Consider the following 144,179-nt stretch of genomic DNA (forward strand, 5'->3'; position numbering starts at 1 on the left):
GATTTGGGTATCATCATCAGCTTTGAACGTATGTATGAAGGGCAGCATGTTAAAAATAGAAAAAAATAATTTACCCAGTCATGATTGCATTTTCTAGTAAGTTAGAGTGCTTATTATGAAAAAACTACACCACAGCTTTCCATATCTTTAACACCATACTATTGTGGACCAACTTCCTATGCCCTTCATGTATTTGCATGGCTGTAGATGTTATATATCTTAAAGGAAGGAACATGCAAACTTGACCCAGAATGAAAATGCCAAATTATCCCTTATTTTAGGGGGTCAAAATCCAGGGAGGGACACATAGTACATAGCTGGTATTTTATATATTTAAAGTAGGTTATTAATAATCAAGTAATATATAATAATTAGGTATGTAATATCTTTCCTTCTTAGAAAAATATTGGCATAATTTCTCATCTCATCATCTCTAGCCGCTTTATCCTGTTCTACAGGGTCGCAGGCAAGCTGGAGCCTGTCCCAGCTGACTACAGGCAAAAGGTGGGGTACACCCTGGACAAGTCGCCAGGTCACCACAGGGCTGACACATAGACACAGACAACCATTCACACTCACATTCACACCTACGGTCAATTTAGAGTCGCCAGTTAACCTAACCTGCATGTCTTTGGACCGTGGGGGAAACCGGAGCACTCAGAGGAAACCCATGCGGACACGGGGAGAACATGCAAACTCCGCACAGAAAGGCCCTCGCCGGCCACGGGGCTCAAACCCGGACCTTCTTGCTGTGAGGCGACAGCGCTAACCACTACACAACCTTGCCACCCTTGGCATAATTTATGCACAAAAAATGCTAATTTTCTCTTCTGAGCCAAATTTGACCTTGCATAAATTGTTAATTATGATGATCTGGGATCTAAATTTGTGGTAATTTATTTTTAGCTTTGCTGACTTCAGCAGCAAAGCTGTTCAAATAGCTTAGCCCGGCGTCCGTCTGTCCATCCGTCCATCCGTCTGTTAGCAGGGCACGTTTTGACACAGTAAGAGCTAGGAGGCTCATATATGGCCTGAATATACCTTGGGTGACCACAACCTAGCTCACCAAAAACTAGGTCACTGTGAGGGAACCGATCAGTGAGGCATAAGGACACAAGGAGGTTTAGTTCAAAGTAAAGGGTTTTTATTACCCAGAAAATGATCAAAGATAAATAAAAGCCACAAACTGAAAATTAGGCCTATAAAATAAATCAACAAAAGTATGAAGACATAAGACACAAAACTAACGTGACTTTAACTAAACAAAGACTGACCTAACACAATGAGACAAAAGGGAAGATATATCGGCTTGGCCAAACCAAAAGACACAAAAAGGGGATAAACTAAATACATAAGCTTAAATCATAACACAGAACAAAGCAACTAAGGCCAAATTCCCCCCTCAGGCACACGGGAGATATAGTACGGCCCAATTCGTCGGCGCCGAGACTTAGGTTTTCTCAGCCCTCAGCCACGCCTTTGCCCAAACAGGAAGGGACCGCCCCCAACACTCAACCAGGTAACTCAAGACAAAAAAACACATGATTAGTGCCAAACAAATAATATAACCTTACAGTGTTAAAATGTGTGCACCCATATAAAACAATGTAAGGCTAAAGAAAGTAAACTAATAAAATAAATAAATAAAACAAAATGTGAACTGAGTTATTTGAGCATGATAGCACATGTGACTGCAAACAACAAAATGTGCAGCAAATCTATAATGTACCAAAAGAAATTAATAATATGCATTGGAAGAGTGAGGGCTGATGTTACCATGTGTGGCTGGAGCCATCACACACTCCCCTCCTTCAGGACTCTCGCTGGTACTGCGAGAGAGATAGTCAGCTGTCAGATTTTCTTTGCCTGGGATGTGCCGGATACAGAAGCGGAATGGTTGGAGAGCCAGGTACCATCGGGTAATTCTTCCATTGGCATCTTTCATCTTCTCCATCCACTGGAGCGCCTTATGATCCGTCTCCAGCGTAAACTCTCTACCAAGGAGATAATAGCGAAAGGAATCAAGGGCCCACTTTATAGCCAGCGCCTCCTTTTCTATCGTTGAATACCGGACCTCCCGGGGAAACAGCTTCCTACTAATGTAGGCGATTGGATGGCGATCCTCTGGGGGCCCCTGGAGAAGCACGGCTCCCAAGCCTCTGTCAGAAGCATCAGTCTGCAAGATGAAGGCATCATTGAAATCAGGACTAAACAACACTGGCTGCTTACTCAATGACTGACGGAGATCATGAAACGCTGCCACCGCTTCCTCCGTCCATTGAACTTGATTTGGGTTCCAGGTCCCGGTCATGTCGGTGAGAAGCGCTGCCCTGATGGAGAACTGAGGGATAAAGCGATGGTAGAAGCCAGCCATCCCAAGAAAGGAGCGGAGCTGCTTCCTTGTCTGTGGTAGAGGACATGACTCAATGGCTTGGACCTTACTGACCTGTGGTCTTATTGATCCATTCCCCACCGTATGGCCCAGGTATTCTGTCTCAGACGCTGCAAAGACGCACTTGGCCGGATTGACCGTCAGCCCAGCGGAGCGGAGACGTCCCAAAACAAGGCTCAGATGTTCCAGGTGCTGGTCCCAGCTGTTACTGTAAAGGACTATGTCATCTAAATATGCAGCTGCAAAATCAGAAAAATCACAGAGCACCTGGTCCATCAGCCTCTGGAAACTGGCTGCGGCACCATGGAGCCCAAATGGAAGTACAGTGAACTGAAACAGCCCCCACGGAGTCCGGAAAGCTGTTAGCTCCCGTGACTGCTGAGACAGAGGGACCTGCCAGTAGCCCTTACAAAGATCGATGGTAGTCAAGAATTTTGCTTTGCCCAGACGTTCTAACAGGTCATCAATCCTTGGCGTCGGATAAGAATCGAATTGGGAAACAGAGTTGAGATACCTGAAGTCGATGCAGAATCTTATGCTGCCGTCCTTTTTCGGCACAAGGACTACTGGGTTGCACCATTCACTTCTGGAAGGCTCTATGACACCCTGGGAGAGCATGACATCCACCTCCCCCTTCAGTGCGGTCAACAGGCGCTCTGGGATCCTATAACTGAGACGTTTTGCAGAAGCACCTTCTTTAAGAACAATATTATGGACAACAAGATCAGTTCTCCCTGGTCTCTCCTGGAACACCTCAGGACTGCAGATCGCCCTCACCTGGAGCTGTTGACCCTCTGGGAGGTGGCTAAGATCGAAATTCACCAGATCACCAGCAGGGGGTAAGTACTGATCGTCTACCTCCTCTTCCTCCAGTATACTTCTAACCAGCATTACATCTGTTCTCTTTTCAGGTCTCTGTACCCACTCCTTCAGGAGGTTCACGTGTAACACCCTACAATGGCGTGACTGACCTGGAGTGGAGATCTGATATGTCGTTGGCCCAAGTTTCTTCTGCACCTCAAATGGGCCTTGCCATTTTGCTAGCAGCTTGCTATCACTGCTTGGGAGGAGCACCAACACCTTCTGGCCAGGGCTGAAGGATCTTTGGCGGGCCTTCTGGTCATACCAGCCCTTCTGTTGCTGCTGGGCTTCCGCCATATGTACCTGGGCGAGCTCACTCATCTTCTGCAAACGCTCCCGCATCTGGACAACATAGGACACAACATTAACAGCCTTCTCTCTCCCCTGGTCACCCTCCCAGATCTCCCTCAACAAAGACAGAGGCCCTCGGACCTCATGCCCATAGAGAAGTTCAAAAGGAGAGAAACCCGTTGAAGCTTGGGGAACTTCACGGTACGCGAACAAGAGGTATGGCAGCCAGAGGTCCCAATCAGTACCACTGCTGCTGACAAACTTCCTCAGCATCTGCTTCAAGGTCTTATTGAAGCGTTCTGTCAGCCCATCACTTTGCGGGTGGTATGGCGTAGTTCTCAGGCTCCTGATTCCCAGCAAATGATAGACCTGTTTTAAGAGAGTCGACATAAAATTAGTTCCACGATCAGTAAGAATTTCTCGTGGAAAACCCATTCTAGAGAAGAACTGCACCAGACAAAAAGCAACTGATCTGGCTTTTATAGACTTCAATGGGAAAACTTCTGGGTACTTGGTCGCATAGTCTGTTATGACCAGCATGTATTGGTTTCCAGCTTTACTTTTCTCAACAGGACCAACAATATCCATTCCAAGGCGTTCAAATGGCGTACTGATAATGGGGAGCGGTTGGAGTGGAGCTCTGGGCGGGAGATTAGAAGATGTTATTTGACATTCTGGACAACTTTTGCAGTACTGGGCAACATCTCTGTATAGACTGGGCCAGTGAAAATGACGTTTAATGCGAGCTGTGGTTTTATGCTTACCCAGGTGGCCAGCCCAGGGAACGGCATGCCCAAGCTGCAATATGATGTCTCTAGCTGCTTGGGGGACCACAAGCTGCAACACTGACCCCTGCTGGCGGTAGAGGATACCCTTCTGGAGAATGTACGCCTCCTTGTTCCCATCCGGATCAGCTCCTTGTTCCTCCTCACTGATTTTCTGAAAAAGAGGAGCTAAAGAATTATCACCTTTCTGCATGTCAATGATCTCGACTGGTATCTGAAATCCTAGAGGTGATTCAGGTTCAACATTAGTTGGAAGTTACAGCACTGTGTGAAGAAATTTCTCCCGTCTTCTCTGCCTACGAGTCTTACGAGACTTCCCGGGTTTTGTCTCCAACTCATGATTGTAAAATGGCAGGGTGCTGAGGATCTCCTGATGCTCATTAGACTTCTTAACTTGCCCTCTAGTGACAGCAGCACAACACTTCAGGTTCTTGTCCGATTCCAACAAATCAAGCAACACTGGGAGATCTCGGCCTAGTACGACAGGGTAAGGCAAATTATCAGCAACCACAACATTCAATAGATAGGTTTGATCTTCAACTCTAATGTACATCTCGGCTGTGGAATAGCACTTCTCGTCTCCATGCACACAGCAAATCGGCACAGCGTCATTGGTACTGACAATATAAGGAGGCACAAATTTCCTGTGCACCAGGGTCTGACCACTCCCAGTATCAATTAAGGCTTTAAGAACAGTCCCGTTAACTTCGACATCAATCATCTTAGCATCTTGCTCATTAATATGAACTGAATTGACACTAGGCCGTGGCACCACACACATATTGTGAGACCTTGCTGTGTTTTTAGGACACATAGGCTTAGTGTGGCCCTCAACTCCACATAGGTAACAGATGGGTTTCTTACCGGCTGGCTTTTGTGGCTTGGGCATGGATTGACTCTCTCCTATGAGTGGCTTACCCCCACTGGCCTCTAGCTTCGGATAGTACTGCTGGATGGTTTTACGGCTGTCTCTTGTTGTCTTCCATGAATTGTGGCTCCACGGCTGCCCCTTCTTTCGTGCCGCCACAAAGACATCAGCCAACCTAGCAGCCTCCATTGCCGAAGCAGGGTCGTGCTCTTTAATCCAGACCTGAAGCTCAGGGGACACCATTCTCAAATACTGCTCCAATATGATCATTTCACTCACATCATGAATTGTTTTACCTTTTGGCTGGATCCACTTTCCATAGAGCTCCTTAAGCCTCACATACAGCTCCTTAGGACTTTCATCAGGATTCACCTCTAGGGAACGGAATCTTTGTCTATAGGTCTCAGGGTTAATGTCATATTTAGAGAGAATAGCTGTTTTAACTTTGTCATATTCAAGAGAGTCATCAATGTCCATATGCACATAAGCACTTCTAGCCTTACCAGTTAACAAAGGCATCAAGTGAAAAACCCAATCTACTTTTGGCCATCGGCAAACTACAGCAATACGTTCAAATGTAATGAGAAAATGTTCAATATCATCATTTTCAGTTAATTTTTCTAATTTAGGCCCATGACGTGGACGAACCTGACCTGTTGCAGTCGTGGTTGCATCAGCAATAAATGTGGACTCAACCTGAGCTTGCAAGTGAGGTCTGCTGGACGGAGCCTCAAGATCTGGATCAGAGTCAGTTGGTAATGGGGATGTTCGAGCTTGTACCTCTAGCTGCAGCATCTGAAACTGGTGCTGAAGTGCTTTAAACCTTTGTTCTTGTCTTGCAACCATCTCCCTCTGCTTCTCATCTCGAGCCTCCTGCTGCCCCATGTGTGCACGGAGAATGCCCGCCAGGTCCGCAAGGGTTGGTTCTCTACCTCCATCTTCGGCCTCTTCCCGTTCTGATTCTCCAGGTCTTCCCACATCGCCATCTGCTGACTTTTCCTGGGCCGCTTGGCTTGCAGCTGCTTCTTGTTCTTTTGTTCTTGTTCTTCCAGAACGAATCATTCTCTTTTTGTTGGGGAATTTTTTTTTTTTTCAAAAAAAACAAAGAAAAAAAAACTCCTGTGTCCGTCACTGGAAGATCCCACTTCTGACACCAGTTGTGAGGGAACCGATCAGTGAGGCATAAGGACACAAGGAGGTTTAGTTCAAAGTAAAGGGTTTTTATTACCCAGAAAATGATCAAAGATAAATAAAAGCCACAAACTGAAAATTAGGCCTATAAAATAAATCAACAAAAGTATGAAGACATAAGACACAAAACTAACGTGACTTTAACTAAACAAAGACTGACCTAACACAATGAGACAAAAGGGAAGATATATCGGCTTGGCCAAACCAAAAGACACAAAAAGGGGATAAACTAAATACATAAGCTTAAATCATAACACAGAACAAAGCAACTAAGGCCAAATTCCCCCCTCGGGCACACGGGAGATATAGTACGGCCCAATTCGTCGGCGCCGAGACTTAGGTTTTCTCAGCCCTCAGCCACGCCTTTGCCCAAACAGGAAGGGACCGCCCCCAACACTCAACCAGGTAACTCAAGACAAAAAAACACATGATTAGTGCCAAACAAATAATATAACCTTACAGTGTTAAAATGTGTGCACCCATATAAAACAATGTAAGGCTAAAGAAAGTAAACTAATAAAATAAATAAATAAAACAAAATGTGAACTGAGTTATTTGAGCATGATAGCACATGTGACTGCAAACAACAAAATGTGCAGCAAATCTATAATGTACCAAAAGAAATTAATAATATGCATTGGAAGAGTGAGGGCTGATGTTACCATGTGTGGCTGGAGCCATCACAGTCACTGTGACCTATTTTACTGACTTTATAAGCCAAAGTTCGTTGTTTTGGGGGCAATTTACATGTATTCCTAATGCGGAGGATTTGGGCCTGTATTTCAGTGGCCTTTTCAAGTTGCATTTACTTTGTAATATGATTTAATAGACTTTGACAAGACCTACTTGACCTTATTTTCAAGGTCACGGGAGGGTTTTAAATCTTCAAACAATAAAAGTCTTTATAGTGGCTTCTAGGTTGAAATAAAGCATGTAGTCATGGCAACTTGCCATGCAATGGCATTGGGGGTACAGTAAAAAGGCTTGCTGCTTGGGCAAGCCTCCAAGCTACAAGTAACCACATTCTGTCAACTACTGCACTCTATGAATGGGTTGTCAGGGAAATCCAAGGTATCAAATTCTTGTACGTCTCTAAGGAAGATGTGGCAGAAGCATCACAGGCCCAAGAAGAACGGTACAAAGAAGCAAAGAAGGTGCCTGGCATTAGAAGCCATCACAGCTTCATACCTGATGGGCCTAACCTGAGAATGTACAGGATCTCTGCAGATCTCTCATCTCATTATCTCTAGCCGCTTTATCCTTCTACAGGGTCGCAGGCAAGCTGGAGCCTATCTCAGCTGACTACGGGCGAAAGGCGGGGTACACCCTGGACAAGTCGCCAGGTCATCACAGGGTCGACACATAGACACAGACAACCATTCACACTCACATTCACACCTACGGTCAATTTAGAGTCACCAGTTAACCTAACCTGCATGTCTTTGGACTGTGGGGGAAAACGGAGCACCCGGAGGAAACCCACGCGGACACGGGGAGAACATGCAAACTCCACACAGAAAGGCCCTCGCCGGCCCTGGGGCTCGAACCCAGGACCTTCTTGCTGTGAGGCGACAGCGCTAACCACTACACCACCGTGCCGCCCCTCTCTGCAGATATTTCCATGACAAATGGGACTCTAGCACATTCTACTGCACATCATGATATCCAAGAATACAAGCCTGGTGCATATGTGGCAGCTGTCTATGACCAGGTCTGGTATATAGGAAGTGTGCTAGAGGTGGACGAAGACAAAGATGATCTACTCATCACTTTCATGAGGCAAACACAGAATCCTTGCATGTACAAATGGCTCAGGTAGAAGGACAAGTGCTGGGTTCCTGTGGGCCATGTGTTGTGCTCACTGCCACTTCCCAGTACAATTACAGACAGACAGTACAAGTTCCAACAGATGGACATTGACAAAATCAGACTCAGTTTTAAATTGTTCACAAGTGTGCATGGATGAACTATTAGAAACATTACCAGTGTATAGATTGGCATTAATAATATATAAATGTGACTTGTTTTGAACATTACCTAGAGTTTTTTGGAAATTATCATATTTGCTGTGATAATTAATACATGTTGATCAATGATCTGGCTTGTACTGAATTTATCTTTGATAGCTAGATATGTCTGACTTGAAGTATGGCTAAACTGTTAGTTAATAAACATTTTTGTGTTCAACAAAACAAGTGTTCCCTTTTTCAGAGGATTTCTAGCAGTTGGTTAATGTCAGACCCTGGGTTCAATTGTCTTGTTGTAACTTCAAAAGGGAGAGTATTACATCTTCCATTTTTTCACATACTACCAAGGTATATATTTTCAAGCACAAAAAACTGAAATTGCTATAACGTGTCCCTTTTGAGAAAAGTATGTATTCAATTATGACAAAAATAGCACTTTTCATTCTGGGTCCAACTTCAGGGGTTAATAAGTTAGTGAATATAGCCACTGGGGCCTCGAGCTTGTTTAATATGCTTAAGAAGTTTACTGACAGTGTACACTAAAAATTTTAGGTCTCTATCATCACTAAGCTAAGAGTAATAAAGAAATCAAAATCGTAAAAATACACTAGCGAATTTTTCATTTAGGTGATTTTTGCTTTTCTATACCACCTGAGGGCTAAACTGGACAAAATATGTAGACAATGATGGTTAAAATCAGGAGAGGACCAACTTTTCTGATAAAATCCATGTCATAGACCTAACACTTCTGCAAGTACTTTTTCTAGATGCACAAATTTGCTCCAGAATTGAAGCATTCAAGAAGGAAATGACCCCTACTTCAAAAACAAGGCTGAATCTCAACAGTTAGCAATAATTAAGCTTAAATATTTGGCCTTAGTACTACCAAGACATGCTACTTGCAGTGTGCAAAGTTTAAGCAAAATCAAAAATTTGAGGTGGGAGGCTCTAGTTGAGTTGACATGGAATGACCCAATTGTTTTTCTTTCCAAATGTTATAAATAATAAAAATCTGTACTGAGACAATATAAAGCCATTAAAATGGCAAAAAGTCTCATCTCATCTCATTATCTCTAGCCGCTTTATCCTTCTACAGGGTCGCAGGCAAGCTGGAGCCTATCCCAGCTGACTACGGGCGAAAGGCGGGGTACACCCCGGACAAGCCGCCAGGTCATCACAGGGCCGACACATAGACACAGACAACCATTCACACTCACATTCACACCTACGGTCAATTTAGAGTCACCAGTTAACCTAACCTGCATGTTTTTGGACTGTGGGGGAAACCGGAGCACCCGGAGGAAACCCATGCGGACACGGGGAGAACATGCAAACTCCACACAGAAAGGCCCTCGCCGGCCCCGGGGCTTGAACCCAGGACCTTCTTGCTGTGAGGCGACAGCGCTAACCACTACACCACCGTGCCGCCCCGGCAAAAAGTCTTTACTTTCCAATTTTAGATCAATCAGTGAGATTTTATGGTTATTTGCATATTTTTCCCATTGTTGTGTAATGGGTACTTTGGCTGTATAAGGTGTGTGTGTGTGTGGGGGGGGTCTTATGTTTTATTTAAAGGGCTATTTAGCTAGTCAAAAAAGAAACAAAGTACCTGACACACAAACTTGGGCAACAATTTTAATGATAATCATTTTCTGGAGGTTAACATTTCTGGGGTCAAACTGACCCCAAGGTTAAAAAATGTTTGGAAATTTGAGGGTAATAATTCAATTCAATTCAATTCAATACACTTTATTTGTCCCCGCAGGGCAATTAAAAGAGCATCAAGAGCAGCATTAGGGCAGTCGAACATCAGACAACATAAAAACATAAAAACACAAATTAGAATACTCTACAGCTGTCAGTTCTGTGTGCATTCAGTCTGACGAGGGGCTGGACAATGATGTTGGGACAGGGAAGGGTCAGTGTTCAGGAGTCGGACTGCTGTGGGAACAAAGGTGGACCTCCTCCTTTGTGTCCTGCAGCGTGGACAGCGCAGCCTGCGTCCTGATGGAAGCCACTCCAACACTGAGTGTAGTGTGTGCGAGGGGTCATGTAGGATCCTGTGGGCGGTGCGGATGGTTTGCTGGTCACAAAAAGCAGACAGAGCTCGAACAGGGAGTCCAATGATTTTGGAACAGACTTTGGTGATAGTGAGTAGTCTTGACCGGTCTTGTAGGCTGATGGAGTGAAACCATGAGATGAATGAAAATGTTAATACACTCTCAATGAAAGAGTGGTAGAAAGCCAGGAGAACGTCTTTATTCACTCCAAATGATCTTAGCTTCCTCAGCAAATATTGTCTCTGGTGGCACTTCTTGAGGATCTCCTCAGTGTTGGAGGAAAACCTCAGAAGACTGTCAAATATTGTGCCCAAATACTTGTATTCCTCCACCAGCTCCACCGGCTCCCCCCGGATGGTGGTCATGTGAGCCTCTGCCAGTTGTCTCTGCTTGATGGAGAATGTCACAATCAACTCTTTGGTCTTATTAGAGTTCAACTGGAGACCGGCTCCCTCACACCAGGAGATGAAGTCCTAAAGTACAGAGCCATGGTGTGGGTTAGAGGCGGAAAGTGGAGAGAGCAGGACTGTGTCGTCCGCAAATTTCACCAGATGACAGTCTGGCTGAGTGGACCTGCAATCATCGGTGTAGAGGATGTAAAGCAGGGGCGAAAGGACACAGCCCTGTGGGGAGCCAGTGGAGGTGTGGAGGATGTCAGAGTAGGATCCGTTAACAAACACCCTCTGTGGCCGTGTGACCATAAAAGGAATGACATAAATTTAACCTTTTTTTTTTTTTTTACTATTTCAACCATGCAAATTTCAGGTCAGTGCTCCCTAAATTTCATCAGTATGTGGACTTTGCAACGAGAGGGGCGAACGCGCTGGATCTTGTTTACACACATTTCCGGTGCATACCGGGCGGAGCCCCGCCCCCACCTCGGCTACTCAGATCACATCTCCGTTATGCTAATTCCAACATACAGACTGCTCGTCAGTCGCTCCAAACCAGTTCTAAGGCAGGTGAAAACCTGGCCAGAAGGAGCCATCTCTGCTCTCCAAGACTGTTTTGAGAGAACTGACTGAGACATGTTTAGGAAGGATGCAACCAATGGTGACTGCACTAACTTAGAAGAGTACACAGCATCATCAACAGCTACATCAACAAATGCATTGATATTGTCACTGTTTCTAAGACCATCACCAGTCGCTCCAACAAGAAGCTGAGGATCCGAGATGCTGCCTTCAGAGAAGGTGACAGAGTGGCCCTAAAAGCAGCGAGGACCAAACTGTATCAGTTCATCAGAGCAGCAAAGTGCACACATGCCCAGAGAATCCACAGCTACTTCCAGGACAGCGGCGACACATGGCGCATGTGTCAGGGCATCCAGGCCATTACGAACTACAGGACACCACCACATGTCTGTGATAATGATGCCTCCCTTCCAGATGTGCTGAACAGCTTCTATAAATGGTTTGAGGCACAGAACAGTGTGGCAGTGAGGAAGATCATCCCTCCTCCCAACAACCAAGTGCTGTGTCTGACTACAGCTGATGTGAGGAAAACTCTATGCAGAGTCAACCCACGGAAGGCTGCTGTACCAGACAACATCCCCAGTAAAGTGCTCAGAGGATGCACAGACCAGCTGGCAGATGTTCTCACTGACATCTTCAGCATCTCCCTGAGCAATGGCATCATTCCAAAGTGCTACAAGACCAGTACCATCGTCCTCATGCCGACGAAGTCTTCAGTGTCCTGCCTCAGTGACTACCTTCCCGTTGCACTCATACCCATCATTTTGAAGTGATTCAAGAGGCTCATCATGAGGCACATAAAGACACTGCTACCTCCCTCACTGGACCCCCTGCAGTTCGCGCATCACCGTAACCAGTCAACAGATGATGCCATAGCCACCACCCTTCATCTGGCCCTAAGCCACCTGGACAAGGACACATACATACGAATGCTGTTCATAGACTTCAGCATTCAACACAATCATCCCTCAGTAGCTAATTGGAAAGCAGAGTGTAACAGTTCACTAGGCGTGGGTGGAGCACAGAGGACGGCAGGACAGAGATCAGGTTTGCAAAAGGCTTTATTGCCACACTTTTCAGTGAACAATTTTGTATTGGCTAGACACACACACATAGCCAGCATCTAGTCCGGAGATGAGATCTCCTGCTCTCCGCTCTCCTTCCCTAAATAGGGCGCGGTCACTGGGAAGACACACACAAACAGGTTAATTGCCGTCAGGTGTAGCGATTCTGCCACTTACCTTCCCTGACTCCGCCCTCCTGTCACAGACCGGCGCTTGACCACGCCCCCGCTGCCACATACCCCCACCGCCCGACTCAGGCCGGGCGGCTGTCCGGCCTGCAGCCGACTCCCCCCCTTGACGGGAGAGGAAGTCCGCCACGACCATCTGCGCCCCCGGCCTGTGGACCACCTTAAAATTGAAGGGTTGGAGTGCCAGATACCAACGGGTGATCCGCGCGTTGGCATCCTTCATGCGGTGGAGCCACTGGAGGGATGCGTGGTCTGAATAGAGGGTGAAAGGGCGCCCCAGCAGGTAGTAGCGGAGGGCGAGGACCGCCAGACACTCTCAATAGTGCTGTAGCGCCCCTCATGCACTGACAGCTTCCTGCTAATGTACAGGACGGGGCGGTCCTCCCCCTCCACCTCCTGGGACAAAACCGCCCCCAGCCCTCTGTCCGACGCATCGGTCTGCAACACAAAGGGGAGAGAAAAGTCAGGGGAGTGTAAAAGTGGCCCCCCACACAGTGCAGTCTTCACTTCAGAAAAAGCCCGCTGGCATTGCTCCATCCACTGGACCGGATCTGGTGCCCCCTTTTTAGTAAGATCAGTCAGCGGGCTGGTGACATCCGAATAATTAGGTATAAACCTACGGTAATAGCCAGCCAGCCCCAGGAACTGTCTCACCCCCTTTTTGGTCTTGGGCCTCGGGCAGGCCGCAATCGCTGCCGTCTTATTAATTTGGGGACGCACCTGCTCGTTGCCCAAGTGGAAGCCCAGATACCATACTTCCACCCGCCCAATTGCATACTTCTTTGGGTTGGCTGTGAGCCCCGCTCGTCTCAGCGACCTAAGGACGGCCCTCAGATATTCGAGGTGCCTCTGCCAGTCATTACTATAGATGATGATGTCATCTAGATAGGCGGCCGCATAAGTGGCGTGAGGGCGGAGGACTCTGTCCATCAGCCGCTGAAACGTAGCGGGCGCCCCAAACAGCCCAAACGGAAGGGTGACGAATTGGTGTAAACCAAACGGTGTGGAAAAGGCCGTTTTTTCTCGGGATAGTGGAGTCAAGGGGATCTGCCAATATCCCTTCGTCAAATCCAGCGTCGAATAAAAGCGAGCAGTGCCGAGTCGATCGAGCAGCTCATCAATACGAGGCATCGGGTACGCATCGAATTTAGACACCGTGTTGACTTTTCTATAGTCCACACAGAACCGGACCGACCCGTCGGCCTTGGGTACCAAGACCACCGGGCTGCTCCAGTCACTGTGGGACTCCTCGACGATGCCCATTTCGAGCATGGTCTCAAGTTCTTCCCGAACCACCTTTTTTTTTGTGTTCGGGTAGCCTATACGGGTGGCTACGCACTACTACCCCCGGGGGCGTCTCTATGTGGTGCTCTATGAGGTTCGTGCGACCGGGCAGGGGCGAGAACACATCCGAAAACTCGGTCTGCAACTGGGCGACCTCCATGAGTTGGGTCGGGGAGAGGTGGTCTCCACAGGGGACCGGAGAGGTGCGTGATGCCAATGCCCCCTTTTGAACCTCCGGCCCCAGCTCCGCCTTCTCCGGAACCACTGACACCAACGCCACAGGGACCTCCTCATTCCAGAGTTTAAGTAGGTTGAGGTGGTAAATTTGTAGTGCCCCACCCCTGTCCGTTCGCCTCACCTCATAGTCAACATCCCCGACTCGCCGTGTGACCTCAAAGGGCCCTTGCCACTTGGCGATCAATTTGGAGCTCGATGTGGACAACAGTACGAGTACTTTATCTCCCGGTGTGAACTCCCTAAGGCACATACCCTTGTTGTACAGGCGGGCTTGCCGTTCTTGGGCCTGCCGCAAATTCTCCTGGGTTAGGTGGGTGAGCGTGTGGAGTTTTGCGTGCAGGTCCATAATGTACTGAATTTCGTTCTTACTGTGTGAAGGTCCCTCCTCCCAATTTTCCTGCAGCACGTCTAGGATGCCGCGTGGCTTATGCCCATATAATAATTCGAACGGGGAGAACCCCGTGGAGGCTTGGGGGACCTCTCGCACTGAGAACAACAAGGGTTCGAGCCACTGATCCCAATTACGTGCGTCTTCACTTACGAATTTTTTAATGATATTTTTGAGGGTGCGATTGAACCGTTCCACTAAACCGTCCGTTTGTGGGTGATACACACTGGTGCGGATCGGCTTAATCCCCAATAACCCATACAGTTCGCGCAGTGTCCGTGACATAAATGTGGTGCCTTGATCAGTCAGAATCTCTTTCGGGATTCCAACTCGGGAGATAACGCGGAAGAGCGCCTCCGCAATACTGCGTGCTGAGATATTGCGCAGAGGCACTGCTTCCGGGTATCGCGTTGCATAGTCCACCAGAACTAATATAAAGCGGTACCCTTGTGCTGACCGATCTAATGGCCCGATGAGATCCATCCCAATTCTCTCAAACGGGGTCTCGATTAATGGGAGGGGGCGCAAAGGCGCTTTTGGAATGGCCGCCAGATTTACTAACTGGCATTCGCGGCATGCCGTGCACCACCTACGAACATCGCCGCGAATCCCTGGCCAATAGAATCGGGCCATTATTCGGGCTAGTGTCTTATCCTGCCCTAGGTGTCCAGCTATGGGATTAAAGTGAGCCGCCTGGAATACCAATTCCCGGCGGCTCTTTGGAATTAAAAGTTGCGTGACTCGCTCTTTAGTCTGAGTGTCCTGCGTCACTCGGTATAACCTATCCTTCATAATCGCGAAGTAGGGGAAGGACGGGGTGGCATTCGGCTGGAGCGTTTGACCATCGATTACTCTCACTTGGTCAAACGCATGTCGCAGAGTCTCGTCTCGCGACTGCTCTAATGGGAAATCGGCGAGGGATTCCCCAAGAGAGGGAGGAGGGGCCGGCGGCTCCTCACTCTGATGCAGAGATGACGTAGACGGCTCTGCGACAGCCGCTCCCGCCAAAGCGACATCGGGACCTTCCCCCGTTAAATGGCAGGACCCACTCTTGACTAAGTGTGTCATCAAATCCCGAAATCCCGGCCAATCAGTCCCCAAAGTTAAAGAGTGGGTAAGGCGAGGATTAACCGCCGCCTTCACTATAACTTTTTCCCCTCTGGAAAAAATGTGGACCAACACCAAAGGGTAGCGGTGAACATCCCCGTGCACACACACACACAACACCTTCACCCCCTGTGCTCCCCCCAATGCCTCGTTTTGAACCAGGCTTTGGCGAATTGAGGTCTGATTACAACCAGAATCCACCAACGCCTGATATGCAGCCCCTTGGATACTCGCCGGTATGCGATACACTCCGGCCCGATCGAGGGCGGCCTCTGGCGCGTCGGGGATCCAAACCACCGCGCCCACTTCCATTGCCGTGCACTGCTGTTGAAGGTGGCCCGGCTCCCCGCAGCGCCAGCAAACCGACCTGGGCTTTCCCTCTGCACCAGTGTTCTGGGGTTCACTCACCTGGGGGGGGGGGGGGAAGACAGACACAGAAGGGAGAAACGTGAGGGCACCGCGGGTGCGGCGGGCCGGCTGGGGTGGTGCCGGCCCCCGTCTCCGCGGTGGGGGAATGGGGCGAGGATGGGACACAGAAGGAGGAGGGGAGAGAGAGAGAAGAGAAGACGCCGTCTGCCGTCCTGCCACCAGAACAGCCGCCAAATGATCTTCCACCAGCTCAACTGCCTGATCCAGCGACGCCGGGCGGTGGCACTGGACCCACTCCGCGGTTCCTGCTGGTACGCGAGCAATGAATTGTTCCAGCACCACCTGGTCGATGATCCCCTCGGCGTCGCGGTTGTCGGCCCTCAACCAACGCCAGCAGGCGTCCCGGAGCTGCTGGCCAAACGCGAACGGCCGGCCGACTTCCTCCAAGTGCAAAGCGCGGAAGCGCTGGTGCTGTTGCTCTGGAGTGCGCCCCACACGCTGGAGGACAGCCTGGCGGAGGTCCGCGTAGGCCAGCCGGCGGTCGGCGGGGAGCTGTAGCGCGGCCAGCTGCACCTCTCCCGTTAGGAGGGGGAGAAGGCGCGCCGTGCGCTGCTCCATTGGCCACCCCGAGGCTTCTGCAACTTGTTCGACTAGCGTGATGAAAGCCTCGGGGTCATCCTGCGGACCCATCTTGGTGACGGTGAGGGGAGACGGGCCCGCGGCCGGAGCGCTGGTGGACCCCGCCGACGCGAGGAGGTGCCGGAACGCCTCGTGGTCTTCCTGCTGGGCCAGCACCAGGGCTTCGAAGCGTCGCTCTTGTTCCTTCCAGAGAGTGACGAGTGCCTGGTGCTGGCTTTGCTGGGCCGTGGTGAGGGCGTGGACCAGGTCGGCGAACAGGGAGGACTCCATGGGGCTGATTGGCTGGTGCTCCACTCTGAATCCCGGGTTTCGGCACCACTGTAACAGTTCACTAGGCGTGGGTGGAGCACAGAGGATGGCAGGACAGAGATCAGGTTTGCAAAAGGCTTTATTGCCACACTTTTCAGTGAACAATTTTGTATTGGCTAGACACACACACACAGCCAGCATCTAGTCTGGAGATGAGATCTCCTGCTCTCCGCTCTCCCTCCCTAAATAGGGCGCGGTCACTGGGAAGACACACACAAACAGGTTAACTGCCGTCAGGTGTAGCGATTCTGCCACTTACCTTCCCTGACTCCGCCCTCCTGTCACAGACCGGCGCTTGACCACGCCCCCGCTGCCACACTGAGCCTGAAAACCTCCCTCTGCAACTGGGTCCTGGACTTCCTGACTGAGAGACCTCAGTCAGTCTGGATTGGGAGCAGAACTTCCAGCACCACCATACTGAGCATTGGGGCCTCTCAGGGCTGTGTGCTCAATCCACTGCTGTTCACTCTGCTGACTCACGACTGTGCAGCAACTCACAGCTCGAACCACCTCATCAACTTTACTGATGACATGACTGTGGTGGGCCTCATCAGTAAGAATGATGAGTCAGCATACAGAGAGGAGGTGCAACTGCTATCAGACTGGTGCAGAGTCAACAACCTGACTCTGAACATGGACAAAACAAAAGAGATGGTTGTTGACTTCAGAAGAACATGGAGTGACCACTCTCCACTGTACATTGACGGCTCACTTGTGGAAAACGTCAAGAGCACCAAATTCCTTGGTGTTCATCTGGCAGAGAACCTCACCTGGTCCCTCAACACCAGGTCCATAGTCAAGAAAGCCTAGCAGCGTCTCTACTTCCTACAGAGACTGAGGAAAACCCATCACCCATCCTCACAATATTCTACAGAGGGGCTATTGAGAGCATTCTGAGTAGCTGCATCACAGTCTGTTCTGGAAATTGCACCATCTTGGATTGCAAGACCGTACAGCAGATAGTGAGGACAGCTGAGAAGATCATTGGAGTCTTTCTTCCCTCCATCACAGACATTTACACCAGATGCTGCATCTGGAAAGCCACCAGCATTGTGGCTGACCCCACACACAATCTATTCATCCTCCTGCTGTCTGGAAAAAGGTACTGAAGCATTTGGGCTTTCACAGCCAGACTCTAACAGTTTCTTCCCTCATGTCATCAGACTCCAACTCTGAGGGACTGGACTGATTCTCATGGACTATTGAACACACCACTCACACTGCAATCTTTGCACAGTGGACAATTATGCACTATTGCTTTACAATGTTACAATGTCTCTCACACGCAAATGTTTGCATTTATTTATTCAGTCCCTTTTTCATATAGAGGGCTACCGCATGATGTCACCGCGCCGCGAGATTTTGTTAGGCGCCATATTGGAAGACCAAGTACATGCACTCACAATATAAAACAAAGTATGAGCGAGAGTAAAGTGACACGATGGATGATAATTCTGGTTATGTGAGTACATTACCAGCTGCAGAAAGGGCACGGTATGTGGAGAAACTGGCTGTGATTGATGGGTTTGACCCATATGATAAGACTCGTGGCAAGGGAGAATGGAAACATAAGGAGGACCTGACACCAATTCTGCCATCTGTTTGCTACCCAGACATTGTAAACTATTTGTTGTTTACACCCAGTGCCTACACTCAGTGTTCGAACTATGCCGATATTTTCGGGGGGTCCCTTTTTTTCCCTTGGGGGTGTGTGCTTGCGCTTGTCTCGGAGCGCGGATCTCCAAACACATGAGAAGCCTATCTTATGCACATATCACGCGGACTCCACACACGCATTGCGTCTGAAGTCATAACTCATCAGGGGAAATCGTGTCCGCATTGGCATGTTCAAAAAACAACCTCGCGTCAACAATGAAACCACACACGAAAAAAAAAAACAAAAAACAGTCAGGCTACTCAACAACCAACCTGGCAGCAGCAGTCGTTGTCATATCGGTTTATTTTATCTTTAATGTAAACACAACACTTCGGATATGCAAATGCTTCCCGTTACACACGATTGCTATGTCAATAAACATCATTTTGCCAATATTTTAGAGACCCCCCAACATTTCCCAAATCATGTTTTCAAGGGATCTCATGTGTTTCAGGGGATCTTGGATCCCCCGAGTACCCTCGTAGTTCGAACACTGCCTACACTGCTGATGACTTGAAAGCCTACAAAGGGCTACAGGCTTACAATTATGTTGTTAGTGGCTTGGTTCGTGATATTACAGCTGTTATTAAGAATAACCTACACATAGTTATGGCCAAGGTAATCTTGTTGATATTTATCTTTTAATAATATATCTTTTCAGTTGAAAAATTAATACTTTTTGTTACTATTAAGGTATCCATAATTTAGGTTAATTTATCCAAATTATACATATGTATTTATGATATGCCTACACAACAACAACTATGCTTTATTTATATAATAGGAGGGAGCGCAAGCCCCAAACCATCCTAAATTATTATTATTATTATTATTATTATTATTAAATTGTAGAAGTCTGGGAGGCTTGCTCCTCATATAGTTATCAACTTGGGGCCAATTTAGCATGTTTTAAATCTGAATTTCTTGCGTTTGCTTACCGCAAAGTGTCCGCAGATCATGCACAGACTTATCCATTATATCCACAGTTTTTTGCCAAGTCTCACACAGGTTTCTTTCAAGTCTACTGTTGGGCCAATAAATCATAAATAAAACAGCTCAGATTTGTTTGTTTAAGTCGTTTGCCACTCCACTTTATTCTCGTGGGTTCACATACCGCTGCCATTATTTCCCCCTAATCACGAGTTTGTTGGTCTTCCAAAATGGCGCAGGGTCTGTTTACTTCCGGTTTCGGGTGACGTCAGTGAAAGGGGTCTATGGACCCTTTTCACGTGACGTCACGACAAACGCGGCCGCCATTTTGGACATGTACTACCAGTAGTTTACCACAGCCAGCATTGAGGAACGGCAGCAAAGAAAGTGTTTATTTTCAGCAAGACTTCCATCATGCCACTATATTGTTGTGCACCTGGATGTAGTAACCATCAACAAACAAGGCAAGGGTTATCATTTTATCGGATCCCGGTAGATGTTGACCGACGGAGAAGATGGATAGCGGCATACCAACGCTTGTGTAGTGACCACTTTGTTGGAGGCAAGACGAATAAAATTAGCCAGAAAAGGCATTACATTGCTGTTAACATTCTGTGGCGGCGAGTGTGTAACCAAATAGGCTAAAATAACCCATTGTAACCTCTGCCTACAAATAAGTGTTCAAAACAAGAGGAACATGTATTTGTCTCTTAAATCCAGGCCGTTCCCTGTAATCTGTAACAACGGTTGGAGAAAGTAATGGCAAATAGTGAGTGCACAAACCATAGAAGATAAACTATACACAGCGCCAGGGCAGTGTGATGGTATGTCTACTTTTAGATTGTGTTAGCTTATCAATGAACACACTCATCACTCGACGAGTTTCACGTCTTTACGACGGATACTTAAATGTGTGTTAGGTATTATTGTTGCAGTCTAATCAGTCACTGTAGCAGCTAGATGAGCAAGAACCGAAAGAGTCTGTGCCATAAACCGTTATTTCTGTACGGCGTTGCTAATGTGTCGTTACTGTTGTTATTTCTCCCTCTGCTCGCCCTGTAAATGCCCTACTTCACTGGATAGCAAAGGTGTTTTCTGCATCTCGCTCCTTTTTCTTGTATGTTCTCCATTTGTCGCCTTCCTCGCATTCAAACCAATTCGAGCCGAAGTCCGCGACATGTCCAAAATGGTGGTCGCGTTTACGAAGGTCACGTGACTGAAAAGGGTCTATACTGCCTCAATTCCTCATGTCATCGGACTTCTTAACTCTGGGACTGATCTAATACTCACAGACTGTTGAACACACCACTCACACTGCAATCTTTGCATTGGCTCCCAATCAAATTTCGTATTGATTATAAAATACTACTATTGACCTTTAAAGCACTGAATGGTCTCACACCACAGTACCTGAGCGAACTTCTGGTTCTTTATGACCCGACCCGCCTACTTAGATCAAAAGGTGCAGGCTATCTGCTGGTACCTCGTATAGTGAAGACTACGTCAGGGCAGGGCAGAGCCTTTTCTTACTAAGTCCCACAGTTATGGAACAACCTTCCAAGTAGTGTTTGGGACTCAGACACGGTCTCAGTGTTTAAGTCTAGGCTGAAAACATATCTGTTTAGTCAAGCCTTTTGTTAATAGTTTTATTAGGTGAAGGAGTAGATTTGGAGGGCTCTCAGGCATAGATTGTTTTGGTAAACTGTAAGCCCCCCACTCACTCAGGTTTATTGACGGTGGAGTGGCTGAATGCTTTATGTCCCAGGGCACCCTCATGCCTGTGTTATCTTCTGGCTCTCCCTTTTAGTTACAACCTGTGTTTTTTCCCCCCCTCACTCTGTCTGTCCCTCTGAGTTACATGTCGATCCTGAGACTGAAATACTGACCTCTTCTGCTCCTTGGACCTGCCTGATCCATCCTGATGCCCTACATCTGGCTGGAGTCTCATCATGTTGCTCCTGTGGAGGACGGCCCCATATGGACAGTCAAAAGTCGCACTTGGAAAGGGTCTGGACACTTACAGTAATGCTTTTATGGCTGAAAACTACAGTTGACTTGCTAACTTTAGGACTGCAGTTGTCATGAACAGTTTTGCACTCAAGTTTCCATCAATGAGCAGTTTACAATTTCAACAAAACAGACTTCATGTTCAAACTGTAATGAATTTCCTGGTTACACAGGAATACTTTGTGACTATTTTCCTTGCCACAGCCTTGCTCATTGGGGATAGATTAGGGATAAAATCAACTCATGTTTAAAGCCTTTAATTTTCTGTAAGCTGCTTTGCGACAACGTCTATTGATAAAAGCATTATAAAAATAAACTTGACTTTGCACAATGGACAATAATGCACTATTGCTTTACAAGGTCTCACACACAAGGTTTACATTTATTCCTTTTTCATATACTACCTCAATATGCCCACTCAACTCTTCCCCTTATGTTGTGTCTGCACTTTATGTTGTTTGTGTCGTTCATTGTCTGCAGTGTTGCACTCTGTGTGTGTTGTAGAGTGTGGTTCTGTGAGGTTTAGACTGTAGTCCTGTGATGTTTAATGTAGCACCATGGTCCTGGAGAAACTTTGTTTCGTTTTAAGTGTGTACTGTACCAACTGTATATGGTTGAAATGACAAATAAAATAATCTTAACCACTTATAGTTACATTTATCATGGAACATCAGTGAGACCGTGATACAAGTACCTGTTACCACAAATCATTCATACACTAGACGGTATTTTTTTTCAGTCTCGTGACATTAAAGGACATGGGACATGAAACATAAATGCATGCTATATCAGTTTCTTTCCATTAAAAATATGAAATAATTGCATCAACAAATACAAAATTATCTATTAAATTCAGCAAAATCGTTATATTTGTGATGATTATATGGCATTTCTGCTCGAGCTCCGATATGCATATTTTACAACCGGAAGAGCCGCTGTCACATGATCATACGTCACAAAAACTTTCGGGTACAGCACAAGCGGGTAGATGAATATGGAGAAGTGTGAATCGTGATGATGACGAATGCGACAAAATAGTTTTTGTGTCTTGGATGACAAGAAAATTTTGTTTTTAGAGTGTTTAACGTACATTGAACATCATGGTGTATTGCGACCTCCCAGTCAGTCAGACGCGCTGTCACTCCTGTTAGCAATGTAGCTAGGCTCAGTATGGCCAATGGTATTTTTTGGGGCTGTAGTTAGATGCGACCAAACTCTTCCATGTTTTTCCTGTTGACATAGGTTTATATGACCAGTGACATTAAAGAAAGTTCAGTTACACAAATTGAAACGTGGTGATTTTCTATGCTATGGAAAGTCCGCACTATAATGACAGGCGTACTAACACCTTCTGCGCGCTTCGACAGCGCATTGATACCTTCACTCGGAGTTGTACCATTATTTTTTAGACAGGGCAGACGGACCAGGGCATTCGCCCACCTGGCCGTGCCCGACGAGGAGCGCTCTCGGCCGGCTTGGGAGGCAGACGGCAGCCCCTCCTGGAAGTGTGGTTTTACCATGGGCCTCATGCGGAAAAATGCCGAGATGCATTCGCTAAGCGACTGAAAGCCGAGGTAAGGATTAGTATTATAATTTTGGGTGTATCAATTATTGATTATCATAATTCTGACTCATTTCGCCATTTTGAATGTTTTCATCTCGGACTCTGGAAGCATTGTATCTCAATCGATCTCGAAAAATATCAGCAAAAAAAAAAAAAAACTAGCTTGCAACGGACTTTAGCTAGATCTATGATGAACTTTCAATGTATGATACAAAAATAATACTTCTTTCAACAGATCATTAGCCTTTGAGTAGAATTGTTTTTAACTTACCAGGATGCGTTATCGAGCCAACCGCTTTCAGTTTCATGGGGATTGAATGAACTCTCACTCTCAATCATCTGACCCGTCAGAGTAAAGACAAGATCTATGTTCATGTGAATTTCCAGCTATCGGTTCGAATTGATAGGGTCTAACTTCACATCTCTGTGAAACATCAGGAATGTCACTGTCGATGGTGTCCATTTCGGTAACCTGTTTACATTAGATACCCAAGCGCTGGCTCCTTGGAAAGTTTGTGTGATGTCACAGGTCACGTGACCACCTAGCTAATTAACGAATCATTGTTTTACGCTGATGTATAAAAAAGTTGAATAATGTGATGATTTTCACATTTTTGACACCCTGCAGTGATTTAGATGGCATTTCTTATGTCCTTTATACATAATTATACCCAGAAAAAAATCCATGTCCCATGTCCTTTAATAAAACTTGACATTTAAAAATAAAAATGCAGCTTGTCTTGTTATGGATAAACCGGAAAGCGCAAACTCCTCCGTCTTAGACTATTCTGTGGTAGAAAACTTATTGTTACAACACAATGACACACAAGGCTCCTTCCATAAATCTTAATCGCCTTCTTACAGAAAATGTCACCAAATCAATCAACATTTTTGTTAAATAACCAATTAAAAAAAACTGATTATAGTCTATTATACGGAGTATCTGTAATATGTTCCTGTGCAAGTTGTTACTATAGAAATGACAAAAAAAAGTGAATATATATGAGCTTGAATAAATGTGATGATTGCAGCCGTTAACTATAAGCTTCCTTTACTTGTTAGCTCCATTTGCTTTATAATTGCAATACAAAACTAAAGCAAACTTCAGGCACCCAACCCGTCTAGGTTGATGAACGACACTGAAAGATTCGGTAAATCATGTGCATTTTATTTCTGGCTGAACTCTTCCTTTAAAACACAGCAGTTCATACTATATTAAAAACAGGCTGAGTAATAACATAACCTTTCCAAGTACAAGGAGAGAATTAGAGAAATGTCTTTCGTGTCTTTGCACACATTTCATAATAACTAAGCCCCCTGTATATTTTTTGGTATCATGACCATCACCTCCCCCTCCATCACCACTTTGTCCCTGACAGAACAAGAAACGGAAATTAAAGCACAGGACATTTTGATCTTCTTCACCTCTGCCTCAGCAACCACCTCCTCCCCAACAAACAAAGGTGCCGGGAAGCGAATTTCCTGGTAGAGAAAAACACAGCCTCTGCCGGGCATTTTGGTCCCCAAAACTGCTGAGATGAGGCCATTAATCAGCACGCCGTGAACAATGGGAGCTTCAAAAGTCGTCTTTTTGGCAAACTCAGGGTCAAGGTGGAGCGGATTCGTATCTCCCGTTAGCTCAGCAAAAAGCGTGACGTCTCTAGCGCTGAAAACCCTAGTCAGTGAGGCTCGGGCTCCAACATGGAGCATTCTGAGAGTACTTGACTCTGGGATGAGGCTCTTTGATGCCCCAAATACTGCTGTGCTTAGATGGTGCAGACATTTCCCAAACAGGGTTCTTCTGAGAATGAAGGCCATTTTCACATGCAAATTAGTATAGCTCCATCTCACGACTGTTTCCAGATAAAGCTAACAAGAATGGCGAGACCTAGAAGGACAGAGAATAAAGGGTGGTAACATTTACGAACACTGATCCAGTGTTGGAAGTTTACAGTAAAGTAAACTTTAACAGTAAGACAGCATGATTCCATTTGCTATGAAAGATGCATGGCCTCTGTGCCATCTTATTGAAGGAGGAGCAGCTTCTGTTATCAGATGAAGCAGGAGGAATAGATTCTGTGCCTGTCGGTCCCAGTAAAGAATGACCAGCCTACGCTTTCTCAAATCTTACATTTTCCCCCCATTCAACGTAATTTTCTCTTCTCTTGTGTTTGAATGTTTGGCTGCTTTCACACTAGGGCCTTGCATAAGCACCTTCGGCTCACATGACATGAACACCGTGATCATAACAATGCTGTTACTGCTTCTCCTTTCCAGCTGGATAGGTATTCTAATTAGTCAATGATTCTACCAAACACAAAATCAGATCAGTTATGCTCAAATATAACACATACCAGATATCCCAAAAAACATTATTTAAAAGTGGCTGCATTTTGACTGACTTGTTGCTGCCTTCCATAAGATGTAAATGATGTAGTTTGGCAGCTGAGAAAAAAAAAATCCTAGTGTGAAAGCCACCATAGCTGGGTTTATACTTGTTTTTAACAATATTTAATGAGGGGGTAAATAAACGTTAATCTACAGTTAACGGGGTGCCTGACTGCAAAATCATTGACAACCCCCTACTCTAGAGAGTTTAATATTAACAAGAACATATTTCCATATTACTTTTGGTGTTTGAGTTTAAAAAAAAAAAACTCAAGCCTTCAAAACCTACAAAAAATATTACTAGCTTACAAATAATAGTATACTGGACCTTCTAGATTAGTGAACACTTTTGAATGTAAGGGCATACTTTTGGAATTGAGATGCAATTCATGACAACCATCATGATGACAGCAGAAAGTTTCAAAGAGAAGTTAATAGAGTCTGTGTGTTTTATCTTCATTCTTCAGAGACAAACATGGCATTTTAAAGGTCAACATAGAAACCTGATTAATAGGGATGTTTGCTCTGATGTGCCATCTAGTGGATGTCACTTTTAATTCTTTGGATGTACAAAAGATATACTCCTGCTACGTCCACATGTCAAATATAAACTGGGCCTTAGTGTGCACTCAAGTGTGAAGTAAATCCATTCCTGTACAGGGAAAATCTGAGCGCATGAGAGCAAAAAAAAAAAAGGGGGGGGGGGGGGTATTAAATCAGAAGGAATCATGCTCACAAATGAAATTACTGTACCATTGTGTCACTATAATGCGACTAGAGTAGCAGGATGTAAATGACTATCACAGGCCACCAGACATAAAATTTTTGTCGAGTCATCCCTTTCGTAGAAAGATTCATTACTGCCATCTGCTGGTACAATGTTTAATAAGCTCTGGAACAAAAAAGTGTGGTATAACTGAGGTGATGATTCTATACACAGATTGGCAATGTGAACCGACTAGGCTGTCATACAACAAAATTACACTCACAGGCCACTTCATTACAAACATACTAATACTAGGACTACCCAGTACCCTCCTCTGCTCTCAGAACAGCCTCAGTTTTTCATAGCATGGATCCTACTAGGTGTTGGAAACATTCCAGTGAGAGTCTGGTACATGCTGACATGACTGCATCACAAAACTGTTACAAATTTGTCAGCTTCACATTATCATGCTAGAAATAGGCATGATAAGATCAGTAAATTGCATCTATAAAGGGATGCTTGTGGTGAGTAACAATATTCAGATAAAAAGTCAATGTAAACGTCTTTTCCACATAAATTTATGAAGTTTTTTTCTGAGATTTTGGAACTACGGTCCATCATCAGGGACAGAATGAAATGTGCGTTGACATTTGTAAATAAAACACATATTCCATTCTGTCCCTGATGATGGACCGTAGTTCCAAAAACTCAGAATAAAACTTCATAACATTTATATGGAAAACACATTTTTATTGGCTTAATATAATTCCCACATACAAACAAACTTTGGATATAATATTCAGATAGGCGGTGGCATTCAAATGATGCTTGATTTGTATTAAGCAGCCCAATGTGTGCCAAGAAAATAATCTCCACACCATTACACCACCACCAGCAGCCTGAAATGTTGACACAAGGCAGGTTGGATCCATGCTGTTGAGGCTAAATTCTGAACATACCAACTGCATTCATTAGTCCAAGACGGCTTTCTGCTCACCATGGATAAAGAGTGCTGATTTGAGTTACTGGAGCCTTCCCGTCAGTTCAAACCAGTTTGCTTGTTCTCCACTGACCTCTCTCAACAACAAAGTGTTTCTGTCTGTCTGCAGAACTGTCACTCACTGGATGTTTTTTTTTGTACTATTCTGTTTAAATTCTACAGAATGTCGTGCATGAAAATCTCAGGAGCAGTTTCTGAAATATTTCAAAACAAGCCTATCTGACACCAGCAACCATGCCAAAGTCACTGAAGTCACATTTTCCCACATTCTGATGTGTGAACATTAACTGAAGCTCTTGAGCTACACCTCCATGATTTTAAGCATTGTGTGATGGACAAATAATTTGCCGACTGGATAATTTCATGAATGAGATGATGTAGGAGGTGTTCCTAATAAAGTGGCCAGCAAATCTATTGAAATAGTGGAAAAATGTGAAAATACAGAGTTTATGTACTGCAATGAGAAATTTCATGCGTATGCAAGCATTTGTGTAAGTTTAACATCAGTGCTTTAAATGCATTACTGTGTATTGTCTAGCATTGACTTGTAGGCTTGTATAATATAAATCAATACTCAAAAAGGGTTAAATCACTGTGACTTACTATGAAGGATATTTCCATGATGGAAACCCAATTACAACATAATATGAGTGCTATGAACGCTTACACGAGATATTTACGCAACAGACCTTTCAAGCACTACAGCAGTTGGTAAAAAGAACTATGGCTTATAGAATTAGCAAAAGTTCAATATCTTCAATATATAATGACAAACCTACCTGTGTGACTCTAAAAGCACATGGTTCGTTTTCATATGCTCCAATCAGTGTTAGCGCACTCCACAATTTCACCAGATCCCTGACAGATTATAATCAGAATCAGAATTAGGTTTATTGCCAAGTACGTTCTCAGATACAAGGAATTTGCTTTGGTGATTGAACAGTTAAGACAGAAGAATTTAGCAGAGACAAAAACAAATATATATATTACACATAAACTTGAACTACACTCTGTAGCAGAATGTAATAATAAGCTATATGTTGTGTACATTACTGTACTTCTTTTATTATCTCCACCAACCTTGTTGGAGGTTACATTTTTGCCTTCGTTTGTTTGTCTGTTCCCAACATAACTTAAAAAGTAGTTAACGGATTTTGATGAAATTGAGGAAAGGTGGGCCAATTAACAATTGTTTAAATTTTGATACAAATCCGAATATGTGGTTTGGCGGAAGTCGGCACTCTACTGTTCTAGTTCTATTTTCGAGTTCTATTTCTAATTTTACTTGAATATGAACAGGGCGGCACGGTGGTGTAGTGGTTAGCGCTGTCGCCTCACAGCAAGAAGGTCCGGGTTCGAGCCCCGTGGCCGGCGAGGGCCTTTCTGTGCAGAGTTTGCATGTTCTCCCCGTGTCCGCGTGGGTTTCCCCCACAGTCCAAAGACATGCAGGTTAGGTTAACTGGTGACTCTAAATTGACCGTAGGTGTGAATGTGAGTGTGAATGGTTGTCTGTGTCTATGTGTCAGCCCTGTGATGACCTGGCGACTTGTCCAGGGTGTACCCCGCCTTTCGCCCATAGTCAGCTGGGATAGGCTCCAGCTTGCCTGCGACCCTGTAGAAGGATAAAGCGGCTAGAGATAATGAGATGAATATGAACATAAGTGACAGCTAAGCAGCTTAGCAAGCGTAACATTACACATACAGATTATTCCTGGTATTTTAGAAATAAGAGAGAGAGAGAGAGAGAGAGAGAGAATGCGATCCCTCCCACTCAGAGTATGCGGCTCTCTTGGTTCCTGGTCACAGATGGACTTAAACTCATGATCTCTGGACAAGCTTCTCCACTGCACCAAATGGAAGCTCCCATGTTATATTTTAAAGCTTTACGCAACAGTCTGAAGGTTACACAAAACAAAGTGTAATCTACCTGTTATACACACGCAGTATGGCTGATAATGCGCTCTGATCGAATGTTAGCAAATCAAATGGAAAAGCAGCTCCAACCTAGAACACAGCATCAGTGTGATAAATACAGTACTCTCATTCATCAATGCAAATAACAGTGATCTGAAAACATTTAAAAATAAACAAGTACTGTATATAAAGCGCATACATTATAAATGTGAAATTATAAATTTACCTCTCCGTATAGGTCTTTGACTCCAGAGATGATCAACTGCTTAAACTGTTCTGGACTCAGGGTTCTGCTGCGGTTTTCACAAACTCTGAGCAGGAATAAAAAACAGCATGCGGCAAAAATAGGCTTCAGACTTTCTGAAGTGAATCACAATGGAAAAATCAGGGTGATTTGTGCATGTCATTATTAGCCAGCTTTAGATTGTATGAGGCCTTGACAAAAATGCACTAGAGTTTTGTCACTAAAGAAAAAAAATCAATTTGATTTTACTGGAAAAACAAACAAAAAAAAATTCTAATGTATTTCAGGATGGACTATTCCTTCTTTTAAACTGTCCAATTTAACATCTTAGTCATTTTCATTTATTTACACACAAGTCATGTTTTCTTCTCACTGTACTATAGCCTGATTTTACACTTCTGAGTCATGATCAAAATCCATCACCATTTGGTTAGAAAATGTCCCAAATGGCTTTTAATTACTTTGTATGCCCCCTACATAGCCATCATGATGTGTCTTTTCATGCATAATGTAGAACCTTTTTGGTTTGACCACAGAAAATGCTTGTGTTTTTGTTGGATATCAATATTGTCTAACAAACTATGTATTTTCACTGAAGATTAAAAGCACTGGCCTACATACTTGTGTTCACACAGTCAATAAATGAAAGTTTCTTTATATTCTACATTTTTGACTCCTTTCATGCATCCCTGCTTTCAGATGCTCTCATTGCCATTAAAACTAACTCACTATGTCTTGTGCTTAATAGTTCAGTGATGGAGACATGTAACAGTGCCACATATCTATTATCAAATACAACCCCAATTTGAAAAAAGTTGGGACACTGTGTCAAATGTAAATCAAAACAGAATGTGATGATTTGCAAATCATTCAAAATAGTAAAAAGACAACACATCAAATGTTGAAACTGAGAAATCTTATTGGCTTTTGAAAAATATATGCTCATTTTGAATTTGGTGCCAGCAAAATATTTCAAAAAAGTTGGGACAGGGGCAACAATAGACTGGAAAATTTATGTAATTGTTAAAAAAAAACTAATTCGGTTAATTGGCAACAGGTCAGTAACATGATTGGTTATAAAAAAAAAAAAAGAGCATCCCAGAGAGGCTGAGTCTCTCAAAAGTAAAGATGGGGAGGGGTTCACTGCTTTGTGAAAGACTGAGTGGTCAAAAACTGCAATAATTTAAGAATAATGTTCCTCAATGTAAAATTGCAAAGAATTTGGGGATCACATCATCTATGGTACATAATATCATTAAAAGGTTCAGAGAATCTGGAGAAATCTCTGTATGCAAGAGACAAGGCTGAAAACTGACATTGGATGCCTGTGATCTTCAGGCCCTCGGGTGACACTGCATTAAAAGCAGACAATTCTCGAATGGAAATTGCTGCATGGGCTCAGGAACACTTCAGAAAACCATTGTCTGTGAACATAATTCGACCACTGTATCCACAAATGTAAGTTAAAACAATATATAAACAGTATCCAGAAACAACACCACTTTATTTGGTTTGAGCTCATTCACGATGGACTGAGGCAAAACTGTCCTGTGGTCTGACTAACTGAATTTTAAAATTATTTTTGGAAATCATAGATGCCACACCCTCCAGGCTAAAAAGGAGAGGGACCATCCAGCTTGCTATCAGTGCACAGTTCAAAAGCCAGCACCTGTAATGGTACGAGGGTGCATTAGTGCACATGACATGGGTAGCTTGTACATCTGCGAAGGCACAATTAGTGGCAAATACAGTTTTTGGAGCAACATACAGTGGAGGAAATAATTATTTGATCCCTTGCTGATTTTGTAAGTTTGCCCACTGGCAAAGATATGAACAGTCTATAATTTTAAGGGTAGGTTTATTTTAACAGTGAGAGATACAATATCAAAAAGAAAATCCAGAAAATCACATTTTATAAAATATATAAATTGATTTGCATTTCGTTGAGTGAAATAAGTATTTGATCCCCTACCAACCATTAAGAGTTCTGGCTCCTACAGACCAGTTAGACACTCCTAATCAACTCATTACCTGCATTAAAGACAGCTGTCTTAAATTGACACCTGTATAAAAGGCACCTGTCCACAGAATCAATCAGACTCCAACCTCTCCAACATGGGCAAGACCAAAGAGCTGTCTAAGGATGCCAGGGACAAGATTGCAGAGCTGCACAAGGCTGGACTGGGCTACAAAGCCATAAGCAAGAAGCTGGGTGAGAAGGAGACAATTGTTGGTGCAATAGTTCGAAAATGGAAGAAATACAAAATGACCATCAATCGACCTCGGTCTGGGGCCCCACGCAAGATCTCACCTCGTGGGGTATCAATGATCACGAGAAAGGTGAGAGATCAGCCTAGAACTACACTGGAGAAGCTTGTTAATGATCTTAAGGCAGCTGGGACCACAGTCACCAAGAAAACCATTGGTAACGTTACGCCGTAATGGATTAAAATCCTGCAGTGCCCGCAAGGTCCCCCTGCTCAAGAAGGCATATGTGCAGGCCCATCTGAAGTTTGCCAATGAACACCTGAATGATTCTGAGAGTGACTGGAAGAAGGTGCTGTGGTCAGATGAGACCAAATTCGAGCTCTTTGGCATTAACTCAACTCGCCGTGTTTAGAGGAAGAAAAATGCTATGACCCGAAGAACACCATCCCCACTGTCAAGCATGGAGGTGGAAACATTATGCTTTGGGGGTGTTTCTCTGCTAAGGGCACAGGACTACTTCACCGCATCAATGGAAGAATGGACGCGGCCATGTACCGTAAAATCCTGAGTGACAACCTCCTTCCCTCTGCCAGGACACTGAAAATGGGTCGTGGATGGGTCTTCCAGCACGGCAATGACCCAAAACATACAGCCAAGGCAACAAAGGAGTGGCTCAAGAAGAAGCACGTTAAGGTCATGGAGTGGCCTAGCCAGTCTCCGGACCTTAATCCCATAGAAAACCTATGGAGGGGGCTGAAGCTCCGAGTTGTGAAACGACAGCCTCAAAACCTTAATGATCTAGAGATGATCTGCAAAGAGGAGTGGACCAAAATTCCTCCTGACATGTGCGCAAACCTGGTCATCAACTACAAGAAACGTCTGACCGCTGTGCTTGCCAACAAGGGTTTTGCCACCAAATACTAAGTCTTGTTTGCTAGAGGGTTCAAATACTTATTTCACTCAAAGAAATGCAAATCAGTTTATATATTTTATATGAAATTATTTTCTGGATTTTCTTTTTGATGTTTTGTCTCTCACAGTTAAAATAAACCTACCATTAAAATTATAGAATGTTCATTTCTTTGTCAGTGGACAAACTTACAAAATCAGCAAGGGATCAAATAATTATTTCCTCCACTGTATGCTGCCATTCAGATGGCATTTTTCAGGGAAGGCCTTCCTTCTTTCAGCAAGACAATGCCAAACTGCTTTCTGCACACATTAAAACTGCATGGCTCTGTAGTAAGAGTCTGGGTGCTAAACTGGCCTACCTGCAGTCCAGACCTGTCTCCCATTTAAAACATATGGCACATTATGAAGCGCAAAATACGACAAAGGAGACCCCAAACTGTTGAGCAACTAAAATTGTATTTCAGGCAACAAATGGGACAACACTTCAAAACTACATAAATTGGTTTCCTCAGTTCCCAAACACTTACAGAGTGTTGTTAAAAGAAGAGGTGATGCAACAAAGTGGCCCGTGTCCCAACTTTTTTGAAACTTGTTGCTGGCATCAAATTCAAAATGAGCATATATTTCTCAATCAAGCAATTTTCTCAGTTTCAACATTTGATATGTTGTCTTTGTACTATTTTCATTAAAATGTAGGGTTTCCATGATTTGCAACACATCACATTGTTTAAAAAAAAAAAATGTTTTACACAGTATCCCAACTTTTCTGGAATTGGGGTTGTAATAAACTATTCATTTGGTTATTCATCTGGTTTCACTTCAAAACCTTATTTTTTGAGTAGTACTTTACTAGGTGTGTACATCAGCACCTAATCACCATGGATATTCATGTTCCTTTGATGCAAATCAATGATGTGGAGGTTCCAGGAACCTGTCAGTTTCACCTACAAAAAACCAACCAAACAGAAAAACCAAAAACAAGCAAAAAAAAAAAAAAAAACCAACCAAACAAGCAAAAAAAAAAAAAAAACACCACAGCAGGCTACAAGACACCATACATTAAGTTTAAACACAACAGTTACTTTCCACTTACAGGTAAATTTTCATGTAGTGGTACTCGGAGATGTTTTTGTAAACAATTCGCTCATAAGATGCAATTTTCTCCTCCATAACGCCTGAACACCACAATGCTAGAGATATAAAGATAAAAAGCTATTTAGATTCATAAAAAGTTTTTGCACTCACATGTACACCAAAGTGAAGGAATTATACAATTGTACAGACTGAGCATGTCCAAGATTAAAACAAAACCAAAAACAAATAATTTAAGTTATAATCATATACAATTAGTTTCTTACATACATTATAGGATAAACTCAATATAAAAAGAACTATAACAAGAAAAATTAAAAAGCTAACAGCAGCATATTGTTCGATTAATGTTTTTTCATGCTTTAGCTTTAGGGAATTCCAAGCCATTTGTGTTTCTTGAAGGATTTAGAATATGACAAATTGTTTCACCCAATGGGTCAGACTTTGGTTTAAAAAAAAAAAAATAATAAAAAAATCTGTGAGTTCATCAATAACTATTACAATGCATCCTTGGTTGCTTGAGTTGAACAACAATGATGTTCAGTTGAGTGTCATTTAAAGGTTCAAACTATGTGCTTTATTTGAAGTCCTAGTCTGTTTACAAGGTGGCCATGGTGCAAGAGCAGTTATTTTCAGTCATGTAAGACCAGGTTTCTGTCTATGTGAATAGGGAGAGACCCATATACAAGAAACAAACCTAAAAGATGACATTTCAAATTGCTGTTAAAATCGGATAAAAACGGCATAAATAATGTAGTCTGTGGCGTTAATAACACCCAAAAAAAAATCTGTCTAGCGTGTTTTTTAATGACACCAAATGGTATTGGGTATGTATAACTTCTAAAGGTAATTAGTTAAATACAAATTAAATAATGCACTTATTAGTATGAAAATTGGTTGTTTGAATTACATACTGTATTATGTCCTAGGCTTCATACTAGCTTTGTTGGCTGTACAACCTACTTACACACATCAGAGGCTCCAACAATCTCTGCTGTATCTCCCTTATTTCTGTTTTTGTATCTTCATCCTTCAAAACAGTTGGACTCCAAATCTTAAAAAACCCAGTGCGGGGGCGTCGTGGCTCAGGTGGATAAGGCGTCATACCATAAATCCAGGGACCCGGGTTCGATTCCGACCCGAGGTCATTTCCTGATCCCTCCCCGTCTCTCTCCCGCTCATTTCCTGTCTCTATACTGTCCTATCCAATAAAGGTGAAAAAAGCCCAAAAAATATCTTTAAAAAAAAAAACCCAGTGCAGACCCCAACAATCTGAATAATTATCATCCCATTTCAAAATCAACCTTCCCTCTCTAAAATACTTGAAAAAAACATTGCAGCTCAGGTTCACGCTCACCTTATTGATAAGCATCTGTTTGAACAATTTCAGTCTTGGTTTCATCCATTTCACAGTGTTAACTTTGGTCAAAATCACCAGTGACTTGCTGATGGCAGCTGATTCTGGGCTGTTAACCAGACTTGTGCTCCTCAATTTCAACACAAACCATGATACGATTTCTCATAATATTCCCTTAAAGAGATTAGCGTCCATTGGCATCAATGTCATGATCCACAACATACAAGCTCATCGGTCAAACAGGACGGCCGTAGTGTCATGGCCTGGACTTGCATGGCTGCTTCTGGAACAGGCTCACTAATCTTTATTGATGAGGAAACTCAAGATGGTAGCAACAGAGGCTACGTTCACACTGCAGGCTGAAGTGACTCAAATCCGATCTTTTCGCCCATATGTGACCTGTATCCGATCTTTTATTGACAATATGAACGACACAGATCCGATTTTTTCAAATCCGACCCAGGCCGTTGTGGTCCTAATTCCGATTCCTATCCGCTCTTTTCATATGCGACTTCAGTCTGAACCGCCAGGTCGCATTCATCCGACTTACACGTCATCAACAAGCCACAAACGTCACTATTCTGCGCTGAAGTAGGCGGCGGGTCTCTCAAAAAAGTTACAACAACATGGCGCATAATCACGGGCGCAGATAGAGGGTGGGACGAGTCATATTTAAATTCACCTCGTTCGGTCCCCCCCACTTATAGGGAGGAAAAAACGTCTATGCTGTCTTTCTTTGCATAAGGCAAACCTCACGGAAAAATCAAAAGACTAATTACCATTCGGTTTATTGAGGTGCACGGCAGTGTATACATAGTTGCAACAACTCATAAAACAAAGAATGATATTCGGTTGGTTGAGCTACGCAGACTGCACAGGTTGCGAGCTCGAGCTTGGTTGCTATGGTTACTAACAACAAGTTTGACAGGCATATCGGGGTTGGGGTTGGTTTGCTGGCAGCTTTGTCCCCCCCAGTTTTTTGTCCCTCCCAGTTCAAAAAACGTATCTGCGCCCCTGCGCATGACATCAATGCGAGGGACGCTTCGGGCTGTGAAGGTTCTGAATCTTCTCAATGGAAGGACGCAGAGGTTAGGGAGCTGATTTCCATTTGGGGGGATGCAGCTATTCAAGCTAGATTGGATGAGTCATACCGCAACCGGGCGGTTTTACTTCCGTAAACACTGGCCATGCTCACTGCGTGTGACGTCGTCGTATCCTGCAATGCGCATGCGGAACACTTTTAGGTCGCTTTTCGTTCATACTGAGGATCACATACAAGTCGCATATATTTGTTAATGTGAACGACCTCACAAAAAAATCGGAATTGAGCATTAAGCCTTGCAGTGTGAACGTAGCGAGAATGAATTCAGAAATTTATGGAAACATTCTATCTGCCAATTCACTAAGATAAGCATCCAATTTAATTGTCATGCAGCAAGACAATTAACCAAAATACACTGTGAACACAGCAAAGGAATTCATCAGGGGGGTATTTTAAATTGACCAAATCAATCACCAGACCTTAAACCATTTGAGCATGCATTTCACCTCTTAAAGAGGAGACTGAAGAGAGAACCCTCCCCCAATAAACAACTGAAAGAAGCTGCAGATTTTGCTCCCTTTCCTATGTCACAAGTGATCTCATTAGAAATATGCCCCCTCCTCTCCGTATCTCCACTCATGGCTTGAGAACTGTCTTTGTGAATGAATATTCATGCTGAATGTGTTACCTGATTGGCTGGCGGAACATGGGGGTGGGATGAGCAACGGCTCAGTATCATTTAAAGGAACAGGCAATCAAGTCAGCCATTTTGAACAGTGCTGTTTAGACAGTGTGTGACAGGAGCTCTGGTGCTTTATCCTTGTGGTATTTTGACCAAAGCGTGTCACAGACATTTCAGTAAGACATCAATAATGGTGCCAACTTGTGGAACAGGGGTATAATATGTCACCTTTAAGTTTTACAACCCCAAATTAGTAAAAAAAAATGCCCCCCAGGAGGGCACGACTGTGTTGCACAATCTGATCTACCACTTTTCATTCTCTGGAGGTTGGCAAGTATGAGATGATTAGGGGGTTAAGCCCCAACATCATCAAGCTGCCACTGTTGGGCCCTTGAGCAAGACCCTTAGCCTTATTGGCGCAACTTATCATGTCCACATTAACCCCACCATAGACATATAAACATAGACGCCGCATTGAGCTGGTAGCCCGTTGCTGGGATATGTCAGAGTGTCCGCCATATTTGATGTGGCAAATCTTCCCCGTAAACCAATGCAAGTAAATGGACTGAACTTCATAAAGCCCCTTTCTACAATAATATTTAACTCAATGCCTTTTATTCACCCATTAAGACACACACGTATATATTTGGGAAACAAACAGGCATCAAAACAACACATATAACTTTTAATGTGATGGTTATAAATAGTGTGCGAAATACCCTGTACACTGCAAACTAGCGACAGATACGCGATAGATAGCTCAGGAAAGCTAATCAGTCAGCATACCATAGCAAGCTACCAAAACCTGAGGCCAAAATAACCAACCTACAAGACTGAATATGATAAATGATGGAAATAGTGGAAAACTGGAAATAGTGAATGAAAATAAAAATTTACTGTTTTATTTATTGAGTCACCGCACAGACCTACTCTCGTTGAATAAAGTGAGCTGAATGACCGCCAAACTGAGTTCGGCCAGGTTCTAACGTCATACCAAAACAAAATACATCACTGATTCCTTCACATTCAGAAAGGTTAAAAACATTCATCATACGTTCAAAAACGGTTGAAGAATCTCCACTTTGCCACATCCAATATGGCGGCGAGGATGACGTATGATTCTACGCAGAATGCGGCGTCTATGTTTATATGTCTATGAACCCCACACAGAACTGAGAAAAAGATGCGAGAAGAAGAAACAGGGTAGAACCGTATCACATGGTAGAACCGTCCTCGCATGTTTAAACCTGCAACACGAACAAAATCCGATTCAGATAGACTTGTAAACCGGTTCTAATGATTCATTATAAAGAATCAGTTCATTTACAAGTCAGACATAACAATCCGTAGTCCTCGCAAAGAGACTAAACATCTACACAAATATAGGTATTTAATACTTTAGTAGAATTTATTTAGTAGACTTATATTTTGAAATAAACCGAAACAACTGTTATGTCCAAATTCATCAACACGCCAGACAGGCTAATCAACGACTATCTGGGATCATGAAACGAATCAGATTTCTAATAATCTGAATCCTTGATGGCCAGGGTACCATAACATTCTAAACAATTGCAGGCTTAGCTATTTAGTAAACAAAAAGGTCGTGCGCAGAAATCCGTATCACATGATGGACATATTAACTTTTTGAGCTACAGTCAGAAGGCTCATGTTGTGATCACCACAATGTCAAGCATTTTAATTTGTTAACTAACTAGTTAAACATCTCACAAAACTACATCAAAATCCTTGTCTATTGGCATAGATTTCATAGTATATTTGACGTGCACTCATAGATAGGATTTAGAAAATGTACAGAATAAGTTCTGATAGCTACCATAAAGGTGTCCCTCTTCAGCATGCGCAACAACGTGCGCACGTTTTGCCACCGAGTTGTAGAGCGGTGCGCTCACGAGCTTCAGGGATGCGCTCAAAAAACGCAGCTGAAACGCGTCTGCCCTCGGTAGTAAACAACTGTTCATATTTTTTTCATAATTATTTCATTTGAAGAAATGAAAGACGAAAATATTTGTATTTAATAAAGAAAAGAGGCGATATGTGGGACAAATGTTAAATAATAACGAATGAATATTAAGTCCCAGATTTTTGAAGATTAAAAATGCCTGCTGTTACGCAGTTCCAGTAAGCTATTAAAATTAATTCAGCACACAAGTCTGTATTCAGTTAATCACTTTAAGGGTTATTTCATGATGGTAAGAGTTAACTAGATTATCTCTTACTGTAGTAAGAGTTAATCTAGCAGTGGGTGTTTTGTCTTCCACTGACGTCTCATCAGAAGCTCATCTACTTCCTCAAATGTTACTTTCTTTCACTTTTCGTTTTGGTGGAGCTCAAACTACAGAAAGAAACGTAAATTACACATTTGTATAAAGGTGAGTTAAAATTCCCTTTCTGCACCTGTTATTTGACTGTAGGAAGTGCTGCTTGTTGGTAATGTGGTTGGATGTAGGTATTCTCACTGATGTTTAGAGGTTTACAGTGTAATCTCTTGACTAGCTTTCTTATCTCTTGTTTATACTCACTGTATTATTCTGTGTACATATTTACATTATTATAATGTTGCTTGTTGTAAAGTCAGTCGTTTTATGCTGGACTTTAAATAACCTATTTTTCATTTTTAAAATAAGTTTAGATAAATACAATTAATACCACCATTAATTATTTATTGTTTTTATGTAGATTAAAGCATGGCTGTGCCCTACACCACTGGCAACTTGAGGAAAGGTAACTTTAACATTACATATATTTAATTTACCATAATAGATCTAATTGGAAATGTAAAAGATTTCAAATACTCCTCCTCCTACTACTACTACTACCACTGCTACAACTGCTGCTAATCATCATTATCATTTTTATCCGTAAATTCTTATACAGCAACCACATATCTAATACAGTATATAATCACTGGTTCTTATATATAAGAATATGATGACAGTAACAATAAACATCCATCCATCCATCATCCGTAACTGCTTATCCTGTGCAGGGTCATGGGCAAACTGGAGCCTATCCCAGCTGACTATGGGCGAGAAGTAGGGTACACCCTGGACAAGCCACCAGGCCATTGCAGGGCTGACACATAAAGACAAACAACTGTTCACACTCACACCTACGGTCAATTTAGAGCCACCAGTTAGCCTAACCTGCATGTCTTTGGACTGTGGGGGAAACTGGAGCACCCAAAGGAAACCCACGCAGACACGGGAAGAACATGCAAACTCCACACAGAAAGGCCCCCGTCAGCCGCTGGGCTCGAACCCAGAACCTTCTTGCTGTGAGGCGACAGTGCTAACCACTATACCACCGTGCTGCCCCAATAATAAAAATGGTGTTGTAATAATAATAATAATAATAGGCAGCATGGTGGTGTAGTGGTTAGCACTGTCACCTCACAGCAAGAAGGTTCTGGGTTTGAGCTTAGTGGCCGGCGAGGGCCTTTCTGTGTGGAGTTTCCATGTTCTCCCCGTGTCTGTGTGGGTTTCCTCCGGGTGCTCCGGTTTCCCCCACAGTCCAAAGACATGCAGGTTAGATTAATTGGTGGCTCTAAATTGACCATAGGTGTGAATGTGAGTGTGAATGGTTGTTTGTCTCTGTGTCAGCCCTGCAATAACCTGCCAACTTGTCCAGGGTGTACCTTGCCTCTCGCCCATATACCCCTTTTCCACCAAATCAGTTCCAGGGCTGGTTTGGGGCCAGTGCTGGTGCTGGTTCACAACTCTTTCAACTTGTGAACCAGCTGAGAACCAGTTTGCTTTTCCATAGCTCGGGGTGCTAAGGGGAGCCACGTCATTATGTCACTGTATACATCAGTTACGTCGCTGCGTTTGCATAAACCTTGGCGCGAACATCAAAGCAGCAATACGGAGAAGAAGAAGCAGCAGCAGCAGCAACAACAATAATGGATGACTGCTGATTTACTGCATTCATGATATCTCGTCGCTTATTTAAAAATGGCGCCCTCTCGCGGTCTTGCTATTGTTGTTGGTCTTAACAACTCGCACCCCCCCCCCCCCCCCCCCCCCCCCCCGCTGACGTAAGCAGTTCTTTCCTCTAGCCCAGCAAAGAGCTGGTGCTACCCTGGAACCGGTTTTTCTGGCCCAGAGCCAGTTCTTTGTCAGTGGAAACAGAAAACCCAGTTCCAAACTAAGCACTGGCCCCGAACCAGCCCTGGAACTGATTTGGTGGAAAAGGGGTAATAGTCAGCTGGGATAGGCTCCAACTTGCCTGCGACCCTGTAGAACAGGATAAGCGGCTACAGATAATGGAATTATTATTATTATTATTATTATTATTATTATTATTATTATTACATATTTTCTCATTTCTGTTATAAAGTATATTTTATTCCAAAAGTCTGAGACCACATTGAGAATCTGGAGGTTTTTGGGTTTTTTTTTTTTTCATTTAAAATTAAACAACAAAAAAAATTGGAATATTAAAATATTTAAAACAAAGTAAGTAAATGTTAAACATCTTGATTACATTTGTGATATTGACCATGTTAACTGCTTTGCACACAAGGCCAGGTCTTATTCTTGAGTCTTATCCATTTGTTTAAAGCACGTGTTCAGACGACACTGCAGTGGATTTGATGTAACCAGATTTGAGTCATCTGATTTTACAAACTAGTGAAATCTGCATCAGCTCAAATGTGCTGTCATTATAGAAACAATGGGAAATACCAAATATTAAGATATTCTGAAAATTCATGTGAACTCAGGTTCCTGCTAACAATATAATTAAATGATCAAATTATTAAATTCACTTACTAGTGGTATCAGACAGTGGGGTCCAGAAGACCACGAGGGAAAATATGATTCTTTTGTAATTTAATACAGATATTTTCTTTACAAATTATATTAATCACAGCAACTTGAGTGATATATAATATAGATTGTTTGACATGAATTTCAAAATTTCATCGTATTTGCTATGTCCCCTTAATACTTTCTGACAGTGTGCACACGAGCTTGCACGAACTCCACAAACCCCTGATATAGTTAGGTCCATATATATTTGGACACTGACACAAATTTTGGTTTTTTACCTGTTTACTGAAACATATATTCAGGTTATAGTTATATAATGGACATGGACATAAAGTCCAGCCTTTCAGCTTTCATTTGAGGGTATCCACGTTAAAATTGGATGAAGGGTTTAGGAGTTTCAGCTCCTTAACATGTGCCACCCTGTTTTTAAAGGGACCAAAAGTAATTGGACAATTGACTCAAAGGCTATTTCATGGGCAGGTGCGGGCAATTCCTTCGTTATGTCATTCTCAATTAAGCAGATAAAAGGCCTGGAGTTGATTTGAGGTGTGGTGCTTGCATTTGGAAGATTTTGCTGTGAAGAAAACATGCAGGCAAAGGAGCTCTCCATGCAGGTGAAACAAGCCATCCTTAAGCTGCGAAAACAGAAAAAACCCATCCGAGAAATTCCTACAATATTAGGAGTGGCAAAATCTACAGTTTGGTACATCCTGAGAAAGAAAGAAAGCAAGCACTGGTGAACTCATTAGTGCAAAAAGACCTGGATGCCCACAGAAGACAACAGTGGTGGATGATCGCAGAATAATTTCCATGGTGAAGAGAAACCCCTTCACAACAGCCAACCAAGTGAACAACACTCTCCAGGAGGTAGGCCTATCAATATCCAAATCTACCATAAAGAGAAGACTGCATGAAAGTAAATACAGAGGGTTCACTGCACGGTGCAAGCCACTCATAAGCCTCAAGAATAAAAAGGCTAGATTGGACTTTGCTAAAAAACATCTAAAAAAGCCAGCACAGTTCTGGAAGAACATTCTTTGGACAGATGAAACCAAGATCAACCTCTACCAGAATGATGGAAAGAAAAAAGTATGGTGAAGGCGTGATACAGCTCATGATCCAAAGCATACCACATCATCTGTAAAACACGGCAGAGGCAGTGTGATGGCTTGGGCATGCATGGCTGCCAGTGGCACTGGGTCACTAGTGTTTACTGATGATGTGACACAGGACAGAAGCAGCCGGATGAATTCTGAGGTATTCAGAGACATACTGTGTGCTCAAATGCAGCCAAACTGATTGGTCGGCGTTTCATAATACAGATGGGCAATGACTCAAAACATAAAGCCAAAGCAACCCAGGAGTTTATTAAAGCAAAGAAGTGGAATATTCTTGAATGGCCAAGTCAGTCACCTGATCTCAACCCAATTGAGCATGCATTTCACTTGTTAAAGACTAAACTTCAGACAGAAAGGCCCACAAACAAACAGCAACTGAAAACCGCTGCAGTAAAGGCCTGGCAGAGCATTAAAAAGGAGGAAACACAGCGTCTGGTGATGTCCATGAGTTCAAGACTTCAGGCAGTCATTGCCAACAAAGGGTTTTCAACCAAGTATTAGAAATGAACATTTTATTTACAATTATTTAATTTGTCCAATTACTTTTGAGCCCCTGAAATGAAGGGATTGTGTTTAAAAAATGCTTTAGTTCCTCACATTTTTATGCAATCATTTTGTTCAACCCACTGAATTAAAGCTGAAAGTCTCAACTTCAACTACATCTGAATTGTTTTGTTCAAAATTCATTGTGGTTATGTACAGAACCAAAATTAGAAAAATGTTGTCTCTGTCCAAATATTTATGGACCTAACTGTATATTTTAGATTAAATCCATTGGAGTGTCATGAAAATGTGCTACAACAGAAGAGATTAGGCATGAGGAAAATCTATTTGTACAGAGCAGAAGGCGGCATGGTGGTGCAGTGGTTAGTGCTGTTACCTCACAGCAAAAAGGTTCTGGGTTCGAACCTGCCGGTCAGCTGGGGCTTTTTCTCACGTTCTCGTGCCTGTGTGGGTTTCCTCTGGTTTTCTCCTACAGTCCAGAGGCATATAGATTGGGTCAACTTGCTACTCTAAATTGCCCATAGATATAAATAGCTGTCTGTCTCTGTGTTAGCCCCACAGTAGATTAGCAACCTGTCCAGGGCGTACCCTGCCTCTCATCAACTGTCAGCTGGAATTGGCTCCAGCTCAACTGCAACCCACAATGGATAAGTGGTATCGTGAATAAATGTACAAAACAGTTAACATTTACTGTTAGTTAAGAACCTAAAATCTTATTATATTGAACATTTGCTTTCTTCTTTTTGTAATATTTCAAAATTGTAATTCTTTTATATTCTAATTCTTTCTTTACATTTTCAATGTTGTCTCACAAGTGTGGACCCCACTGTGACTCCTGTCTCTCTCTCTCTTTCACACACACACACACACACACACACACACACACACACACACACACACACACACACACACACGCGCGCTTTTTGACTTTTTACACATCCAATCATATTAATTGTAATTAAATAGAAAAAAGTAAGAACATGTTGTTACTTTTATTATTGGTCTGTCAATCCTCAGGCCTTAAACATGTTTGTGTAAATAAAACCTCAACATCTGTTTAGTCTGATATTTGTGATGTGTGAATCCCAGCGGAGGAAACGGCTCAGTCTCTCAGTGAGGCCATCAATACAGGAGACAAAGCCGAGGCCATCCGATGTGTAGAGCAGCTCCTTACACTGAATGTGCCTGTGTGTATGCAACTTTCTCCGGAGGCCTATTCCCAAGAGTGCATCAGGTATATTCACAACATCCTTTTGATTTTCCCTTCATTATGACTGAGAGCTGAACACAGCATTCCACTGATACACTGCAGGTTGAGAGTTGGTGTTGAGGATGCGCTATCTGATGCCTACATCACGATGCTGGTGACTCCTGGCATGATGATCTCAGAACTGAAACAGAAGGTACAAACTACTCTCGGTAGTTTCCTGCTGTGATTCATGTAGTGTGTCTTTTTTAATAAAATGCAGCCCAATGACATATTCAATTCAAGTATTTAGTTAAGGATAGGTAGAGTTGCTACTGATCAGCATAAATTCAAATGCATAGGGATATCATTACACATGGTTGGTGATAGGTGGTTGAGATGGGGGTCGTTACTGTATTAGTGCAATAGTGCATGTTCTGTCATCTTTTAGGCTGTGGTTTGTTTTTAATAGAACAGGGTTGCATTTTGCTGCTGCTCTTATGTCACTGGTTGGTAGTATAATATTAATGGCATAAAAATGAACAGACAGAATTGGTTAATTGTTTTTTTTCTCAAGCCTTCTAACATGTAAACCCTCATCTGAAGTAACTGAAGGAGAAGAAGGGAATTAATTTTGCCAGTTCTTTGAAAGAGCCTTTGAAGTATTGTTGAATATTGCCAATGTCAGCATTTCTGCTTTCTATTTCAATAAGCACTGAAAAACAGATTGAGGCTAAAACACCCACCACATCACCCCTAAATTTGTGATCTGTGTTTGACCGAGAGTTGAAAAGCAGCTATAAATATCCCTGACAGAGAATTTACTGGCGGAACCAAAAAATAATGGATTGCATTGGAAAGGATGTTTGACCATTTCCACTTCTGAATTGTGTTTCCTGTTCAGGAAATGCAGATGTTATGCAACAAGAGTAATCTGCACCTCTCGTACTTCACTCTGTTACCATTCTTCTATTTCCTTGTACAGTATTTTGCTTTGGTATTCAGTGTCCGAGGTAATACAAATGTGAAATATTAACAATATCTAGCTTTAATTGAGCTTTTGTTCAGCTGTGAATGGAGCACAGCTGTGTGTTTTAAACTTTATTACGTATGGAAGCTCTCGTTTGATTAGAGGTTTGAAATAATATTATTAGTGACTAATTATTAATTATTGGTGTATACAGTTAGTGCTGTAATGCTATACAGATCTTTTGACGATGTTCAGTAGTCTGGAAAAATAGTCAGGAGGACAATTCTTTGTCCATATGGGACGTTCAGAATGGAAACTTGAGATTGTCAATCAGTGTAGATTAGTTTTCTTTTCAACTGAAGGTCAGACTCTATTACCTTCACCAAGGATGCACCAGGACAAGGCTTCGGCAGTGTTTTTTTTCACCAAAGTTATTTTGTAAGATAGTATTATTTTTCCCTTATATCATATATTAATATGCATGTTCTAACACATTAGCGTTTCTATAGTAGCAACATACACAGGGACTTGTATGGTGGACACTCCACATAGATTACTTAGTGATAAAACAGTTTCTGCAAGGAGACATTTTCTAAGCCTTTTTGGAAGGAGTTTCCAGTATCAGTGCATCATAAGAGTCAGAGGTAAAGCTGTTTTCTGACTTAGTAAAGTATTCAAGTGTGAGGGATTTGCGGTTTCTCTGGAACATAACAAGCTGCATTTTTTTTCATGTTAACCTACAGAGAAAAATACTGAGAAAGATGATGGAAAGACTGTATAGTTACTATAACATAAGTGATAACAGGATCTAGCTTGTTTTAGGGGATCTTTTAAAACATTAAACGTAACTATAAGTGGATAAAATTATGATGTGTCATTCTTCAATTTGCCAATGTAATAAAAATATTTGGCAAGTTACTGTGGTATAAGAGGAATAAAACCCTTCAGGACATGCTGTTAGTCGCAAACAAAGAATTTCAGGGTGGCAACAGTAACTCTGCTTCATCACGCCTTCAGGAATGCAGTTGGTCTTCACAGCTTTGGGAATTCCCATACTGTGAAAATGAATGTGACTACTGTAAAAGCGTACAAGTGTGTGTTGCTTTGTAATAAACTCCACGTATATAGAAAGAAACACAGAAATATGAGTAATTATAGACCACAAAGTTTGTGAATTTCTATAAAATGTCATGTAATCTTCATCCAAGTCAACCGAATAAACAACAATTCTGCCTAAACTAATTACACACAAATATTTGTATTTTGATGTCTTCATTGTTTCAACTTCATTCAATAAGTTTGCAAACGTTTTTGTCATATCTAGTATTTCATTTTTGCTACTGTGTGCAAAAAACTAACCGGATGTTTCGCAACACCTTTGAAACAATGTTGCTGGGAAACATGAAACCTTTGGCACAAATCTGTGTTTTAAAAAAAGGGTAGAGCACAACAACAACAAAAGCTCATTTCATCTATGAAACGTGGTGGTGGGAGCATCATGGTTTGAGGCTTGAAATCACTGAGGGATTTATTTATTCAGTCAGCTTCTGCAATCTTTTATCCTGGTCAGGGTTGCAGTGGATTCCGAACCTATTCTGGAAACACTGAGCACAAGGCCCTGGATGGGTCAAATTCAAAATTGTGGGGGGGAACTTTACACAAGAATGTCAGAATAGAGATCTGACACCTGAAGCTTAATGCCTCAGACTTTATCCCAAATAAGATTATATGCCATGCCCTGAGAAGGACTGTTCATACAAGAAATCCCAGAAATATTGAGAAACTAAAGCTGTTTTGTTTTGTCTGGTTTTTAGGATGAAACTGTCTAAAATTGTGTGTAACTACAGTAAATGTTTGTTGCATAAGGCAGCTCTCCCGGTCTTGAAATACAAGGGTTCACATCTTTACTGTATTATTATGACTTGGATTCGTAATTAACAAATGTTTTATTACAACTGTGTTTGTTTCAGTGTAATTCAGACTCCTGAACCCTCCAGCCATTTAAACATTTAATGTTCTTCTCTTTAACTGTGTGATGATATCTGTTTTTCCCGTTTACTCACAGGTTAATCGAGACTATGGCTTCCACCCGTCACAACAGTGCTGGATCATAGGAAAGCGTTTTGCTAAGGATGGAGACACTCTACTCAGCCACAATGTGACCAGTGATGATGATCTGGCATTTCTCTTCATCAGGTCTGCCCATTCTGCCAATCTTAGCCGTGAACAGCAGAAACAAGAGGAGCAGGACAGGAAGATAGGCGGTATAAATACTTTCTCCTTACTGTTCCTTGAACAGTTCCTACTGTTATCCAGCTAATAAATTTCTGAATGTTGTAGAACTTTTGGTTCTGACAGTGGTGCTTGAAAGTTTGTGAACCCTTTTGAAGTTTCTAGATTTCTGCATAAATATGACCTAAATCATCATCAGATTTTCACACAAGTCCTAAAAGTAGATAAAGAGAACCCAGTTAAACAAACAAGACAAAAATAGTGTACTTGAACATTTGTTTATTGAGGAAAATGATCCAATATTACATATGTGTGTGGCAAAGTTACTAGAATGTTATACAGGTTTTCTGAAAACACCTGTATATGTTCTTGCAACATTTCTGCAACATCTTTTTAGTTGTAGGAACTAATTTACCTAACTTTGAACATTTGTAAGGACAATTATAAGTCAAGCCTTATTTTACATTTTTGGAACAATCCAAGATATTTATTGCAATGTGGCACAGCTGTAAGAATTTTATGGATACATTATAAAAATGTTCTGCTGAATGACATAAATAATAAAACAATGGCATATGACTTTCGTGTAGGGCTGACGTGGTTTTGTGTTTTCAGTGGGACTGCAATGCGGTAGATTTATTTTTATTTCCCTGGCATATAATGCAGGGGGATATAGCTATCGCTCTGTCCGTCTGTTTGTCTGTAAACATTTTAGTTTCTGGAACATAACTCAAAAACTATTAGGAATTTTTTTTAACAAAACCTCACAGTTATGTTAAGTGCCTAGAGGAGTTGTGCCTTTTGACATTTTGGGATTTCTGTGATTTTTTTTTTTTTTTTTTTCTGTATTTCCATGGCAACCAATTCAACTTAGGAGAATTTGGAGTGGGGTTTCATGTGGGGGACGGGGGGATATGTCATCTCCTGATGACACTTGTTATTCATTGTTATAGCCTTTTTAATGATACCATGCATGTATAGTGACTGAATGAATCTGATAACTTCTGCAGTGGTCAAGTTGGGTCCTAATATCGATGAGTCTCAGGGAAGGGGGTGTGGCCTCTCTGTCTCCCAGTCCCAAAGAGGCACGGTCTATGTTCTTGTCAGTCTCATGAAGGAGGCCACACTGGGCCTTTACTGGGACTGCAGTCTCCTTAAATCTTATTCTGGAAATGTGTACAGAAGTAAATCACATTGCACTAAATCATGATGCCACTGAATTAAATCATATTTATAGAATTATACAGAATCATAGTCACTTTACTCAGACAGGCAGGCTCCTTAATGCTTATTCTGGAACTGTGCACAGTACAAACTCATACTGCATTGAAGCTGTCTGTTTTGGTGGATTAAGTTACTAGCTGCTTTAAATGTATATTTCATGAATTTCACTGATAGACATACAGTGCCTTGAAAAAGTATTCATACCCCTTGAACTTTTTCACATTTTTCCACCTTACAACCACAAACTTAAAAGTTTTTTTATTGAGATTTTATGTGATAGACCAACACAGAGTAGCACATAATTGTGAAGTGAAACGAAAATGATAAATGGTCTTCAAAATTTTAAGCAAATAAAAATCTGAAAAATGTGGTGTGCATTAGTATTCAGCCCCCTGTACTCTGATACCTCTAAATACAATCCAGTGGAATCAATTGCCTTCAGAAGTCATCTAATTAGTTAATAGAGTCCTACTGTGTGTAATTTACTCTCAGCATAAATACACTTGTTCTGTGAAGGCCTCAGTGGTTTGTTAGAGAATACTGAAGAACAAACAGCATCATGAAGACCAAAGAACTCACCAGACAGGTCAGGGATAAAGTTCTGGAGAAGTTTAAAGCAGGGTTAGGTTATAAAAAAATATCCCAAGCTCTGAACATCTCAAGAAGCACTGTTCAATCCATCATTCAAAAATGGAAAAAGTATGGCACAACTGCAAACGTACCAAGACATGGCTGTCCACCTAAACTGACAGAGCGAGCAAGGAGAGCACTGGTCAGAGAAGCAACCAAGAGGCCCATGATCAGTCTAGAGGAGCTGCAGAAATCCACAGCTCAGGTGGGAGAATCTGTGCACAGGACAACTATAAGTCGTACACTCCACAAATCTGGTCTTTTTGAAAGAGTGGCAAGAAGAAAGCCATTGCTGAAAGACAGGCATAAGAAGTCCTGTTTGCAGTTTGGCAGAAGCCATGTAGGGGACACAGCAAACATGTGGAAGAAGGTGCTTTGGTCAGATGCGACCAAAGTTGAACTTTTTGGCCTAAATGCAAAGCGCTATGTGTGGCGGAAAACTAACACTGCTCATCACCCTGCACATACCATCCCCACTGTGAAACATGGTGGTGGCAGTATCATGCTATGGGGATGCTTTTCTTCAGCAGGGACAGGGAAGCTGGTCAGAGTTGATAGGAAGATGGATGGAGCTAAATACAGGGCAATCCTGGAAGAAAACCTGTTGGAGGCTGCAAAAGACTTGAGACTGGGAAGAAGATTCACCTTCCAGCAAGACAATGACCCTAAACATACAGCCAGAGCTACAATGGAATGGTTTAGATCAAAGAATATTCATGTGTTAGAATGGCCCAGTCAAAGTCCAGACCTAAATCCCATCGAGCATCTGTGGCAAGACTTGAAAATTGCTGTTCACAGACGCTCTCCATCCAATCTGGCTGAGCTTGAGCTATTTTGCAAAGAAGAATGGGCAAAAATTTCAGTATCTAGATGTGCAAAGCTGGTAGAGACATACCACAAAAGACTTGCAGCTGTAATTGCAGCAAAAGGTGGCTCTACAAAGTATTGACGCAGGGGGGCTGAATCCTAATGCACATCACATTTTTCAGATTTTTATTTGTTTAAAAATTTGAAGATCATTTTCGTTTCACTTCGCAATTATGTGCTACTCTGTGTTGGTCTATCACATAAAATCTCAATAAAAACTTTTAAGTTCGTGGTTGTAAGGTGGAAAAATGTGAAAAAGTTCAAAGGGTATTAATACTTTTTCAAGGCACTGTACACACCTCTTAGCTTTACAGTGTTCATGTGACTGCAGTTCAAGTCTATGTCATAAACTTGACTATAAAAGGTCATACAACCCTGCTGTTTGACATTAAAAATTAGCAACCTTTAAGACTATGCTATCAGTTGCAAATGTACTAGCACTGATCTCGACTCAGTAATGAATGTGCTGCATGTACAGTACTGTTCAAGTCTTAGGCACCTTATTTTTTTCATACAAACTTTGTTAGAGATTTCTATTTTATGACTTCTACATTATCGAGTCAATACAAAAAACATTTTGGAGTTCCAAATATTCGTTTTCCAGCACAAAATTAAATGTTACAGAAATATAAAAGTTTGTGTCTGAGCAGCATATTCCATAAGAGACCACTTTTCAGATTAAAAAAGAAAACATAATGAAGGCTACTGGGTTTTGCTGCAAAATTAAGAAGCAAGTGTGACAGTCAAAGTGTCCAGAAGAACTGTGGCTGGTTCTGCAAGATGCTCAGTAAAACCTACAGCTCATTTCCTTATGACTTTGTTTCGTTTATTATGGCTTACTGCTGTTTATAGTTTTTTTTTTTAATGTTGAAACATTTCATTTAATTCTTTTTAAGCCATTTTTTTTTGTCTACAGCATTTCTTTACATGTGCCTAAGACTTTTGCACAGTACTGTACATCTGAAGCTGTACATGAAAATGAATATGTAGCAACCTGAATGCCACCTAAATTGCTTTTATTGCTGTCTTAAGGTATAATTGAGAACATTGAGGTGCTCAGTAGAGGTCCAGCAGAATTGGGAGCACGACGCAAAGAACCTCAAGTGTCTCCTGTACCAAAACCTCACCCAAAGCCTCCTCCTAAACCAGTGGTAAGGTTTGAACCATCCTTTTTTCCAGAACATAAACTCGTTATAATAAAAAGCCTGTGGCATATTAATCTGTATGACCAATCCACAAACCACAAAATTCTTGTTTAATTACATTATTACATGTTTCTTCGCACATTTATTTTATAGTACTAGTGTATTGTTTTGAAATGTGATTCATTTTACTGACTCACTGTAGTGACATGCCTCTGTTGTGCTGTTCTACATATGTTTTCTGTCAAAATTGTGATGGTTCAAATTCCTGATCATAACCATAAAAGCAATAAAGATACAACTCTCTAGATAATACGTGAGGAGTCTGATCAATCTACAACTTCAAATCAGAAAAGGTTGGGACGGTATAGAAAATGCAAATAAAATAAGAAAGCAGTGATTTCTAAATTTATTTTGACTTGTATTTCATTGCAGACAGCATAAACTCAATATATTTCATGGGTTTTTTGGTCAACTTCTTTTCATTTGTTAATATACATCCATGCCTGTGTTTCAGGCCTGTAACACATTACAAAAAAGTTGGGATGGGAGCAATTTAGGGCTCATAATGAGGTAAAACAATTAAATAATGATGTGATTTGAAGCAGGTGATGTCAACAGGTGATTGTAATCATGATTTGATACAAAATCAGTATCCAGGAAAGGCCTAGTTTTTGAGGAGTGAAGATGAGCCAAGGATCTCCAGTTTTCAACAAATGCATGAGAAAATTATTGAAATGTTGAAAAGCAATGTTCCTCAAAGAAAGATATGAAGGGATTTGGATATTTCTTCCTCTACAGTGCCTAATATAATTAAATGATTCAAGGAGTCTGACGGAATTTTGGTGCATAAAGGGCAGGGGCGCAAGCCTAAGCTGAACATCCGTGATCTTCGATTCCTCAGACAGCACTGCATCAAAAACCGTCATTCATCTATAGCTGATATAACCACATGGGGTCAGGATTACTCTGGCAAACCTTTGTCAAGCACTACAATACGGCGTTACGGTGTACATCCACAAATGCCAGTTAAATTTTACTGTGCAAAAAAGAAGCTTGTATTAACTGTGTCCAGAAGCACCGTCAACTTCTCTGGGCTCAGCGGCATCTGGGATGGATCAACAGTGTATTGTAGTCAGATGAATCAGTATTCCAATTCTTTTTTGTAAGAAATGGATGTCGTGTGCTCCAGACCAAACACAAAAAGGTCCATCCAGACTGTTACCTGTAAGAGGACCACATTGGAAATAAGTGTATTTATGCTTTTATGTGTCATCCTCTGTGCTATTTATCCTTTTTTTTTTTTTTACATATATGAATTTTACCAAATAAATCCATACCATACCAGCAACAAGTCCAAAAGCCAGGGTCTGTCATGGTATGGGGTTGTCAGTGCTCTTGGTAAAGGTAACTTACACTTCTGTGATGGTAGCATTAATGCAGAAAAGTACATTGAGATTTTGGAGCAACATATGCTGCCTTTAAGGTGACATGTTCCAGGGAAGCCCATGCATATTTCAACAAGACAATGCAAAACCACATTCCAGAGGCATGGCTGTGGATGAAGAGTGCAGGTGCTAGACTGGTCTGCCTGCAGTCCTGGCCTGTCCCCAGTAGAGAATGAAACAATGACTCTGTACTGTTGCCCACCTTAAGACCTGTTTGCAAGAAGAATGGGACAAAGTAACACCTGTAATGCTTATCACTTGGTGTCTTTAGTCCCTAAACATCTTTTAAGTGTTGTGAGAAGGAATGGCAACATTATTCGTTTTCAAATTCATGAAGTCTCATCTCATCTCATTATCTCTAGCCGCTTTATCCTTCTACAGGGTCGCAGGCAAGCCGGAGCCTATCCCAGCTGACTACGGGCGAAAGGCGAGGCACACCCTGGACAAGTCGCCAGGTCATCACAGGGCTGACACATAGACACAGACAACCATTCACACCTACGGTCAATTTAGAGTCACCAGTTAACCTAACCTGCATGTCTTTGGACTGTGGGGGAACCGGAGCACCCGGAGGAAACCCACGCAGACACGGGGAGAACATGCAAACTCCACACAGAAAGGCCCTCGCTGGCCACGGGGCTCGAGCCCAGACCTTCTTGCTGTGAGGCGACAGCACTAACCACTACGCCACCATGCCACCTGTTTGAAAATTATATATCACTGAAATGTCCAAGAAAGAATTAAATAAATGTCTAACCACAAATTCATGAAGTAAAACATCAAATAATGTACTATTGTATTGTTTTGAATGCAATACAGGTCAAAGATTATTTACAAATCTTTGTTTTCAGTTTTAATTTCAATTTCAACATACTGTCCCAAGTTTTTCTGATTTGGAGTTGTACACAGTGCCAAGGGAGTGACACAAGGATCAGATCCTGCTAGGTATACAGTAAATAGTATAAGTACCCTAAAGGAAAATGTAACAGTAAAATATCATAACCTAAAAAATCAACAGAATGGAATAATTTATATTTTAAAAAATGAAGAAATACTTTTCAAAGTGGGACAAAAGGCCGTCTCTGTGGAATTTGGCTTGTTCTTCCCATGTTGTCATCTTCTAAGTGTGAATGAGTGTATTTTTGCCATCATACCTACGTTATTTTGTGCTTATTGAGCATTCTTCCTGTTTTTCATGTGTTGCATGTAACCCAAAGTGTTTTGTGTTTGTGCCACTATGATTTCACACGAGCAAAATGTCTGTGTTGTGGTTCTAGATAGGATGGACGTGTTTGCTTTGCACATATGTGAACAAACCCACACGACCAGGGTGTGCAATGTGCAGTGCTGAGAGACCAGAAAACTATAAAATCCCAGATATATACAAACCAGATGAAGAGGAAACACGCAGACTTCAGCAAGAAGAGCTGGCCAGTCTACAGTATGAACAGGTAAGATTTATTATTATTATTATTCTTTCTGTCATGTGTGTTTCCAAGATACTTTTCTACTCAGCACAGCTGTAAAGAGTGGTTATTTGAGTTACTGCACATTTCTTGCCAGCTTGAATGAATCTGGTCATTCTCCTCTGACCTTTCTCATCAAGAAAGCTTTTCCACCCACAGAACTGCTGCTCACCGAATGTCTTTTTTTTTTCTTCTTGTACCATTCTGTTGAAACTCCAGAGATTGTTTCACTGAAATTACTAGAAGATCAGCGGTTTTACATATGGAGAAGCAGACTATCTCCTAGTCATTAAAAGACACCAGTAATTATTATATCCACATTCACTGGATATGAGCAATCGTGCACTCTGACTGGCTACTCTACTACTAGGCTATCAGCTGATATACTGTGAGTAGAGAAAAACAAAATGGCAGAGCATTTTGCTGAACCAACTGAGGATGAAATAAAAACTCTACTCACAACCCCCCCCACCCCCCCAAAAAAAGCAACAAAATATGGAATGAATGTCAGGGATTGGTAGTAGACGGATTTAAGTGCAGAATATAGTTTATTTAATAATAAGTGACAAACAGGCAGACAATCCAAATCGGCAGGCAATCTCATGAACAGGAAATGAGCAAAAAGTCGGGCAAGGCACAAACAGACTATCACAGACACAGAGAAAAATGGAAACGAGGAACAGGCACAGGAATCAGAAAACCAGGAAATCTACACAAAAATTAAGGCTCAGTAATGCGTACAAATGTCACGTAATACTTTGCACAGAGTGTGCGTTGACACAGTCCTTTTATAGGCACACTGATGTGTCTTAATCACACGCAAATGTGTATCATTAACAGCGTGTGTGCGAGCATCCACTTGACACACACGCAGTCCGGAGCGCTCCCGAGAGTCTATCTGGTGCGTGCGCCAAAGTGCGCAGGACTGACAATGAAAGTATTTGATGGTAAGAACATTTTTTTTCAAGATTTATTATTATAGCATTTTTCATAAATTTTTACTGTCATTTTGCCAGTTTGTTTACATTCTTCATCCTTAAGCATGAAAATTTGTTGAATTTTTTAGGCTGGTTCAAAAGCGTAAAGAAGTTTGAAAATTATCATCTCATCTCATTATCTCTAGCCAATTTATCCTGTTCTACAGTGTCGCAGGCAAGCTGGAGCCTATCCCAGCTGACTACGGGCGAAAGGTGGGGTACACCCTGGACAAGTCGCCAGGTCATCACAGGGCTGACACATAGACACAGACAACCATTCACACTCACACTCGCACCTACGGTCAATTTAGAGTCACCAGTTAACCTAACCTGCATGTCTTTGGACTGTGGGGGAAACCGGAGCACCCGGAGGAAACCCACGCAGACACAGGGAGAACATGCAAACTCCGCACAGAAAGGCCCTCGCCGGCCACGGGGCTCGAACCCGGACCTTCTTGCTGTGAGGCGACAGCACTAACCACTTCGCCACCGTGCCGCCTGTTTGAAAATTATATATCACTGAAATGTCCAAGAAAGAATTAAATAATGCCGCTTTTCCACTACAAACGCGGCTGAGCCGTGCCGTGCTGAGTCGAGCTGAGTCGGGCTGAGCGGGGCTGTTGGAGTTGCATTTCGACTACAACCGCGCTGAACCGTGCTGGCTGGAAGTGGGTGGACACATTGGGTGGAGTTAGCGAAAGTGGGTGGACGTCATGTGATGTCGTTAAGCAGCGCAAACAGTGACATCAGTGACAGTGGCGGAACAAGTCAGAGCCGGGCCGGGGGCGGGGCAAATGACCGGGCCCTTTATTAAAGCTTATCATAACATCATTTTAGGCTACAAAATGTCCGCAACTGCGGTGTTTACCAATTTCAACACTACCGGGTGCAACTATGTTATTTAGTACATCAAGTCCTTCAAACGAACATGTAACTCAGAAACAAAAAACATTAGGATACTGTACATGGCTCATAATAAAACATCAATAGCCTATACTGCGCACATTATTTGAAGGGCATACGAATGAGCGCTCAGAGTGGTGACAGGAAGAGTCAGAAATAAAAGGAGGGCGGTGCAAACCTCACTGAATGCACTGTGTTTACCAATTTCAACACTACGGGGTGCAACTATGTTATTTAGTACATTAAGTCCTTCAAACGAGCATGTAACTCAGAAACAAAAAAACATTCGGCGACATACTGTACAGGGCTCATAATAAAACATCAATAGCCTACTGCGCGCATTATTTGAAGGGCATACGACGAGCCTTGCGCTCCGCGAACTCGTCCACGATGCTCTGTATGTCACTGATTCAGTGAGCTTTTAAGCGGTAGTCTCACGACCCGAATAGTAAACAATAAACATGGAGGACATGGAGTCGTTAGTGTTGCTGGTCTTGGTGCTGTGGCTTGACAACGCCAACAGATACTGGCAAGAGCGTATAGATGAGGCGAGGCGCATAAGGCTTCAGAAATTCTCGTAATTATTCTTCTTCCGGGTTTGCGGTGTTTACAGATCCCAGCGCGCTCGCGGGGCGTGTGTGGGCATGTGAGGACACTCCTCCTCACCAATCAGTGCACAGGGGAGTGTCTGCTCACGCCCCCAGCCTCAGTCAGCACGGTTTGGCTCGCTTCAGCCCTACCCCAAAACGGTGCGAGTTTTAGGGGCTAAGCAGGGCTGAAACGAGCTGAGTCGTGCTGGTTTTTGGTAGTCGAAACGCGAGCCGTGTCGGGCCGAAGTGAGCTGAAGCGAGCTGAAGTGAGCTGAAAAAGGGTAGTGGAAAAGGGCCATAAATGTCTCAAGATATTCTATACCTCAGCACAACAGCAAGATGGCACTTTCTACAAAAAAACCCCCCACTAAAGTCAATTTGTGCAGCCATTGACAGGTTTTTAAGAAGTCCGCCTGAGTGGAAATTATTTTGTTGAAAGTTTTGTATAAAGTTTTTATTTATTGAATTTGCAAAAAAAAAAAAAAAGCTCTGTTTCTCAACATCCAGTGAATGTGGACATAATAAAACAATTATTCCACTGAATCTCTTTGTACATGGCTTATAGCCAACTTGGTGCTACGCACCTTGTTAGCTATCAGCTCATGTACGACTCGATTTCATGGAATAATTGTTAATTATGACCAAGAGCTATGAACACACTTGTAAGATATGTCAATTATTGTAATATATAAAGTGAATGGTGTGTGAACAGGAAACTCTGATATATTTCAAGTCATTGCTTTCCAAACTAAATCAGTTTGAATTGAATAATACAACTGGGTCATTTCAGTTTTATATAATGCATTTTAGTAATAAGCATTAGCTAATAATTTGTAATAAATTCTGATGACTGATGAAATATAAATACTGTATAAACAGTCTTTGGTACTAGAATTTTGGAAGCTGCGGTATGTATCAAGTTAAGAGTAAAACACTTCAGGATGTGCTGTTATAGGAAAATGAAGCAAAGGAGGACTATTTCCACTCTGGAGTTGTTTTTTATTCCTCTTATACCACAGCAACTTTCCAATGACTATGAAAAACAATACAACATACCTTTTATCCATTTATAGTTACATTTAATATTGTAAAATACCCATGAAACAAGGTAGTTCCTGTTATCACTTACATAATAACAGCTATAAACAGTCATTCCCTCACTTTCACATCAGAATCAGAATTACTTTATTAATCCCCGGAGGGAAATTCAAATTTGCTACCAAGCTCCTGAATCAAAGAAGAAGTAAACATGTCTAAAAATAGAAGATAAAATCATTTGAAAAAAGAATAAATAAAATAAAATACGTTTAAATAAGTTCAATAACTTAAGTAAAAGCAAAATGAAGTGATTTTATATACAACCCTGATTCCAAAAAAGTTGGGACAAAGTACAAATTGTAAATAAATACGAAATGCAATAATTTACAAATCTCAAAAACTGATATTGTATTCACAATAGAACATAGACAACATATCAAATGTCGAAAGTGAGACATTTTGAAATTTCATGCCAAATATTGGCTCATTTGAAATTTCATGACAGCAACACATCTCATAAAAAGTTGGGACAGGGGCAATGAGAGACTGGAAAAGTTAAAGGTACGAAAAAGGAACAGCTGGAGGACCAAATTGCAACTCATTAGGTCAATTGGCAATAGGTCATTAACATGACTGGGTATAAGAAGAGCATCTTGGAGTGGCAGCGGGTCTCAGAAGTAAAGATGGGAAGAGGATCACCAATCCCCCTAATTCTGCGCCAACAAATAGTGGAGCAATATCAGAAAGGAGTTCGACAGTGTAAAATTGCAAAGAGTTTGAACATATCATCATCTACAGTGCATAATATCATCAAAAGATTCAGAGAATCTGGAAGAATCTTTGTGCGTAAGGGTCAAGGCCGGAAAACCATACTGGGTGCCCGTGATCTTCGGGCCCATAGACGGCACTGCATCACATACAGGCATGCTTCTGTATTGGAAATCACAAAATGGGCTCAGGAATATTTCCAGAGAACATCATCTGTGAACACAATTCACCGTGCCATCCACCGTTGCCAGCTAAAACTCTATAGTTCAAAGAAGAAGCTGTATCTAAACATGATCCAGAAGCGCAGACGTCTTCTCTGGGCCAAGGCTCGTTTAAAATGGGCCGTGGCAAAGTGGAAAACTGTTCTGTGGTCAGACGAATCAAAATTTGAAGTTCTTTATGGAAATCAGGGACGCCGTGTCATTCGGACTAAAGAGGAGAAGGACGACCCAAGTTGTTATCAGCGCTCAGTTCAGAAACCTGTATTTCTGATGGTATGGGGTTGCATTAGTGTGTGTGGCATGGGCAGCATACACATCTGGAAAGACACCATCAATGCTAACAGGTATATCCAGGTTCTAGAGCAACATATGCTCCCATCCAGACGACGTCTCTTTCAGGGAAGACCTTGCATTTTCCAACATGACAATGCCAAACCACATACTGCATCAATTACAGCATCATGGCTGCATAGAAGAAGGGTCCGGGTACTGAACTGGCCAGCCTGCAGTCCAGATCTTTCACCCATGATAGAAAACATTTAGCGCATCATAAAACGGAAGATACAACAAAAAAGACCCAAGACAGTTGAGCAACTAGAATCCTACATTAGACAAGAATGGGTTCACATTCCTATCCCTAAACTTGAGCAACTTGTCTCCTCAGTCCCCAGATGTTTACAGACTGTTGTAAAGAGAAAAGGGGATGTCTCACAGTGGTAAACATGGCCTTGTCCCAACTTTTTTGAGATGTGGTGTTGTCAGGAAATTTAAAATCACCTAATTTTTCTCTTTAAATGATACATTTTCTCAGTTTAAACATTTGATATGTCATCTATGTTCTATTCTGAATAAAATATGGAATTTTGAAACTTCCACCTCATTGCATTCCATTTTTATTTACAATTTGTACTTTGTCCCAACTTTTTTGGAATCAGGGTTGTACAATGATTCCTATATACATATATTGCACCTGAGTTAAGGATACAGTGTACACGGTAAAACAGTGTACCGGTACCACAGTTATACAGTGGCATTGTACAGCTTGACTGCAACAGGTAGGAATGATTTCCTGTGTCTCTCAGGTGTGCAGCGTGGAAGAATCAGCCGTTTACTGAATGTGCTCACTCCTGTGGCTGATCAGTTCCTCATGTAGAGGGTGGGAAGGACAGTCTAAGATTGTTTTTATTTTGGACAGTGTCCTCTTCTCCAACACCACTGTCAGAGAGTCCAGTTCCACGCCTACAACATGGCCGGCCTTCCTGATGATCTTATTGAGTCTGTTAGTGTCCTTCACCTTCAAGCCGCTGCCCCAGCAGACGACAGCATACAGGATGGCACTGGCCACCACAGACTCATAGAACATCCACAGCATCATTCGGCAGATGTTGAAGGACCTCAGCCTTCTCAGAAAATAGAGACAGCTCTGGCCCTTTTTGTATACAGTGTCCACGTTTTTGGACCAGTCTAGTTTATTATCCAGGTACATCCCCAGGTACTTATATTCTTCCACCACATCCACACTGACCCCTTGGATGTTAACAGGGTTCACCGGAGCCCTGATTCTCTTCAGATCAACCACCAGTTCTTTCGTCTTTGTCACATTGAACTGTAGGTGGTTCTTCCTGCTCCATGTGACAAAGTTGTCCATCACCGTCCTGTACTCACTCTCATCACCACCGGTAATACGTCCAACCACTGCAGAGTCATCAGAAAATTTCTGGAGGTGGCAGGTCTCCATGCAGTAGTTGAAATCAGTGGTGTAGAGAGTGAAAAGGAAAGGAGAAAGGACAGTCCCTTGAGGAGCCCCGGTGTTGCTGAGCACTCTGTCCGACACACAGCACTGCAAATGTATGCACTGTGGCCTGCCAGTCAAATAATCCACAATCCAGGACACCAGTGGGGCATCCACCTGCATTGCTGTTAACTTCTCACCCGGCAGAGCCAGTTGGATGGTGTCAAAAGCACTGGAGAAATAAAAAAACATGATCCTCACAGTGCTGGCTGGCTTGTCCAGGTGGTCATAGACTTTGTTGAGCAGGTAGGTGATTGCATCCTCTATTCCAAGACGGGGCTGGTAGGCGAACTGAAGGGGGTCAAGAAGTGGTTGGACCATAGGCTAGATCTGCTCCAGGATGAGTCTCTCAAGGGTCTTCATGATGTGTGACGTCAATGCCACGGGCCTGTAGTCTTTGAGGTCACTGGAACGTGGCTTCTTCGGTACAGGGACGAGGCATGATGTCTTCCACAGCACGGGGACCCTCTGAAGACCCAGGCTCATGTTGAAGACATGCTGAATTACTCCACTTAGCTGGAGGGCACAGGTCTTCAGGGCCCTGGGGCTAACACCATCCGGGCCTGCTGATTTTCCTGCATGGAGTCTCTTCAGCTGTCTTCTCACTTGCTCCTCGCTGATGATCGATGTGGAGGTGACGGGTGGAGGAGGGATGAAGGTGTTTCTGGGGGGGCTGACGGCATCAATGTCGTCTCCGTGGGGCTTACACAGTGTCTGCCAGTCTGTCACCTCAAAGCATCCCTGCAGTGTCTCGTTGGCCTTGTCTGTCCATCTCCTCACTATCTTTGATGTGGTGGGCAGTCTCTTCACCAGCGGCTCATAGCAGGTGGAGAGGTAAATCAGGTTGTGGTCTGACCTGCCCAAAGGGGGGAGGGGGGAAGAGCTGTAAGCCTCTTTAACATTAGCATACAGCAGATTTATTGTTCTTCCCTCTCTGGTAGGACAGTTCACAAATTGGGTGAAAGTGGAAAGTGTTTTGTCCAAATTAACATGATTAAAGTCACCTGAGATAGCAATGAATGCACTCGGGTGTTGAGTCTGTAGCCGGGCTATTGCAGAGTGAATAGTGTCACAAGCAGTGTTCGGGTTTGCAGAGGGGGAAACATAAACAGCCACCATGATAACATTAGAAAACTCCCTGGGCAGATAATATGGACGAAGTCTGGCAGCACACAGTTCAACATCCGGGCTGCAGATGTGCTCCTTCACGGTGATGTGAGCTGGGTTACACCACCAGTTGTTCACAAGGACAGCTGTGGCAGCAGGGGCATGGTCAAGCGCCGGTCTGTGACAGGAGGGCGGAGTCGGGGAAGGTAAGTGGCAGAATCGCTACACCTGAGGGTAATTAACCTGTGTTTTGTGTGTGTTTTCCCCAGTAAACCGCGCCCTACTTAAGGAGGGAGAGCGGAGGGGAGCTTCACCAGGGGAGACTACAGTGTGTGTGCGTGCGTGTCTCTGACTGTTGGGTTACTTTGTCTGACTGAAAAGTACGGCAATAAAGCCTTTTGTTAACCTTGATCTCTGTCCTGCCATCCTCTGTGCTCCACCCACACGTTATTCACGCTACAGTGGTGCCGAAACCCGGGACAGGTGGAGCATCAGTCCTGCAGCCCCATGGAATCCTCCCCGTTCGTGGACTTGGTCCACGCCCTCGCCACGGCTCAGCAGAGCCAGCACCAGGCACTCGTCACGCTCCGGAAGGAGCAGGAGCGCCGTTTCGAAGCCCTGGTGCTGGCTCAGCAGGAAGATCGAGAGACGTTCCGGCATCTCCTCGCGTCGGCGGGGTCCACCAGCGCCCCGGCCGCGGGCCCGTCTCCCCTCACCTTAACCAAGATGGGCCCGCAGGACGACCCCGAGGCTTTCATCACGTTGTTCAAGCAGGTCGCTGAAGCCTCGGGGTGGCCGATGGAGCAGCGCGTGGCGCGCCTCCTCCCCCTCCTGATGGGAAAGGCGCAGCTGGCCACACTACAGCTCCCCGCCGACCGCCGGCTGGCCTACGCCGACCTTCGCCGGGCTGTCCTCCAGCGCGTGGGGCGCACGCCGGAGCAGCAGCACCAGCGCTTCCGCGCGCTGCGGATGGAGGAAGTCGGCAGCCCATTCGCGTTCGGCCAGCAGCTCCGGGACGCCTGCTGGCGATGGCTGAGGGCCGAAGATCGCGACGCCGAGGGAATTATCGACCAGGTGGCGCTGGAACAGTTCATCGCCCGCTTACCAGCCGGAACCGCGGAGTGGGTCCAGTGCCACCGCCCGGCGTCACTGGATCAGGCCGTAGGACTGGCAGAGGATCATCTGGCGGCTGTTCCGGCGGCAGGACAACCAATGACATCGTCTTCTCTCTCCTCTTCTCTCTCTCTTTCTCCCCCCCCTCCTCCTCCTCCTCCTCCCGTGTCCCGTCCTCGCCCCATTCTCCCACCACGGAGGCGGGGGCCGGCTCCACCCCAGCCGGCCCGCCGCACCCGTGGTGCCCTCCCGTTTCTCCCTTCTGTGTCTGTCTCTCCCCCCCCCTCAGGTGAGTGAGCCTCAGAACACAGCTGCAGAGGGAAGGCCCGGGCCGGTTTGCTGGCGCTGCGGGGAACCGGGCCACCTGCAGCAACAGTGTGCAGCGATGGAGGTGGGGGCAGTGGTGCGGATCCCTGATGCGCCAGAAGCTGCCCTCGATCGGGCCGGAGTGTATCGCATACCGGTAAGTGTACAAGGGGTTACATATCAGGCATTGGTGGATTCAGGCTGCAATCAGACCTCGATCCGCCAAAGCCTGGTGCAAGACGAGGCATTGGGGGGAGCACAAGGGGTGAAGGTGTTGTGTGTGCACGGGGATATTCACAGCTACCCGTTGGTGTCGGTCCACATACATTTCAGAGGGGAAAAATCGATAGTGAAGGTGGCGGTTAATCCTCGCCTTACCCACTCTTTGATCTTGGGGACTGATTGGCTGGGATTTCGGGGTTTGATGGCATGCCTAGTAAAGAGTGGGTCCTGCCGGTTGACAGGGGAGGGTCCCGGTGTTGCTTTGGCTGGAGCTGCGGTCGCAGAGCCGTCTACGTCATCTCCGCGACAGAGTGAGGAGCCCCCGGCCCCTCCTCTTTCTATTGGGGAATCCCTCGCGGATTTCCCACTGGAACAATCGCGAGACGAGACTCTGCGACACGCGTTTGACCAAGTGAGAGTAATCGATGGTCAAACGCTCCAGCCGAACGCCACCCCGTCCTTCCCCTATTTTTCCATTTTGAAGGATAGGTTATACCGAGTGACGCAGGACACTCAGACGAAAGAGCGAGTCACCCAGTTGTTAATTCCAAAGAGCCGCCGGGAATTGGTATTCCAGGCGGCTCACTTTAATCCCATGGCTGGACACCTCAGGCAGGATAAGACACTCGCCTGGATAATGGCCCGATTCTATTGGCCGGGGATTCGCGGCGACGTCCGTAAGTGGTGTACAGCGTGCCGCAAATGCCAGTTAGTAAATCCAGCGGCCATTCCAAAAGCGCCCTTGCGCCCCCTACCATTAATCGAGACCCCGTTCGAAAGAATTGGGATGGATCTCGCCGGGCCATTAGATCGGTCAACACGAGGGTACCGCTTTATATTGGTTCTGGTGGACTATGCAACGTGATACCTGGAAGCAGTGCCTCTTCGCAATATCTCAGCACGCAGTATTGCAGAGGCCCTCTTCCATGTCATCTCCCGAGTTGGAATCCCGAAAGAGATTCTGACTGACCAAGGCACCTCATTTATGTCACGAACACTGAGCGAACTGTATGGGCTACTGGGTATTAAGCCGATCCGCACCAGTGTTTATCACCCACAGACAGACGGTTTAGTTGAACGGTTCAATCGCACCCTCAAGAATATTATCAAAAAATTCGTAAGTGAGGACGCACATAACTGGGTTAAGTGGCTCGAACCCTTGTTTGCAGTGCGAGAGGTCCCCCAAGCCTCCATGGGGTTCTCCCCATTTTAATTATTATATGGGCGTAAGCCGCGTGGCATCTTAGATGTACTGCGGGAAAATTGGGAGGAGGGTCCTTCACAGAGCAAAAACGAAATTCAGTACGTTATGGATCTGCGCGCAAAACTCCACACACACACCCACCTAACTCAGGAGAATTTGCGGCAGGCCCAGGAACGGCAAACCCGCCTGTACAACAAGGGCACGCACCTTAGAGAGTTCACTCCGGGAGATAAGGTACTCGTCCTGTTGCCCACGTCGAGCTCCAAATTAATTGCCAAGTGGCAAGGACCCTTTGAGGTCACACGGCGAGTCGGGGACGTCGACTATGAGGTTAGGCGAACGGACAGGGAGGGGGCGCTACAGATCTACCACCTCAATCTGCTAAAACTCTGGAACGAGGAGGTCCCCGTGGCGTTGGTGTCGGTAGTTCCGGAGAAGGCGGAGCTGGGGCCGGAGGTCCAAAAAGGGACATTGGCATCTCGTACCTCTCCGGTCCCCTGTGGAGACCACCTCTCCCCGACCCAACTCATGGAGGTCGCCCAGTTGCAGGCCGAGTTTTCGGATGTGTTCTCGCCCCTGCCCGGTCGCACTAACCTCATAGAACACCACATAGAGACGCCCCTGGGGGTGGTAGTGCGTAGCTGTCCTTATAGATTACCCGAACACAAAAAAAAGGTGGTTCGGGAAGAACTTCAGGCCATGCTCGAAATGGGCATCGTCGAGGAGTCCCACAGTGATTGGAGCAGCCCGGTGGTCTTGGTTCCTAAGGCCGACGGCTCGGTCCGGTTCTGCGTGGACTATAGAAAAGTCAACGCGGTGTCTAAATTCGACGCGTACCCAATGCCTCGTATTGATGAGCTGCTCGATCGACTAGGCACGGCTCGCTTTTACTCGACACTGGATTTGACGAAGGGATATTGGCAGATCCCCTTGACTCCATTATCCCAGGAAAAAACGGCCTTTTCCACACCGTTCGGCTTACACCAGTTCGTCACACTTCCGTTTGGGCTGTTTGGGGTGCCCGCTACGTTTCAGCGGCTGATGGACCGGGTCCTCCGGCCCCACGCCACCTATGCGGCCGCTTACCTAGACGACATCATTATTTATAGTAATGACTGGCAGCGGCACCTGCAACACCTGAGGGCCGTCCTTAGGTCGCTGAGGCGGGCGGGGCTCACTGCCAACCCGAAGAAGTGTGCGACTGGGGGGGTGGAAGTACGGTATCTGGGCTTCCACTTGGGTAACGGGCAGGTGTGTCCCCAAATTAATAAGACAGCAGCGATTGCGGCCTGCCCGAGGCCCAAGACCAAAAAGGGGGTGAGACAGTTCCTGGGGCTGGCTGGCTATTATCGTAGGTTTATACCTAATTATTCGGACGTCACCAGCCCGCTGACTGACCTCACTAAAAAGGGGGCGCCAGATCCGGTCCAGTGGACGGAGCAGTGCCAGCAGGCTTTCTCTGAGGTAAAGGCTGCACTGTGTGGGGGGCCACTTTTGCACTCCCCTGACTTCTCTCTCCCTTTTTTGTTGCAGACGGATGCGTCGGACAGAGGGCTGGGAGCCGTTTTGTCCCAGCGGGTGGAGGTAGAGGATCACCCCATCCTATACATCAGCCGAAAGCTGTCAGTGCGTGAGGGGCGCTACAGCACAATCGAGAAAGAGTGCCTGGCGATCAAGTGGGCGGTCCTCGCCCTCCGTTACTACCTGCTGGGGCGCTCTTTCACCCTCTGTTCGGACCACGCGCCCCTCCAGTGGCTGCACCGCATGAAGGATGCCAACGTGCGGATCACCCGTTGGTATCTGGCACTCCAACCCTTCAACTTCAAGGTGGTCCACAGGCCGGGGGCGCAGATGGTCGTGGCGGACTTCCTCTCCCGTCAAGGGGGGGGGAGTCGGCTGCGGGCCGGACGGGCGCCCGGCCTGAGTCGGGCGGTGGGGGTATGTGGCAGCGGGGGCGTGGTCAAGCACCGGTCTGTGACAGGAGGGCGGAGTCGGGGAAGGTAAGTGGCAGAATCGCTACACCTGAGGGTAATTAACCTGTGTTTTGTGTGTGTTTTCCCCAGTAAACCGCGCCCTACTTAAGGAGGGAGAGGGAGAGCGGAGGGGAGCTTCCCCAGGGGAGACTACAGTGTGTGTGCGTGCGTGTCTCTGACTGTTGGGTTACTTTGTCCGACTGAAAAGTACGGCAATAAAGCCTTTTGTTAACCTTGATCTCTGTCCTGCCGTCCTCTGTGCTCCACCCACACGTTATTCACGCTAAACGGCAAATCCTTCCCCTTTGCGCTTACCGCTCCTGGCGCAGTCTCTGTCCGCACGCACCGTGTGGAAGCCCTTAATTGTAGCATTGTCGTTGGAAACATTCCGGTGCAGCCATGTCTCCACGAAGCACATTAAACTGCACTCCCGATACTCCATCTGCCTCTGGGCCAGGTAAAAAGGAGGGAAGGTAAAAAGAAAAAAAAAAAGCTTGTTACAGGGAAAAAAAAAAGCAAATTATAGTCTTTCATCCTTAAGCAAATATTTGTGTGGTGGAAAACATAAAGTTACTGAAGACAAAGATAATATTCTTAACCACTCCTGCATTGTTGGAGATTGTGTAAGGATTTAAGTATATATTTGCTAAGACTGATACTCAGACCTCTGATACTTGTATCATATTGAAAATGTTTAAAAAATAGGGATTGAACCATCTATAAGATTCATATTTAGATGTATTTTGAAATGTGATGTTATTTATGAAATTGTAATTGCCTAATAATTACCGGATTATAAGAATCACACACTCTTACAATTTTCAGTGAATGTCTGGATTATTTTAATTTTGTTGATGGGATGAAATCTCTCAGAGCATCGTTGAGGAGAGGGAGAAGAATTTTCTCAGTCTGCTGGAGACAGACAATCATGACCTGGTTAGTAACACAGAGGAGATTTCCTGCCCCATCTGCTGTGATGAGGTCCTGGCAGGAGAGGGCGCCACTCTCCGAGAGTGTCTTCACAGCTTCTGCAGGTAACAATTACGCCACTAATTACACCACACTTTCAGGAGAAATCATAAACCTGATAAAATTGACGATGTTACAATTTTGTTTTGACAGAGAATGTGTGAAGATGACCATTCTGAACTGTGTGGATGCAGAAGTGGCGTGTCCTTATGCAGACGGGGAGTACTCCTGTGACTGCAAGCTTCAAGACCGAGAGATTAAAACAGTAAGTCTTGATGCTCGATGTGCAATAGAGACTAAAATATAAAAATGTATTCACAAAAAAAAAAAAAAAATCCATCCTGAACAGCTACATTACCCACAATGCCATTCAACTACCTGCTGATAGTGGTGTAGTGGGAGATAATCCTTGCTTCATGTTTACCTAAAGAGAGTGATGCGGTGGCACTTTAGTAGTTTATTCTGTCAAGTTCTCTCAGCTTGCTTTGCTTCAGTTTCCAAAGCTTCACCATTCATGCTAATACCATAATTAATGTCATCACACTCATCATCTTGTATGTTGCTAACTAGCTGATCCAAGTTTCTGCTGTAACCATAAGCAGCTGAATTGCATTCTGGAACTTTGTCACTTTATGTTTGAGATGGTTGAAATTTTTTCTTCTGTTAAACACCCCATGACGTCAGAACCTCAGATGACGGCTAACGTCGCATAGAAATAATGAGAAAATAACATCAAGGAACAAATTAACATCATATTGGCAAAGCACATCATAGATATTTCATTAAAATCATATTCAGTATGTTTGAGGGTAGTGTTTTCCTTTAATTACACAGATCAGTGATGCTCTGTGATGAGCCAATGTCAGTTATGAAATCCTACTGAGGCTAATATACGCAGTATAAAAGTAAAGCGTCTGTATTCAAATAAATATATATTTTTCTAAACAATAAAGTAAGTAATAATAACTACTTATTAACTTTATGGGAAAATATCAGACCGAGGTCTTGACAGTATGGACCGAGCCCGTATAAAAAGACCGAGGTCTTATATTTTCCTGTATAGACCTCACAAAGATGCCATAAAGATGCTTTACTTTGCTTTAGTTTTCCTGTAAAGACCTTTTTTGTTTAATCTTAAAAAGACCGAGGTCTGATATTTTCCTGTAAAGACAGAGCAAGCGAGGTTAATAAGGAGTTTATTATATGGCTTTTCTTATTTCTAAGATTAAAATAGACAGTCATTATAATGAGGCGTGACACTGCTTTCACTCACGTCATATATATATATAACGTAAGTGAGTCACGCATGCAGAATAAACGTCTAGCGGTTTCAAAACTGAATTTCTGTTAGCGGTTAGCAGTTTATGAATGCTCTTCGTTGCTTATTTCTTGAATAACTCGATGACTCTTGTTTGTCTTTTGTGTTTCAGCCGTTTTTGATTCCATTTTGATTTCCAATTAATCTTTTTTCTTTGTCATTTTGTTTTTGTTTGTTTTTTTGCAACATTGAAAGCTGGCGCCTTGGAAAGAAAGTCACCCACGAGCATTACGGGAAAATTCTGCCCACTAAGGAATCAGAGTACACAATTTTACTGGAAGTAGCTCGTGCCATATAATAATGCTAATTTACATTCAGAAGCAAAGAATTGTACAGTTGTGGTCAAAAGTTTACATACAATGACATGAATGTCATCTTGGATATGAATGTCATGGCAATAGTTGGGCTTTCAGTAATTTCTTTGAACTGTTCTTTTTCTGTGACAGAATGTACAGTATACATCTTGAATAAAAAAAAAAACACACTAGAATTTCGTGCACAAGTTTTAATTTTCTTTGGGTTTTCTGAAATCAACACAGGGTCAAAATTATACATACATGGTCAAAAATATACATATAGCACACCTAATATTTGGGTAAAATGTCTCTTCACAAGATTCACCTTGACTAAACATTTTTGTTTAACATGAACAAGCTTCTGGCAGAATTCTGGTTGGATATTTCATGATTCTTCATGGTAGAATTGGTAGAGTTCAATTAAATTTTTTTTTCTTGGCATGGACTCGACTTATAAGCATGGTCCATATATTTTCAATAGGGTTGAAGTCAGGACTTGTTTTAAGCTTAATGCTAGCCTGCTTTATCCTCCACAACCAGCTCTGATGTGTGTTTGGGTTCATTGTCCTGTTGTAACTCCCAAGTCCCAGGTCATGTTCAAGTTTCTGATGGTTGATGCTGAAGAATTCTGAGGTAGTCCTCCTTCTTCATTATTCCATCCACTTTGTGCAATGAACCAGTTCCACTGGCAGAAAAACCGCCCCAGAGCATGATGATTCTACCACCACCACCAGCTGGTACAGTGTCCCTCTGTACATGGTGGTCATTGTGGGCAAACAACTCACTCTTTGTCTCATGTGACCATACAGCTATCCTCCAGAAGGCTTTTTCTTTGTCTGTGTGGTCAGCTTCAAACTTTAAGCTTGAAGGTGTCAATTTTGGAGCAGGGGGTTATTTCTTGGATAGCAGCCTCTTAGTCCATGGTGATCTGAATTGTAGACAGTGATCCATCAGCTTCCAGTTCATGGCAGGGCTGTGCCATGCTGGTTCCCAGGTCGTTCCTGACCATCCAAACCAATTTCCTTTCAGCTGAGGGTGACAGTTTGGGTTTTCTTGAAGCAAAGTGGCTTGGCAAAGTGAGTACACCTCACAACTGATCTTGGAATTTGCAGTTGTTTAGAAATGGCTCCAAGAGACATTCTGGAGTTGTGTATATCTACGATCCTCTTTCTCAGATCTGCATTGAGCTCCTTGGACTTACTGTGTGTTGGTCAATCCAATGAGTGCTGTAAACAAACCCTTTTTATGAAGGCACAGAGAAGCTTCCAGCTGTAGTCAATCATGATCACTAACAGGAAGTTAAGAGACCTTGGCCTTGGCAAGATAAGAGACATTTTGGAAGTTTTAGCACCTCTGAATTAATAATCTAAGTGAGCGTATGTAAATATTTGACCCTGTATGTATAATTTTGACCCTGTGTTGATTTCAGAAAACCCAAAGAAAATTAAAACTTGTGCACCAAATTCGAGTGTTGTTTTTTTTTTAAAGATGTATGCTGTACAATCATTCTGTCACAGAAAAAGAACAGTTCAAATAAATTACTGAAAGCCCAAATATTGCCATGATGTTCATATCCAAGATGACATTCATGTCACTGTATGTAAACTTCTGACCACAACTGTAGGTGCAAAAAACATGGTGCTGTGCACTGTGTTGTGACTTGAACTTTAATCTTTCACTGTTAAAACAGTTTATGATATTTTACAGCACAGTGTGGTTCATGGCTTGTTCATGGTGGGTGTGGAGGAAATGTAATACCAATTGGACACTACAAGTACACATTATATTACATTACATTAATGGCATTTAGCAGACATTCTTATCTAGAGCAACATACAACATACCCAGAGCAGCCTGGGGAGCAGTTGGGGGTTAGCTGCCTTGTTCAAGACCACTTCAGCCATTCCTGTTGGTCCAGCCATTCCTTTTGGTTCCAAAGCTGCTTCTCTAACCATTAGTCCATGGCTAAACCAAACTACTTCTTTAAATGTTTGTCTAAAGTGCACATTACTAATGTAACAACTATGTCAGATCTAACTTTGAGGTATCACCCAAACACAAAAAAAGAGAGTGAGAAAGTGAGCCTTGTGTCTGAAACTAAAAAGTGATGCTAATGACCATTCCAGTCTCCATCTTTTACTCACACATACACCCTCCATTAAATGTGGAAATTGTACTTTGGCAATAAATTTAGTGATAAAATTACTTCATAGCACTTTCAATATTAGATACATCTGGTCTTTTCCAACTGCACTGCTATGAAATGTACAGACATTTTATTTTATGCTTATTGCGATAAAGTAACACATCCATACTTGACTAGTGAACGTAATGGAAGGATTTTCAGTACAGGTTTTAAACTTCTGTTTACACAGCTGTTGGCTGAAATTTCTCTTCCAGCTCCTGTCACCTGATGAGTACCAGAAGTTTTTGGAGATGAGGCTGAGTATTGCTGAGTCACGCAGTGAGAACAGTTACCACTGTAAAACCCTGGACTGCCCCGGCTGGTGCATATTTGAAGACGATGTCAACGAATTTGCTTGTGACATCTGCAATGAGACGAACTGCCTCCTCTGCAAGGCGAGTGAGAAACGCGAGCTGTGAAAGAACCTACGTTTATTTTCATGATTATTATGTGATTGTAAAAATAAGGCATGTGGTATATAAAGGTGTGTGTGTGTGTGTGTGTGTGTGTGTGTGTGTGTGTGTGTGTGTGTGTGCTACAGGCCATTCATAAAGGCATGAACTGTAAAGAGTACCAAGATGACCTTCGCCTCAGAGCAGAGAATGATGTTGCAGCCAAAAAAACCACAGACACACTACAGGTTTGTCTCTAAACTAAATGGTCCACTTACCTCAGATGTAACCAAAACAGGAAATGCTTGCAGTTAGAATTTAAAATGATACTAAATGGTGCTAAGAAAATATATTTGATTCCAGTGTAAAGCTACATGGTAATTTTTTTTTTGTTAATCCAGTTCCTCAGTGACTTGATAGTTTTAGGGAGATTTATTATTTGTCAGGTAAATTAGTGCAGTGGCAGCACAATGGTGCAGTAGTTAGCACTGTCGCCTCACAGCAAGAAGGTTCCGGGTTCAAACCTCACGTCCAATGAGGGGCCTTTCTGTGTGGAGTTTGCATGTTCCCCTTATGTCTGTGTGGGTTTTCTCCAGGTGTTCCTGTTTCCCCCACAGTCCAACTAGATTGCTAATATGTCTAGTGTGTATTGCAGATGATGTTGCAGAATGGAGAAGCCATGTACTGTCCTAAATGCAAAGTGATCATCCAGAAGAAAGATGGTTGTGACTGGATCTGCTGCCTCATGTGTAAGACGGAAATCTGTTGGGTGACCAAACAAGCCAGATGGGGTCCTCAGGTATAACTGCATTAGTGGTTCTTAATTCAACATGCAGTTCACAAGACATTTCTTCAGTCAGGAGGTATGAGGTATGAGTGGCTGTACTGAGATAAGGAACTCTAAGTATTACTAGAAGGGCACTCGGTAGAGTGCATACTTCCACCAAGCCACATATTAGAATATCTAGATGTTTACATATGTACATATCCGGATTTGCATCAAAATCTAATGAATTGTTCCTTGGCCATGCCCACCTTTCGTCACAATTTCAACAAAATATGTTCACTGCTTTTTTGAGTTATGTTGGGAACAGCAAACAAACAGTCAAACACATGCAAAAACATAAGCTCCTCCAACAAAGTTAGTGGAGGTAATTATACAGTTATACAGTAATAGTGTTAGAGTTATACTTTTCCTGGTGCAGCAAGTCTCTTAAAATATGCAGCAAGAATAACTAAGGAATAAAAAACACCTCAGGTGTGCTCTTATCAACAACAGGGTGGTGTGATGCCACGTGACATTAAGCAGAGTTACTGTTACCATCCTGAAGTTGATTATTTTCCAAGAACAGCCAGTTACAAAGTGTTTTATTCTTCTTATATCACAATTAGATAATTAATTACCTACAAGTTACTTATGTTATAGCAGCTATAACCAGTCATAACCATTCATAACCAATCCATTCACCAGCCTCTCAAAAAAAAAAGAAAAAACAAGAAACCCGTATGTCCTGAAATCTTTCCAGTAGTAGAAAAACATAAAGGAACAGTTTTACCTCTGACTGTTACAACACCACTAACATTCCTTCCATAAATATTAAATAAATGTCTCCTCACAAAAAAATAAAGCATAACAATGATGCACTGTTTTTTTTAACTGTTTATGTACTGTCCACAATAGCAATAGGTTGTTACTGTAGAAACAATAACATATTATAACGAGCACATTAATATAAACCTTGCAGTCGGAACAGGTGGCAAAGCTTGTTATTACAAATGAATCACCACCTTTTGACCAATCAGAATTGAGCATTCAACAGCGCTGTTGTAGAGTTTATTGTATACTTAAGTCAGATGATGATGTTTCTATTGTTGTTAAGCCATTGTCTCTTTTTTTTGTCCTCAGGGTACTGGAGATGTCTCAGGTGGATGCAGATGTCGCATCAGTGGCGTCCCTTGTCACCCAAATTGTCAAAACTGTCACTGATCTCTAATCTACCCTGTTAGGACACATTATATTTCCACTAACCATTACTGGAGTAAGGAAGTAACCTTTTCTGTAACGAGCAGACTGAAACTATTGATCCGTAAGCATAATACAATCAGTTTAATTGGTGGAAGTATGAATCATCAGTTGGGTATGTGATCAGGCTTCATAACCTTTACATGAACTGTTTACCAAAAAAAAAAAGGCTCATCTTTGCCAGATGTGTTATGAGGCTACACATATAACCAAATTGTTTTTGGATAATGACCAAAGCAGATCTTGCACATTAAGGATTATGGCACTAAGATTTTAGATATTAGATAGACTAGAGTATTTTTGTAGCATTGCTGTATTGAATATGCAAATGAGGAAGGTAGTTGTATGCTAGTTAATTACAGAATTTTTTTTTGTTTGGGGGGGGAGATTTTCCCCATCTTCACTTGTAAATTCCCACCCACTAGCCAGCTCTACCTGTGTCATAAGAGAGCTGCCAACCAATAATGTAGCATGAAGCCTAACCTATGCTTCCTTTGAGACACATGAAGCCAGGTAACTGCATCTTTTCAAACTGATGTCACAGGGCAGTGTAATGCACTTGGAGGAAAGGACCGTCTACACTCTTCTGCATCCATGAGCCACAACAGATTGAGGGGGTGGGGGGAGTGTATGCCATCCCTCCCACCCAGAAAGCACAGCCAATTTTGTTTTCTTTACTCCTGACCATGGATGGCTACAGCATCATCGGGATTTGAACTTGTAATCTCCTGATAATATTGTGCCATTCAGTAGCTTTGGATATTAAACTTCTGCATTATTCTATAAATATGCAATTTAATTATACGGGTGCATATGAAGTTAGCTTTCAAATAAAGTTATGCTAAAACAAAAATAAACTAAAGTTAACCATTTAAAAGGTAAGCATGCAGTACATATCCAACATTTTAATGATGCATTAATATCTGTAAATTATGAAATGTGAATGTCAATGTACATCATGTGTATAAACTGACTGGATCTTCCAGAACATCTGCAATAATAATCACTTGTGACACATTCATGGTTTCCTATAAGTTTATTTGTTGGTCAACATATTTTGCAGATTAATTAAACATTGTAAGAATGACCAAGTAAGAGACATACTTTCACTATTGCAAAGTGCAACCAGCAAACATGAATATATTTCAGTGCAAATAAGTTACCAAAAATTATTTATTAATAACTTATGATCAAGTAAAAATATGGATTAAGTACAGATTGTGAATGTATATGGCCAGTAAGTGTTGGTGCAGTTCAGAACCAAGTTATGAAGTGATTAGTGAAAATAATATATTCTGTGCTGATTTCTAAAATAGAGCTAACAGATACTTGTATGCACCGTTCATTATATTAAATTGGGTTCTATGACCATGCCATCAAGTAACTAAATCAGTCACTGTTTGCTCTTTAATACAGGACATACTGTAGTGGAACAGAGATTGTTGCATAAAATATTGTAGCTGTTAGTTTCATGGTAAAGTCTACTGTAAAAACATTACAAGATAACTGGGCTTTCAAGAATAAGAAATTTGTATTAGACATCCAGACGTCCGATACCGATTATACATATTGTCCAATTTGATGTATTTTTGTACATGCAATTAACGCATGTGATGGTAACATATTTTCTCCTTCTTATGCAAATAGGATAATTATTTATTCATTTCAGATCCACAGCTCATCAGCTGAGAGAAAATAACAGAAAATAGAGCAAATCTTACAGAAATGTCTTTTAAACTGTCTGCTGTTATTAAATATATTTAAAAACAAACAAACAAACCCTCAGAACTGTTTTCAGTATTATGTGCCAAATCTGGTGGTATACCATAATATACCTACAACTGCAATATCTTTTTTTTTTCCTTTTGCCGAAAGTGTATGCAATAAAGTGGCATACAAACTACACCAATTTATTCATATTCAGTTTCAGAGCACATATTGAAAATTATGAGCTGTATTAACTGCAAAAAAGCACTAATATTTTAAAGGATTTTGGTCTCAATATTATCGTAAAGGGAAAACACTTTCTCTTCCTAATGGATATATGCGTTCAACAATCTCTGCATATTAAGATGAACTTCAAAAAAAACATAAATAAATGCAATGTCGACAGTGTAATCTTATGAATCTCAAATCCATAATCTGATTGTGAATCTACAATCATGTGAATAAACCAATGACCTTTTTGCAAGTACAAACATTTTATTACTATTACCAAATCTTGACTTCAACTGTCTTTACAATGTTAATGTTGCAAAAATGAATTACAATTTACACACCTACAACTTCATTTCTGAATCCTTGGACTGCTGAAAGGTATGATTACGATGGTTATAAAATCTTACTTTTTGAGGGTTAAGTCCAACTGGAAGGGTCCAGGAAAATAAGGTGGGGTCAAGAGATCAGCTTCAGAGAACTAATGGAGCATGGCCAAATGGACAGGTCATGAAAGGTAAGGAGGTAGGGGCAAGTGGTTAGCTACAGAAAACAGATGGGGGTGTGTGGCCAAGTGAATGGGTCCAGAAAGGTAAGGAGGTGTGGCAAAGTGGTCAGCTACAGAGAACAGATGGGGGAGTGGCCAAGCAAATGGCTCCAGAAAGTAAGGAGGCGTGGCCATAATGGTCAGCTACAGACAACAGATGGGGGTATGGCCAAACAGATGGGTCCAGAAAGGTAAGGAGGTGTGGCAAAGTGGTCAGCTACAGACAACAGATGGGAAGTGTAGGCAAGTGGATAGGTTCAGAAAGTGTACAGGTGCGTGCAAGTTTTACTGTACAAAATGAATCATATGACAAAGAAGCATACAAACTTTGTATAACAAATTAGAGATTTACAAAATTGACAATGGATTCAGAATTCTTAAAAATTACTAGCTTGCGGCTGCATTTCCACGGGACTACTTTCGACAACAATTAACTCCATATTTAGGCAAACTTGTTCAAATAAAAACTTAATGTTTCTCTCGCTCACAACACAAATACTTCTCATGGATCAGTAGTGTATTACTTAACATATATTCCAGATCCTCAGCTTAACCCTAGGAGAAGGAAACACTTTGTTGTAATCTCTCTTAGCACAAATTACTCAGGCCTCACAAATATATTTAAAAAAAAAAAAATGAAGACAGCACATCTCAAAGTCCTTGAAGTGAGACGGGCCTTTTCGGTGCGTGTTAAGGGAACAGGAGGTCAAGTTTAGGTGCCCACTCCAGAGCAGAGTTCACTACAGCCAATGCAGCGGCCCCCAGTGCCACAGTGATGCCCATCACTGCCAGTCTGACAAGTCGACGAGTAGCAGGTCGAATCACAACCATGGTGCTGCGCTGAGGGTCGACGGTGCTGCCATGCTGCTGCTGTTGTTGCTCCTCTCTCCGCCTGCGGCGAAGCACAGTATCAGGCCGCTGCTGCGCCGAGGCCAGCTCGAAGTCTGTGAAGGTGGACACGGCTGTTCTGGACAAGAGAATGAAATCCTCAGTCATGACACTTTGCAGCTGACCCATAAATAAGCCTTGTGTAAATCAACATATGCCTTTTATACGGGGGGGGTGTCACAGTTTTCCACTAACTGTCAGACAGACATGTTTGGTTTCCTATGTTGACATTAGTTTTGCACTCAAGCTACACTGCACCCAAGTAACTAACAAATAAAAGAAGTTTATCTGCCTCGGATTGCTTCCAGTAATGTCAGACAAACCTAAATATATGTGTGGCAGTGGGGGCAGGGCCAAGCAACAGTCTGTGAATGGAGGGCGGGGTTGGGGAAGGTAAGTGGCTAAGTCATTCCACCTGCTGTCAAGTAATGTGTGTGTTAAAGGGACGGAGCATAAAAGGAGGGAAAGAGCAGAGAAAAGGGGTTCCCTCCCGACCACAACGCATGTGTGCGTGTTGAGTGAGTGAGTGTGTGCTGAAAAGCTGAAATAAAGTGTTTGTGTGTGACCATCAACTCTCGCCTGCCGTGCTTCTGTGCTCCACCCACAACAGGAACTGCTACAGTGGTGCCGAAACCCGGGAGCACAGAAGGGAACCACCCCATGGAGTCCTCCCCATTCGAAGAGCTTGTCCTTGCCCTCACTACTGCCCAGCAGAACCAGCATCAAGCGCTGATTGCCCTCTGAAAGGAACAAGAGCAACGCTTTGAAGCCTTGATGCTGGCCCAGCAGGAAGATCGCCAGGCGTTCCGGCACCTGCTCACGTCAGCAGGGGCGTCGACCACTGCAGCCGGCACCCTCATGAAGATAAGCCTGCAGGACGATCCAGAAGGAGGACCATCTCTGACGGCAGCTCGATGGCTCGTTCCAGTGACGCCGGGCGATGACACTGGACCCATTCCACCGTTCTTTCCGGAAGTCAAGAGATAAACTGTTCCAGTGCCACCAGATCAATGATCTCATCGGTGTTGCGGTCTTCCTCCCTCAGCCACCGCCGGCAGGCGTCCCGGAGTTACTGGCCGAATGCAAACAGCCGGCCGACCTCCTCCAATGCCAGCGTCCGGAAGCGCTGGTGATGTTCCGGGGAGCGGCCGACCCGCTGCAGGATGGCTTTACTCAGGTCAGCATACACCAGTCGGCTGTCAGCAGGGAGCTGATGCGCTGCGAGCTGTGCCTCGCCAGTCAAGAGTGGGAGGAGGCGTGCCGTGAATGCCAATTAGTAAATCCCGCGGCCACTCCAAAAGCACCGTTGCGCCCTCTTCCTCTAATCGAGACCCCGTTTGAGCAAATTGGGATGGATCTCGTTGGGCCATTAGATTGGTCAGTATGGGGATATCACTTTTAGTTCTGGTGGACTATGCAACGTGATATCCGGAAGCAGTGCCTCTCCGCAATCTCTCAGCACGCAGTATTGCGGAAGCGCTCTTCCACTTTATCTCCCGGGTCGGGATTCTGAAAGAAATCCTGACAGACCAAAGCACTTCATTTATGTCACGCACACTGCATGAACTGTATGGGTTATTGGGGATTAAGTCTATCCGCACCAGTGTCTATCACCCACAAACAGATGGCTTAGTCGAGCAATTTAACCAAACACTCAAGAACATAATCCAGAAATTTGTACGTGAAGATGCGCATAATTGGGATAAGTGGCTCGAGCCCATTATTCGCAGTACAAAAGGTCCCGCAGGCCTCCATGGGGTTCTCTCCATTTGAATTATTATATGGGCGTAAGCCACGTGGCATTCTGGATGTGCTATGGGAAAACTGGGAGGAGGGACCTTCAGCTAGCAAAAACGAAATCCAGTACGTTCTTGACCTGCGCGCAAAACTCCACACCCTCATGAACCTAACCCAGGAGAATTTGCGGCAGGCACAAGTACGTCAAATCTGGCTGTATGACAGGGGCACGTGCCTTAGAGAGTTCACGCCGGGAGACAAAGTGCTCGTATTATTGCCCACGTTGAGCTCCAAATTAGTCGCCAAGTGGCAAGGGCCCTTCGAGGTCACATGACGAGTCGGGGACGTTGACTATGAAGTGAGGCAAACGGATAGGGGCGGGGCATTGCAAATCTACCACCTCAACCTTTGAAAACGCTGGAATGAGGGGGTCCCTGTGGCGTTGGTGTCAGTAGTCCTGCAGAAGGCAGAGCTGGGGCCAGAGGTGAAAAAGATAACATCTCGGACCACTCCGGTCCCTTGTGGAGATCACCTCTCACCCGCCCAACTCACGGAGGCGGCCAAGTTGCAAAAGGAATTTTCCGATGTATTCTCGCCCCTTCCTGGTCGTACCCACCTCACAGAACACCACATCGAAATGCCCCTGGGGGTGGTATTGCGTAGCCGCCATTACCGCATGCCCCAACACAAGAAAAAGGTGGTTCGGGACAAACTCAAGGTCATGCTCGAAATGGACATAATCGAGGAGTCCCACAGTGACTGGAGCAGCCCAGTGGTCCTGGTTCCCAAGACTGACAGGTCGGTCCAGTTCTGTGTGGACTACAGAAAGGTCAACGCAGTGTCTAAATTTGACGCATACCCAATGCCTCGCATTGATGAGTTGCTTGATTGGTTAGGCGCTGCTCACTTTTATTCGACACTGGATTTAACAAAGGGATATTGGCAGATCCCCTTGACTCCTCTATCCCAAGAGAAAATGGCCGTTTCCACACCGTTTGGTTTACACCAATTTGTCACGCTCCCTTTTGGGTTGTTTGGGGCGCCGGCTATGTTCCAGCAGCTTATGGACAGGGTCCTCCGCCCTCACGCTACCTATGCAGCTGCCTATATGGACGATATAATAATGTACAGCCATGATTGGCCGCGGCACTTGGAACACCTGAGGGCTGTTCTACAGTCGCTGAGGTGAGCGGGCCTCACAGCTAACCCCAAAAAAGTGTGCAATCGGGTGGGTGGAAGTGTGGTATCTGGGGTTCCACTTGGGTCATGGGCAGGTGCGTCCCCAAATTAACAAGACTGCAGCGATTGCGGCCTGCCCGAGGCCCAAGACCAAAAAGGAGGTGAGACGGTTCTTGGGGCTGGCTGGCTATTATTGTAGGTTTCTACCTAATTATTCGGACGTCACCAGCCCACTAACCGATCTCACTAAAAAGGGGGCTCCAGATCCGGTCCAGTGGACGGTGCAGTGCCAACAGGCCTTCTCTGAGGTAAAAGCTGCACTGTGTGGGGGGCCACTTTTACACTCCCCTGACTTCTCTATCCCCTTTATTTTGCAGACTGATGCACTGGACAGAGAGCTGGGGGCCATTTTGTCCCAGGAGGTGAAGGGCGAGGAGCACCCCATGCTGTACATCAGCTGGAAACCGTCGATGCGTGAAAGCAAGTACAGCGCAATTGAGAAGGAGTGTCTTGCCATCAAGTGGGCAGTCCTCACCCTCCGATACTACCTGCTGGGGCGCCCTTTCACTCTCTGTTCAGACCACGCACCCCTCCAGTGGCTCCACCGCATGAAGGATGCCAATGCACGGATCACCCGTTGATATCTCACCCTCCAGCCATTTAAGTTCAAGGTGATCCACAGGCCAGGGGCACAGATGGTGGTGGCGGACTTCCTGTCCCGTCAGAGGAGGAGTCAGCTTCAGGCCAGATGGCTCCCCGGCCTGAATCGGCCGGTGGGGGTATGTGGCAGCGGGGGCGTGGCCAAGCAGCAGTCTGTGAATGGAGGGCGGGGTCGGGGAAGGTAAGTGGCTAAGTCATTCCACCTGCTGTCATTTAATGTGCGTGTGTGTTAGTTACAGGGACGGCGCATAAAAGGAGGGAGAGAGCAGAGAAAAGGGGCTCCCTCCTGACCACAACGCATGTGTGCGTGTTGAGTGAGTGAGTGAGTGCTGAAAAGCTGAAATAAGTGAAGTAGTGTTTGTGTGTGACCATCAACTCTCGCCTGCCGTGCTTCTGTGCTCCACCCACATCAGGAACTACTACAATATGGTTTAGGACAGGGCTTTTCAAAGTGTGGGGCGCGCCTCCCCTAGGGGGCGCCAGAGTTCTTGGGGGGGGGGGGGGGACTTACATGAGGAAAAATAAACCAGAATAAGTTACGATTGTGGACATTTAGCGAACTTCAGCTAGCCTTTGCCAGAGACAAAATGGATCGATTTTTAGTACCTAAAGCTACAATGAGTGAGGAGACAGAATCTGGGCCAAACAAAAAAAAGAAGGAAGTATGACCACAATTATTTAAAATTTGGATTTTCATGGACTGGGTCTGAAGATGCTCCACTGCCACAGTGTGTTGTCTGCCAAGAGGTGCTAGCTAACGATGCTATAAGATGTTTAAAATGTGTAAAACAAGATGTTTAAAAAAGCACAGATGTTTAAAATGTGTAAAAAAGAGGTTTTACAAAAGCTCATATGTTTTAAATGTGTAAAAAAGATGTTTTCAAAAAGCACAGATGTTTAAAATGTGTAAAAAAGATGTTTTCAAAAAGCACAGATGTTTAAAATGTGTAAAAGAAAAAATGTGTACAACACCCATTTTTTTTAAAATACGAATGGAACATTATAGTGGGCCTGTTAAGCATAACAATTGTGCACAAAATGAAAAAAGCATGAAACTTTCAGGGTCCCCTCCTAGAACTGCCACCTTATTGTGGTGGAGGGGTTTGTGTGCTTGAATGATCCTAGGAGCTATGTTGTCGGGGGCATTATGCCCCTGTTAGGGTTTCCCAAGGCAGACAGGTCCTAGGTGACAGGCCAGACCAAGAGCAGTTCACCAAAAAACCCCTATGGAGAAAAAATCCAGGACCGTGACGTCGCCCGGTAGGACGCAGCCGGGGCCCCACCCTGGAGCCAGGCCCGGGGTTGGGGCTCGTATGCGAGCGCTTGGTGGTCGGGCCTTTGCCCATGGGGCCCGGCCGGGCTCAGCCCGAAGAGGCGACGTGGGCCCGACCTCCTGTGGGTTCACCACCCACAGAGGTAGCAGTAGGGGTTTGGTGCAGTGTGGATTGGGTGGCAGTCGAAGGCAGGGGCCTCGACGACCTGATCCCCGGACACAGCGGCTGGCTGTTGGGACATGGAATGTCACTTCGCTGGGGGGGGAAGGAGCCTGGGCTTGTGCGGGAGGTTGAGAGGTACCGGCTAGAGATAGTCGGGCTCACCTCCACGCACAGCTTGGGCTCTGGAACCCAGCTCCTCGAGAGGGGCTGGACTTTCCACTTCTCTGGAGTCGCCCGTGGTGAGCGGCGGCGGGCTGGTGTGGGCTTCCTTATAGCTCCCCAGCTCAGCCGCCATGTGTTGGAGTTTACCCCAGTGAACGAGAGGGTCGCCTCTCTGCGCCTTCGGATTGGGGAGAGGGCTCTTGCTGTTGTTTGTGCCTACGGGCCAAATAGCAGTATAGAGTATCCGGCCTTCTTGGAGTCCCTGGGAGAGGTACTGAGGGGTGCTCAGACTGGGGACTCCATTGTGCTACTGGGGGACTTCAATGCTCACGTGGGCGATGACAGTGACACCTGGAGGGGCGTGGTTGGGAGGAACGGCCTCCCCGATCTGAACCCGAGTGGTGTTTTGTTATTGGACTTCTGTGCTAGTCACAGTTTGTCCATAACGAACACCATGTTCGAGCATAGGGGTGTCCATAAGTGCACGTGGCACCAGGACACCTTAGGTCGGAGGTCGATGATCGACTTTGTAGTCGTGTCATCTGATCTCCGACCCTATGTCTTGGACACTCGGGTGAAGAGAGGGGCTGAGTTGTCAACTGATCACCACCTGGTGGTGAGTTGGATCCGCTGGCGGAGGAGGAAGCTGGACAGACCTGGCAGGCCCAAACGTATGGTGAGGGTCTGCTGGGAACGTCTGGCCGAGCACTCTGTTGGGGAGGTCTTTAACTCCCACCTCCGGGAGAGCTTTTCCCAGCTTCCGAGGGAGGCGGGGGACATTGAGTCTGAGTGGACCATGTTCTCTACCTCCATTGTGGACGCAGCTGTTCGGAGCTGTGGCCGCAAGGTCTCCGGTGCCTGTCGTGGCGGCAATCCCCGAACCCGGTGGTGGACACCGGAAGTAAGGGATGCCGTCAAGCTGAAGAAGGAGTCCTATCGGGCCATGTTGACCTCCGGGACTCCTGAGGCAGCCGACGGGTATCGGCAGGCCAGGCGTGCTGCAGCTCGGGCAGTTGCGGAGGCAAAAACTCGGAACTGGGAGGAGTTCGGGGAGGCCATGGAGAAGGACTATCGGTCGGCCTCGAAGAAATTCTGGCAAACCGTCCGGCGCCTCAGGAGGGGGAAGCAGTACTCTGCCAACACTGTTTACAGTGCGGGTGGGGAGCTGTTGACCTCGACTGGGGACATTGTCGGGCGGTGGAAGGAATACTTTGAGGATCTCCTCAATCCCACCGTCATGTCTTCCACTGAGGAGACTGAGGCTGATGACTCAGAGGTGGACTCGTCCATTACCCAAGCCGAAGTCACTGAGGTGGTTTGCAAGCTCCTCGGTGGCAAGGCACCGGGGGTGGATGAGATCCGCCCTGAGTATCTCAAGTCTCTGGATGTTGTGGGGCTGTCTTGGTTGACACGCCTCTGCAACATCGCGTGGCGGTCGGGGACAGTGCCTCTGGAGTGGCAGACTGGGGTGGTGGTCCCTCTTTTTAAGAAAGGGGACCGGAGAGTGTGCTCCAATTATAGGGGAATCACACTTCTCAGCCTCCCAGGGAAAGTTTACTCCAGGGTACTGGAGAGGAGAATTCGACCGATAGTCGAACCTTGGATCCAGGAGGAACAATGCGGTTTTCGTCCTGGTCGCGGAACACTGGACCAGCTCTATACCCTTCATAGGGTGCTCGAGGGTTCATGGGAGTTTGCCCAACCAGTCCACATGTGCTTTGTGGATCTGGAGAAGGCATTCGACCGTGTCCCCCGTGGTATTCTGTGGGGGGTGCTTCGGGAGTATGGGGTTCGGGGCTCTTTGCTAAGGGCTGTCCGGTCCCTGTACGAACGGAGCAGGAGTCTGGTTCGCATTGCCGGCAGTAAGTCAGACCTGTTCCCAGTGCATGTTGGACTCCGTCAGGGCTGCCCTTTGTCACCGGTTCTGTTCATAATTTTTATGGACAGAATTTCTAGGCGCAGCCAGGGGCCGGAAGGAATCCTGTTTGGGAACCACAGGATTTCATCTCTGCTTTTTGCGGATGATGTTGTCCTGTTGGCTTCTTCAAACCAGGACCTTCAGCATGCACTGGGGCGGTTTGCAGTCAAGTGTGAAGCGGCTGGGATGAGAATCAGCACCTCCAAGTCCGAGGCCATGGTTCTCGACCGGAAAAGGGTGGCTTGCCCTCTCCAGGTTGGTGGAGAAGTCCTGCCTCAAGTGGAGGAGTTTAAGTATCTCGGGATCTTGTTCACGAGTGAGGGAAGGATGGAGCGTGAGATCGACAGGCGGATCGGTGCAGCCTCCGCAGTGATGCGGTCGCTTTACCGGTCCGTCGTGGTGAAGAAGGAGCTGAGCCAAAAGGCGAAGCTCTCAATTTACCGGTCGATCTACGTTCCGACTCTCACCTATGGTCATGAGCTTTGGGTAATGACAGAAAGAACAAGATCGCGGATACAAGCGGCTGAAATGAGTTTCCTTCGCAGGGTGGCTGGGCGCTCCCTTAGAGATAGGGTGAGAAGCACAGTCACTCGGGAGGAGCTCGGAGTAGAGCCGCTGCTCCTCCACATCGAGAGGAACCAGCTGAGGTGGCTCGGGCATCTTTTTCGGATGCCTCCTGGACGCCTCCCTGGGGAGGTGTTCCAGGCATGTCCCCCCGGGAGGAGGCCCCGGGGAAGACCCAGGACACGCTGGAGGGACTATGTCTCTCGGCTGGCCTGGGAACGCCTCGGTGTTCTTCCCGAGGAGCTGGCCGAGGTGTCTGGGGAAAGGGAAGTTTGGGCTTCCATGCTTAGACTGCTGCCTCCGCGACCCGGTCCTGGATAAGCGGAAGAAGACGAGACGAGACGAGACTTTCAGGGTTTGTTCTTGAAGGCATAAGCTTTAATTTGAGACGTGGAGGTATTCTCAGTTTGACCTCTGGGGTCAGCTAGAGGTCATTGACCTCCATGATATCACATTTCTATGCATGAAATTAGAAAAGGCTGTATCTTAACATCTAAATGTGATGTAAATGTAAAATAAATGTGTTTTTCCATGTGCCTGGACATGAAAAAAATCACATATAATACTGATATTCCTCTTAGGTGTAACTTCAGGGGTCAGGTAGAGGTCATTGACCTTTGAAATTTGAAGTTTCTATGCATGAAATTCTAGACGGGTGTATCTTAGGATCTAAATGTGATAGAAATGTGAAGTTAATGTGTATTTCCTTGTTTCTGACCATGAGAAACCCATTTTTGATACTGATATTACTCTTACAGGTCATCTCTGGGGTCAGCTAGAGGTCACTGACCTCCAGCATAATGCATTTCTATGCATAAAATTAGAAACGGGTGTACCTCAGGTTCTAAATGTGATAGAAATGTAAACTAAATTTGTATTTCTATGATTCTGTACATGAGAAACCCATTTTTGATACTGATATCATTCTGAGAGGTCAACATCATGGAGAACAGGCAAGGTTGGGAAACATCCCACATTTTGATGTCTATATAAAAATCTCATGTGTTTTGGATTGTAAGAAACAATTCCATATGAATGTGAACATGACAGAAATATACTTCAACTTGTCAGAAATTATAAACTTTAACTAATCAAAAACTTGAACTACAATCAAAACTCTAAATGCAGTGTAAACAGTTGAACAGGTTCCATAAAGAACATTTTAAAATCACTATAGTATCTACATTTATTCTAAGGGCCTTGACCTTTGGGGATTACAATGTTGGCCTACAAATTGTAACTACAGAACACTGATTTAGTCGCTGCAGTCACCAGAGCATGTGCACAGTGCTGTGCACTTTAAGGCTGCCTTTTTACATCTACAGTGCCCAGTACAACCCTTTTTGCAACCACAGTGCACAAGTTCATAGCAAGCCTGTGAAGCTTCAGGGAGTGTTGTCCAAAGTGGCTGCCATCCAGCATCGGTGTCAATCCATCCCCAGTCTGATGGAGATGTTTTACTTATCAGAAATGAGTTGTGTCATGTCCAGAAACATGAAATCATATATTTACTTTGCATTTACAGTATTTCACATTTTAATCCAAAGATAGATTGTTTCTAATTTCATGCTTAGAAATGCATTATCGTGGAGGTCAGTGACCTCTAGCTGACCTCAGAGATGACTTATAAAAATGATATCAGTATTAGAAATTAGTTTATCATGGCCAGAAACATGGAAATACAAATTTAGTTTACATTTCTATCACATTTAGAACCTAAGATACACCCGTTTCTAATTTCGTGCATAGATATGCATTATGCTGGAGGTCAGTGACCTCTAGCTGACCCCAGAGATGACCTGTAAGAGTAATACCAGTATTAAAAATGGGTTTCTCATGGTCAGAAACAAGGAAATACACATTAATTTCACATTTCTATCACATTTAGATCCTAAGATACACCCGTCTAGAATGTCATGCATAGAAACTTCAAATTTCAAAGGTCAATGACCTCTACCTGACCCTTGAAGTTACCCCTAAGAGGAATATCAGTATTATATATGATTTTTTCATGCCCAGTAACATGGAAAAACACATTTATTTTATATTTACATCACATTTAGGTGTTAAAATACAGCCTTTTCTAATTTCATGCATAGAAATGTGCCATCATGGAGGTCAATGACCTCTAGCTGACCCCAGAGGTCAAACTGCGAATGCCTCCACGTCTCAAATTAAAGCTTATGCCTTCAAGAACAAACTCTGAAAGTTTCATGCTTTTTTCATTTTGTGCACAATTCTTCTGATAATAAGAGCTTAACAGCCCCACTATTAAGTATAGCAACAACAAAAATTGTGGGGGGGGGGGGGGGGGGGCTGTTGTTTATTTGCTCTCTGAGGGGGGGCTGACTCTCCCACACTTTGAAAACCCCTGGTTTAGGACATAATGTGAAATACTGTAATTTATACTGTACTGTATCACTTTTCTCCTTAGTTTGCTATATCATATCTCCCTGTGCTCCATTTAAAAATTAGAATACATAGTGATTTTAAGGAAATATTCCAAGTAATGGTTTCGGCGGAGATAAATTTCCATAAGTCTCATGACTCCAGTGTAAAACAAACAAACAAAACAAACAAAGAAACTAACTAACTCTGAAGCAATATGTGCTATACTGGTGTGAGAAAGGCAGAAAGTCAGAGTGAATGGGTAGCAGGAAAGGTGACTCACTGCTGAGTACGCTCTTGAGTAGTTCCCTTTGCCAGCTCGGATGGAGGGAACTGTACAAAAAGGTCTCCGGCTCGACTGATCAGGGTCTCATAGGGGAGATCCTGAGGAATCTGAGAGAGCAGGTGGTGCATCATGGCCATGTCACACTCACAGTCCAGCACCTCCTCCTCCCGATACAACACAATCTGAACACAGACATGATAAATAGACAAGGAATGGATTGATCATGGATTACATCAGTATGTACAAGGCACTATATGGTTCTTATCTCAGTTACAACTTCCACAATCTACAGAGTATATAATATTTATATAATACTGGGAACTAGAATTAATGTTGAGGCAATTATTCTGTTGAAAATGTAATATATGACAGAGCTGGAATCTGGTGTTATTGTTACTACAGAAACAGTTAATTCACAGGGATCTGTACTGTACAAGTTCTACATAATATAAGGATAAAAATACATGTATTTATTGAAGTAGTCTCCAGTGCAAGTGCTTTGTAATGGTCAATAAGCTTTCCCCTGCAGGAATGTCAAGAATTTTGTCATTAAGGTTTTGATTTCATTGTAAATATCCATCCATCCATCCATCCATCCATCCATCCATCCATTATCTGTAGCCGCTTATCCTGTTCTACAGGGTCGCAGGCAAGCTGCAGCCTATCCCAGCTGACTATGGGCGAGAGGCGGGGTACACCCTGGGCAAGTCGCCAGGTCATCGCAGGGCCGTCACATAGACAACCATTCACACTCACATTCACACCTACAGTCAATTTAGAGCCACCAATTAGCCTAATCTGCATGTCTTTGGACTGTGGGGGAAACCGGAGCACCCGGAGGAAACCCACGCGGACACGGGGAGAACATGCAAACTCCACACAGAAAGGCCCTCGTCAGCCGCTGGGCTCGAACCCAGGACTTTCTTGCTGTGAGGGGACAGTGCTAACCACTACACCACCGTGCCACCCCCATTGTAAATATAAAAACAGTTAAAAAGCAAAATGTGTCATTTTTAAAAATATATTTGAAATTATAATTTTTGGCAAATTGTGTGGTCTAAGAGGGGGGGAAAAATAAAATAAAATAAATAAACAAAAGACATTTTGGGATGAATGTACTGTTGTTGGAAAATAGTCAAACATTGGGGTGGTAGCAGCAACTCTGATTATGATTATGTAAACCCTGACATAGTGATGCAGGTCTTGAATCACCCTGAAGGGGTTTATTTTGCAATAATTACTGGCTTGCTGTATATTATCCCGCTTATTACACGGCTACTTACTAAATAAAGCAATAATTTGATACGCTCATACTTAACATTCTATTACAAAGAAATAACAGACCCCTAATGCCATAATTGACCAATCAGAATTGAGTATTCAACTGAGCCATGTAATATTTTTTTAAAATCACACAGTCTGAATTGTTTTAATTCCTTACATATCTAAGGTAGCCTGATATTTTGAGGATGATGAGATTTTGATAGGAAAAATAAACTAATAGCTTCTATATCAATGCGCAATATAACTGGACATTATGGCATTCACAGTTACGCTGTCATTTACACCCTACACAAGACAGTGGTCATTTAAAGCCTCGGTTACAACCGGCCGTACGTGCTCCTACGGCCGGTCTACGTGCAAAAAACGCAAGAAACGCACGGAGGGCGCGCGTGTGACGTGCTGATTTTCAAGCCGTAGACTGGCCGCAGACCGGACGCGGAGGTTCTTTGTTATGTCAAACAAACTCTATGGGCGCTTACGTTTTTTTCAGGTTGCAAGACAAACTTACGGCCAACGTGCGTCTTTCTCCACGAATAAAAAAAAAAACAAAACGCAGCGATTTGGGAAACGCCAAAAATCGCACGGCCAAAAAAATCGTACGTCCGGTTGTGACCTAGGCTTAACTGAGAAATTTCAGGAAATTTTGATTTCTATAAAGTAGAGACCATTTCTGTTGCAGTCAAACAGTGAAATTCATTCTGACAACCTTAAAAGAAATACAATAAACCTAATATATTTCATGATGCATGAAAGTAATATGTAGTCATACTGTAAAAAAAATCGTAATGTATTTTAAAGAAATAAAAAATTGAGAATGTTTTAGAATCATCATAGCATCCTCTACTATTACCTCGTACTCAAGCCATCCAGCTACAAAATATAAGTTACCTAGATATTTCCACCAATATTAGTTTGTGCTTCTTTTATGTCCTTCTATAATGACCTGCATAGGATCACAATAAAAAAAACAAACAAACAAAAAAACCACAGCACACTCCATGTCTATTAAGAGCGCTCTCCAATAATGGCTGCTGAAATATTGATCATAAAGCATAAGCCTAAGCAAACACAAAGTGCTTTCGTTTGCAAAAGCAAGCACAGCTCACTATAAATATTTGCTCTGCTAGACTCGGCTGTCAAAAGCCTACTTTGAACTTGCCCACTTGCCACTGCTTACCCAAAATAGCAGAGAACAAGAATACCAGTCCTGAGCAAGACAGCATGTGCAAGTCTCACTAAAGAAACATTTCAGTAAACTAAATAAGCAAACTCACCACAGCAGCAAAATAAATTGGCATCAGTGGATGGCAGGCCAAGAAGAAATCATACAACCGCACTACATGCCGGAAATCTGATAATACATGGCCAAACCAAGTGATGAGCCAGCTCAGGGCGAAGATGGTGCCCACCTCAGCTCTAGAGAAAAAAATAATTCATTTCCCTTTAAAGAACCATGAAATATGGAATACAAGATTAAATAACAGATAGCTTTTGGCAAGAACACCATTACCATCAAGATCATAACTTCTGCCATTTTTCAAAAGTACAACCCCAATTCCAAAAAAGTTGGGACAAAGTACAAATTGTAAATAAAAATGGAATGCAATGATGTGGAAGTTTCAAAATTCCATATTTTATTCAGAATAGAACATAGATGACATATCAAATCTTTAAACTGAGAAAATTTATCATTTAAAGAGAAAAATTAGGTGATTTTAAATTTCATGACAACAACACGTCAAAAAAGTCGGGACAAGGCCATGTTTACCACTGTAAGACATCCCCTTTTCTCTTTACAACAGTCTGTAAATGTCTGGGGACTGAGGAGACAAGTTGCTCAAGTTTAGGGATATGAATGTTAACCCATTCTTGTCTAATGTAGGATTCTAGTTGCTCAACTGTCTTAGGTCTTTTTTGTCATATCTTCCGTTTTATGACGTGCCAAATGTTTTCTATCATGGGTGAAAGATCTGGACTGCAGGCTGGCCAGTTCAGTACCTGGGCCCTTCTTCTATGCAGCCATGATGCTGTAATTGATGCAGTATGTGGTTTGGCATTGTCATGTTGGAAAATGCAAGGTCTTCCCTGAAAGAGACATTGTCTGGATGGGAGCATATGTTGCTCTAGAACCTGGATATACCTGTCAGCATTGATGGTGTCTTTCCAGATGTGTAAGCTGCCCATGCCACATGCACTAATGCAACCCCATACCATCAGAGATGCAGGCTTCTGAACTGAGTGCAGATATCAACTTGGGTCGTCCTTCTCCTCTTTAGTCCGAATGACACGGCGTCCCTGATTTCCAACTTCAAATTTTGATTCGTCTGACCACAGAACAGTTTTCCACTTGGCCACGGTCCATTTTAAATGAGCCTTGGCCCAGAGAAGACGTCTGCGCTTCAGGATCATGTTTAGATATGGCTTCTTCTTTGAACTATAGAGTTTTAGCTGACAAAGGCAGATGGCATGGTGAATTGTGTTCACAGATAATGTTCTCTGGAAATACACTACCGTTCAAAAGTTTGGGGTCACCCAGACAATTTTGTGTTTTCCATGAAAAGTCACACTTTTATTTACCACCATAAGTTGTAAAATGAGTAGAAAATACAGTCAAGACATTTTTCTGGCCATTTTGAGCATTTCATCGACCCCACAAATGTGATGCTCCAGAAACTCAATCTGCTCAAAGGAAGGTCAGTTTTATAGCTTCTCTAAAGAGCTAAACTGTTTTCAGCTGTGCTAACATGATTGTACAAGGGTTTTCTAATCATCCATTAGCCTTCTGAGGCAATGAGCAAACACATTGTACCATTAGAACACTGGAGTGATAGTTGCTGGAAATGGGCCTCTATACACCCATGTAGATATTGCACCAAAAACCAGACATTTGCAGCTAGAATAGTCATTTACCACATTAGCAATGTATAGAGTGTATTTCTGATTAGTTTAAAGTGATCTTCATTGAAAAGAACAGTGCTTTTCTTTCAAAAATAAGGAAATTTCAAAGTGACCCCAAACTTTTGGACGGTAGTGTATTCCTGAGCCTATTTTGTGATTTCCAATACAGAAGCATGCCTGTATGTGATGCAGTGCCGTCTAAGGGCCCGAAGATCAAGGGCACCCAGTATGGTTTTCCGGCCTTGACCCTTACGCACAGAGATTCTTCCAGATTCTCTGAATCTTTTGATGGTATTATGCACTGTAGATGATGATATGTTCAAACTATTTGCAGTTTTACACTGTCGAACTCCTTTCTGATATTGAGGTTTTTCACCTGACGTCACAGGGTCACGTGACGCCCCGGTGTCCGCCATTTTGAAGGTCAAGCTAGCTAATGTCAACATCATCATAGCTGGTATGTTACTGTAGCAATGTTTACGTTCAGTCATTTGGATGACTGTTAAAACCTTTCAGTCTCAAGTTTTTCCTTTACTGGATTTACTAGTTTACTGTAATTATGATCCGGCAGCTATTTATACCGGATCCAGTGTAAATAGCTGCCGGAGCGCGCGCCGGCTTGCTCTCCCTCAAATTAAGCAGCGCGCTCCGGCTTGCTCCCGGAGTGCTCCGGCCGAGGTTCCGGAGCGCGCTCCGGCTTGCTCCCCCTCAAATTAAGCAGCGCGCTCCGGCTTGCTCCCGGGAGCAAGCCGGAGCGCGCTGCTTAATTTGAGGGGGAGCAAGCCGGAGTGCGCTCCAGCAGCTATTTACACTGGATCCGGTGCAAATACCTGCCGGATCATAATTACAGTAAACTAGTAAATACAGTAAAGGAAAAACTTGAGACTGAAAGGTTTTAACAGTCATCCAAATGACTGAACGTAAACATTGCTACAGTAACATACCAGCTATGATGTTGTTGACATTAGGTAGTGCTAACAGCTAGTTGCTAGTACACTGCTACAACACAGACACCGACCCTAATAATACAGTTCTTGGTCATTTTGCCTGGTAACAGCAAATTTATAACGGGCCATGTCTCAACAGACTAAGAAGTTATTTCAATGACATTTAATAACATTTGTTTATCCTGAGGACCGAAAGTAAATGAAAATATGAACAAACCTTAGCTGTAATAAGATGGCGACCACCGGCTCCAGGGACGACCCACTGATGTAGGCATGTTACCCAGCCTGACACAAAATATTTGTAGGTATCCAAACTCTTATACGCTTTCAGATCAATAGCTGTGTATGGTGATGGGTTTTTAACGACATAGGTATACAGATCATGTGGGCCGAAGTCAGGTAAAGACGAGGGCTTCGTGTACTTCCGTACGTCAGTGAACAATCCTGGTGGAAGCAGGTAAACGTCATTCTCTAAGCCTGCTAACCTCAATTTTTGCAAATACCTCTCCCTCTGCTCGCCCTGTAAATGCCCTACATCGCTGGATAGTGAAGGTGTTTTCTGCATCTCGCTCCTTTTTCTTTTATGTTTTTCGTTTGTCGCCTTCCTCGCATTCAAACTGATTCGAGCCGTGACGTCCAAAATGGCAGCCTCACATGACTTGGTCACGTGGGTGAAAAACCTCAATTGCTCCACTATTTGTCGGCGCAGAATTAGGGGGATTGGTGATCCTCTTCCCATCTTTACTTCTGAGAGCCGCTGCCACTCCAAGATGCTCTTTTTATACCCAGTCATGTTAATGACCTATTGCCAATTGACCTAATGAGTTGCAATTTGGTCCTCCAGCTGTTCCTTTTTTGTACCTTTAACTTTTCCAGCCTCTTATTGCCCCTGTCCCAACTTTTTTGAGATGTGTTGCTGTCATGAAATTTCAAATGAGCCAACATTTGGCATGAAATTTCAAAATGTCTCACTTTCGACATTTGGTATGTTGTCTATGTTCTATTGTGAATACAATATCAGTTTTTGAGATTTGTAAATTATTGCATTCCGTTTTTATTTACAATTTGTACTTTGTCCCAACTTTTTTGGAATCGGGGTTGTACAATAATAGAAATTTTAAGGTTAATTCCATATACATATACCACATTGAAGGTCGGACAAAAATGTCATAACTGGAAACTCATCTTAACATTCCTTAAAGGGATCCACCAGAAGATTTATTCTTACACTTAAAGTAAAAAGTAGTAGCAGATCTCAAAAAATCAAACTTTCATTTTCGGAGACCAAATAGTCTCATCTCATTATCTCTAGCCGCTTTATCCTGTTCTACAGGGTCGCAGGCAGGCTGGAGCCTATCCTAGCTGACTACGGGCGAAAGGCTGAGTACACCCTGGACAAGTCGCCAGGTCATCACAGGGCTGACACATAGACACAGACAACCATTCACACTCACATTCACACCTACGGTCAATTTAGAGTCGCCAGTTAACCTAACCTGCATGTCTTTGGACTGTGGGGAAAACCGGAGCACCCGGAGGAAACCCACGCGGACATGGGGAGAACATGCAAACTCCGCATAGAAAGGCCCTCGCCGGCCACGGGGCTCGAACCCGGACCTTCTTGCTGTGAGGCGACAGCACTAACCACTACACCACCGTGCCACCCAGAGACCAAATAGTGTTCGAGAAAAATTTATTTTCTTTAAAATGCCAGATGGGCCTGACGTATGCGATGACATCAGGTAGCAGTTGCTTGGAGCAACTCAGCTGTTTATATTCTCTATTTGCATCATAGTTTTGCTAGTTTTACAAAGTATTTTACTGAATTTATCAGTTTTTAAATAAGTATGCCTCATCATGTAGCATATAAATACCACAATGATGCTAGCACAAGCTGGAACTAGACTGCATTTCTGCAGAGAAAATGCAAAGTGTGCTTGTTCAGCTGGAACAGAGGGTCACTGACAGAAACTGGATCAGACATGAGAAGAAGCCTTTATTTGTCACATGTCCACTTAAGCACAGTGAAATTCCTCCTCTGCATTTAACCCATCTGAAGCAGTTAACACATGCACGTGCACACAAGTGAGCACTGAGCACACACACATACCCAGAGCAGTGGAGCAGTTGGGAATTAGATGCCTTGCTGCCCCAGCTCATGAGGGGTGCCATGGTTGCCTCATGTTAACCTAACCGCATGTCTTTGAACTGTGGGGGAAACCGGCATACACGGAGGAAACCCACACAGACACGGGGAGATACAGAATACAGACAGAAGATACAGTCTGTATTCAGGGGAGAAACAGTATGTACAGACATACAGACTCCACACAGAAAGGCCCCTGTTGGCCGCTGGGCTTGAACCCAGAACCTTCTTGCTGTGAGGCAACAGTGCTAACCACTACACCACCGTGCCACCCCAAGAGACACGAGACCTCATGCTGCAAAATCTTTTTTTTTTTACATGATCTAAGAAAGCGTGTGGTAAAGTGTGTATCGTATAGCCAAGCACAAAGCAGCGTGACACACACTATTGTTCTTCTTAACTTTATTATTATTTATAATAATAGTGTGCTTGCTGCTTCATGCTTAGCAAGCACACTAATAACTCTCCTTACTGTTTTCCCCACATAGCCATGAGTCCACCAAGTCAATTGTCTGAAAGCTGCATAGCGCAGAGACCTGTAAAATGAAATGTCTTTGTCTTTAAATAAATAAATAAAGATATCGACACCATTCCAGCTCTGACACGTCCAGCCTGAACCAATGTAGTGCGCTTGTATACAGCTTTTGGATAGTCACACCTGTTCTCTCCCTCTTTTTCCCCCCCATTGAAAAAAAATCTAGGTTTAAAATGGCTCAACTCGCAGCGTGACATGACACTTCGTGCTCCAAGATCTTTTTTTACATGATCTCCATGGCGCTGGGTAGATTGGTTTAAAGCAGAGCACGAACCATGCAGCATGATGACACCAAGTTTTTCTCCCGAAACTCCATTCATTTGAATGGGGGAAAATGCCACACACTCTGTTAAGCTACCCAGCACCATGGAGATCATGTAAAAAAAAAAAAGAATTTAGAGCGCGAAGTGTCATGTCAGACTGCAAGTTGAGCCATTTTAAACTGAGATTTTAGAGTGTGCAGGCGCGCACACACACACACACAAACACTTTCTTAGATAGTCTCATCTCATTATCTCTAGCCACTTTATCCTGTTCTACAGGGTCGCAGGCAAGCTGGAGCCTATCCCAGCTGACTACGGGCGAAAGGTGGGGTACACCCTGGACAAGTCGCCAGGTAATCACAGGGCTGACACAGACACAGACAACCATTCACACACACACCTACGGTCAATTTAGAGTTGCCAGTTAACCTAACGTGCATGTCTTTGGACTGTGGGGGAAACCAGAGCACCCGGAGGAAACCCACACGAACACGGGAAGAACATGCAAACTCTGCATAGAAAGGCCCTCGCCGGCCACGGGGCTCGAACCCGGACCTTCTTGCTGTGAGACGACAGCGCTAACCACTACACCACCGTGCCGCCCCTACTTTCTTAGGGGTCATCCATAATTTTCATCATTATCATGAGTCTACAAAGAGTAGACTTTTGAGCAACCCCCCTCCCTCCCCCCAAAAGTGTACATTAGCGGACAAAAAAAAATGATGGATCTACGTGGAATAGGAATTCAAAATAAAACCATGTCTTGTATTACTTTTTATTAAAATCGGATGACAGGACAATACAAAGATTCACAAGAGAAGAAAAGAAGACAAGACGGGTCCAGAAGTTTTCATAGAAAGCAGGCGATTCATTTTACAGTCCCCCCAGGATTCCGCGGGCCTTTTTTGTGATTGTTGCGGGCTAAAATGTCTGATGTTGCGGGGGGTTTTCCAAAAAATTTCGATGAAAGTTGCGGTATTTTTTAGGTTTTTGTTGCGATTACATTGCGGGAGGAAGTGAAAGGTGCGAGGAATTGTTGCGATTTTCTCTTTTTGTGATTAAAATTGAGTGATATGTTAAATATTAAGTTATTACTGAAAAACTATTGATTAAAAAAACAAAGACACTGAGAAATGGTCCTATAAACAACTTTACCAATATAAAAGATTACCAGGACTACAAAAATGCAGAAAAATAGGCTTTACTTATCCAAATGCACCTGTTGGTTCAAAAGTTAAAGTGCATAGAACCTCACAGCACAACATGAAGTTACCTTAAAATATAATATAAATGCCTCAGCTTTCATGTAAGAAAAAACTATTAATACTAGTACTCTAGCAGTCTAGCACTCTAGCAGGAGAGACTAGCAGTCTCTCCTGAAGACTAAATTAAACAATAATTATAAACTAATAAAATAAATGGGTCAGGCTTCATAGAAGAAAAAAAAAACAATTTGAACAGAATCTCACAGTATGATGCTGAAGCTGCCTAAACAATGGAAAATAAAATACTATTTTGGTAAAAATGTTGGCATCCATTAATTTCTTGTATTAGGTAAAAAATAATGTAAAGTGGCGGCACGGTGGTGTAGTGGTTAGCGCTGTCGCCTCACAGCAAGAAGGTCCTGGGTTCGAGCCCCGGGGCCGGCGAGGGCCTTTCTGTGCGGAGTTTGCATGTTCTCCCCGTGTCCGCGTGGGTTTCCTCCGGGTGCTCCGGTTTCCCCCACAGTCCAAAGACATGCAGGTTAGGTTAACTGGTGACTCTAAATTGACCGTAGGTGTGAATGTGAGTGTGAATGGTTGTCTGTGTCTATGTGTCAGCCCTGTGATGACCTGGCGACTTGTCCAGGGTGTACCCCGCCTTTCGCCCGTAGTCAGCTGGGATAGGCTCCAGCTTGCCTGCGACCCTGTAGAAGGATAAAGCGGCTAGAGATAATGTGATGTGATGTGATGTGTGATAATGTAAAGTGCACACAGTCCTTCACTGTAAACATAACACACTTTCAGTAACAGAATTTAAGCCTACATAAACACTGACTCGCACATGCTGCTTCTCTTGAACATATACACGGAAGTAAGCAGCGTTGCCAGATACTGCTGACGTTTTCCAGCCCAAAATATGTTCAAAACCCGCCAAAATGCACTTGAAACCCCCCAACTGGGCGGGAAACCGCCCAATCTGGCAACACTGGAAGTAAGGCGGAAGGTAGTTTGTCGACGTCACCTCAAGACGACGCCAATGATTGGTCAAATTTGCGGGAAAGTTTCGGTGATTGGATATAATTGCAACACTGCCCTGAGTTTGCGGGGATTGGTTGAATTTGCAAATCGCAACATCCTGGAGGGTCCGTTTATGAAAATTAAGGACTGTCTTTTTAAGGGGAGCTGTTGCCTTTTGGTTTTGAAACGGTCGTTTTTTTATTCTTTCCAAGCAGCCTGTCCTGCCCTAACTGCCTCCTGCTGCTTCTCAGATGAATACAGGAAACAATAAATGTTTAAAAACTGCTTGTACTCGTTTGAAGGAGTCTTGTGAATAGCGGTGTGGTACGTTCCCTATGTGTGGGTGGAGCACAGAGGACGGCAGGACAGAGATCAGGTTTACAACTAGGCTTTATTGCCACACTTTTCAGTCTAACAATATCCAGTGACTAACACAGACACACAACCACAACCGGCGTCTGGTTTAGGGATCAGCCCCTTCCGCTCTCGCTCTCCCTCCTGATATAGGGCGCGGTCACTGGGAAGACACACAAACACAGGTTAATTGCTCTCAGGTGTAGTGATTCTGCCCTCCTGTCACAGACCGGCGCTCGACCACGCCCCCGCTGCCACATACCCCCACCGCCCGACTCAGGCCGGGCGGCCATCCGGCCTGCAGCCGACTCCCCTCCCCCCCCCTTGACGGGAGAGGAAGTCCGTCACAACCATCTGCGCCCCTGGCCTGTGGACCACCTTGAAATTAAAGGGTTGGAGCGCCAGATACCAACGGGTGATCCGCGCGTTGGCATCTTTCATGCAGTGGAGCCACTGGAGGGGCGCGTGGTCCGAACAGAGGGTGAAAGGGCGCCCCAGCAGGTAGTACCGGAGGGCGAGAACCGCCCACTTGATGGCCAAACACTCTTTCTCTATGGTGCTATATCGCCCCTCACGCACCGACAGCTTCCTGCTGATATACAGGACAGGGCGGTCCTCCCCCTCCACCTTCTGGGACAAAACCGCCCCCAGCCCTCTGTCCGACGCATCAGTCTGCAACATAAAGGGGAGAGAAAAATCAGGGGAGTGTAGAAGTGGCCCCCCACACAGTGCAGCCTTTACCTCTGAGAAAGCCCACTGGCATTGCTCCGTCCACTGGACCGGGTCTGGTGCCCCCTTTTTAGTGAGATCAGTCAGCGGGCTGGTGACGTCCGAATAATTAGGTATAAACCTACGATAATAGCCAGCCAGCCCCAGGAACTGTCTAACCCCCTTTTTGGTCTTGGGCCTCGGGCAGGCCGCAATTGCTGCCGTCTTATTAATTCGGGGACGCACCTGCCCGTTGCCCAAGTGGAAGCCCAGATACCGTACTTCCACCCGCCCAATCGCACACTTCTTTGGGTTGGCTGTGAGCCCCGCTCGCCTCAGCGACCTAAGGACGGCCCTCAGATGTTCGAGGTGCCGCTGCCAGTCGTTACTATAGATGATGATGTCATCTAAATACGCGGCTGCATAAGTGGCATGAGGGCGGAGGACTCTGTCCATCAGCCACTGAAATGTAGTGGGCGCCCCAAACAGCCTAAACGGAAGGGTGACGAATTGGTGTAAACCAAAGGGTGTGGAAAAGGCTGTTTTTTCTCGGGATAGTGGAGTCAAGGGGATCTGCCAATATCCCTTCGTCAAATCCAGCGTTGAATAAAAGCAAGCAGTGCCGAGTCGATCGAGCAACTCATCAATACGAGACATTGGGTACGCGTCGAATTTAGACACCGCGTTGACTTTTCTATAGTCCACACAGAACTGGACCGACCCGTCGGCCTTGGGTACCAAGACCACCGGGCTGCTCCAGTCACTGTGGGACTCCTCGACGATGCCCATTTCGAGCATGGTCTGAAGTTCTTCCCGAACCACCTTTTTTTTTGTGTTCGGGTAGCCTGTAAGGGCGGCTACGCACTACCACCCCCGGGGGCATCTCTATGTGGTGCTCTATGAGGTTAGTGCGACCGGGCAGGGGCGAGAACACATCCGAAAACTCGGTCTGCAACTGGGCGACCTCCGTGAGTTGGGTCGGGGAGAGGTGGTCTCCACAGGGAGAGGTACGTGATGCCAATGTCCCTTTTTGAACCTCCGGCCCCAGCTCCGCCTTCTCCGGAACCACCGACACCAACGCCACAGGGACCTCCTCGTTCCGGAGTTTAAGCAGATTGAGGTGGTAAATCTGTAGCGCCCCACCCCTGTCCGTTCGCCTCACCTCATAGTCAATGTCCCCGACTCGCCGTGTGACCTCAAAGGGTCCTTGCCACTTGGCGATCAATTTGGAGCTCGACGTGGGCAACAGTACGAGTACCTTATCTCCCGGAGTGAACTCTCTAAGGCGCGTACCCTCGTTGTACAGGCGGGCTTGCCGTTCCTGGGCCTGCCGCAAATTCTCCTGAGTTAGGTGGGTGAGCGTGTGGAGTTTTGCGCGCAGGTCCATAACGTACTGAATTTCATTCTTACTTTGTGAAGGTCCCTCCTCCCAATTTTCCCGCAGCACGTCCAGGATGCCGCGCGACTTACGCCCATATAATAATTCGAACGGGGAGAACCCCGTGGAGGCTTGGGGGACCTCTCGCACTGAGAACAGCAAGGGTTCGAGCCACTTATCCCAATTACGTGCGTCCTCACTTACGAATTTCTTAATAATATTTTTGAGGGTGCGGTTGAACCGTTCCACTAAACCGTCCATTTGTGGGTGATACACACTGGTGCGGATCGGCTTAATCCCCAATAATCCATACAGTTTGCGTAGTGTTCGTGACATAAATGTAGTGCCTTGATCAGTCAGAATCTCTTTCGGGATTCCAACTCGGGAGATGACGCGGAAGAGTGCCTCTGCAATACTGCATGCTGAGATATTGCGCAGAGGCACTGCTTCCGGGTATCGCGTTGCATAGTCCACCAGAACTAATATAAAGCGGTACCCTCGTGCTGACCGATCTAATGGCCCGACGAGATCCATCCCAATTCTCTCAAACAGGGTCTCGATTAATGGTAGAGGGCGCAAAGGCGCTTTTGGAATGGCCGCTGGATTTACTAACTGGCATTCGCGGCATGCCGTACACCACCTACAGACATCGCCGCGAATCCCCGGCCAATAGATTCGGGCCATTATTCGGGCTAGTGTTTTATCCTGCCCTAAGTGTCCAGCCATGGGATTAAAGTGAGCCGCCTGGAATACCAATTCCCGGCGGCTCTTCGGAATTAAAAGCTGCGCGACTCGCTCTTTAGTTTGAGTGTCCTGCGTCACTCGGTATAATCTATCCTTCATAATCACGAAGTAGGGGAAGGACGGGGTGGCGTTCGGCTGGAGCGTTTGACCATCGATTACTCTCACTTGGTCAAACGGATGCCGCAGAGTCTCGTCTCGCGACTGCTCTAATGGGAAATCCACGAGGGATTCCCCAATAGAGAGAGGAGGAGCCGGCGGCTCCTCACTCTGACGCGGAGATGACGTAGACGGCTCTGTGACAGCTGCTCCCACCAAAGCGACACCGGGACCTCCCCCTGTCAAATGGCAGGACCCACTCTCTACTAGGCGCGTCATTAAACCCCAAAATCCTGGCCAATCAGTCCCCAAAATTAAAGAGTGGGTAAGGCGAGGATTAACCGCCGCCTTCACTATAAATTTTTCCCCTCTGAAAATAATGTGGACCGACACCAAAGGGTAGCGGTGAACATCCCCGTGCACACAGAACACCTTCACCCCTTGTGCTCCCCCCAATGCCTCGTTTTGAACCAGGCTTTGGCGAATTGAGGTCTGATTACAACCAGAATCCACCAACACCTGATATGTAGCCCCTTGGATACTCACCGGTATGCGATACGCTCCGGCCCGATTGAGGGCGGCCTCTGGCGCGTCGGGGATCCGAACCACCGCGCCCACTTCCATTGCCGTGCACTACTGTTGAAGGTGCCCCGGCTCCCCGCAGCGCCAGCAAACCGGCCCAGGCTTTCCCTCTGCACCGGTGATCTGGGGCTCACTCACCTGAGGTGGGGGAGAGACAGACACAGAAGGGAGAAATGGGAGGGCACCGCGGGTGCGGCGGGCCGGCTGGGGTGGTGCCGGCCCCCGCCTCCGCGGTGGGGGAATGGGGCGAGGACGGGACACAGAAGGAGGGGGAGAGAGAGAGAGAGAGAGAGAGAGAGAAGAGAAGATGCCATCTGCTGTCCTGCCGCCGGGACAGCCGCCAGATGATCCTCCACCAGCTCGACTGCCTGATCCAGGGACGCCGGGCAGTGGCACTGGACCCACTCCGCGGTTCCTGCTGGTAAGCGGGCGATGAACTGTTCCAGTACCACCTGGTCGACGATTCCCTCGGCGTCGCGATCGTTGGCCCTCAACCACCACCAGCAGGCGTCCCGGAGCTGCTGGCCGAACGCGAACGGCCGGCCGACTTCCTCCAAGCGCAGCGCGCGGAAGTGCTGGCGCTGTTGTTCCGGTGTGCGCCCCACGCGCTGGAGGACGGCCCGGCGGAGGTCCGCGTAGGCCAGCCAGCGGTCGGCGGGGAGCTGTAGCGCGGCCAGCTGTGCCCAGCTGTGCCTCTCCCGTTAGCAGGGGGAGGAGGCGCGCCGCGCGCTGCTCCATCGGCCACCCCGAGGCTTCGGCGACCTGTTCAAACAACGTGAGTAACGCCTCGGGGTCATCCTGCGGGCCCATCTTGGTGACAGTGAGGGGAGACGGGCCCGCGGCCGGAGCGCTGGTGGACCCCGCCGATGCGAGGAGATGCCGGAACGCCTCGCGATCTTCCTGCTGGGCCAGCACCAGGGCTTCGAAGCGCCGCTCTTGTTCCTTTTGGAGTGTGATGAGCGCCTGGTGCTGGCTTTGCTGAGCCGTGGCGAGGGCGTGGACCAGGTCGGCGAATGGGGAGGATTCCATGGGGCTGCTGGGTTGGTGCTCCACTTTCCCAGGTTTCGGCACCACTGTGGTACGTTCCCCATGTGTGGGTGGAGCACAGAGGATGGCAGGACAGAGATCAGGTTTACAACTAGGCTTTATTGCCACACTTTTCAGTCTAACAATATCCAGTGACTAACACAGACACACAACCACAACCGGCGTCTGGTTTAGGGATCAGCCCCTTCCGCTCTCGCTCTCCCTCCTGATATAGGGCGCGGTCACTGGGAAGACACACAAACACAGGCTAATTGCTCTCAGGTGTAGTGATTCTGCCACTTACCTTCCCTGACTCCACCCTCCTGTCACAGACCGGCGCTCGACCACGCCCCCGCTGCCACAAGCGGCATTTCTGCTCTTCACAAATTTATAAATGCGGTCAAAATCTGGGTCAGCCATTGTTGTTGTATTGAAGAAAGAAAGCGTGTAGAGCTAGCTGGCAACACCGATGTGGCGCGAAATTTTTAACATGGCGGCCGCCGATTCGCACATTGACGGATCATCATTTTTTCATTTTTAAAAAGTGTATGCCTGGTCATTAACCCCCTCCCCCCTGCGTACGGTTTGTACGCTCGTGATAATGATGAAAATTATGGATGACCCCTTAGATAGTGTTAAAGAAAAAAAAAAAAGATTTTGCAGTGCGAGGTCTCATGTTTCTTGGGGCGGCATGATGGTGTAGCGGTTAGCACTGTCGCCTCACAGCAAGAAGGTTTTGGGCTCGAGCCCAGCGGCCGGTGAGGGCCTTTCTGTGCGGAGTTTGCATGTTCTCCCAGTGTCTGCGTGGGTTTCCCCTACAGTCCAAAAACATGCGGTTAGGTTAACATGAGGTCACCATGGCCTGAGGTGCCCTTGAGCAAGGCACCTAACCCCCAACTGCTCCCCGAGCGCTGTAGCATAGCTGCCCACTGCTCTGGGTATGTGTGTGTGCTCATTGCTCACTTGTATGTGCACGCGCATGTGTTCACTGCTTCAGATGGATTAAATACAGAGGAGGAATTTCACTGTGCTCAAGTGGACATGTGACAAATAAAGACTTCTCATGTTCAACCCAGTTTCTGTCGGTGACCCTCTGTTCCAGTTGAACAAGCACACTTTGTGTATTCTCTGCAGAAATGCAATCTAGTTCCAGTTTATGCTTTCCTTTTAGCATCACTGTGGTATTTATATGTTACACAATGAGGCATACTTATTTACAAACTGAAATACTTGTAAAACTAGCAAAACTACAATGTAAACGGAGAATATAAAACAGCTGAGTTGCTCCAAGCGACCACTACATGATCTCATCACATACATCAAGTCCATCTGGCATTTTAAAGAAAATTCATTTTCCCTGACCACTATTTGGTCTCCGAAAAAGAAAGTCTGATTTTTGAAATCTGTGACTACTTTTACTTCAAATAAGTTTGAGAATACATCTGCTGGAGGATCCCTTTAAAAGATCTAATGCACATTCATCACTCATGAAGATGATTCAGGCAACTCACAAATATCAAAACAATGAAACTTCATATACAACCACCTAATTATCCAGTAGATTCACTCACTGTTGCATGAAGTCGTACACCTCTGGGTTGACTCGCTCTATAATCGGCATAAGGTAGTTGAGGATGTGTTTTGTGTTGTCCATGGTGGGGTCCATAAAGTCCCTTTAATGGGGAGGGGATATGGTCAGTTCTCAAATACGAATGATAAACATCTTACTTAAAAGAAGAGCATGTGGCACAAGTGAAGGCAAAATTCATGTCGACACAAGTTCTTGTATACAGTTTGAGTTGAGGGAAAAAGTTCCATACACCTCAGTTTTCTCACTGGTTTATCAACCAAATTAACAAATAAATGCATAAAATCAGTCAGTCAATCAATCTATCTATGCCTTAAGAAATGACCATTTTTTCTAATCTTCAATTGTCCTGTTAGGGTCAGCCTGTGCCCACAGTCGCCTCAATTTTCTGATTTTGGCTGACAGGAGCAGAACCCAATGTCATCTTTCATTGTTGTAGCCTGTCCACTTCAGGATCCATCACAATCTAATTTCTGAGACGCTTTTCTGCTCACCACAGATGTAGAGAGTTACTATAGCCTTCCTTTCAGTTCCAAAGAGTCTGACCATTCTTCATCCTTCTTTTACCTCTCTCAGCAATAAGACATTTCTGTCCACAGAACTGCCAGCAGCGAGTGTAGGCAGATGCACGTATGAATACTTCAGTGGTAAATGAGGTTAGTGGTAAAAATGTTTCAAACAATTCTACAAGTGTAAAGGATTTTTCATTACTAAAGCTGAATAACTGACTAAAGTCAGAAGTATCCTGCACACATACTTGCATCTGAAATGTATTTGTATGAAATCGCTGTTCTACCTGAGATGGTGTGTGGAGAGTTTCTCCACCAGCGCAGTAGCGAGGCGTTCTCCCAGAACGAGCAGAAAGGTGACCACGATGTCGTGATAGCCCTGATAATAATGTAGCTGGGGGTTTTTCTGCAGCACATGCAGGATGATATCGATCAGCTCCTCCTGCAGTCCCATCCTCTGCTCATCAGGCATACCTGCACACAGGTATGAAAGAAACATTCACTGAAGAGAAATTGAGAAGAGCTGACCACTGCAGTCAAAGACACATTCCGGCCAAAACTGAAATGTATACAATTTTCACCTTACTTCAAATGCAGTTGAGTCAAGTTTGGTGTCTGAAGTTTCTGTTCTTAGTTTTTTAACGGGGCTAAAAGACTAACAATGTAAGATTATAGCCACCAGTCCACTGGACTGCATGGATACCATCATCACACACTTGCCTCAATCTGTGTCAAGCTCTTCAGCACGTGATTTCTGACACTGTATGACTCACTGTTATGTAGAATAATATAGGAAAAGGCATACTACAGCAACAGCAGCATGTTTATGTCACTGACCTGGAGGAAAGCGTCTCAAGGATCTCTGTACATCCAAGAGCACCTGGTTGTAGTCCTTATTATTCTCTCGATCCACTTCATCTGGAGAGAAACCATTTTTGTGACACATCAACTACTGACACCAAGTACTGAACAATTTCAACTCTCACCTTACTAAACTTACAACTTACCAAGTTTTTCAGGAATGAGCTCTACAGGGACGTTCAGTAGCCAAGGCCAGACTTTACAGCGGATCTCATCGGTTATAAGCCCTCCTTCACTGATGGCCATCCTCCTCAGCGTGGCCACATCGACAGGTGTTGCATTCAGAGCCTGTGTGATCTCGGCCATCTTCCTTTTCCTCTTTGAGTCAGCATCTGCACACACAGAGTCTGTCAAAAGTGCAAAGAATATTACCCAACATTATTACAAAAATGTTTCATTGCTACAGAAAGCCAAACAGATGTTGTGGAATGAAATGTTATTCTTAACCTCTTCCCTCAATCTTGTTATTTTCCTGAAAGCACTGACTCAAGGCAGACACAAACAGAGCCTGTCAGTGGAGAAATAACAAATCCTCCTTTATTTGGTTTATAAATGATTTCAAAACTTTTTTTCTCATCACTGAAAAAAATATGTACTCAAGTAAAATAGCAAGAAAGATTTGTGGAATTATATCTCATTTGATTCTATCCACATTTCACTGGATGAGCAATCGTGCACTCTGATTGGCTACGCTACTACTAGGATATCAGCATATACCTAGGCTACGCTACTACTAGGATATCAGTGAGGAGAGAAAAACAAAATTGCAGAGCGTGTTGTTGAACCAACCGAGGATGAAATAAAAACTGTACTCAAAAACATCCCCCCCCCCAAATTAATCAAGTGGATAAAAGAAACAAACAGCTAAAAGAATATAAAAGAATGATTTTGTTGGATGTTTTGTATAAAGCTTTTATCTATCGAATTTGCAAACAATAAAAATGCTCCATTTCTCAAAATCCAGTGAACGTGGATATAACAGTTATTCCACTCAATCTTGTCGTACATGGCTTATTGAGGTATTTCACCTGACGTCACAGGGTCACGTGACGCCCCGGTGTCCGCCATTTTGAACGTCAAGCTACATACTAACGCTGCAGACAGAGAGGGAGAACCAGCTTGAAAAAAAACGTGTTACAGACACCTAGAATAGATTAATTTGTCAGTAAGCACTCTATAAATAACCATGGTGTTTGCTTGTTGTGCTGTGGGCTGCCACAACAGACAGGGACAGCGTACAGGACGCTCCTTTTACCAGTTTCTAGCGATGGGAATTTCGGCTCTTTTTCGGGAGCCGGCTCTTTTGGCTCTTCTTACTATAAGGAGCCGGCTCTTTCGGCTCCCAAACAGCTCCTGAGATTTTATTTTTTATTTAATTGCTGCAATTAATTAGTTAATTAATTACATTATTATTTATATTTTATCAATAGGATGTTTTCCATTTTATTTTTTAGTTTTTGTAGCCATTGTAAAGCTTTGTAAAGTATAGCAGTGTAACAATGTTCTAGCTATAGAAATAAAACTTACTTACCAATTAATAAATTATTTTCTCACAAACATAATGCAAAACTGTTATATTACCAATATAAAATACACAGCTGATTTTCCCCTCCTCAGGTGCCTCACAGACTCCTCTCCCCTGCGCTCCACAGCTTTAAGCATTACACCAATTTTCGTATTTTCGCAGCTGTGAATGACAACCCCCCCAACCAAAAAAAGTAGGCGTACACCATGCTACTTTTTTCCTTTGAATGGTAATAGACAACACAAAGATGCAATCAGACAGCAACTTTTTTTGTGAAAGTCTCTCTCTCTCTGAGGCACCTAAGGACAAAAAACTAATTTGGCTCCCCAACTCGGCTCCCACCGAAGAGCCGGCTCCCGTCGTTCACTTCAAAGAGCCGGCTCTTTGAACCGGATCGTTCGCGACCGACACATCACTACCGGTTTACTACTGACCCAGACAAGAGGGATTACAGCTGTGAAAAGACAGGATTGGGAGCCAACAGAGTACTCCAGACTTTGCAGTGATCATTTCATTTCAGGTTAGTTTATCAGTTAACGCAATTTTGATAAAATATATAGTAAAAAGTAAATGGGTCAGTGTTTGTTAACCCATCTGAGCAGTGAAACAAGGCAGTGTTAATTTGTCTAGGGTTGCATGTAGCAGACATCAGACATAAAACGCAATAACAAAGGCTAGAAAGAAACGGGACACAGAAATAAATAAACAGGGCTCCATACCAAGGCTGGGTACAGTGTTTGTGATAAAAGACAGATCCAATTTAACACGAATCACAGCTTACTTTCTTGTTAAAATGTGCAAAGGTCTCCACCATCTCATACCGCCTTGCACTGAAGGACTTAAGCGTGCCGTCCAAAATGGCTGCGTCACGTGACTTGGTCACGTGGGTGAAATACCTCAATAGCCGATGAGGCGCGCTATCAGCTCATGTATGACTCGATTTTGTGGAATAAATGTTAAATAGATTATGCCATCCACAATTATCTGGCACCCCTTGTAAAGATTAGTAAAAAGGGTTAGAAAAAAATTCACCTTTTGGTGAAGTTGCTTCATCTCATGCTGAAAATGCTGAAAAAATTAGAAAACTCTTACCTTTAATTGAAATAAATTTATTCAGTGAAAAACAAATCCCTCATCAAGAAATGATTTACAACAAAAACCCATGTGCCACTATTATTGGCACTCCTGGAAATTAAAGTGAACACAATGTAACTGAAGCATGTTTCCCATTTCAATTGTACATTTTTGATTTGATTGGAGTGTGTAGGAACTTTCAAGCTGTAATCCATGACTTCCTGATTAACTGGGGAACAAATATGAGGTGACACAAAGGCCAAATTCCCTTAGTCATCCATCAATATGGGAAAGATAAGAGAGCACACAAACCAAATGAAGAAGTGTGTTGACCTTTATAAGTCAGGGAATGGTTATAAAATAATAGCTACTTGCCTGAAAATGTTCATTTCTACTGTTAAGGCAATAATAATAATAATAATAATAATAATAATAATAATAATAATAATAAATTGGACACCAACTAGAACTGATACAGTCTTGCCTGGAAGAGGACCCAAATTTATTTTACCTCCACGTACAGTAAGGAGGATGGTAAGAAAAAAAAAAAATCACCAAGCATCACTATTGGTGAATTACAAGAAAAAGTACATTCTTGGGGTTTCAAAGTCTCTAAAACCGCCATCAGATGCCATATCAATGCCAACAGGTTATTTGAAAGGTATGTCAGAAAAAAAAAACCCTTTCCATCAGTTAACCACAAACGCCTGAATTAAAAAAAAAAAAAAATATATATATATATATATATATATATATATATATATATATATATATATATGAGAGAGCGGTGGCTACAATTATCAACACCTTAATCTTTTGGCCATTGCAAAAGTAAAAAAGACTTTCAATACGTAAATTGTGCATGAATAGTTACTGAAACTTCCACTGGGGGGGGAAAGAGTTGATTCCCGATTACTTAGCGTATCAGATCACGTGACACTGTTCCACAATTATCGACACCTTTGTTCACAGTTACTAACACCGTTCCACAATTATCGACACACAGATATTTTTTATATATATATATATATATATATATATAAAAATTATAATTGGTATGTGGTATGAAGTTAACAAAATTTTTATTTAAAATTTGTCTGGCAGACTTATATTTAATACAAAATAGCTTTTATATAAAATATATCGATGCCAGTGTTTACACAAATGAGGAAGTAATTCTAATGTTTGTAAACAAATGAACTGATAATATTTAACCTGTATCAGAAAATCTTTTTCCACTTTCTACCCACTTTGTAAGTATTTTCGTAGATCACATTTTGTTAATCATTCGCTGTTATTTGTATTACTTTCTAGTTTTGTAGTTTACCAATAAATGTCAACAGGCAATTGACATTGTAACCACATGAAAATCCAGGTCAAAGGTCAATTTTTTTAAAATTGAGATTTTAAATTCACATCTAAAAATATAAAATGTCTACTGATATTTTAATGTGTGGTAGATATTTACAACAAACTGCAAAAAAAAATCTGAATGGAATAGAAAAATCTGAATATTTCAAGCATGTAATTTTTTTTGTATGCTAGGAATTTACACTACCGTTCAAAAGTTTGGGGTCACCCAGACAATTTTGTGTTTTCCATGAAAAGTCACATTTTTATTTACCACCATAAGTTGTAAAATGAATAGAAAATATAGTCAAGACATTTTTCTGGCCATTTTGAGCATTTAATCGACCCCACAAATGTGATGCTCCAGAAACTCAATCTGCTCAAAGGAAGGTCAGTTTTATAGCTTCTCTAAAGAGCTAAACTGTTTTCAGCTGTGCTAACATGATTGTACAAGGGTTTTCTAATCATCCATTAGCCTTCTGAGGCAATGAGCAAACACATTGTACCATTAGAATACTGGAGTGATAGTTGCTGGAAATGGGCCTCTATACACCCATGTAGATATTGCACCAAAAACCAGACATTTTGGTGGTGTTTACATTAGACCGTATCCGTCTCGTTTTCGTCGCGGATGCACTGTCCGTTCACATTAAAACGCCAGGAAACAACTCCACAGGCGGAACAACTTGAATCCGCCAGGGCCCACGTATTCAACCCAGTTCGTATCTGATCCGGTGCTGTGTAAACATTGAGATATGAGGAAACGCAGTGCTGAGCTCTAGCTGACGTCGTCATTGGACAACGTCACTGTGACATCCACCTTCCTGATTCGCTGGCGTTGTTCATGCCACGTTGGTCATGTGACGCGACTGCTGAAAAACGGCGCGGACTTCACTTCCTGCTATTGTTTCCGCCTTGTATCACCTTTTTGTTTTTCATTAAAGAGTATAAAAGTATGAATATAATGCTTTGCTTTGTCATTCTTAATGTTGTTCATGGTAAGAGGCAAATACTGCCCATTGTGTAGTTATGATTGTCTTTAGGCTTGCCATCCTTCCACTTGCAAGTGGTGAGTGACTTGCGCATGCCCGATATGCACTGGGATCACACACACAGCGGCTCAGTCCCGAATCACTGCTCATGCGCTTCACTCGCGCGCTCTGTGAGCTGCACAGGGCCGGAGTGCGCACCCTCCAGAGGGCACTCGCTGTTCAGGGCGGAGTGATTTGGAGCGCAGCTGCTGAGGAGGAAGCGCTGAGCCGCACTGACACATTTCAACTTACGTGCCGTCTAGTCATGTGATTAGCGTATCCGTGTATTGGCGTTGCTGTGTGCACGCGAATCGTTTTAAAAACGTTAATCTGATGATCCGCTGATACGGTCTAATGTAAACACCACCTTAGTAGAATTTAGCTAGAATAGTCATTTACCACATTAGCAATGTACAGAGTGTATTTCTGATTAGTTTAAAGTGATCTTCATTGAAAAGAACAGTGCTTTTCTTTCAAAAATAAGGAAATTTCAAAGTGACCCCAAACTTTTGAACGGTAGTGTAATTCTGGTCTAATTCTATTTATTGCAATAGGATTCCAAATAATCTATAAGCATTCCATTGTGTTATGAATCAGAAAAAATGATTATAACTGACAGCATTTTTATTTTTTTAAAAGTACTTCATCTACTTCAACAATGTTACACAAAGATTGATCCATAACAGTTATGTCACTTAATTCCACAGGGTGTCGATAATGGTGGACACCGGGGAAAGTGATCACTATTACTAACACCTCACGTGACTTCTCAAATGTACATTTAGATACAAAATGGTGACTGTCAAATGAAAGCATAAGAAACAGTAGGTTTCAACAAGAACATCATGAAATATAAGTGACTCTGATAAGTAAAAACATGTCCATGATCTTTCCACCATGCTTACCTTCGATGATAACATCTGGGTTTTCCTCAAATTGCTGATCGTGCTAAAAAAAATTCCATCTCGGGTAACAAGCTGTGTCATCAGATGACAAGGTCAAAGAACGACGGGGGTCTTCCAGTTGATTAGTTAACCAACAATGACTGTTGTAACTGAAACTCACACTTAGTTTTTTATTGGTAAATCTGAAAAGGTGTTGATAATTGTAGCTGCCGCTCGCTCTCTCATATGTATGTATGTATGTATGTATGCACATACACAGAAGCACAGAGCCTGAAGAATGAGCCTGTGCATACGTCATCAAGGTCTGTGGTCATAATCATAAGCCTGAATGTTAAATACTTACCTATTTGATAAATAGTGCACTATATAAGGGGTAAGTAACTATTAACTCACACCCTATTCAGGACATTTATAGACAGAGCAGGGCCTCATTTAGGATTCAGCCAAGGTAATGTTTTCTCTGAGGTATTCACAGTAATTATAAAAATTAAAGGCGTCTTAATATTGATATGAAGTCATTTTCACATTGGTGTAAAACTCTATATATAACTATAAACTATACTTAAAATGACACTTAAGGATAAAATGTTTAATCTCCTTCCAAAACCAACACACACACACACAAATAGTATAGTGTCTATATACACACACACACACATACATACAGTGTGTGTGTGTGTGTATATATGAGAATGAGACAATACATGGTTTAAAATTATTATTAATCACTTTTTCTGCACAAGTTAATATTTAACAACAGCATACTGATATAATTTGGGGAAAACAGTGTTTAGGGCACAGCTTATAGGTCGATAGGGAACCTCTCGTCTTCTTCCGCTTATCCGGGACCGGGTCGCGGAGGCAGCAGTCTAAGCATGGAAGCCCAAACTTCCCTTTCCCCAGACACCTCGGGAAGAACACCGAGGCGTTCCCAGGCCAGCCGAGAGACATAGTCCCTCCAGCGTGTCTTGGGTCTTCCCCGGGGCCTCCTCCCGGGGGAACATGCCTGGAACACCTCCCCAGGGAGGCGTCCAGGAGGCATCCGAAAAAGATGCCCGAGCCACCTCAGCTGGTTCCTCTCGATGTGGAGGAGCAGCGGCTCTACTCCGAGCTCCTCCCGAGTGACTGTGCTTCTCACCCTATCTCTATCCCAGCCACCCTGCGAAGGAAACTCATTTCAGCCGCTTGTATCCGCGATCTTGTTTTTTCTGTCATTACCCAAAGCTCATGACCATAGGTGAGAGTCGGAACGTAGATCGACCGGTAAATTGAGAGCTTCGCCTTTTGGCTCAGCTCCTTCTTCACCAAGGGAACCTTCATTTTGTAAATACTGAAACTTTATTAATTTATTGTGATCCATTATAGCCATTATCCAAGCAGCTTTACCTTGTTTTCCAATCCCATCCAGAGAGGTGGAGGAGGCTCCGAAATTTCTGCACTTTTTCAGGTTCATGGTGTTGACATATTATTTCCAACACGGCTGTGTTTTCGCTTCAGCTCGCAGGAACCGCACTGAAGACACTACGAGTGCCATCCGAGTTCCTGCACATCACTGATCTGCTTTTTCACCGTCACTTAGTGGAACAGAACAGTCCTGAAAAAGGCCACGATCACTCAGATAATAAATCCCTGTTTCACTAAACTGAACAAAGCTCTCCAACCAAACACAAACATTTCACATATATTCACGTATATGAAAAATAGCCATTTTATGTGCATTAACTAAAAATACAATGCTGATTGTACAGCATCCTCTCTGAGTTGGCATTCTCTTTCCGGAAGTGAGCCACAATAATATCAGTATGTTCAGACCTACCAAAATAAAAGCCCCCTTCTAAGCCCTTTTCTAACAGCTTCCTATTGTTCCTGTTATTCCTGACACGCCCCCTTTATTCCTTTTTCCACTTTCAATCTTTTTGTCTTTAAGTGTACAAAAAACAAAGTACACAAACCACTGCAAAATCCAGCTTTACAAAACACACACATACGAGGGTTTGACAAAGAAGTAATAATAATAATAATAATTTTTTAAAAATGTAAACAAATACAGTACAGAGAAAACTAGAAGGGCACTTGGTAAAGTGCATACTTTCACTAAGCCACATATTCAGATTTGTATCAAAATCTAATCAATTATTCCTTGGCCCGTGGCCCACCTTTCCTCAAAGTTTCATCAAAATCCGTTTACTACTTTCTAAGTTACATGGGGAACATACAAACAAATGGAGGCGAAAACATAACCTCCTCAAACAAAGTTCGCAGAGATTTAAAAAAAAAACCCTCACATGTCTAATGAATTCCTCCCATTCTAAATGATCTCCTCATTCTAACTAAAAACTAAAACATCTGGGGCCGTATTCACAAAGAATTTTATCTTAACGTTAGGACTCCTAAATCGCACTAAAAGTTATGTAGGAGTTGTTTCTTAAAAGTAATTCACAAAGCCACTGAGACCTACTTTTAGTTAAGAAAACTGTGAACTCTTAAACTAAGAGTAACTCTGTTGCTATGGATGACGTTAATTCACATGCACGAGCTTAGACGCAATGACAACGGTGATTGGTTGTTGAGTGACAGGGCGGCTCATTGGAAAGTCATACGTAATGTATCAAGTGAAAATAAGGAAATAGTCTTCAAAGCTGGATGATAAGATAAAGATGATGGATAGAGAAATACATGTATGAAGAGAATTAAGTGCAAACCCCAAAATGATGCTTTTGACAAATAAAAATAAGAAGATTGCGGTGCGTAAATTGTCAAGGGAATAAAAGCGCCTTTTGCCTTGTTAGTTGTTCACGTAGGCTACTTATTCAATAGGACAATTATCCAATTTAGGACAATATGTTGCATACTTTAAATGTCAGCACGCACGTAATCCAAATTTGTTTTCCATAATGGACGAAACGCCTAGACGGAAACGAAAGCCCAATTGGTCCCAGGACCAGTTGCTGCTCCAGGCCCAGTTGGTGCTTGAACGCAAAACAATAATAAAAGGAAAATTTGGCTCCGGGACAACAAGCAAAACTAAGAGGGATGCATGGGAAAGTGTCTCGTTCAATATGAATGCTGCGTTCCCCGGAGTCTCCCGCACAGCAGACGACTGTGAAAAGAGATGGTATTCGCTGCAATCTCATTAGAGGACTGAGATTGCAGCCTACAAACGAGCCATCAGTAAAACAGGTAGGAATTAACATTGCTTATTTAGCCTACCATGCAATTTACAAAAACTAAATGCAACATAATATTTGTTTAGGTTCTTGGTAGACTCTTTTATCCAAAGTGCTATAGTGATATGAAGACGTTTATGTGAGGTAGCCTGCTTTGCATGTCATTGAAATATTCTATGCATATTTTAGGAGGGTGGCACGGTGGTGTAGTGGTTAGCGCTGTCGCCTCACAGCAAGAAGGTCCGGGTTCGAGCCCCGTGGCTGGCAAGGGCCTTTCTGTGCGGAGTTTGCATGTTCTCCCCGTGTCCGCGTGGGTTTCCTCCGGGTGCTCCGGTTTCCCCCACAGCCCAAAGACATGCAGGTTAGGTTAACTGGTGACTCTAAATTGACGATAGGTGTGAGTGTGAATGGTTGTCTGTGTCAGCCCTGTGATGACCTGGCGACTTGTCCAGGGTGTACCCTGCCTTTCGCCCGTACTCAGCTGGGATAGGCTCCAGCTTGCCTGCGACCCTGTAGAACAGGATAAAGCAGCTACAGATAATGAGAGATATTTTAGGAGAAGGCTCAGCACCAAAGCCTGTGTCCCCAGTTACATCAGTGGTGTACAGCGTGCTGGAGTCAGATACAATCATCACTGGTATTGAGGGTGCTGCTGACCCAGCAATGCAGTTATTGTTACAGATAGAGGCATAAGCATTGTGCAATAATCAGACACTGAAATGTATGCATAGTGATATTTAATGAAAGAGTAAAGAACACCCAGCTCCCAAAAATGTGCTCACAAAGTTATCCTAATAACAATATCTCCTCCCTAGGGCACAGGAGTATCAACACCCAGAAGATCCTCCACTTCCTCTCCCACGTCCTCCTCTTCCTCTCCTCCTCCTTGTCTCCCACATCCTCTTCCATCTCCTCCACGCACTCCTCCTCTTCCAGCTGCAGCGTCTCCCTCCAGTGGGCCTCTGTCTCCTCCTGCCACCCCTCTCCTTCCTGCTGCAGGTGCCAGTTCCTCACCCCTGATGGAAAAAAAAATGAAGATGGAAATACGTGTGCTTAGAAGGCAAAAGAAGGTTTTGAAGGAAAAAGAGAGGCTAAAGAGCGAATATTAAACATTGCTAATAGACAAAATGAAAAATGACACCCAATAAATGACCCAGGATGAAATGTTTTGCTGTTTTTTTTTTTTCTTACCAGTGTGTATTCACAAAGTGATCCCTGTATGCCAGTCCACTTCATCCATGTTTATCACATTTTCATTGCCATCATCATCATTGCTGTCGTCATTGTCTGTCATCATCACTATCCTCCGGCTGTGGGATATTCCTTTGCCGGCAGAGGTTGTGAAGAATACCACACACAGTGATAACTCTGCTGGCTGTCTCTGGGCTGAGTCTTATTTCACTGTGTAGTACATGAAATCTGCGTTTCATTTGGCCTGTTCCTCTCTCCACAACACTGCGTGTCCTTTTGTGTGCTCTAACATACACCAAGAAAACAGTAAACATTGTTAAATGTGTGTGCAGTCTTTAAGTCATGATATGGAATTGTATGAATTGTAAATAGCCTTAATACTGTACAGTCATGACAACCTTACCTGTTATAACTTAACTGTGGTCCTGGCTATGGATCAAGGTAAGGAGTCAGTAGCCACCTTTTGCATGGATATCCACTGTCCCCCAGCAAATGACATCCAGCTGGTACATGGTGCCCCTCGAAAAGCTGCCTCAAACCACTCTCTATCAATATTCTTGAATCGTGTGTTGATCCGGGCTATTTCGCAACAATGTCCAGTATGGTGTAACGTGAGTCAAAGACAATTTGTGTGTTTATTGAATGGAATTTTCTGTGATTGACAAAGACGTATTGATCCTGAGAGAGCGCAATTATTCTTATATGCGTCCCATCAATGGGACTGATCACACCAGGCATACCTGCGATCTCCATAAAGTTGCCTTTGATCCTTTGTTGATGGCGATGGTCTAAAGGGAACCGGATAAACTGACGGATTATATGGGGTCTACAGAGCGCGTTGATGGTTTGATTGATGGAACGGCTTACCGATGGCTGTGATAGTCCTAAATTGTCCATGTTGCAGAGCTGCATTTTCCCCGTAGCCAAATACAGGAGTGTTGACAAACACTTCAACTCCGGCGTTATCGGGTTGTTTCGGTTGGTTGGGGTCATTATTACGTCCCTCACCAACTCAACTACAACTTCTATCCCTTCACGATCCATTCGGTATCTTTTTAATAATTCTCTATCATCTAACGTCTCTAAAACATTGCATCGTGGAATGACAGCAGCCATTTTAGGACTTTTTGTGAATAGGTCTTAGTGAGTTAGGAGTCCTCTGGGCTACTTCTAAGCTCTCCTAGACTTAAGTGCTACTTTTAGGCCTAAAATGTTTTGTGAATAACTCTTATTTTTAAAAATTAGGAGTCCTAAAGTTACAATTGACACGCCCATTATTTTTAGGAGTTTCTCCTAAATTCGCCTGTTAGGAGCTACTTTTAGCCTTAAGATTCTTTGTGAATACGGCCCCTGATGTTTTACTGACTTTGACACTTTTTTTTTTGCTATTTTTAATTGGCAAGGGAGTTTGCAAAAAAAAAGTCACCTCAAAACAAAACAAGGTAAAATTTGGTTTTTAAGTTGTCGCTCTGGCTTTGTGAATATGAAATTTACCCCAAAGCACAAGCAATTTGACTGCCTCTTGTTCCTCCTGGTACAGGTTCCCAACCTTGGTCCTGGATACCCCATTTTAATGTTTTCCCTGTTCTCAGAATAGCTCTTAAACTAATCAGCTAATTAACAACCCTGTTAAGCCAGAACTTAACAAATATGTCTTCCATATCTATATGGTTTATGCATTTGTTTGTTTTATTTTTCATTTAACTGCCATGCTTATCACTAGGTTTGTTGTCTGTTCCCCAAATTTGAACAATCCACCATGGGTTCCAGGGCGTTTAAGGTTGCAGCCACCAAGCTGTGGAATTCTCTCCCTCAGTGTCTTTGGGATTGTATATCCATCCACCCAACCATTATCTGTAGCTGCTTATCCTGTACAGGGTCACAGGCAAGCTGGAGCCTATCCCAGCTGACTATGGGTGAGAGGCAGGGTACGCCCTCGACAAGTCACCAGGTCATCGCAGGGCTGACACATAGAGACAAACAACCATTTACACCTATGGTTAATTTAGAGCCACCAATTAGCCTAACATGCATGTCATTGGACTGTGGGGGAAACCGGAGCGCCCAGAGGAAATCCACACAGACACGGGGAGAACATGCAAACTCCACACAGAAAGGCTCTCGCCAGCCGCTGGGCTTGAACCCAGAACCTTCTTACTGTGAGGCGACAGTGCTAACCACTACACCACTGTGTTACCAGGTATATCTCTTCCCAAATTCAAAAATCATCTCAAGGCTTCCAGTGCTCAGCATAAATGAGTACACCCCCTTTGAAAAGTAACATTTTTAACAATATCTCAATGAACACAAACAATTTCCAAAATGTTGACAAGACAAAGTTTAATATAACATCTGTTTAACTTATAACGTGAAAGTAAGGTTAATAATATAAACTTAGATTACACATTTTTTCAGTGAAGCGAGACATTACAAATAAATTCAATGTTGAACACGGGCACCCCAAACATGTGGAAATTACATTTTTTTAGCCGCTGAAAAAAAGAGTTCATATTGGTGTCACAACAACAACAACATTAAATTTATATAGGCAAGGCAAGTTTATTTATATAGCACATTTCATACACAGTGGCAGTTCAATGTGCTTTAGAGAAGTAAAAGCAAAACAGTAAACAATAGAAAATAAAATTACATAAAATAAATGGGGAAGAAAATTAATAAGAATTAAACAATAGTAGAAATAAAATAATAAAATGAGATAAAAATTCAATTAAAAAAACCAGCAGAATAAAATAGAATAAAAGTTAAGTAAAATTTAAAACATGGAGAGACTGTAAAAGTAAAGAGTTTAAAACATGTAGAGATGGCAATATTAATAATTTAGCAGAAAGCATCTGAAAACAGCTTGGTCTTTAACCTAGATTTGAAGCTGCCAACAGCAGGAGCATTTTTGATGTCCTCTGGGAGTTGGTTCCATAGTTGTACTGCATAGTAGCTAAAAGCTGCTTCACCACACTGCTACACCACACTACAAATTTTTTCAGCTTTACTCAAATTAGGGTGGTGCAAAAATGAGTACGCCCCACAACAAAAACTACTACATCTAGTACTTTGTATGGCCCCCATGATCTTTAATGACAGCACCAAGTCTTCTAGGCATGGAATGAACAAGTTGGCGACATTTTGCAACATCAATCTTTTTCCATTCTTCAACAATGACCTCTTTAAGTGACAGGATGCTGGATGGAGAGTGATGCTCAACTTGTCTCTTCAGAATTCCCCATAGGTGTTCGATTGGGTTCAGATCAGGAGACACACTTGGCCACTGAAACACTTTCACCCTGTTCTTCTTCAGAAATCCAACAGTGGCCTTAGATGTGTATTTAGTCATGTTGGAAAAGTGCACAATGACCAAGGGCACGGAGGGATGGTAGCATCTTCTCTTTCAGTATAGAGTAATACATCTGTGAATTCATGATGCCATCAATGAAATGCAGCTCCCTGACACCAGCAGCACTCATGCAGCCCCACATAAGGACACTGCCACCACCATGTTTCATTTTTCTTTGTCTTCCTCACCTTTGGTACGCCATACAGTTTTGAAGCCATCAGTTCCAAAAACATTTATCTTGGTCTCATCACTCCAGAGTATAGAGTTCCAGTAGTCTTCATCTTTGTCAGCATGGGCCCTGGCAAACTCTAGGCGGGCTTTTTTGTGCCTGGGCTTTAGCAGAGCTTCTTTTGTGGACGGCATCCATGCATGCCATTCCTCTGCAGTGTACGCTGTATTGTGTCACGGGAAATAGTCATCCCAGTTTGGCTTTCTACTTCTGTAGATAACCGCAGTGAACTTGCATGCTGATTTTCTTCAACCCTTCTCCTCAGAAGACGCTCCTGTCGAGGTGTTAACTTCCATGGACGACCTGGACGTCTCTGAGAGATGGTTGCAGTTCCATCTTTCTTAAATTTTTGTCCCACTTTTGCTACAGTATTCTGACTGATAAGTAAAGCTTTGCTGATCTTCTTGTAGCCTTCACCTTTGTGGTGTAAAGAAATTATTTTCTTTGGGGAATTCTGAAGAGACAAGTTGAGCATCACTCTCCATCCAGCATCCTGTCACTAAAAAAGGTCATTGTTGAAGAATGGAAAAAGATTGATGTTGCAAAATGTCGCCAACTTGTTCATTCCATGCCTAGAAGACTTGGTGCTGTCATTAAAAATCATGGTGAAACATGAAACATGGTGGTGGCAGTGTCCTTATGTGGGGCTGCATGAGTGCTGCTGGTGTCAGGGACCTGCATTTCATTGATGGCATCATGAATTCACAGATGTATTACTCTATACTGAAAGAGAAGATGCTACCATCCCTCTGTGCCCTTGGTCGTCGTGCACTTTTCCAACATGACTAAACACACATCTAAGGCCACTGTTGGATTTCTGAAGAAGAACAGGGTGAAAGTGATTCAGTGGCCAAGTGTGTCTCCTGATCTGAACCCAATCGAACACCTATGGGGAATTCTGAAGAGACAAGTTGAGCATCACTCTCCATCCAGCATCCTGTCACTTAAAGAGGTCATTGTTGAAGAATGGAAAAAGATTGATGTTGCAAAATGTCGCCAACTTGTTCATTCCATGCCTAGAAGACTTGGTGCTGTCATTAAAGATCATGGGGGCCATACAAAGTACTAGATGTAGTAGTTTTTGTTGTGGGGTGTACTCATTTTTGCACCACCCTAATTTGAGTAAAGCTGAAAAAATGTGTAATCTAAGTTTATATTATTAACCTTACTTTCACGTTATAAGTTAAACAGATGTTATATTAAACTTTGTCTTGTCAACATTTTGGAAATTGTTTGTGTTCATTGAGATATTGTTTAAAATGTTACTTTTCAAAGGGGGTGTACTCATTTACACTGAGCACTGTATATCTTCTTATGCTGCTATTCCTCCTCCTGATATTTCCTCATGGTGGTGCAGTTGGTTAGCACTGTTGCCTCACAGCAAGAAGGTTCCGGGTTCGAGCCCAGTGGCTAACAGGGGCCTTTCTGTGTGGAGTTTGAATGTTCTCCCTGTGGGTTTCCTTCTAGTCCTCCAGTTTCCCCCACAGTTCAAAGACACATGATTAGGTTAACTGGCTACTCTAAATTGTCCATAGGTGTGTGTGAATGATTGAGAGGAGAGAACCTCTGTCATAATTCAGTGAAGGCAACAGGAAACCACTACTGTAATTCTTCCCTCAAAACTGGAGCCAAATAGATCAAATCACTCACTACGTTTACATGCACATCCAAATCGAGCTACTGTCAGTAATCGAGCAAAGGGTCCCAGCAGGGGTGCCAGAGAAATCCAATCCTACATGCACAGTGTTTAAATCGAGCTATTGTTATGAGGTGCATTGTGCACCCGAGCCACAGGTGGCGCTACACGCCCCATCGTGTTGGTACACTTCCGGTTGTCATCATGAAGAAGAGCTATTCAAGAGTATAAACAAAGTGACTACAGGTGGAAATTAGCATGTACTGCTATAATCTGGTACAGACATCTGTCCTTACCACAAGGATAATGTTTAATTTGTACACTGTCCCTTTTTAAAATAAAATAAACTCTAAGAAGAGTGTTTGTAGTTTGTATGTACAAACAGAAGTGTTCCTAATAAAGTGGCGGCTAAGGTGAAGTGTGATGCCAACCGAGGCTGTTGTGTTTCCCGCTTGTGGTCTCGTCACTTGTCACTTCCGGAAGGGGCAGTGCTGAAGTAAGTAGCTGGACTGCGTGGCTCGATAGGGTATACATGCACTAAGTAGCTCGGGAAAAATCGCATAATCTAGGTCGTGTAGCTCGATTGCGAGAAATCAAGTTCGATTCAATTTCAGCCTAGCTAAGGTGTTTACATGCCATTTAGAGCTTCGATTTCAGACGAGCTATGGCAGAAATTCGATTTTCTCTATGTGCATGTAAATGCACTGACTGACTACGTTTACATGCACGTCCAAATCGAGCTGCTGTTGGTAATCGAGCAAAGGGTCCCAGCAGGGGTGCCAGAGAAATCCAATCCTACATGCACAAGTGAAATCGGGCTATTGTGCAAGGTGCATTGTGCACCCGAGCCACACGTGGTGCTACACGCCCCATCGTGTTGGTACACTTCCGGTTGTCGTCATGAAGAAGAACTATAGTGTTGCCAGATACTGCTGACGTTTTCCAGCCCAAAACATGTTCAAATCCGCTAAAATGCACTTAAAACCCCCAATCTGGCAACACTAGCAGTTCCGTGTTCAAGCTGTTAGGTTTGCTCTAACAGACTATGGCTACAAACTGTCCAGCGCAGACCACTGTTTTGTAAGACAACTTATTTTGCACAATAATATTTTTCTAAAGTCCATTTTTTGCTTACAAAAAAATATTTTTTTTTGCTTACAATTTAACTTATGTCTTAATAAACACACAAAAAGTTCAGTTGTTTTGTTTTTATTGACATTCTTCAGATGTTGGACTAGGGTTGCCACCTGTGTCTGACAAAAATCCTGGACATTTCGACCATCCAATCGACCTTTTTGCTTGTAAGCAACGGCGCCCTTCGCACATCTAACCCAAGACAACAACAAAAAAATCGCCCTTCTATGCTGAAATTGTATTGCTCTAATTAGTAAAAATGACGCTTTTGCTAGTTATTTGTTTAGTTAATTGCTTTACATAATAAAGCAGGTCTTCATTATTTTGGTTTATTTCCAACAGTTTTTGGTTGTGGACACCTGGGGGCAGTAGTGGGCACAGGTAAAAGGGGAATACATAATTAAGTTCTGTTTGTTTGCTTATGTGGAATAAAAATAATTAATTTTTCATTGTATCTAAGAATACCTGAATGTAACAATGTAAGGTGTAGTGTCAAACAGCTTACCTGATTGCTTAGAGTGTATTGTGTGCTTTGCTTGTGCTTGCCTGTGCCTCTGCTGCTTGCTGCTCTTGGCTAAACAAATACATAGGAGGACATGTAACTGATATAACTGGGCACATACAGGAGTATGTACTACACTACACTATTTCATTTAATTCACCAAAACCTTACCTAATCTTCCATTTATATTTGGTGTTTTTCTTTGCTGCTGCTATGAGTCCTGGCTGATTTTCAATGAATGTCTTGAACTCAGTACAGGACAACTGAAAGTTTAGCCTGACTTGAAGCTCAGCCTTCACCACTGCAACAGAGAGTCTGTTTCTTTTATCAGTCCAAGCATCCTCCATTGCCCCTTTTCCACCAAAGCAGTTCCAGGGCTGGTTCGGGGCCAGTGCTTAGTTTGGAACCGGGTTTTCTGTTTCCACTGACAAAGAACTGGCTCTGGGGCCAGAAAAACCGGTTCCAGGCTAGCACCAACTCTCTGCTGGGCCAGAGGAAAGAACCGCTTATGTCAGCGGGGGGTGGAGTTGTTAAGACCAACAACAATAACAAGACCGCGAAAGATCGCCATTTTTAAGCGACGAGAAGCGGCAGCTGTACAAACGCGAAGTCAGCCATCATCATTATTATTGTTGTTGTTGCTGCTGCTTCTTCCGTGTTGTTTTTGCTTTGATATTCGTGTCAAGGTTTATGCAAACGTAGCGCCGTAACTGACGTATACAGCGACGTAAGTGACGTATACAGCGACGTAATGACGTGGCTCCGCTTAGCACGGCGAGCTCGGAAAAGCAAACTGGTTCTCAGCTGGCTCGCAAGTTGAAATACCCAGTTTGCCCATTATGTACAAAAAACCGGGACATTCAGTGTCCCGGATTTTTATTTTTTTTTTCCGGGACAGACCATGAAAATCCGGGACAATCAGGAAAAACCGGGACAGGTGGCAACACTATGTTGGACACACACACATATATACACACACAAATACAATGACTTGTTTATGTACACAACTCACAGCTATGCAACAGCTGTACAGATGTATTTGGTGATACAGTAAGTGAGCTAAATTTTAACAGTGCAAACAATGCCACAAAAAGAAAAGATTCATGCCATTGTCATGATTCGTTGTCATGCCGACTGAGGCTGTTGTGTTTCCCGCTTGTGGTCTCGTCACTCGTCACTTCCGGAAGTAGCTCGACAACTAGCTCGATAGGGTATACATGCACAAAGTAGCTCAGCAGAAATCGCATAAACTAGGTCGTGTAGCTCGATTCCGAGAAATCAAGTTCGGTTCAATTTCAGCCGAATTAAGGTGTATACATGGCATTTTGAACTTCGATTTTAGTCGAGCAATGGCAGAAATTTGATTCTCTCTATGTGCATGTAAACGTAGTGACTGACTGCTTTATCTTTTTCAGTGCTTTGAGCTAGTCTGTTATACTCATGTAAATTGTCATTTTGTTTTCTGTTTCTCCAATCTGTCATGTTTTCTTTTGGTTGATTTGCTTCTCTTTCTTTCATGCTATTACTTTGTAAAGTGCCCTTGGGTTGGTGAAAGATGCTATATAAATATAATGTTGTTGTTGTTGTTGTTGTGACACCAATATGAACTCTTTTTATCAGCGGCTAAAAAAATGTAATTTCCACGTGTTTGGGGTGCTCGTGTTCAACATTGAATTTATTTGTAATGTCTCGCTTCACAGTCATGGATAATGGCTCAGATGAAAGTAGATATTAGCTGTTTTTACACAGAATATAAGATTCTGTAATATTGGTGTAAAGAAGGCACCTCAATATTCTGGCTTTAGTGATTTACACTGAACCAAATAAAGCCACCATGAAGCAACACCAGTGCGTGTTTTTATATTGTGATTTGATATTCTGCAACCAGAGGTGTGACATGTCACAACAGAGCGTTCAGTGTCTAGGTTGATGTGTCTGTGCGTCAGAAAAATAAATACCCTGTGAATACCGCTGCTGCTTTAAAAAGAACAGCAGGTGAGGTGCTTTTGTTAGCACCTTTTATACCTCATTGTGGCAGCCACCTAGAACCCTTGCTACAGTGGTGCCAAAACCCGGGACTCGGAGTACAGAACAGAACAGCCCCATGGAGTCCTCCCCCTTCAAGGACCTGGCCCATGCCCTCGCCACGGCCCAACAGAGCCAGCACCAGGCGCTGGTCACCCTCCGGAAGGAGCAAGAACAACGGTTCGAAGCCCTGGTGCTGGCTCAGCAGGAAGATCGCCAGGTGTTCCAGCACCTGCTCACGTCAGCGGGGTCCGCCATCACCACCGGTGTGGACCCTCCCCACCTCACCCTAACGAAGATGGGTCTGCAGGACGACCCTGAAGCCTTCATCACTCTTTTTGAGCAGGCAGCAGAGGCATGGGGTTGGCCGGTGGAGCAGTGCGCAGCGCGCCTCCTCCCCCTGCTAACGGGCGAGGCACAGCTGGCCGCGCTACAGCTCCCCGCCGACAGCTGGCTGGTCTACGCCGACCTCCGCAGGGCCGTCCTCCAACGTGTGGGGCGCACACCGGAACAGCAGTGGCAGTGCTTTCATGCACTGCGCTTGGAGAAGGTCGGCTGGCCATTTGCATTTGGCCAGCAGCTCCGGGACGCCTGATGGTGGTGGCTGAGGGCCAACAACCGCGAAGCCGAGGGAATCATCTACCTGGTGGCGCTGGAACAATTCGTCGCCCGATTTCCGGGAGGAACCGCGGAGTGGGTCCAGTGCCATCGCCCGGTGTCGCTGGATCGGGCCATCGAGCTGGTGGAGGACCATATGGCAGCTGTTCCGACGGCAGGACAATGTGTCTCCTCTTCTCCCCTTCCCTCTCCCCCTGTTCCTCATCCTCACCCCATTCCCCCACCGCAGAGGCGGGGGCCGGCCCCACCCCAGCTGGTCCACCGCACCCTCCGTGCCCTACTGTTTTCTACTTCCATGTCTGTGTCTTCCCCCCCTCAGGTGAGTGAACTCCAGAACACCAGTGCAGAGGGAGAGCCTGGGCCGGTATGCTGGCGCTGCGGGGAGCCAGGGCACCTCTAGCATCAGTGCTCGGCAATGGAATTGGGTGCAGTGGTATGGATCCCCGACGTGCCAGAGACCGCCCTCGATCGGGCCGGAGCGTATCGCATACCGGCGAGTATCCAAGGGGATACATATCAAGCTTTGGTGGACTCCGGCTGTAATCAGACCTCAATCCATCAAAGCCTGGTGCAAGACGAGGCATTTGGGAGAGCACAATTGGTGAATAGAAGAAAGGTGTTGGGTTGGTGTAATAGCAGCGGGTGGTCTGGCCAGAAAGTGTGCGCTACTGCGGCTAAAGCTGTCAGGGACGCAGACCATCTTATCCAGCTTGGCGTGTAGTGTTGTTATGTATTTGATGTGAAAATGTGACTGGGAATGTTGGTGTACGCTTATGGGTGAGTGAGGTGTACAAGCTAGGTGGACAGGATGGGCCTAACTATCGTCCACCCCCTTTTTGGAGTGAGGACTGTTCAAAAGGCTTGATTTGATTGCCATGGAGTTTGATTAGGCCTGGATGTCCTAATGTGATACGCAACGGGACAGTTTTCCCATGATTGAAAGGTCTCGACCAGGGTGGTAGGAACTTTGAGATTCGGGCGTAGTAGGCCTTTTGTCCTTTTACGCTCGAATCGAGATTCTTTTGGACACATGTAAAGGTTGACTGTAGGTGGCGTTGTAGGTCGGTGACATATTGATGTGCAGTGTATGCAACTGCGATGCTCATGTCCTCTGGTCTGTACAGAAGATGCAGGGGGAGAACCATCTCTCGCCCAGTCATCATCTCAGAGGGTGTGACTCCAGTGGTGCCATGAGGGGTGGACCTAATGGCCCTTAGCCCCAAGGGAAGTTTCACATCCCAATCTGTACCATGGTTTGTGACATACTTTCGCAGCATGCTCACAATGGTCTGAATGGTTCATTCAACCTGACCAGAGGATTGAGGGTGGTGCGCGATATGGGGTTTCGCCTCAACGCCTAACATGTTCCACAGCGCAGCCATTACACCAGCAGGGAAATGGGTGCCTGTAGACGAGTCGATGGATAGAGGGAGGTTTTTCAAAGAATTGTGGCCACTAGGGGGAGTCGCAATGTCGGGTGTTTCGACACCAGACTCTGTGTGCAAAGACATGAACTGAAGTTCATTGGAAATTTGGTCTCGCGTGGCGCTTGGTTGGTCGGTGTTTGCACTAATCTCATCGCAATGGGTTTGTGCATGTTTTGTGGGGTTCAACGACGACGGGGTCATGATTTGTGTGAAGCTGACTAAGTTTATGTTGCAGGGTTTGGTTGGGATTGGGTCACCCTGTGAGAGCCATGTCTGAGAGATGGTGGCGAAGACTTTAGCACACATGAGCGTGATCTCCGATCCAGTATCTAGAAGGGCGTAGAGGGTGATTGTACCCTGTAGAGCTCTCTTAGGTGTGGGTGGAGCACAGAGGACGGCAGGACAAAGCTTCAGGTAATAACAGGCTTTATTGCCAGACTTTTCAGTATAACAATAGTTCTATTGGGTAAATACACACACACGCTGTGTTCTTGTCCCGGGAAGAGCTCTCCTCTGCTCTCCCTCTGCCTCCTTAAATAGGGCGCGGTTACTGGGAAGACACACAAACACAGGTTAATTACCGTCAGGTGTAGTGATTCTGCCATTCACCTTCCCTGGCTCCGCCCTCCTGTCACAGACCGGCGCTTGACCACGCCCCCACTGCCACATACCTCCACCGCCCGACTCAGGCCGGGCGGCCATCTGGCCCGTAGCCGACTCCCCCCCTCTTGACGGGAGAGGAAGTCCGCCACGACCATCTGCGCCCCCGGCCTGTGGACCACCTTGAAATTGAAGGGTTGGAGTGCCAGATACCAACGGGTGATCCATGTGTTGGCATCTTTCATGTGGTGGAGCCACTGGAGGGGCGCGTGGTCCGAACAGAGGGTGAAAGGGCGCCCCAGCAGGTAGTAACGGAGGGCAAGGACCGCCCACTTGATCGCCAGGCATTCTTTCTCAATAGTGCTGTAGCGCCCCTCACACACCGACAGCTTCCTGCTAATGTACAGGATGGGGCAGTCCTCCCCCTCCACCTCCTGGGACAACACCACCCCCAGCCCTCTGTCCGACGCGTCGGTCTGCAACACAAAAGGGAGAGAAAAGTCAGGGGAGTGTAATAGTGGCCCCCCACACAGTGCAGCCTTTACCTCAGAGAAAGCCCGCTGGCACTGCTCCGTCCACTGGACCGGATCTGGCGCCCCCTTTTTAGTGAGGTCAGTCAGCGGGCTGGTGACGTCCGAATAATTAGGTATAAACCTACGATAGTAGCCAGCCAGCCCCAGGAACTGTCTCACCCCCTTTTTGGTCTTGGGCCTCGGGCAGGCCGCAATCGCTGCTGTCTTATTAATTTGGGGACGCACCTGCCCGTTGCCCAAGTGGAAGCCCAGATACCGTACTTCCACCTGCCCAATCGCACACTTCTTCAGGTTGGCAGTGAGACCCGCCCGCCTCAGCGACCTAAGGATAGCCCTCAGGTGTTGCAGGTGCCGCTGCCAGTTGTTACTATAAATGATTATATCATCAAGATATGCGGCCGCATAGGTGGCGTGGGGCCAGAGAACCCTGTCCATCAGCCGCTGAAACATAGCGGGCGCCCCAAACAGCCCAAAAGGAAGTGTGACAAATTGGTGTAAGCCGAACGGTGTGGAAACGGCCGTTTTCTCCCGGGATAATGGAGTCAAGGGGATCTGCCAATATCCCTTCGTCAAATCCAGTGTCGAGTAAAAGCGAGCCATGCCTAGTCGATCGAGCAGCTCGTCAATACGAGGCATTGGGTACACGTCAAATTTAGACACCGCGTTGACTTTTCTATAGTCCACACAGAACCGGACCGACCCGTCGGCCTTGGGTACCAAGACCACCGGGCTGCTCCAGTCACTGTGGGACTCCTCGACGATGCCCATTTCGAGCATGGTCTGAAGTTCTTCCTGAACCACCTTTTTTTTGTGTTCGGGTAGCCTGTAAGGGCGGCTACGCACTACCACCCCCGGGGGCGTCTCTATGTGGTGTTCTATGAGGTTAGTGCGACTGGGCAGGGGCGAGAACACATCCGAAAACTCGGCCTGCAACTGGGCGACCTCCGTGAGTTGGGTCGGGGAGAGGTGGTCTCCACAGGGGACCGGAGAGGTACAAGATGCCAATGTCCCTTTTTGGACCTCCGGCCCCAGCTCCGCCTTCTCCGGAACTACCGACACCAATGCCACGGGGACCTCCTCGTTCCAGAGTTTTAGCAGATTGAGGTGGTAGGTCTGTAGCGCCCCCCCATCCGTTCGCCTCACCTCATAGTCGATGTCCCCGACTCGCCGTGTGACCTCAAAGGGTCCTTGCCACTTGGCGATTAATTTGGAGCTCAACGTGGGCAACAGTATGAGTACCTTATCTCCCGGAGTGAACTCTCTAAGGCGCGTGCCCTTGTTGTACAGGCGGGCTTGCCGTTCCTGGGCCTGCCGCAAATTCTCCTGAGTTAGGTGGGTGAGCGTGTGGAGTTTTGCGCGCAGGTCCATAATGTACTGAATTTCGTTTTTACTCTGTGAAGGTCCCTCCTCCCAATTTTCTCACAGCACATCTAAAATGCCACGCGGCTTACACCCGTATAACAATTTAAACGGGGAGAACCCCGTGGAGGCTTGGGGGACCTCTCGCACTGCAAATAACAAGGGTTCGAGCCATTTATCCCAGTTACATGCATCCTCACTTACGAATTTTTTAATTATATTCTTGAGGGTGCGATTGAACCGTTCAACTAAACCGTCCGTTTGTGGGTGATAAACGCTGGTGCGGATCGGCTTAATACCTAATAGCCCATACAGTTCGCTCAGTGTTCGTGACATAAACGAGGTGCCTTGGTCAGTCAGAATCTCTTTCGGGATTCCAACTCGGGAGATGACGCGGAAGAGGGCCTCCGCAATACTGCGTGCTGAGATATTGCGAAGAGGCACCGCTTCTGGGTATCGCGTTGCATAATCCACCAGAACTAATATAAAGCGGTACCCTCATGTTGACCGATCTAATGGCCCGATGAGATCCATCCCAATTCTTTCGAACGGGGTCTCGATTAATGGTAGGGGGTGCAAAGGCGCTTTTGGAATGGCCGCTGGATTTACTAACTGGCATTCGCGGCACGCCGTACACCACCTACGGACATCGCCGCGAATCCCCGGCCAATAGAATCAGGCCATTATTCGGGCTAGTGTCTTATCCTGCCCTAGGTGTCCAGCCATGGGATTAAAGTGAGCCGCCTGAAATACCAATTCCCAGCGGCTCTTTGGAATTAACAGCTGTGTGACTCGCTCTTTCGTCTGAGTGTCCTGCGTCACTCGGTATAATCTATCCTTCATAATAGAAAAATAGGGGAAGGACGGGGTGGCGTTCGGCTGGAGCGTTTGACCATCGATTACTCTCACTTGGTCAAACGCATGTCGCAGAGTCTCGTCTCACGATTGTTCTAATGGGAAATCCGCGAGGGATTCCCCAACAGAAAGAGGAGGAGCCGGCGGCTCCTCACTCTGTCGCGGAGATGACGTAGACGGCCCTGCGACAGCAGCTCCAGCCAAAGCGACACCGGGACCTCCCCCTGTCAAATGGCAGGACCCACTCTTTACTAGGCGCGTCATTAAACCCCGAAATCCTGGCCAATCAGTCCCCAAAATTAAAGAGCGGGTAAGGCGAGGATTAACCGCCACCTTCACTATAGATTTTTCCCCTCTGAAAAATATGTGGACCGACACCAAAGGGTAGCTGTGAACATCCCCATGCACACACAACACCTTCACCCCCTGTGCTCCCCCCAATGCCTCGTCTTGCACCAGGCTTTGACGGATCGAGGTCTGATTGCAACCAGAATTCCACCAATGCCTGATATGTAGCCCCTTGGACACTCACCGGTATGCGATACGCTCCAGCCCGATCGGGGGTGGCCTCTGGCGCGTCGGGGATCTGTACCACCGCGCCCACCTCCATTGCTGCGCACTGTTGCTGCAGGTGGCCCGGCTCCCCGCAGCGCCAGCAAGCCGGCCCGGGCTTTCCCTCTGCACCGGTGCTCTGGGGCTCACTCACCTGAGGGGGGGGAGAGACAGACACAGAAGGGAGAAACGGGAGGGCACCACAGGTGCGGCGGGCCGGCTGGAGTGGAGCTGGCCCCCGTCTCCGTGGTGGGGGAATGGGGCGAGGACGGGACACAGAAGGGAGGGGAGAGAGAGAGAAGAGGAGAGAAGAGAAGACGTCGTCGGCTGTCCTGCCGCCGGAACAGCCGCCAAATGATCCTCCGCCAGTCCTACTGCCTGATCCAGCAACGCCGGGCGGTGGCACTGGACCCACTCTGCAGTTCCGGCTGGTAAGCGGGCGATGAACTGCTCCAGCACCACCTGATCGATGATTCCCTCGGCATCGCGATCATTGGCCCTCAGCCACCGCCAGCAGGCGTCCCGGAGCTGCTGGCCGAAAGCGAACGGCCGGCCGACTTCCTCCAACCGCAGCGCGCGGAAGCCCTGGCGCTGTTGTTCTGGTGTGCGCCCCACGTGCTGGAGGACGGCCTGGCGAAGGTCCGCGTAGGCTAGCCGGCGGTCAGCGGGGAGCTGTAGTGCGGCCAGCTGCGCCTCTCCCGTCAGGAGGGGGAGGAGGCGTGCCGTGCGCTGCTCCATTGGCCACCCCGAGGCTTCGGCGACCTGTTCGAACAATGCGAGGAACGCCTCGGGGTCGTCCTGCGGGCCCATCTTGGTCACAGTGAGGGGAGACGGGCCCGTGGCCGGGGCGCTGGTGGACCCCGCCAACGCGAGGAGATGCCAGAACGCCTCATGATCTTCCTGCTGGGCCAGCACCAGGGCTTCGAAGCGCCACTCTTGTTCCTTTCGGAGCATGACGAGCGCCTGGTGCTGGCTTTGCTGAGCCGTGGCGAGGGTGTGGACCAGGTCTGCGAATGGGGAGGATTCCATGGGGCTGCTGGGTTGGTGCTCCACCTATCCTGGGTTTCGGCACCACTGTAGAGCTCTCTTAGGTGTGGGTGGAGCACAGAGGAACGGCAGGACAAAGCTTCAGGTAATAACAGGCTTTATTGCCAGACTTTTCAGTATAACAATAGTTCTATTGGGTAAATACACACACACACGCTGTGTTCTTGTCCCGGGAAGAGCTCTCCTCTGCTTTCCCTCTGCCTCCTTAAATAGGGCGCGGTTACTGGGAAGACACACAAACACAGGTTAATTACCGTCAGGTGTAGTGATTCTGCCACTCACCTTCCCTGGCTCCGCCCTCCTGTCACAGACCGGCGCTTGACCACGCCCCCGCTGCCACATACCCTCAACCACCACGGGCGTGTAAATGCGCTTAGCGTTGCCCCTTCTAACTAGATCGCCTAGGAACTGCATCAGAGGCGCGTTTTGTGGGTTTGCCTTCACCACCAGGGGGGGCTCTTCTTCCTGACCATCGCCTGCTGTTTCACAGGGATTTCCTCCCCCTTTCATGAGATCTACTCGCTGTTCCTGGCCTAGTCATGCCAGTGGGTAGCTTTTGTCATTTTTCTTGGGCTCTTTTATCTTATCTGTTGAGGGGTCTGACCTCTGTTGTAACAGTTCTTTAATCTCAGCCAACTGGGCTTTCAAAGAGTCCAGCTCTGAGCGGAACTCACCAGGTTGGTCTGAGTCACTGTCTCAGTCACCTCTACCCCTACGTGGAGAGCTACGGTCGGAGCGCTCCTGCCATTTCTGGCCAGAGTGGGAATGACGATCTTGCTGCCAACCGTTTTGTTCCTTATGACCATTCTCCTCTGATGAGCGGTTGCCATGGTCACTGTGGTCTTGCCATCGGTCCCTCCTGGCCTTACCTTGCTGATTCTCCCACTCACCCTGGTGATGGCTCGGCAAGGGGCGGTTTGGACCGTAGTTTCTCCAGGTGGGTCCCCCTTTTGGAGCTTCACCTCCTTCTAAGGTTAGAGGTTTGAGGGGCTTGTCCTCACCCTGGAAACTAAGGACTCTGGGGTCATCATCGTTTCCGTTTGCGGTTTTGACGATGGTCTCCCAGGTCATTTGGGCTAGTTGCCTAATTTCCCTCATCGAGTAACAACCTCGTCAACACGTCAGTGTGACTTGAGTCCACACGCTTGGGTGGAGGTTATGTAAGAAGAGGGATTTAAAGCCTCTATCTTCTTCCAAGCCTGGTGCGCTACTACCTTGGAAATAGGCAGTACGTAGCCATCTATAATATTCACGAGGCGCCTCAAACCGTTTTTGTTTGATTTGTATGGCACACAATGTCGCGGAGGTTTCGTCCGTGTATGGCGCATATTCCTCCCTCATATAGTTGCGAAGTTTCGAATAACTATCGCGAATGTTTGGGGGTAGAGTCTCTAAAAAGGCACGAACACTGCTACTGGAGGTCTTCCAGATTAGTTTTTCTCGCGTTATGGCGTTCAGCAGGTCCATCAGGCATCGGTCAATTTCTCGCAAATAATAATTTACATTTGTTCTTTTATTGTCGGGATCGAATCGCTCGACATCTTGGGCAAGTAGATCAATTTGCAGTATGCGGAGGGCTTTGTGCACATCCTTGTGCGGCCTCCTTCGCTCTCCTGAGTACTCACTATCTGAGCTACTCTGGTATCACTCCTGTTTCGCACGAGATGTGTGGTCTGATTCATCCGAGGATGGATCAGGGAAACTGTAGCGCATTGACCTGGGTGTGCTATGGGCCTGGGCTCCGGATGAGCACAGGATGGCTCCACCTTGGCTAAATGACGAAGGAGTCGAGTAGCGAGTTGATGGAGTTTGGCGGGATGTCTGGTCCTCGACCAGGTAATCCACGGTGTCCAGTTCAGACGCCGCCTCCTGCTCTGAGCTTTGGCACATTGTTGGGGGTATTTCACACCCCTCGTGCCCTTCTTGGGGCGTCTGCTCCTTGGCAGCCCTTTTAGCAGCCTTTTCGGCTTTATCTAGCCTTTCGGCGCAATCATCAAGGGAGTCTTTCAAAAGCTCACGCTCCCTATGTAAATCATTAACATCGGCTGTCAGCTCGGCGTTGCTGGTGGTCAGCCTTTTAACCTCTCCACGGAGGCAGGGGCGTATCACCCGCAGGGGATGCGTACGTTTCATCCCCCCCACTTTTATTGAAACACAATTTCATCCCCCGCACTTTTGTCAGATTAAAGTGACATCATTATGAAAATTATACAGCTACTATAAAATGTGTCACAAGGAAGTAAACTATTGCCATAACGTTAGATAAAAAACAGCCACACAGCAGACTCAAAACAGTTTTTCTCACCCGACCAATCAGCAGTTGCATGAATATAATAGCCAGTTTGCGTAGTGTGCCGAAAGCGCTCAATAATACAGTATCTGTCTGCAGAGCTGCAGAGCCAACACCGGTTTTACCGCTCCTGATTCACCGTTCCAGGTTTGACATCGCATGCGGTACTTACTGTGCCTGGCTCTGCAGACAGACCCTTCTCAAAGCGCTTGCGATGCCATCGTTCAAACAGTTGTCCCAGGTGCCATGCCCTAAAAGATTGTGTTAATTTCCATAGGACTATTAATGATGTCCTCTTTTGTCGTGCAATATTGACAAGGATGCAGAAAAGGAAAAGGCAGGGGACGATTGACTCCTTTTTCAAAAAGACCCAAGTAAGTTGACTATATTACCCCTGCACCTTGCAAACATGCCACTACTTTGAGTAGCCTACTGCTCAATCACTCAACCACTGCACTCATTTCAAGATCGAGGATCCATGGTGCACCAGTTTTATTTAAGGCAGTATTGATTGAAATGCTTAATGTTAGTAGCATACTAGCCAGCTAGAGAGAGAGAGAGGCAATATTAGCTATGCTAATGTGACTCATGTCGACTCGTGTGATTATCAAATGTTGACAGAACACACTCAAATCTACACCAACAGCACATTTCTGTTGTGCTTGATTGATATGTCATGTATAATGGGTATCAGGTTTTCACAAAACCAATGAGGCCTTGCTCAAAAATATCAAGATGTGTAGGCAAATGATAATTGAGTGGAAGGTTAAGGATGGCTAAGGCCAGGCTACAGTGGACAGGGAGTAAAAATCAAAATTCCACATTTTAATTTAAGATGTTTTAATTAGGGCAGCACGGTGGTGTAGTGGTTAGTGCTGTCGCCTCACAGCAAGAAGGTCCTGGGTTCGAGCCCCGGGGCCGGCGAGGGCCTTTCTGTGCGGAGTTTGCATGTTCTCCCCGTGTCCGCGTGGGTTTCCTCCGGGTGCTCCGGTTTCCCCCACAGTCCAAAGACATGCAGGTTAGGTTAACTGGTGACTCTAAATTGACCGTAGGTGTGAATGTGAGTGTGAATGGTTGTCTGTGTCTATGTGTCAGCCCTGTGATGACCTGGAGACTTGTCCAGGGTGTACCCCGCCTTTCGCCCATAGTCAGCTAGGATAGGCTCCAGCTTGCCTGCGACCCTGTAGAAGGATAAAGCGGCTAGAGATAATGAGATGAGATGAGATGTTTTAATTAGGAGGATAAATATGAGAAAGATGGGGCCAGGAGTGAGGACAGCAGTATGGAGGAGGCAGAAGGAGAAGGCAGACGAGAGGAAGGAGAAGGCAGACGAGAGGAAGGAGAAGGCAGACGAATGGAAGGAGAATGCCAGGATGAGGATGCTCATGAAAATCAGGGTGCAAATAATTGTGCTGCTGCTATACAAATTACCCAAGTGTTCAATAAACCTAACCAACCAGATCCAAAATTCATTGTCAAGCAGTCACTTCCTAAATTCACACTTACCTTCCAAATAAATTGGTACAAAAAATTTCCATGGCTTCATGTAAATCCTTGTGTTGAAGGGGTACTCTGCTTTTATTGCAATAAAGCATTTAATTCAGACACGTCACCACTGGCCAAGAGCTCAGAGCCGGCCTTTATCATGACTGGCTTCAAAAACTGGAGAAAAGCCCTTGAAAGATTCCGGTTACACGAAACATCGGAATGTCACAGAACAGCAACGACATCTCATTTGTATGAAGACAACTCAGTTAAGTCTCAGTTATGCAGTGTGGCTGCTCAACAGCAGGAGGAAGCAAGGGCATGTCTCCTGAAAATCATTGGAGGGTTACAGATGTTAGCAAGATAGGGTCTGGCTCTTCGAGGACATGATGGTGGTGAAGGGAATTTTGACCAGCTCCTCAAGTACAAGGCAGAGGATGTTCCCTGCCTTGCCAAGTGGTTGAGGGGTAGAAAGAATGTCTATACATCTCCCCTTACCCAGAACGAACTACTCCAGTTGTTCAGCTGCTCAATCCTCAGGGGAATAGCCAATGACATCAGAGCTCTTCCACATCTGCAGTATGCAGTAATGATGCATGGCACATGAGATGTGTCGGGAAAAGAGCAAGAGGCATTTTGCCTGAGGTATGTCAATCATGCCCTTGTAGTTCATGAGGAATTCATTGGTCTGTATGAAGTTTCCTCAACGACTGGAGAAAATTTGGCCAGGATTGTGTTGGATGTACTGCAGCGTCTAAATTTGCCGATCAGTGGGTTGCGGGGTCAAGCCTATGATGGGGCTGCCAACATGGCAGGGAGGTATAATGGGGCCCAAGCCATTATCAAACAGCAACAACCTCTGGCCCATTACTTACATTGCGCAGCTCACTGTGTCAGTCTAATCACACAGCAGGCCTGTACTGCCACACGTTTTGTCCACTACTCACTGGAGTCGGTAAATGAATTAGGGAATTTGTTTGGTCAGTCAGTGAAGTTGAAAGAGATTTTCAAGGGGATAGCCAAGTCTGAGGAGGGTCCTTGTCACACCTCTGAGCTAAGACCTCTTTGTCCAACAAGGTGGACAGTTCGCACTGGTGCAATCCGTGCTGTACTCAATCAGTATGAGTGCATTTTGCATTCATTGGCTGAGATGGGAGAATGTTAGACCGATGCAGCTGTAAAGGCACAAGGTTTGCATGAAAAATTTCTTCAGGGAAATGTTGTCTTGGGTCTGTTGTGTGCACTGGAGACAACTGAGGAGCTGGAGATGCTGAATGTTTCCCTTCAGGCCAGAACACAGACAGTTGATGGTGTGCTTTCAGCTGTTGAATGTGTTAGAAATGCCGATGCCCGTAAGAGAAACGCAGAGAGTTTTAACACTGTTTACACCAATGACACAAAGATGTATGAAACGCTTAATCTATCTCCCATTACCTCTCCATGGGCCCACAAGCCACCTCACTGTTTTGCTGGTCCTGCTTCTGCACATAAACATGCATCCCCAATTGATTATTACAGAACAGAATATTTCAAAGTTCTTGATGCTGTGGATGTCCAATTTAAAGAACGATTTTTGCAGGAAGGTACGCAAACAGTCAGAGATGTGGAACAAGTCCTCTTGACTGGAGAGGTAACAGATGTTGTCAGTCAGTACCCCGAACTAAACTCCGACTTCCTGAGAATTCAGTTGGCAAAGTTTAAGGCAAAGGACACTTTCCAGTCCAGTAGTGAGGTAGCGCTCATTTTTCAAGGGATGAGTCCTGAGGTCCGTGGCCTTTTTGACCAGGTCGAGACACTCCTTAGACTGCTTCTTGTTGTTCCTGTAACATCAGCAGAAGCTGAAAGGGGTTTCAGTAGCCTCCGAAGGCTGAAAACGTGGGCTGCGAAGTAGCATGACACAAACACGTCTTAATAGTGTAGCTGTGTGTCATGTTCAGAAGAACAAACTTGACCTGTTGGACAGGCAAATGATTTGCTGGGATTCGAACCTGGTTCGCTGGTGTGATAATCCAGCAAACCCCCACTAGGCCACCAGGGGAATGACTCAAGTGCAGAGGCGTGAGGCGGAAGTAGAAAAGTATCAAAAAGTTTATTTACAATATTTACAGTCCCAAAAAAATATAATCCAAAAAACGCTCAGAAGATGAAGGGAAAAATAAAATATCCAAAAGTTCAAAGTCAAATACAAAAGCCAAAAAACTAGAAAAGAAAAGGCAAAAATACCAACGCTCAGAAGATCCAAAAAACAGTAAATACAAAGTCCAAAAAGTCCAAAAAGCAAAGCAAAGTGCAAAACCAAAAAGACAAAGGCAAGGAACACGGAACAGAGGTAACTGGAGCTAAACATAACAGCACAAAGACTCCGTGACAAGAGGACTGAACTCAGGGGTATAAATACACAAACTAATTAAGGACAGGGTGGGGCAGGAAACAGGCAATAAGACAAAAACAAAACACAGAACACAGTGGTGACCTCTAGAGGCCCAAAACAAACATGACCAGAAAAGGAAATAACAGTGGTCTCTAGAGGCCAAAACAGTCCCAGTCCTAACAGGACCCCCCCCCCCCCAGGAGCATCTCCTGACGTTCCCAGGACGATCAGGATGGGCCAAATGGAAGTCCCAACAAAGTTCTTTATCGAGTATGTCCCGAGCTGGGATCCAGCAGCGCTCCTCAGGGCCATAGCCCTCCCAGTCCACAAGATATTGGAGGCCCCCGAGAACCTGGCGGGAGTCCAGCAGGCAGTGCACGGTGAACACAGTCTGACCCTGGAAGATGCGGGGGGGCGGGGGGTTCCTAGGGGCAGGGGCATACATGGACGTCAGTATGGGCCGCAACAGGGAAACATGGAATATGGGGTTGATCCTTAGCATACGTGGTAACTGGAGCTGGTAGGAGACAGGGTTAACTCTGCATACAACCTTGAAGGGGCCAATGTAGTGAGGAGCAAGCTTGCGGTTCTCCACCCGCAGCAGAAGGTCCTTGGTGGACAGCCAAACCCGCTGCCCAGGGCGGAAAGTGTGGGCAGGTCTCCTATGGCGGTTGGCCTGAGTCTGGTTGGTACTGGAGGTCTGGATGAGTGTCCTCCTGACCTTGCTCCAGGTCTTGCGACACCGTCTCACGTGATGGTTGACCGAGGGCACCCCAGCGTCCTCCTCCTGGTCCGGGAACAGAGGCCGATGACTGCAGGGTGTTGTGGGCGTACTCTGCCCATGGCAGCCAGGTGCTCCACGATGTCGGGTTATCCATAGCCAGGCCTTGCAGGGTGGTTTCCAGGTCCTGGTTGAGCCTCTCCGTCTGGCCATTGGACTGGGGGTGGAACCCAGAGGAGAGGCTGGCAGTGGCCCCGATGCTCTTGCAGAAGCCGTGCCATACTCGGGAGGAGAACTGGGGCCCCTGGGGAATAGGCAGAGGATGCAGGAGACCCTGGGGACACTGTTGCGGGTTCTTGGTTCTGGTGCAGACCTCACAGGACAGGACGAATGACCTCACTTCCTTCTCCATGTTAGGCCACCAGAAGCGTCTTTTCAGGAAGTCCAGGGTCCTCCGAGCTCTCAGGTGGGTGGTGAGAGGGGAAGAGTGACCCCACTGGAGAACCTTGGCCCGGGCTTGACGAGGGACGTACAGGAGGCCCGGTGGCCCCGTCCCAGGATCAGGGTCCTGGCGTTGAGCTTGTCGAACGGTCTCCTCAATACCCCAGTGGACAGGAGCCACAATCCGGGATATAGGGATGATAGGCCCAACTTCACTCTCCCTGTTGTTGGGCGAGAACAGCCTGGAGAGTGCGTCCAGTTTGGTGTTCTTAGAGCCCGGGCGGTATGATAGGGTGAAGCTGAAATGGCTGAAAAACAAAGCCCACCTAGCCTGTCGTGGGTTCAGCCTCTTGGCTTGCTGGAGGTTCTCCAGGTTCTTATGGTCCGTCCACACCAGGAATGGATGTTGCGCTCCCTCCAGCCAGTGCCTCCACTCCTCAAGGGCTCGTTTGACTGCTAGCAGTTCCCGATCCCCCACATCATAGTGGGACTCCGCAGGGCTCAGGCGGTGGGAGAAGTAAGCGCAGGGGTGCAGCTTCCCTTCCGAGCGTTGAGAGAGCACCGTGCCGACACCACTGTCCGAGGCGTCCACCTCCACGATGAATGGTTGGGAGGTGTCCGGGAGAACCAGAATGGGTGCCATGCAAAAGCGGTGTTTTAGGTCATTAAACGCCTCTTCCGCCTGAGGGGACCAGACAAAGGAGCCACCAGTCCTTTTGGTGAGGTCCGACATAGGTGCAGCTACAGAACTGAAGTTCCTGATGAACTTGCGGTAGAAGTTAGAGAATCCTAAGAACCGCTGAACCTCCTTAACGGACTTGGGAGTAGGCCAGTCCTGGATGGCCAGGGTCTTGGCTGGGTCCATTTGGAGTTGCCCCGTTCGTACGATAAATCCCAGGAAGGAGACCTCGGGGACATGAAACTCACATTTCTGGACTTTAGCAAACAGATTATTCTGCAAGAGTCTCTGGAGGACTTGGCGGACATGATGGCGGTGTTCCTGTAAGGTCTTGGAGAATATAAGGATGTCGTCGAGGTAGACTAAAACGTATAGATTAATCATATCCCTCAAGACGTCGTTGATAAGGGCCTGAAAAACAGCTGGTGCATTGGTGAGTCCGAAGGATATCACCTGGTACTCATAGTGCCCTGACGGGGTATTAAAGGCGGTCTTCCACTCGTCTCCCTGTCGGATACGGACGAGGTGGTATGCATTCCGTAAGTCCAACTTGGTGAAGATGGTGGCGCCTTGGAGCAGGTCAAATGCTGTGGACATCAGCGGAAGGGGATAGCGGACTGTGTTACCTACATCAAGCTGAGTTTTAAAATCGCGCGATCCGAGAATCTACCGTGGCCAAAGGTAAAAGGAAAGTGCGAAACTCTGATTCTTGAGGAAAAGAAAAGACGTCTTTCTCTGGTTTGCTCGGTCAGAGCAAATCTCTCTGTGTCCAGACAGCTTAAAGTCCAAGACGGAAAAGAGGGAGAGCGGAGACGTGTTCCGTTACTTATGCCTTCATGGAGGATGTGATGTTGGTGATCCCGCCCCGGCGTGATGCAGGTCAACGCGGAAGCTGGTGATGGGAGTTGTAGTCCTAAAAGACAATACAGGCGGTACCTACAGGAGAGAGAGGGCAGAGAAAAGGGGCTCTCCCCCAACCTGGACGCTTGTGTGCGTGAGAGTGAATTGAAAAGCTGAAAAGCTAAATAAAAGAGTTTTTGAGAACTCACTTCTGGCCTGCCGTGCTTCTGTGCTCCACCCACCTAGAAACCTTGCTACGGTACACTCATTTATACCATTCTTCAAACACAAGCAAAGTTGCTGAGCATCATATGCAAGATATAATCACTTCCATTCAATAATTCACATTTAAGGGAAGTAATAGCCTCAATATAGATAACATGTTTGTGTCCTTTATCACAAACTGAGCCAGCTTTTCAGGGACAAGAAGTCTGCCACAGAAAACTGCACTCGCAAATGGAGAGAGAGAGAGAGAGAGTAATGAGGAAGAGAGGAGTGGAGGCAAGCAACATGTTCTGGGGGTCAGAAGTATATTGGAAGAGGAAGTGAAAAGAATTATGAAACAATTTGAGGCAGAAAGGTGCATGGACCTTAGATGTGTTAGGGTTTTGCTGGGATTCGAACCCAGGTCACTGGTGTGATAATCCAGCAAAACCCCACTAGGCCACCAGGGGGATGACTCAAGTGCAGAGGCGTGAGGTGAAAATAGAGTATCAAAAAATAGTTTATTTACACTATGTACAATATTTACAATCCGATGGAAAAAACTAAAAGAAAATCCAAAAGCTCAGAAGATAACAAAAATAAAAATATCCAAAGGGTAAAAGTCCAAAATCCAAATAAGAAAAAAGGCAAAAACTCAAATGCTCAGAAGATCAAAAAGGTCAAAAACAAAATCCACAAAGTCCAAAAGAAAGAAGCAAAAACCAAGAATACAAAGACAAAGGCAAGGTACATGGGACAGAGGGAACTAGCACTAACAGCAGAACATAGGAAAAAGGCTCCGTGACAAGGGAACAAACAGAGGGGTATTTATACTAAAACTAATTAAGGAGAGGGCGGGGCAGGAAACAGGCAATAAGACAAAAACAAAACACAGAACACAGTGGTGACCTCTAGAGGCCCAAAACAAACATGACCAGAAAAGGAAATAACAGTGGCCTCTAGAGGCCAAAACAGTCCCAGTCCTAACAGGACCCCCCCCAGGAGCATATCCTGACGCTCCCAGGATGATCAGGATGGGCCGAATGGAAGTTCCGACAAAGTTCTTTATCGAGCATGTCCCGAGCTGGGACCCAGCAGCGCTCCTCAGGGCCATAGCCCTCCCAGTCCACAAGATATTGGAGGCCCCCGCAAACCCGGCGGGAGTCCAGCAGGCGGCGCACGGTGAACACAGTCTGACCCTGGAAGATGCGGGGGGGCGGGGGGTTCCTAGGGGCAGGGGCATACGTGGACGTCCATACGGGCCGCAACAGGGAAACATGGAATGTGGGGTTGATCCTTAGCATACGTGGTAACTGGAGCCGGTAGGAAACAGGGTTAATTCTGCGTACAACCTTGAAGGGGCCAATGTAGCGAGGAGCAAGCTTGTGGTTCTCCACCCACAGCGGAAGGTCCTTGGTGGACAGCCAAACCCGCTGCCCAGGGCGGAAAGTGTGGGCAGGTCTCCTATGGCGGTTGGCCTGAGTCTGGTTGGTACTGGAGGTCTGGATGAGTGTCCTCCTGACCTTGCTCCAGGTCTTGTGACACTGTCTCACATAATGGTTGACCGAGGGCACCCCAGCGTCCTCCTCCTGGTCCGGGAACAGAGGTGTCTGGAACCCGAATTGGCACTGGAACGGCGACAGCTTGGTGGCCGATGACTGCAGGGTGTTGTGGGCGTACTCTGCCCATGGCAGCCAGGTGCTCCACGATGTCGGGTTATCCATAGCCAGGCCTCGCAGGGTGGTTTCCAGGTCCTGGTTGAGCCTCTCCGTCTGGCCGTTGGACTGGGGGTGGAACCCAGAGGAGAGGCTGGCAGTGGCCCCGATGCTCTTGCAGAAGCTGTGCCATACTCAGGAGGAGAACTGGGTCAGAGACGATGTCCTGAGGGAGACCAAAAACTTGGAAGACATGAGTGAACAACATTTGGATTTGTGCTGGTCGAAGAAAGAAGAAAGCCAAAAGCATGTCATTGTCAAATGTTCACACCCCTGTCCTGCCATGCCGACTGTCCCTTTTACACAGACATTGATTTCGGCTCGGTTACTACCAACCATTCTGGATCAGAGGAAGAACAACACATTTGCACCGCATGTGGACATTTTATACAGAACATGAGGCGGAATAAATGCCTAAGATTCCTGGCTTGAACAGCTTTGTAAAAGGGGCTTCTGACAGCTTTAAGAATTTTCAGGTTTTCAAAAGTATTCCTTTTTTTTTTACCTAGCCTACCAGATTTAAATATTATAATTTTATTGTGGCAGTTGTATACAGTGCTTTACTATCAAAAAGCTTTCGGTGTGCTGTCTGTTATATCTCTGTACCAATGCTATTGTGGAGATGTGTGAATTGTTTGACCAACAGGGGGCTCACAGCCCTTCCCTTTCCCATCGCCCTGCTCACCAGCAGCTAAACCCAGAGTCACGATACTCTACACACTGAAACCCAACAATGTCCTGACTAATTTTATAACAGACTTGCAGTGATTCAGTAATTCATTTGTTTATCTCATCTCATTATCTCTAGCTGCTTTATCCTTCTACAGGGTCGCAGGCAAGCTGGAGCCCATCCCAGCTGACTAGGGGCGAAAGGCGGGGCACACCCTGGACAAGTCGCCAGGTCATTACAGGGCTGACACATAGACACAGACAACCATTCACACTCACATTCACACCTATGGTCAATTTAGAGTTGCCAGTTAACCTAACCTGCATGTCTTTGGACTGTGGGGGAAACCGGAGCACCCGGAGGAAACCCACGCGGACACGGGGAGAACATGCAAACTCCGCACAGAAAGGCCCTCTCCAGCCACGGGGCTCGAACCCGGACCTTCTTGCTGTGAGGCGACAGCACTAACCACTACACCACCGTGCCGCCCTCATTTGTTTATACTGATTGAAAACATCAGATAAGATGATTCACCAGTGTACTGCAAGAAAGGGTTAATAATTTCTGTTTACCCCAGCTGTCTTTGGTTGTTTGTTTACATTTAAATAATATTTTCACACAAAACAGGTGACATTCCCCTCTCACTACAGGCTGCTGAGTTGTAAACATCAAACATGTTTAAAGGTTCAATTTTACACACCACAAACTTGGGAAGATCAAAAAATAATTTCAAACCAGTCTATAATTGGGGTACGGTTTGGATGAGCTGAACCAATGTATTCCCTAGTGTGATGTGAAAAGGCAGCCCTGCCTTTCCACAAACGTGTCAGACTTTTGCGCTACAATTTAGTCTGCTAATGTTATCTGGCAGGCACTAACATGGACACCTGCACACACACACACACGCACACGCAAATATTGGACTCTCAATCGCGGAGCCGGCAACCGCGTTTGGAGTTCTTTGCAGCACTAAACATTTCAAGAACTTTCAGTACTCACCCAATGGACTAATCAGCACAGCGCTCGGTGAGGTACCTGCTGAGATTGCTCCATACTTCCATTCCATTCCGTTTAACACATTGCATACACAAACACAAACACTCACACTTCCTGGTGCACAAACTTTCTTTCCCCTGGAAAACACGAGCTGTGGGAACTGGGA

At 44.9% G+C, this 144,179-nt stretch overlaps 4 protein-coding genes across 8 annotated transcripts; 1 reads left to right on the plus strand and 3 right to left on the minus strand.

Annotated features, from left to right (window-relative positions):
* Window positions 1-24,284: 24,284 nt before the first annotated feature.
* Window positions 24,285-24,950, minus strand: LOC132874106 (hydroxyacyl-thioester dehydratase type 2, mitochondrial-like). Its single transcript, XM_060910009.1, has one exon. It carries the CDS (start codon window positions 24,948-24,950, stop codon window positions 24,441-24,443), a length of 510 nt encoding a protein of 169 aa, XP_060765992.1. The 3' UTR covers window positions 24,285-24,440.
* rpp14 (ribonuclease P/MRP 14 subunit) lies at window positions 24,934-38,574 on the minus strand. Its single transcript, XM_060910010.1, has 7 exons — window positions 38,515-38,574; window positions 37,732-37,924; window positions 33,598-33,694; window positions 29,367-29,451; window positions 29,154-29,230; window positions 28,006-28,084; window positions 24,934-25,020 (listed from the first exon to the last, which is right to left on the minus strand). Exons 2-7 carry the CDS (start codon window positions 37,766-37,768, stop codon window positions 24,964-24,966), a joined length of 432 nt encoding a protein of 143 aa, XP_060765993.1. The 5' UTR covers window positions 37,769-37,924; window positions 38,515-38,574; the 3' UTR covers window positions 24,934-24,963.
* Window positions 38,575-38,589: 15 nt separating this feature from the next.
* Window positions 38,590-74,673, plus strand: rbck1 (RanBP-type and C3HC4-type zinc finger containing 1). Of its 3 annotated transcripts, none has more exons than XM_060910004.1 (13): window positions 38,606-39,070; window positions 39,378-39,422; window positions 44,182-44,326; window positions 44,405-44,495; window positions 47,314-47,512; window positions 51,234-51,352; window positions 54,069-54,242; window positions 67,345-67,505; window positions 67,594-67,705; window positions 71,455-71,634; window positions 71,781-71,879; window positions 72,287-72,430; window positions 73,538-74,673. In XM_060910004.1, the coding sequence occupies exons 2-13, from the start codon at window positions 39,386-39,388 to the stop codon at window positions 73,616-73,618; spliced, it is 1,542 nt and encodes a 513-aa protein (XP_060765987.1). In that variant the 5' UTR covers window positions 38,606-39,070; window positions 39,378-39,385; the 3' UTR covers window positions 73,619-74,673. The 3 variants fall into 3 exon arrangements, 2 of the variants coding, with proteins under 2 accessions (XP_060765987.1, XP_060765988.1); XM_060910005.1 differs by having other exon boundaries at window positions 38,612-39,070; window positions 44,154-44,326; XR_009651630.1 differs by lacking the exons at window positions 67,594-67,705; window positions 71,455-71,634; window positions 71,781-71,879; window positions 72,287-72,430; window positions 73,538-74,673 and adding an exon at window positions 66,032-66,678 and having other exon boundaries at window positions 38,590-39,070; window positions 67,345-67,435.
* A 12-nt stretch (window positions 74,674-74,685) lies between these two features.
* tbc1d20 (TBC1 domain family, member 20) lies at window positions 74,686-113,150 on the minus strand. Of its 3 annotated transcripts, none has more exons than XM_060910007.1 (8): window positions 112,764-113,150; window positions 105,639-105,824; window positions 105,469-105,549; window positions 104,919-105,105; window positions 104,106-104,207; window positions 89,913-90,054; window positions 87,352-87,536; window positions 74,686-77,103 (listed from the first exon to the last, which is right to left on the minus strand). In XM_060910007.1, exons 1-8 carry the CDS (start codon window positions 112,828-112,830, stop codon window positions 76,827-76,829), a joined length of 1,227 nt encoding a protein of 408 aa, XP_060765990.1. In that variant the 5' UTR covers window positions 112,831-113,150; the 3' UTR covers window positions 74,686-76,826. The 3 variants fall into 3 exon arrangements, with proteins under 3 accessions (XP_060765990.1, XP_060765989.1, XP_060765991.1); XM_060910006.1 differs by having other exon boundaries at window positions 105,639-105,839; XM_060910008.1 differs by having other exon boundaries at window positions 76,964-77,098; window positions 105,639-105,839.
* Window positions 113,151-144,179: the final 31,029 nt, after the last annotated feature.

Source organism: Neoarius graeffei, chromosome 26, assembly GCF_027579695.1.
Source record: "Neoarius graeffei isolate fNeoGra1 chromosome 26, fNeoGra1.pri, whole genome shotgun sequence".
Taxonomy (NCBI): domain Eukaryota; kingdom Metazoa; phylum Chordata; class Actinopteri; order Siluriformes; family Ariidae; genus Neoarius; species Neoarius graeffei.

What these genes read in the sequence shown, in the direction of transcription:
- tbc1d20 (XM_060910006.1), bottom strand. Translation starts at nt 112,830, where the DNA reads ATGAACCTGAAAAAGTGCAGAAATTTCGGAGCCTCCTCCACCTCTCTG. An exon ending in CAATTTATTTTGCTGCTGTG is followed by an intron (nt 87,537 to 89,912) that starts GTGAGTTTGCTT and finishes GTCTGTGTTCAG; the next exon opens with ATTGTGTTGTATCGGGAGGA. An exon ending in ACTCAAGAGCGTACTCAGCA is followed by an intron (nt 77,104 to 87,351) that starts GTGAGTCACCTT and finishes TCTCTTGTCCAG; the next exon opens with AACAGCCGTGTCCACCTTCA.
- rbck1 (XM_060910004.1), top strand. Translation starts at nt 39,386, where the DNA reads ATGGCTGTGCCCTACACCACTGGCAACTTGAGGAAAG. An exon ending in GCAGGACAGGAAGATAGGCG is followed by an intron (nt 47,513 to 51,233) that starts GTATAAATACTT and finishes TGCTGTCTTAAG; the next exon opens with GTATAATTGAGAACATTGAG. An exon ending in TGTCTTCACAGCTTCTGCAG is followed by an intron (nt 67,506 to 67,593) that starts GTAACAATTACG and finishes TTGTTTTGACAG; the next exon opens with AGAATGTGTGAAGATGACCA.
- rpp14 (XM_060910010.1), bottom strand. Translation starts at nt 37,768, where the DNA reads ATGTGGCAAAGTGGAGATTCTTCAACCGTTTTTGAAC. An exon ending in CACTACATGAAAATTTACCT is followed by an intron (nt 29,452 to 33,597) that starts GTAAGTGGAAAG and finishes ATTCCTGCTCAG; the next exon opens with AGTTTGTGAAAACCGCAGCA. An exon ending in GTGCTTTTAGAGTCACACAG is followed by an intron (nt 25,021 to 28,005) that starts GTAGGTTTGTCA and finishes CTGTCCTTCTAG; the next exon opens with GTCTCGCCATTCTTGTTAGC.
- LOC132874106 (XM_060910009.1), bottom strand. Translation starts at nt 24,950, where the DNA reads ATGGCCTTCATTCTCAGAAGAACCCTGTTTGGGAAATGTCTGCACCAT.